This window comes from Cyclospora cayetanensis, unplaced genomic scaffold, assembly GCF_002999335.1.
Source record: "Cyclospora cayetanensis isolate NF1_C8 unplaced genomic scaffold, CcayRef3 CcayRef3_contig_135, whole genome shotgun sequence".
NCBI lineage: Eukaryota > Apicomplexa > Conoidasida > Eucoccidiorida > Eimeriidae > Cyclospora > Cyclospora cayetanensis.
The window spans coordinates 1-111,024 of record NW_020312076.1 but is presented as its reverse complement, the minus strand read 5'-3'; the positions used below and the strand labels follow the sequence as shown (position 1 = coordinate 111,024).

The 111,024-nt window shown below is 50.1% G+C and overlaps 17 protein-coding genes and 1 pseudogene across 17 annotated transcripts; 9 read left to right on the top strand and 9 right to left on the bottom strand.

The window, feature by feature from the left end:
* Positions 1-5,428: 5,428 nt before the first annotated feature.
* LOC113147133 lies at positions 5,429-6,069 on the bottom strand (annotated as a pseudogene).
* Positions 6,070-9,391: 3,322 nt separating this feature from the next.
* LOC34621223 (probable protein phosphatase 2C 34) lies at positions 9,392-14,150 on the bottom strand. Its single transcript, XM_026336579.1, has 9 exons — positions 13,992-14,150; positions 13,735-13,868; positions 12,700-12,823; positions 12,440-12,530; positions 12,035-12,133; positions 11,314-11,594; positions 10,888-10,998; positions 9,824-9,998; positions 9,392-9,498 (listed from the first exon to the last, which is right to left on the bottom strand). Exons 1-9 carry the CDS (start codon positions 14,148-14,150, stop codon positions 9,392-9,394), a joined length of 1,281 nt encoding a protein of 426 aa, XP_026192364.1.
* A 67-nt stretch (positions 14,151-14,217) lies between these two features.
* LOC34621222 (diacylglycerol O-acyltransferase 1C) lies at positions 14,218-18,951 on the top strand. Its single transcript, XM_026336578.1, has 11 exons — positions 14,218-14,556; positions 14,611-14,720; positions 15,090-15,241; positions 15,453-15,526; positions 16,867-16,952; positions 17,322-17,427; positions 17,636-17,755; positions 17,942-18,044; positions 18,206-18,325; positions 18,520-18,557; positions 18,865-18,951. The coding sequence occupies exons 1-11, from the start codon at positions 14,218-14,220 to the stop codon at positions 18,949-18,951; spliced, it is 1,335 nt and encodes a 444-aa protein (XP_026192363.1).
* Positions 18,952-19,179: 228 nt separating this feature from the next.
* Positions 19,180-24,042, bottom strand: LOC34621221. The gene is made up of 17 exons (XM_026336577.1): positions 23,853-24,042; positions 23,559-23,697; positions 23,181-23,227; positions 22,871-22,994; positions 22,780-22,808; positions 22,416-22,512; positions 22,076-22,135; positions 21,966-21,992; positions 21,870-21,904; positions 21,730-21,813; positions 21,622-21,650; positions 21,339-21,395; positions 21,204-21,255; positions 20,897-21,002; positions 20,552-20,664; positions 20,410-20,487; positions 19,180-19,238 (listed from the first exon to the last, which is right to left on the bottom strand). The coding sequence occupies exons 1-17, from the start codon at positions 24,040-24,042 to the stop codon at positions 19,180-19,182; spliced, it is 1,326 nt and encodes a 441-aa protein (XP_026192362.1).
* Positions 24,043-24,750: 708 nt separating this feature from the next.
* LOC113147132 (ribosomal RNA large subunit methyltransferase F-like) lies at positions 24,751-26,538 on the bottom strand. The gene has a single exon (XM_026336576.1). The coding sequence runs from the start codon at positions 26,536-26,538 to the stop codon at positions 24,751-24,753; it is 1,788 nt and encodes a 595-aa protein (XP_026192361.1).
* Positions 26,539-27,402: 864 nt separating this feature from the next.
* On the top strand, positions 27,403-28,172 carry LOC34621220 (protein phosphatase inhibitor 2). The gene is made up of 3 exons (XM_026336575.1): positions 27,403-27,576; positions 27,751-27,774; positions 27,981-28,172. The coding sequence occupies exons 1-3, from the start codon at positions 27,403-27,405 to the stop codon at positions 28,170-28,172; spliced, it is 390 nt and encodes a 129-aa protein (XP_026192360.1).
* Positions 28,173-28,951: 779 nt separating this feature from the next.
* On the bottom strand, positions 28,952-30,168 carry LOC34621219. Its single transcript, XM_026336573.1, has 2 exons — positions 29,474-30,168; positions 28,952-29,354 (listed from the first exon to the last, which is right to left on the bottom strand). Exons 1-2 carry the CDS (start codon positions 30,166-30,168, stop codon positions 28,952-28,954), a joined length of 1,098 nt encoding a protein of 365 aa, XP_026192358.1.
* A 2,850-nt stretch (positions 30,169-33,018) lies between these two features.
* LOC34621218 lies at positions 33,019-37,850 on the top strand. Its single transcript, XM_026336572.1, has 10 exons — positions 33,019-33,110; positions 33,335-33,398; positions 33,572-33,650; positions 33,793-33,885; positions 34,099-34,163; positions 34,324-34,462; positions 34,890-34,924; positions 35,276-35,364; positions 35,471-35,935; positions 37,652-37,850. The coding sequence occupies exons 1-10, from the start codon at positions 33,019-33,021 to the stop codon at positions 37,848-37,850; spliced, it is 1,320 nt and encodes a 439-aa protein (XP_026192357.1).
* Positions 37,851-40,804: 2,954 nt separating this feature from the next.
* LOC34621217 (ATPase family AAA domain-containing protein 3) lies at positions 40,805-46,042 on the bottom strand. The gene is made up of 12 exons (XM_022734441.2): positions 45,940-46,042; positions 45,503-45,639; positions 45,130-45,257; positions 44,691-44,802; positions 44,126-44,259; positions 43,815-43,938; positions 43,559-43,633; positions 43,303-43,359; positions 42,796-43,013; positions 42,173-42,485; positions 41,487-41,714; positions 40,805-40,975 (listed from the first exon to the last, which is right to left on the bottom strand). The coding sequence occupies exons 1-12, from the start codon at positions 46,040-46,042 to the stop codon at positions 40,805-40,807; spliced, it is 1,800 nt and encodes a 599-aa protein (XP_022591349.2).
* Positions 46,043-48,013: 1,971 nt separating this feature from the next.
* On the bottom strand, positions 48,014-52,367 carry LOC34621216. The gene is made up of 8 exons (XM_026336571.1): positions 51,654-52,367; positions 50,798-51,250; positions 50,413-50,613; positions 50,147-50,218; positions 49,868-49,972; positions 49,472-49,581; positions 49,041-49,203; positions 48,014-48,796 (listed from the first exon to the last, which is right to left on the bottom strand). Exons 1-8 carry the CDS (start codon positions 52,365-52,367, stop codon positions 48,014-48,016), a joined length of 2,601 nt encoding a protein of 866 aa, XP_026192356.1.
* A 4,622-nt stretch (positions 52,368-56,989) lies between these two features.
* Positions 56,990-67,015, top strand: LOC34621214 (DNA repair protein RAD50). The gene is made up of 18 exons (XM_026336580.1): positions 56,990-57,112; positions 57,510-57,737; positions 58,033-58,132; positions 58,748-58,901; positions 59,324-59,461; positions 59,629-59,908; positions 60,823-61,035; positions 61,188-61,515; positions 61,751-61,996; positions 62,159-62,796; positions 63,271-63,410; positions 63,588-63,899; positions 64,501-65,045; positions 65,295-65,383; positions 65,596-65,641; positions 65,769-65,924; positions 66,358-66,476; positions 66,824-67,015. The coding sequence occupies exons 1-18, from the start codon at positions 56,990-56,992 to the stop codon at positions 67,013-67,015; spliced, it is 4,047 nt and encodes a 1,348-aa protein (XP_026192365.1).
* A 7,713-nt stretch (positions 67,016-74,728) lies between these two features.
* LOC34621213 lies at positions 74,729-76,400 on the top strand. The gene is made up of 4 exons (XM_026336570.1): positions 74,729-74,882; positions 75,252-75,490; positions 75,637-75,828; positions 76,152-76,400. Exons 1-4 carry the CDS (start codon positions 74,729-74,731, stop codon positions 76,398-76,400), a joined length of 834 nt encoding a protein of 277 aa, XP_026192355.1.
* A 2,017-nt stretch (positions 76,401-78,417) lies between these two features.
* On the top strand, positions 78,418-84,052 carry LOC34621212. Its single transcript, XM_026336569.1, has 12 exons — positions 78,418-78,906; positions 79,229-79,308; positions 79,558-79,645; positions 79,973-80,417; positions 80,998-81,086; positions 81,434-81,475; positions 81,738-81,807; positions 81,977-82,219; positions 82,546-82,607; positions 82,966-83,068; positions 83,579-83,628; positions 84,002-84,052. Exons 1-12 carry the CDS (start codon positions 78,418-78,420, stop codon positions 84,050-84,052), a joined length of 1,812 nt encoding a protein of 603 aa, XP_026192354.1.
* A 2,387-nt stretch (positions 84,053-86,439) lies between these two features.
* On the top strand, positions 86,440-89,024 carry LOC34621211. The gene is made up of 6 exons (XM_026336568.1): positions 86,440-86,704; positions 86,953-87,017; positions 87,549-87,641; positions 87,851-88,019; positions 88,585-88,679; positions 88,848-89,024. Exons 1-6 carry the CDS (start codon positions 86,440-86,442, stop codon positions 89,022-89,024), a joined length of 864 nt encoding a protein of 287 aa, XP_026192353.1.
* A 1,789-nt stretch (positions 89,025-90,813) lies between these two features.
* LOC113147130 lies at positions 90,814-92,014 on the bottom strand. The gene is made up of 2 exons (XM_026336567.1): positions 91,574-92,014; positions 90,814-91,458 (listed from the first exon to the last, which is right to left on the bottom strand). The coding sequence occupies exons 1-2, from the start codon at positions 91,994-91,996 to the stop codon at positions 90,814-90,816; spliced, it is 1,068 nt and encodes a 355-aa protein (XP_026192352.1). The 5' UTR covers positions 91,997-92,014.
* Positions 92,015-94,169: 2,155 nt separating this feature from the next.
* On the top strand, positions 94,170-96,152 carry LOC34621209 (probable FAD synthase). The gene is made up of 5 exons (XM_026336566.1): positions 94,170-94,468; positions 94,605-94,976; positions 95,243-95,322; positions 95,586-95,778; positions 96,005-96,152. Exons 1-5 carry the CDS (start codon positions 94,170-94,172, stop codon positions 96,150-96,152), a joined length of 1,092 nt encoding a protein of 363 aa, XP_026192351.1.
* A 1,272-nt stretch (positions 96,153-97,424) lies between these two features.
* Positions 97,425-98,936, bottom strand: LOC34621208. Its single transcript, XM_026336565.1, has 3 exons — positions 98,279-98,936; positions 98,039-98,146; positions 97,425-97,714 (listed from the first exon to the last, which is right to left on the bottom strand). Exons 1-3 carry the CDS (start codon positions 98,934-98,936, stop codon positions 97,425-97,427), a joined length of 1,056 nt encoding a protein of 351 aa, XP_026192350.1.
* Positions 98,937-102,334: 3,398 nt separating this feature from the next.
* On the top strand, positions 102,335-107,252 carry LOC34621207. The gene is made up of 8 exons (XM_026336563.1): positions 102,335-102,460; positions 102,678-103,301; positions 103,687-103,753; positions 103,907-104,227; positions 104,756-105,136; positions 106,056-106,157; positions 106,229-106,570; positions 106,744-107,252. Exons 1-8 carry the CDS (start codon positions 102,335-102,337, stop codon positions 107,250-107,252), a joined length of 2,472 nt encoding a protein of 823 aa, XP_026192348.1.
* The last annotated feature ends 3,772 nt before the right edge of the window (positions 107,253-111,024 follow it).

Sequence of the window (111,024 nt, the reverse complement as noted above, 5' to 3'; positions counted from 1 at the left end):
AGGAATCCTAGATAGTGAAGCGTAGAGCTCTGGTTGTTGCGTTTGTTTCTTAGTGTTGAATGACGGGAAAGCCGTAAAGGCACAAGAACCTAGGGCGATCGCCGCCAGGTACGACGTGACTTTTCCCATGTCCAGGGCTTTCCAGCTGTGTGTAGTGTACAGATTGTGGTATTGACTTTTTTTTTTGGCTTCATTCACCTTGTGCCCTCTTTTCGTCCTCTAGCGATGTATGTGGAAAAGTAGCTCCACCTAAGTAGTGAAGGCAGGAAACTGCAAAGTTCATACTTTATTTCAAGGAGTAAGACAAAAACCAATCAGCGGATATATACAACTTCCCAACACAAGGGTCCATCAGGCTCTTATTTACATTTCATTAGGCATCCTTGCTTCAAAGGAGTTGGGAGCTTCATTGCTGATAACTTCTCAGTTGAACTCTAAGGCCAGCACGGTCACAAAAGGCCCGAGAGACGCGATTCAGCCTCACCAGTGGCCTGAACACCAAAGGCGAGCTTTGTCTGAACATACTTGTTTGGGCAGGGTTATTCATCGTAGTGCATTCACACTGCAAACGCGCCTCCAGCTGCTTGCTTTGTGGTTGAGTTTGCGCTCCAAGCCCCAACACCTAGTATATATGAGGCTCTGCCCATCCGTAATCTGTCAGAGAACTATCATCGTGAACAAGGTTGGCGCACATGCAGTGCACTCCATAAAATAGGCTGAAACGCTTTTTGTGTGACTCAGATGATTGTACGGGTAAGACGCTGTTCTTTATTTTGTAATAGTGTGCTATTCCCCAATTGTTTAATCTGACAAGTAGGATGAACTTAACTATGGTCAAGGTTTGAGAATGAAAAATTAACACTTGGTTGTCGGCTACCTATTTGCGCTTGCAGCGGCACTACCTCCCATTGAGCCAGGTGTGCAAGCTATTTTCCCAGAAACTTGGGCTGGGTTGCATTCGAATGTGCAACCCGAGGCCGAATTAGACGACCAAACAGTCTCTAAGCGTTGATTTCGAACACATTTGGCTGTAATCTTGACGAATTTGACCATATTTGGCAACAAGACTCTTATAATTGGTGCTGGGATCTGGCCTGCAGGCTACCAGGGCAGATAGAGTGGGCGGGAAAGCCCGAAAATGGTAAATATTTCGGAGTCAGTCTCAGTGGATTATTTGCATTAATTTATCCGAAGAGGTGATCATGATTTTTCTTGCAATAGAGTTTGAATGGGATTTGTGGACGGTTGAACAGGGTGGTCACCGCGGTTGGGATAGCCCGACGTGCACACTCAGCATGCACTAGGTACACTTACTGCCAATCGTCTTTAGGAGGCTGTTACATCACCGGAAGTTACGAGCAAATGCCATGTTGGCAAGGAGCGGTGACTGAGGGCTTGGGTGCTGGAGAATAGCAGTCAGGTGGCAGAGCAGCCGACGGGCGTAGTGCTGCGTCGCCTGTTGAGGGTAGTGTCCAGCCCCCTAGGGCATCTCCAGGATACCAATCGCACTCAAAACTGCCTCATAGTGGGCATTTAGTGGCGCGGGACCTTCGGGATGGGCGGTATGGCTAACTTTCGGGACCTCACAGTGACACTATGCGACGCCGACCATGGGTGTAGCAGGCTGGGCTGCAATCAAACGTTTCTACTGCTCTAGCTCTAGCTGGGTAAAAAAATAGGGAGAAATCAGCTTATTGCTTAGCCTGCTATTACATACTGTTTATTGCAGAGTAGCAGTGGTACGCAAAATAAAGACGCACTATTCTTTGCGTGTGCGCTCGATGCATGTGCAACTAGCTCTGAGTGCTCGAAGTGCGTAGAGGATGCGGCTATACATGAGCACCATGGCTTCCCTTCTTCCCTCACATTGGAACAGTGAGGGGGGCGTGCAGGGAAGGCAGGAGCTATTTTGGAAGGACAATGCGCAGCATTCAATGAAGTTTTGTACTGAGTCAGGAGGGAAGTGGTTTTCTACGAAGACCTGGAATGGAATGCTGCGGTGGATAGTACCGCATGTTTCAGTGCAACATTTCTCTGCTCGTCTCATTGGCTGTGAATCCAGTAAGATGTTGGATTTTTTTCTGAAAGAGTTGTCTGCTTTCGATAAAATTACTTGTCATTTCACTATTCGAATCTTTCTGAAAGTAGTCTGCAAAAAAACTCTTGGTGACGAAAGTTGATGGCGTTCCAATGTCTGTTGAAGCGGTAGAGGCCATCTTGAAAGCTGCCATAAATGCAGTAGCTCCACAGCTGGTAGAAAGAATGGTTTACTAGCCGAAAAAGGTTATATGGTTGCATCGATTAGACTGTGACGGCCAGAAAGCTATGAAGGAGGCAAGGATAGTCATGCACTTCAAGGTTTCATGAGCGGGTTGGAGGTGTACCTCACCGACCACTATCTCACAAGACAAGCAGGAGAGTTATTGAGAAGCTCTTCTGGCTTACTCAGAGATGCTGGTTTCACCTGCCTTTCGCTTTTCGCCTACCCTAGGCTATAGGCTAGGTCCGTATGACAGAGCATTGGCAATCATATGCCTAAAATCCTTAATTGGCTTGTTCCCCAAGCCGAAAAGGCCAGGTTTATCCTCACTCGCTCCTCAAACCTCAAGTACTTCATCGTTTGTTGAAGGTCTACCGGCTGAATATTTAACGACCGTGTCGCTGCCCAGCCTGCGACTACCTGATGTGACACAATGGGTGCAGATGTGATGGATTACTGATAAAGCAACCGTACTTCTACGTCATTTCTTCTGCTAACCAAAGCTTTACAGCTGTCGAAATACAGATCTATTGATGGACGTCTCTGCTGTTCTTTCGATTTGCCCAAGGCTTACTGTAAACCTAAAATCAGCGTAAAACAATGAGTCAGGCCTTGCACAAAGGCTTGAAGTGTAATAATCCCTGCAGGCGCACGACTACCCTCTGCATGAATAGAGCCACCATTCAAGTGCTTCTCCCTGGTAATTAGCATGCAGAAATCAGTCTTGGCTTCCTTTCATCTCATGGATAAAAAGCATGGTGCCTCTCCAAGTGGCTGATAAATTTCTTAGGAATTGATCACGCTTACGGCTCTCATACGTGTCTGATCGCCATAGCCTCACAAGTGTATCTCTGAGCAGAGTATCGATGGACAGAGTAAGCCTTTCTCGCTGTGGAGCTATTGCGTCAGCTTTCAAGTTAGCCTCTGTCGCCACAACAAGCGCTGTGGCACCATCAACTTCTTCAATGGGTTTTCGCAGAAAACTGGAAAAAATATCAGACAGCTGAATGATCTCATAGTCTTAATGAATTCAGAAAACTTTTGTGTGTAGGCCTCCCCACATCGTCCGGAGTCATTTGAGGAAAGGAAAACAGCTGCGTTTAACCGTGAGATGCTACCAACTGTACCGTTATTTTTAATGTCTTTGCTGTACAAAGAGAAACATTTAACCCCTTAGTCAGCCAAAACTTTATATAAAATTTATGGAGTGGCCTTTTCTAAAAAGGATACTCCTGCCAGTCACTCTTAGAGTTTCGGCATGAGAGAAGAGGGCCAACCAGAATGTGGGTAGCTACACCCTAAATGCAGTCCGAGCATACGCAGCTGGTTGGATATAGCATCCAGCACACCTGCACACAGTTTTGCGTTTTGTTGTATCGAGCCCGTGCCACTCTGCATTACGAACAGACGAACGAACTAGTCAACAGTCTGTCAGTTTTCAATCGATATTTGCAGTGCAGTGGAGGGCGCTTAACTGTAGCTCGACCCGCTATAACAGGAAGAGAAAGACATGCTTCAGTGACTTTCAGGGTGGTAGTGCATACTAGCCAGGCCAACCTTCATGTAAAACCCAGAGAACCCCCTGGACACTCACAAATAAACATAGTTAATACCTTCAAGGTAGATAAAATATTATGAGTTCATCAGCAGTTAGGCTGAAAAAAGGTGGACGATGAGCATGAGTACCATAAAGCTATATCCACGTTTCTTGTCCTCGGTTTCCCCATGTGGCTTTATTTCATTTGTTGCCTCTGCACGGGTGCCGTTATGTGCCTCATTTTTTCGCTTTGTGTTGCTGAATACCGGCATATTTGTAGATCTACTAGTTGCAAGTGCGCATTGTATGTTTGGTAGCGAAAGCACTTCGCAGCTCTGCCTGTGCAAAAGAGTTTGTGTAGCAAGCCTAAGATTGTTGGCTGGTTATTTTTTGCTTGCGGCAAGGCGGCATAATGCCCTCTGCATTCGCATCGCGCGTCGTTTTCCTCCCCCGAACGTCCACAGCTGTCGCGCCATGCTGTCTGGCACTTGCAACTTTGGCGGTTATCACACGTTAATTCCCGCGTAGCCCGTTTCCAAGGCAGTGCGCTAAAGATTAGCTCTAGATCCACAAATCGCACTAGACCGAAAGGCAGTAGCTTTCAAATTGTGTGTTGGTTCGTGCCAGCTTATGATGACCAAGCAATGATATGAAGTTTCAGACACCCACTACAATTTGGATCATCGTGTCCCCACATATTAGGAGGCTCGTTGAGGCTCAGCTAATCCGTTGAATGGCCGGGATGCTATTTAGCGGAACCCGCTTACCACTGAATGGAAATGTGCTTCACATGGCCCTATCTGTTACACTACTTACTCTGAAGGACTTTGGATGGTCGAACATGGATATACAAGCCGGTTCACTAGCGGCTGCTGTTGAATAATGCGTCTGCGCCGCCCTGCGCTCCAACGCTACTGCATCTGATGTCTAGAGTCATACTAGCATGTATAACGTTTAACAGCTAGGAAAGAATACTCTTAGAAGGACACTTTAATTGTGGCCAACCATTTGTCCATTCAGTGAGACAGCAATAAGAGCCGAATTTCCCATTGTATGGAAGGCATTTGCTCTATAGCTTTACGCTAGACAGCACGAGTACTGAGAAAGTTTAGCACAACTGTAAATTATGGGGGTTGTTCACAATAAACTTGCTTGCCAGGGCATGAGAAAAATTGAACCACCTTTCGTGCATATCTGTCACCTCCAAACCTGCCAATGCCATTGGCGCTGTTTCTTGAAAACCATTTGAGAACGACGCACTCATTTGCAAGACGCCTGCTAAGTTCGTGCGTGCTTTTGGTGTATATATATTTACATTTGAGGCCTGAACTAATATTACTCACCTAGCTTGAGTGGTTCTCACCAGTATATGCTGACAGAAGCTTCTCGGGTGCATCACAGCATAACCGGGGTTGAACGGCGAGCTCGCAGGCGAAACCAGTGGAGAAGTACATCCTCCATCACGTATGTTCAAACACTCTGATTCAAAAGTGGAGCAACTAGGAAATACAGATAAAAAGCGGGAAGCATTGGCATACGGGATGACCTCAGTAATACAATTGGCGGCTCTTCTGAAAAAAGCTATTCTCGTGCACGTGTACAGGTTCCCTGCTGATGTTTACGCTACATAATTAATCGTTGAAGACGCACTCCTCCCGAATAGGACTAATTCTGCGTGAAGTATAGCCACCAACACACGTGCACACAACTTTGTTCTCCACAAAGCTGCAGAAACCTGGCCTTTAGTCGTCAGCTCGGCATTCAACGCTCTCTGTGGCCTCTTCAAAAAACGTGGTTGTCGTTGTGGTAGTGATGGTAGTTGTGGTAGTTGTAGTAGCTGTGGGGTCACGACAAGCACCCTCAACTTCTTCCTTGCCACCCAAACATTTGCAGTAAGGCCCATAGGATGGATTAACACATGCTGAGTTCGTCGGGCACCTGTTCGCGTAGTTCTGGCATGTGCAAGTACCATAAGAATACCTCGAGGTGTAAGCAAAAAAGTCCAGCAGGAGGCCCAGCTGCTAGAGCACCAGTTGCCAGAAGACTGATTCTGCATCGTCGTTTTACTACAACAAAATCCAGCAGGGCAGTGCAGCCCCCCTGGGTAGTCTGCTTCTGATACTCTTCCGCTGCAGGCTTGTCCGTCCTTTGACTGGAAACATGGCTTCATCCTCCTATCAATCCTCCCAAACTCTTCCTCGTTCATTTGCAGGAAAGCACTGTTATCGTGCTGATCCAGGGTAATGCCATCCACAGCGAGCCCCTCCTGCATGGGGTCTTTAAAAAGGAGTTCGGAGGTGACCGTACTACTGGCGACCAAACAAGTGTTTGTAACATTTTGTAGACTGATAAGAACGGCTTGGTTTACTGTGTGAGTACAGACAATTGCCAGTCCCACGGCGGGGCAGCTTAGAATTCAGAGATGCATTGTGTGGAAGGACAGGAGCCTGGTGTAAGCAACAAAATCTTGGCCGTCTGCTCGACAGATGGCTACTCGGGGACTTTACGGGAGCAAGGAAGTAGCTGGCTCCTTGAAGACAATCAGGGGAGTAAGCTGTTGCGCACCGTACACTGTATAAAATAAATGAAAGGTAAGTGGGTAATGAGGGGGGGGGGCGGGAATTTTCTTCCTGCTTGGATTGCAGCCGCCAAGCAACAGGTTAGTTGCCGTAAACATTCAACGCTTTGAAGGTATTACGTGATAAATGAATGAGGACTTTTAATGACATGTGAGAAGATTGGAACGCCACAAAAAACTCAAAGTTGCGATGAGGGTGTTGAGGGTAAAGGCGCACTGCGCAGCGAGTCACAATCAGATCAAGTGGATCGAGCCCTCACGCCAACTGGTGGCAACCTCTCGCCAATGACTAAGCATGAGCTTAGACATGAAGAAATTATGTCTTAGCGTGCCATAATTTACTACGGACTGCGAAGGTTTTGCCATCCGCAGCATACTATGCAGGGGCCCAGAGACCATTGTACCTCACTACAGAACATTGTTCTCTGACATCGCGAAACTGGTTAGACACCTCCTGCAGCATAAATGCACCAAGATGCAATGAAGTTTCTGCTCAATATTTAGGGTAATTAATGTTGGACGCCCTCGTGCGCATCCTTGCTCATCGATGACGATCGTACCCTGCCGACGACTGCATTTCCGTGCACAACGGTTGACCCTGACCAAATCGAATGCACACCGATGCCGCTCGAAATCATCCTTATTTTAGCACAATAAAAAGAAGATTGTACTCCCTTGAATCTATGTTCGATTAAAGCCAGGTATGGTAAATGCTTTGGCACCCTGAATCGTCCTTGAAACGAAAACAGCTGTGCAGTTTCCGACATTCCTACCCAGTGCGATAAAAAGAGTACATTTTGATGGAGGTATCAGAGTACCTGTGTTGTGCAATTTCAGGGGGAAGTATCCCATGAGAACATTGAATGCTATGGAACGCACAGTTTCGCGCGGCGAAAGAGCCAGTAGATTAGATGATGGAGTGGCCGAGACTGAAAGCCGGTACTCTGAGTTTAAGTCCTACCAGTGTAGCGGACCGTATATTGGAGGAGCGTTTTGCACGCTTGATGCTTGGAAATGAAGTATTGGTCTTGGATCACTTAAGAGTCACGGAGAAGCTGCTAGCTTGCTGTAGTCGTTGCATGCATACATAACTTAGCTTACTTCTAGCTATCCCAGGATTCCCCCTAGCTTCTCTCCATATAATATTTACCGCATTCCCGGACAACATTTCCTCTCCTGATGCTCCCCATCTTTACTTAAATGATCGTACTTATGTTCTTGCCAGTGTGCGGGTGCGCTGCATGCTTTGCGCTCCGTGTGCTGCAAGGATACGGCGACAAGCATCGTCCGTCCTTGTCCGCTCCTTTGGAAACTCTGGGAGGTGCAGGCAGTGGAAAATGCAAGTAGGAAGCAGCGCAAATCAAAAGCTTCAAAATTTTTGCTCTAAAGCATGCCCCCAAGCATTCCCTTAGGGGACGGAAATGCCAGTAAACAACTTCTCACATAATAGATTTTCTTTGCTTTGGAACGCTGGTCATTAGAGATCCAAGCCTCATTTAGGTGTATCCGATTTCCACAGGCTCCAGATTCCAATGGGAACGTGCCAACGCAGCAAACGGTATTAAAAGTGCCCACACTTCCTAGAAGATAGGATAGCTTCCGGAGCAGTACATGCCTTTTGAAAGGGCAATGAAGTAACAACCAGGTTAAAATGTTGTTCAGTCACTAGACTGGTAAGCTTCCTCAGTTAACCGGGGAACCATAGTTAACACGTGAATGCAAAGCTTGTGCATGGAGACTCTTTGTGGGAGCACCTGAGGGGTTATCTAGTCTGCTGGTGCTCTAGCCTAGATAGAAGGCAGAACGACGTACAGCACACCTTCAAACACCTAGATAGCCAAACGCTCAAGCGAATACGCAGTAAAAGCAGTGGCTAGCACGTCGCTGGGGAGAAAACCATTACGAATCCACTGCTGGTCAGGCTCAAACACATTCGACACTAAAATATGCCGTATCACCCATGACCCCTTCAACTATACCTGGCCTTCCCGTGCTTCATTAGTTGCGTTGTCACCACTTTTCACATCCTCGCTGCTATTGGCTTCTTCCCCTAGAGCCACTTGGCTGTACCTACTATGCATAAATATTTAAATGCAATCACAAGCTTTAATTACAGTCGAACGCTTCACGGCTCTGTCTGTTGAAGGCTGAACGCGCACAAACCCAGGGGCCACATAATTTGGATACTTCCGTCTGCCTGCCGACCTCCCTTGCTCAGCATCACAGCTGTTGAATTGCGCAAGATACATCATCCCTTTCTGTATGCAGCGCACGCCCTTTTCCGTCATTCAGCCCGCAAAGTCGGCTGCAACAGTTCGTTTAGAATGGACTTCCACAATGCCTACAACCCGCTGCATCTACCTCGGTTTCAGCTAAATGGCTGCCGTGCCACCTGGCAGTATTCTATACCGTTCAGTGCTCCAATCCCCCGTGCTTCTGTTGCTCTTTCCTTTAGTACCCTTTCTCTGGCTGTGTTCGGGTGCATGTACACTGCAGCAGTCAGCCGGTGGCGACGGTCATTCCCGCCGCGCCAGCGGGAAGCCTAGCGGTGCTAGTGCTGCAGCTACAGCGTGAGAATACAAAAGAACCACCAAAACAGAAAAAGAAACAGTAGGAAATGGCAAAGAAAGACGCATATGGAGCAGCAGCAGCACCAGAGGTAGCAATCGCTGCCAATGCTGCTGTTGCTGCCGCACCACCCCCACCCGCGTGCGAGAGGAAGCTGCTACTTATGCCGCCCGAACACGTGAGGCCGCAGATAGTTGCTGTTACCGGCACCAACAGCGGTAGGAGTATCAGCAGCAGCAACTGCTGCTGCATCTGATGGGAGGGTGGGCGGGTTGTGTGTCTGTCGCGACTCGACCCAGAACGATAGATTTGCCTGTATTCACCCTCTGCGGTTGAAGCGATGCTACACCCCTTGTGGTGCGCCAAGGAGAAACAGCGAGAGGGGTGCGGCAGAGGTGGACGAAAGGGTTAACGGGAGAGGGCAGAGAGATTGATGCGTAAAAGCCTTTCAAGGCGTGAAGAAAACAACCATTGCAGTGATGTTGTCGGCGCAGTGCCCCCTCTCCTGTTGGTCTGCCAGTGCGTGTTGCACCAACGAGTCGGAGGGATTTTCTCCTGCAGAACCAGAAAAAACGACAAGGAAGCGAGCAGCCGTATGTAGCAGGCAGCAGCCAAGGGCAGTCTGTAGGAACCCTGCACGCACGCCATACCCTCTACTGCAGTCTCCGGAACTGTGCCGGCGGCGCGTGCCAAGCGGCACGCGGCGTTTGGCAGGGTGACACAAGCAAAGGAAGAAGAGAGCCGAACTACAGAAGGAGATGCAGCACGCATAAAGTCGGGAAGAAACGTACGAACCGGACACCCACGAGCACAAAGAGGCAACCACGGGCGTGGTAGATTACGTTGAAAAAAGCACAAATCAAACGGCAGCAATAGCAACGTGAGGCAGGCTTTCCTTGCTGATGCGCCGCCCATGCGATCTGGACAGCCTGCGTTGCTGAGAAGACATCCCAGAGGCCGTCAGTTGCGAGAATCATCAACTTGTGTCGGTCAGAAAGGCGCACTACCCGCACGTCTGGCTCACAACTCAGCCCATATCCCTTCAGGTCCTTCCCCTGAACACCGCATTGCATAGGCAGCCCTGACTGCGAGACACGTTTTGTGGGCGTGATGGAAACAGAGGCACCAAGAAGTGCATTCAACAAAGGTCGTTGGCGATCCAGAGAACACGCGATCCGCAACCACCGCTGCTGCAGCCAGCCGGAGATGTGGCTGGCTGCAGCAGCGCCTCGGCGATCCCGTGACAGCAGCAGCAACAACGGGTGGCATGTACTGCGGAGAGACAAGACAGGATTTTGCGCGAACCTATGGATGGACCTGGTATCGATATACGTGCATGCGCGATGCGCCAACACGCCAATGCATCCCTTACCCCGAACGCCCTCGAGTACTGCAGCTGCATCGGCTGTTCCCCTTTGGACTTGCGAAGCCCGAAATCGCCTCCTCTAATGAAAGGCTTGTTGTTGTGATTGTGGAGGTACTCGACGCTGCCACCGCTGCTCTGACGGCAACACAGCTCAACACGTACATACACCTCATCATAAGTCGTCACGCCATGGCCATCCGTTTGCACCCTAATTCGCCTCGCGATGAAGATTTACACATGTAATACACACACGGCTATAAACACAGTTATATATACATATGTATCCATGACCGCCTCTATCGCACGGGCAGTCAGCACTACTACTGGCTGAGCAACGGGGGAGCAAGCGACATCCAGGAAGCAGATGGACCGACAGCGATGCTGGAGAAAGCGAGAGAGAGCCACCCACGGCGATAGAAAGAAGGCGAGAGTTTGCAACAGCGCGTGCAGCAGCGCATGGCCGAAACAGAGACAACTGCAGCAGCGGACGAGTCAAGGCATGTGATGAGAAGGCATCAAAGAGAGCGACGACACTTTTCTCCCCTCCCCCCAAAGAAATGCAGAGCTACGAGGCTCACAATAATGCGCTCTTGCTCGAGGGGCATGTTGGGCTTGTGATCCACAGTGGCGAATTCGCCCTCTACGTTCCCCTCCTCCCGTTCCACGCCGATCGCTATTCTGCTATCACCCTGCGAAAGAAATCCCCCACGCCATACCCGCAGCAGCCGCATACGCACTCCCGAAACTTTTAGGAAAAACAGAGAAATTTTTCATCATCATCACCCCCCGAGATCGCTGCTCCCACAGCACCCCAGCCATTACACCAACGGCCGTCCTTCAAACTGTCTCCTCCGTGTCTCTCTTCTTCCCTCTCCCCTCCTCCGTTTCTCTCTTCTTCCCTCTCCCCTCCTCCGTTTCTCTCTTCTTCCCTCTCCCCTCCTCCGTTTCTCTCTTCTTCCCTCTCCCCCTGCTACCGACGTCCTCCTCATAAAATGCGTCCTCACCAGATGCCCAATGGCGAGGAAGCCACCCGCAAGGATGGCAGTCACAGACGTGCTGGATGCGTAGTCATTCGCTCGCTGACGGCATAATTCGATGAGCTCCGCATCTGCCCCCGTATACATGGAACGCACTGCTGCCGCTAGCGCCTCTGGCAAGCCAGCAGCAGCAGCCGCTGCAGCCTCCCCACAACTCTCTGAGAGAAAGGCTGCCGCTCGCTGCCACCCCCCACTCGACACTAAATGAGGCACTACCAAATCCTTCACAGAGTCCGATGCAAAGTCTCCTGAACAACGCAAGGCACACAAGTCACAGACACGCATGCAAGCGGGCACATGGCGAAAAGCGCCAGCACTCGGCGTTTACAATGCATGCTCTCTGCAGCGAGCCACATGCACATAGAGGAGCTGCAAACGCTGCACACGAGCGGGGAACCTCCGCAACGCCAAGCCACCCAGAGGAAGCAATCCTTGAGAACAGACTGCCCGATTCGCGCAGCACGCCACAGTCCTTTTCAGACAGCTGCATTTGCCTCGACACATACAAGTGGAAGCAAAAAAGAAGCTGCCGACAAGACGCCCCTGTTCGGCGGAAACAGTAGGACGCTTGGCGAGAGTAGCAGCGGAGGCAGCAACTACAAGAGCAACCCGTGCAGGCTGCAGATTTCCGAGTCACACATGCGGAGCAGGGAGGCTTCTTCAGCGCATAGCGGCAGCAGCAGCCTACCAACAGTGCCGTCAAATACTCCAAAGAACGCCACGTCATTCCTGCCGGCAAGGAGTGCAGGGCACACGGTAAAACGATCCTCCTGGTGCTTCCGCCCCCCTAAAGCCGCAGCGGAGAGAGGCACAAGCCCACACATCCAAGACGCGCAGCAGCCAGCAACGCCAGTGTCAGCACAGGAGCTAGCTCGAGAGACTCTCTCGACAGGCTGCAGGAGGAGCACCGATAGCGGCACAAAATGCATGCGAAAGCTGGTAAATATGCCGCTAAAGAAAATTGGGGTCCTGCATGGCACTTCAGAATACACCGCACGGGCTGCACTGGATTACGATAGATCCGCTGCGAATGCTGCAGATGTGTTGCATGGCTGTGCAGAGCTCCGCCTTTTCGCGGCAACAACAGCCATACCAATGTTTGTTTCGACGGAAATCTCAAAGGGGCCGTAGTTCGTAGGGGGCATGGGTTGGTGCAGCGTCCGTGGCAGCTCTGCTGCTGCTGCTGCTGCTTCTGTGTGGAGTGCCATCCTGTCTGCAGACACTGCAGCAGCGGCAGCTGCTGCTGCGGCTTAACAGGATGCTGCCGCTGCCGCTGCTGCACTCTAGCAGCCAGGAAGTTCAAGCAAAGAAGAGCTTATCCTGCAGCAAGCAAGCACACAGTCGCAGCCGAGCTGTCGCCGCTTGTTGTTGTATCAGCACTGCGGCAGCGCTTGCTTCCCTCAAAACGGCAAAGGAGCAGCAAGACCGCACAGAAGCGGCTCCACGATGAACAGCGCAATCTGCAGTCAGAGCGCTGCTGAAGATGTACATGAGGGAGCCAGCATAAAATCGTGTATGCTGCTGGTGGATGATGATTCTGGTACAGAAGCTGCCGGAGGAGCCCCCTTGCAACTCGCTGCCAGTAAGCTGCACGGCTTGTTGCTCCTCTGAAAAGGGGGAGAATGCTCGCGCTGTTTCCCTGGTCCCGGAGGTGCCATAGAAAGAAAGAGCTTTCCTCAGTGGCACCGGAGCATGCAAAGCCCCTCAAGCCAGTCAGTTGCAGCAACGTTCATTCCAGCATCAGCACCAGCCACAGCAACACACCTGAGGTATATCTGCGGTTCCGCCAATGGCCCCTTGTTCGCGTATATCTGACGCGCAGCAAAAATAGTGGTTGCGGCAGCCCCTGCAATGCGGAGCAGCAACTCAGCAGCAGCCGCAGCAAACTGGTGGAGTGACAGCCGCTGTGTCGGCCGTCTCTTATGCGAAGGTAGGAAACTGGATAAACACCTAAGAAATCTGCATCAATTCCTAGCATGTCGCAGGAGGAGGAGGAGGATCAGGAGTAGCCGCCCACGAGGTGCGCAGCAGCAGCAGCAGCAGCAGCAGTTGCTGCTACTACTGCAACTACTGCAACTACTGCTGTGCTGCGCTATGTGCGGCTGACCCGTTGAGGCGTTGCACTGCAATAACGATTCTTCTTCCTACTCCTTTTTTTTCGGCACCCGCAATGCATGATATATGCTGTACAATTCGGGGTGCATGGGCAGCCTTCCAGCAATGGATCCTTAGCTGCACACTGTGCAGCTAAAGATCCCATATGTAGCAGCAGCAGCAGCAGAATGGCTGCTGCTGCTGCCCCTGTCTCTGGGGCTGGAGCTTCACTGCAGCAGCAAAAGCAAAACAGCTGCTGCTGTGCTGCTGCAACTGCCTATTATCCCCTTGAGCTGCTCTTCGTTTCCTGGCTGCTCATAAAACTCCTCAGAACCGGCAGGACCTGTGCTCGTTGAGCGCGATCTGAGCGTCTTCGCTATTTGAATGTGTGTGTGTAGCCTGCAGAGGCAGCATCCTGCGACGGCAGCCTAGCAGGGAAAACACCGCAAGATTCGCTCTCATCACCCCACAGATCAATCCGTTTTTTCATTGGGCTTTACATTTCCGAAGCTTCAGTCTTAGTTCCATCCCTTAGCAGAAGAAGGCCGAACATGTGTTGCAGCTACAGCGGTAACAGCAACAGCGGCGGCGCTAGCAACTGGGGTTTGTGACGCGAGGAAGCGGCATGTATTGACATCGGCAGCAGGATTTTTTCGACGCAAGCACCGTGTTTCCTGAGCCTTCCTTCCCCCCTCCCCGCACACGCTCATAGCGACAACACAGCCGCCTCGCCACCTCTCAGCAGCAGCTTCTTCGGCAGCTGTAACCTCAGTAACGATGACGTGGCCAGCAGCAGAGCCGACGGCTACGGAGGAGTGCCAACTGCGTCAGAGGAAGCGGTGCACGCCAGCAGCAGCAGCAGCTGCTGCTGCAGCCGCGACAGCAAAAGTTGTAGCCGAAATGCAGGCTGAGCCGGTTGAAACGAGAGCGAGAACGGCGGAAATATCATCAACAGCAGCCTCAGCATCATCATCCTCGGCAGCCTCCTATCCAGGGCAGATTCCCCCCTCCGTGCTGTCTCCCTCCTCTTCCAGCGGCCTCTCACGCGCATCTGGTGCTGCCACACCCACTGGCGGCTTAGTTGCACCTGCAACAGCTGCGGTGGCTCGCAAAAGCGTGAGGCTTTCAGCAGCTGCTGCAGCGGAGGAGGAGGCAACGGCAGCTTCGGAGGAAGCAGCTGCAGCCAGGGATGTGTGGTTGCAGCACTGTAGCAGCGAGCTGCGGCTTGAACAGCTGCAAATGCTGAAGGAGGAAACAGCCGTCAACCGCAAGAAGCGGATGCAGCAGAGGGAGGAGAAGCAGTCAAAAGACGCCAAAGCACACAACCATCGGGTGCAGCACAAGCAGCAGCAGCACCAACAACAACAAAACCAGCACCAGCAGCAGCAGCAACAGCACGGACGGCAGCGACGGAACGACGAGCCGCCTGCAAAAGATTCCAAAGCCTCCACAGGAGCCATAGACTATCGGGGACGGTATGCCTTTTACCCCTCTGTTGCTGTGTGGCTAAAAGGAAGGCAGCTCTTCTTGGCGGTCGTGCTGCCGTTTTTTGCTGCTCCGGCATGGCGTGAGGAAGCACATACTGCTGCTTTTCGCATGTATAGCCGCTGCTGGCTGTGTGTGCTCTGGGTTGCTGCCTTTCGTTCTAGGCCGCTGCACGATGTGGAGCATGCCTACTACAAAAGCTCGATGCTCTCCCACCACTCCAAGATGCTCAACCTTCGGGGATTTTTCAACCTTTTTTTCATCGTCCTCGTCGTTGTAAATGCGAGCCTCGTTACGGAGAACATTCTGACTTATGGTTCGGCCGCTGCAGAGCATTTTTGACAGTTCGCTGTTTTCCTCTTAAGATTCGTGTGGGGGAGTGTATGTACATGTAACAGTAGTATATGGAATAAGATGTATACATAATATAAATATGTGCTGTCCGTTGTCCGTGCGTTCATCTGCGATGCTTCAATGGGGTGTCTCGACACAGGGTGCTGGTTCTTTTCTCGCCGCTGCTGCTGCAGGCTGTTTGTTGCAGTTTCCACGGAGTATAGAGGACTTGAGCAAGAATTGGCCAGTGTTATGCTGCTTCATTCTCGTACGTCGGGAAATCTCCCCAGGCTCGGAGTGGGGGGAGGCGTGGAGGTTGGGGTTGGCTGGTGCCTGTTGGCACCTGAACTGACAGCCACACTCGCAAGGGGGAACATTGGCGCTGGCAGCACATGTGTAGCAGTTTCTGCACGTCTGCCGACGTACAAAAAAGGGGGGTTTCAATACAGAACCGTCCTTACTGGCGTCTTCATCTCGAATTCTTGATGTGTGCTGCTTCCTTTCTTCAGATGCATCTTTGCATTGTGGGTGCCTACGTCATCGAACGCTTTGTGGCTGCGGCCTCTCTGCGAGTGTTGGATGGATTCGTTGCACTCCTGATTCTGCTGAACCTCTCGATGTGTTTCTTGATGCCATTCCTCACAGTCGTCAGTTACCAGCCCGAGCCTGGTACGTGCTGCTGCCTCCTACTGTTGTTGCTGCATTGGTGGCGTGTTTACTGCCGGTGGCTTTGATTCTTGTCTCGCCACGCAGCCTATGGAGCAGCGCAAAGAGCAGCAACCAAGACTTTTATGGCGAGTGTGGCGTCTGGTCGGCCCTCCTTGTGCTGCAGTTGCTGCTTCCCTGCTGCTCGCGTTTTCGATCGTTTGGTGCTTCAAGTTTTTCTCCCTCCACCACACGTGCCTGGACACCCGAAGAGCCATCCTGTAAGCGGCAGCTGATCAAGCAACAACCACCAGAGCAGTAGCGCAGTAGCATGGGTGGGAGCTTACTTACTAAGACATACCCGGGATAGCAATACGCAGGGGTCCAAGAGCTGAACGCAGCAACCTGTCCATCCTCCATACAGAAGGCTCTATCTACACACACCCACGTCTTGAGGTCGGGGCTGCTTGGGGTGGTACTGTTGTGTTTGCAACCAGGCGAGGGGAAAACTTGGTGGCTGTCTGCAACGACCGTGAGGAAGTAAGACAGAGGCTGAAGGATAAACGGTTCTCCAATGCCTGTACACTACACTTGAGGGAAGCTTGGAGGGGATGCACGGTTCTCTGTAGGGGCTGGTTTCCCTCTTACGGTGGACATGTGTGTTGGTCGCAGGAGGCGCGGGTTGCAGCGCTCTATCCGTACAGCATAACGCTAAGACACGTTTATAGATTCATCGTTCTCCCAACTATGTGTTTCCAAGTAAGATGCGTGGGGAAAAGTACTTTTCCTTGAAGAAGGAGGACTTTCAGCTGTCTGGGGTGGCTCTTTTTGGCTCTGCGTTGATACATGAAAGTTGGAAAAATTAGCCGCTAGTGTCTTGCATATCCGGTAGAACTGTGTGTACCTCGAAAAAATGTGCAATATGAGCCACTGAATAGACCTGGGTGCCTTTGTTGATCGCAGTTTCAATACCCGTTTACGCCATGCATTCGATGGTTTTCTGTACTGCGTCACGTCGCTGAGTCTGCTGTCTGCCTCGCCATGATGAAGTGAGACATTGGGGAGCGTTGGGTGGACTGGGAATCGCGCTTTCCGTAGAGCTTCACGGGGAGCCAGAGATGCAGTTTCGCGCCTTCTTTTCTGCACTCTTAAGAGCCGCATGAGGGGGAAAAAATATGGCAGTAAGGAAGCCAGTGTCTTGCGATAGTTTCGCCCGAGTGCGTGGAAGCTGCAGGGATTGGGCATGCATGCTTTCTGCCGTGTGCATCTCTCCATCGTCCACACGAGAGTCTCTGGCCTTCTCGGCGAGTTCGCGCGGTGAAAGACGGAATCGCCGGGGAACCTTCCATGCCGTGATGATGATCTTAATGAATGAAGCGAGCCACCATTTTGCGTGCTGTCTCTATGCCTCTCCACAGGATCGTAATTGACCAGTATATCTGGATAGTGGTGCGCGACTCGTTCTCCATAACTCAGCTCCAGACCATTCCGCTTTCCGTTCTCGTTTCCCACTTCTTCAGACAAGTAAGCACAAGCGCCACCGTCGCATGGTGCAGCTGAGCTCGTTATTCATGATGAAACTTCTCCACAGAAGTATGGTGATTAAGCCCGGACGGCTGTGTTCGCTAGTCTACGGGCCTAGCTTGCTGCAGACTATCCAGGGCACTTGAACACGGAGCAACGTGCTTCAGAAACGCCTTACACGCATCCTTGTTCTTGCATTTGAACGCAGATGATTCGCCTCTCGATCCCCAATTTGTATGTTTGGCTCCTTATGTTTATCGGGCTCTTCCACCACTGGTGTAACATCCTAGCAGAAATCACGAGATTTGGCGATCGAGAATTCTATCTTGTGAGTCTTGGGGTCGTGGAGGGATTTTCAGGATTTGGCAGTCTGCGGGGATAAGGCGTATGTTCAAATTCGCGTTTTCGCGTGGAGGGGGCCGGGCAGCACTCACACGTGCTGCAGGGGCAGGGAGCCTCAACTAGACGTGCATGCACATCTAGTTGAGGGTTTAGGTCAAGCATCTGTGTTTAGGACTGGTGGAATGCTTCGTCTTTTGGGGAATACTGGCGCAAGTGGAACCTCCCGATTCACTTCTTTTTGCACCGGCACGTGAACAAGCCGCTCCTGAGAAACGGTAATCCTGTTGGGCGACCTCCCCGAAAAATGTGCCCCTGTGCAAGCATCTTGAATGATGCAGCCTCGCTGTGTCAGCGGCCTCTGCACCGATGCATTTGTGCTTTAGAGTTGACCAATGGTTCAAGGCTGGTGAACAGCGATATCTGCTTTGTGGCTCAGGCGTTCCTAAGTTTTTTGCGGCCTGCGTGGTGTTTTTCATCTCGGCCTTAATGCACGAGTACCTCGTAGTGGTGCCGCTGCAGCTGGGGTGGACGGGATTCATCTTTTTCGCCTTTATTGGTCCGTAAATTTTAGTCCGTGCTGCCTATCTTCTTGCTGCCACTGCTGCTCTCGTGAGCAGACATCATTGGCTCATCTTACGCATCGTACAGGAATTGTTGAACCCGCTGTTTGCATCTTAAGCTCTTGTCTTGGGGTCGGTCTCTCTGGATGTAGTCGGGTATGGAGTTGAGGCTTCTTATGCTGCGCCTCAGGCCAAATTCCCCTTATGTATATAACGAACATCCAATTTGTGAGTAACCCCCTAACCAACAGTCCCTGGTCCCTTGTACAGCAACATCCCCGTGCCTTGGGGAATTGACATTCGTGTTTCGAGCTGTCAATGTTCGTGGCGTCTGTGATTTGTGACTGCAGTTTCAAAACTACCCCACAGTCGGGAATTGCTTCTTTTGGCTCGTCTTCTGTTTCACCGGGCAGCCGGTGAGGATGGGGTTTCGGTTTGGGGTTAATCAGATTGGACGCGAGGCGGCGTCCTTGACGTGTGCGTCTTCTAGCCACACCCGAAGGTATTGTGTACTGTGATTGTGCTTGTTTTGCAGCTTGGCATTTTGTTATATTGGTATTTATGGGGAGTAAAGCAGGGAGCAGTTACAGAGCTGGATCCAAGTCGAATAGCCCTCTCTTAGGCTTTTCCCGGGGACGTCCCTGCCCTACGTCTTGGAGTATACATAAGAACATCAGGGTGTATACAAAATCACATGCCACCAAGGATGTGCATATCTTATGCATACATCTTCGCACATGTGTGCAATCATATGTGTGTTGCGTATTCACCTAATCACATGCAGTTATATTCCTAGATATACGGGAACAAGCAATTATGTACATATGTGTGTATGTGGATATGCTCGCATTTAGGGTACATCTGTAAAGGCTCGAAATACGCTCCCCATGTTTATGTCTGCAGCAATTCCTATCATGCATTCACGGGTTTGTGTGCTGTTGGCACAGCGTGGCTGCATGAGCGCGGCTTGTCTGTGGCCTTTGTTTTGGCCATGCAGAGAGTACTGCAGGGAATGTGCATTTTATGTACACCGTTCAGCATTCTTTCGTGCCAACAGTATGTGGATGCATCGGTAATTATCTTTGGTTCTGGATTATCGCTGTTTCGGTGCTTCTCACACTCAAATCGCCGGTAGGCCCATCTATTCAAGCACCGCATACACGAATGCGAGAAACGTATTGGTGTGTGTGCTTCTTTGCATGTATATCAATTCATGGGTATCCGGCACGCAGTTGCACGTACGCCCTACGAACATACGTTTGCAAAAGGGGAATATATGGAGGCATGTACAAGGTGTATACTGTGCATCTCGTACGACACGCAACCACGCGAACGCTACAAAATAAAGCGGCCAGCGTGAATCAGTTTGACTGACAGCTCTACTCAAGTGCTCCGGCAAGGGGGTCGGAAGGTGGTAGCTGCCTTCGAAACCCTTGCCGGCAAAGCGGGCAACCCTATATAGGGCAATGAAGTCCTATTTGATGACGAAACTAAGTGCATTTGCAATTAATGCATTTTTAACTATCCTTTGAGAGTCCCTGTATTCCCCTTCACGCTTTCTCTACGAGTATCGTACCCGTATGCTGCTGTGGCTATTACTTCAGCGTCGCTATCTTTCCGAACCCCGCTCATTGTGGCCACCTCCGTGGATGCGCTACGCTAGTTGCGAGTTTGTACCGCATCGAAATGCTGGGCGCTAAGGTGATTCGCTACCGAGATATGTTGTAATCTATGCCAATATTCATTTCGATCTTCTGTTCAAGCTGAAACAATCCTTGCGAGGCACACTGATTAGCTGGGAGAATCTCTCCTGTGTACCCGCACGGGCTTGCTGAGAACGTTTTCGTCCGCCGCTGCTCCTCGCGCATGTCCGGCGGAACCATCCGACGCGTTTCTGCTTTAAGGGACCCCATGGTTTAGGGCTTACAGCATAGGGTTTACTTTTTAGCTGCGTTAGAGGAACGCAGCGGGATGCCTGGCATGACTGCCGTAGTGTTCGACAGGTATAACATGCCCTAGCTGGGGTTTGAAGTGTGGGAAACAGTGCTCTCTCATTTTGATTGCCGACCGTTAACTTTACCTTTTGTGGAGTCTGCTCCTTCTGCTGCTGCTCCTGTTCGGCCGGAAGCACCACTCGTAGAGGCGGCTCGACTGGCAGCTGCGGAATGGGGCCTGTGCAAGTGGAAAAGTATAAGCAGGGTTAAGGGATCTTGGTGCAGTACCTGCAGTGTGCCTCACCTGCGGCATAAAACTTGCAGCGTACGCAGCAGTCGTTTGGACCCTTTGTCGAGGGGATCTGGAAGTGCGTTGGCGCGACTGTGCTGTTTCCTGCAACCTGTTTAGGGTTCACGGTCCGGTGTTTCGGAATACGCTTTGAAGAACGGAGAAGATGCTTGGCTGCCTACCACCACAGGGAGAGCCGCGTGGTACAGACACACGTTTCGCAGGTGCTCCCGGTCTTCGCAGTTGCATGGCTCGACGTGTACTGGGGGCTTGTACTCGGGAATTTTCTTCTCTTTTGGTGTGTCTGTAAATACGTGATTAGTAAGGAGTCACAAGCCTTGTACTTTAGAGCACACTTACATGGGATTTGCGGGGGCTCTTCTTCCACAAATGGGGAGGGAAGAGGAGCGCGGGGAACAAACAAATCATCGGGAATGTCGTACAACGGATCTGCAGGAAAGCACCATATTTTACGAGTGTAACTCAAAATTACTACATTTTAAGTGAATGAGTGTACAGTTCACTATTTGTGGATTCACACGCTTTATGCTTTTGTCAGTAGACTAAAGGAATAAGCATGCTGGACGTCTTGAGTGGGAGGCTAAGGGCATGCTGTAGGATCAAGGGGTAGGCTTCGTGGGGCTTGCTTACCGAACTTTGGACATTCCCGGGGGAACGGATGGTCTTGAGCAAGGGTGGTGTACTGCAATAAGGAGCCGCAGCGTTCATTCAAGAGGTAAAGGTCAAAGGCAAGTATATAATTGATGGACTGGCATATGGATTTACCAGGGGAGGCACTCTCTTGTGATTCAGAAATAACGAAAAGGAGCAGAACGGCGGGATCTGCGAAATTGAGCTATGTCGTTCGCAGCTTGTGAAGCCAATTAGGTGAAAACGGCTCATGTATAATTCTATTAATGTAGAGCGACTCTTGATGTGTGTCGTTCGAAGAAATGTGCACGTGCACAAGAGTATGCGCGTCAGGCTAGGCGGAAGTGCATGGAAACCATCGGGCAACAGATCTATCGATTCGGCCGCAGACGGCTTGCACGGCGGGAGCAGAGCTCACCGATATGTCACTACAGGGCCCCATAATATCTGAAAGATGAAAAGGAAGCAGTAGGTATGCAATGAAGAGCTGAAGGTGTACGTAAGCCCTGATCAGATGCATGCTCACCGTCTAACCAAAATCCTGGGCACGCAACAAGCGTGGCGATGCAGTGGGGGAAGCACAGGGGTTGTGCCATTGCCTCTTTCATGCCTAGTTGTGTGTAATAGCTGAGGTCGTTGGGAGGTTTGGTCAAAGAAGAGGCCTACCCTGCGGCATCCAGCAGTGTGGAAAGATACTGGCACTGATGAATTAAGGTTGAGATCTGAGGTATGCCTTGCTTATGATCTCGTGTTACGCCTCACCAGTACATTCCAAGATACGCCGTGGCACTGAAGGAATGACAAGAATAATGCATTGCAGGTGTTATATGCAAGATCGTGAGTCCAGGCTCGGGAAGGAGGGATGGACTCACCAAATACGATATTGCGTTTCGCTTGTTTTTCCAACTTTGTTTTGGTATTTCGAGGGAAAGCTGCGAGGAATGCAAATGAGAATGCGAAGAAGATAACAAGCACTTTGGTGTTGTTTAGTCACAGGGAGAATACAAAGTGGCTGGCCGGAATGTATCCAATCAGTAAACGCACAGTCACATGGTGCGAAAGTAAATGCAGCTATCCCTCATACATTCATGCGTATCTCTCTTCAGGAATTTCAGTGTGCATGCAACACATACAAGCAGGTGCAGCCAATGGCAGGAAGATATTCCAATGCTATGACCTAATGTGCTCATGGATTTGCGGGCTGAGGCTAACCTGCCGATCACACCTTCCATGACAGAGTCCGTGACGTCTGCAGTTATAAAGTCCGGTATCGTTATCGGATAGAGCACCGAACCGAAGCAGTTGCGCCCTGAAGCCATACATATATCTCAATTTGCGTTATTTGGAACTGTTGATGACTACGAGAGAGTCTACTGTGTGCACAATTTTACATTTAGCCTCAAGCCTAGACGTTCTCACATGATCATACACCTGCATAGGATCGCAAAGCGTTTTGGAAGGCCCGCATGCAGATGACTACTTGCGCTGATATACTAAGGCATGTACGTGCATTGAACTTTCGTGTAAGCTACCCCCTCGGTACATGCGACAGCAGGGCACTTTGGCCCCGATGTACCTGTGAGCATGGGGAGACAAGGCAGCGGCCTGATGAACGGTCGCTTAGTGCAATAACCTAGAGCTTACTGGACGTAGAATGCTGCGCTTACTGGTTAATCCACACTGGCGGAGGAATGAGCGGTGGTACAATGTCCATCACGGTGGCTGCGACTGACTGCACGAGGCCCTTGACCATCATGAGGGATATCATGGACACCGTTGCAAGGCCGGGAGCTGAAACCAGAGAAACAATAAAATAAATTGGAAGGCTCGTGGAAAAAGAATGGAATGGAAAGCGATTGAGGCACGCAGCAAAGAAACAAGCAAAGCCTTGAAAGAACGGTAGAGTGACAGGAGAGGAAAGAGAGACGCAGGGGCAACGTAGGCATGCTGCAGTCATACGAGAATGCGTGGTCTTACATTGGCTTCCTGCTTCGGACTGGATCTTCGACACCAATTCGGTTAGCCTGAAGAGGAGGAAGGGTGAAAACGTCAGTAAAGCCAGTCTGAACAACTGATCCCGTATTCCCCAGATACTACAGCATACGTTGCTGCACGACACGAGAGCATTGACATTCGCTGTACTGCAAATCTCAGAAAATGTACTACACGGTTTACAGCCTCGTTTTGCATCTAATCAGCCTGCTTAGGTGCATTCTAGTGAGGTACATTCTTCCATGTTCTATTCTTTGCATGCCTTATATCTTCATGAGTTGAAACGACGAGATGTGCATGTAAGCACCGTCGGCGCTACACCGACCTACATGATATGACTTAGCAATCCTGCATGCACCTTACCATTTTGTCAGATCGAAGCCGAACAAACTGCGGAATGGGCCTCCTGGGAAGGGCGTCTTTGGCTCCTCTGCTGGAGGGCCGCCTGTCTCCCCCGGATTGCACTGAAAAGGGAATCGAAATCTAGCTGTCACACTATGCGCTGGACACTTTTCTCCTTACGTGAGGATTTTCGTTGTCCACTTTCGACAATGTTTGGACGAAACGAGAGGACGTCTTCTGGTCCATAACTACAGACGTGAAACATTGTGGTCTTGGCATTATGTTTTGTATGCAGAACAGCCGGTTGTTTCTAACCTGTGTTCATGAGCCAGTCGTATCCCTTGACATCAAAATCCTTCAATGCCGAGTTATACAACTGGAAAAACACATCTTTCTGCCTCTGAGAGCCGTCCGTCAATCGCTCTGCCATATCCTCTGGACTTGGCATCAACTTGAATTTGTGCCTTTCCTTGTCGTAAATCAAGTCTGCCGGGATTGCCGGCATGGCTGTCGGTAGTGTTTCACCATTAACAAAGCAGCTGAACCGATAGACGACTATGGAGAGGGCCACCTGAACTAAGCAACAGGCTTCCCGCATTGCGTCTTCAGCGCCAAAGGTGAAACACTTTGCAGGAGAAGAGCAGATGGAGTGAGAACGCCCGGATATACTGAAAATATATGCACATTCTATATAGGCTAATGTAAATGCTCGTCTATATGCAGTTCCCATCAAAGAGTGTGCATGACCACTGGTGCAGGTGCACGTACACATGAAGAATGAGGAAGTACAACTTGGTTCTAGGCAATTACCCGCTGGATTTCTGTAATTTCGTCACACTTCTGTGTGACTAGCAAAATATGCACATTATGAAAGCGGTTCGGGAGTTTTTTTTTAAAAAAGCCGTAGTGCCGTCAACTACGCGTGCTATTTTAATTCTTCCCAGATGGGATAATGCGCAGCAGCTCCACCTCAGGTTTGCACCGTAAACGTCTGAGTGGCTATTTTAATTTTTTGATCTTTTAGGTACAAGTAAGTTAGTACTTAAAAACCGGCTGGGACTCCCTCAGTAAAGCAAAACTCTTTAGTGGTGATGCTGAAGAATGCAAGAAGTACATGCCACCAGTGCAGAGCAAAGCAGTTGTACCCGTGCGTGTTGTATAAGCCTCTTATATGCCCTGGAAGCATCCCAGGCAACGCCAACTGGCACTTAGCTTAGGTACTTGGCTTGGGATATAAAATTGGACGCAGCAAAGCTCGTTGTTCCCTGGTCCAATACGTCCAGCAGACCACCCAACGCGTTTGCTTCCCCTGAGACAACTCAAAGATCCTCAGCTCTCGTGGATGCATCTCCACATCCTCCACGTTCTTGTCAGCATTGTTGCTGCTGTTGCTAGGGTTTGCGCTGTAAGAGTCTCCATGCTCGCTGTTGGCTGATAGCCATTCCTCGGCTTGGGCCTGCATAAGCTCCTGTTGCCGCTTGCACGTTTTCCTCATGCCCTCGTGCAACACCCGCTTCATCGAGTCCCTAGTGGATGCCCTGGCAACAAGTGTCGTGAACCAGATGAAATGCGAAGCAAACCGCTTGCTTTCCGTGTACATGGCAGAGAGGAAGGCAGTCTCTCCGCCCTCACAGACCAGCTCGTGAGCATTTCCAGCCTTCTGGCGTTTAGGGTTGATACCAATGGCTTCTTCGCTGATGTAGAATGGCGGGTTACATACAGAGGCAGCAAACAAAGGGTCGCCACCGTTTAACAGCCCCTGAAAAATGCAGTTGCGCTCCTTCTGCAGCTGCAGTTTGATGCGCCCTTCATAGCCATTCGCCACAACGTTCGCTGTCGCAACCGAGAGCGAGGCCTCGGATATATCGGAACCAACGAAGGACCAGCCATAATCTGCAACACCTAGGAGTGGATAGACGCAGTTTGCACCCACGCCTACATCCAATATCCACACCTGGGGCCCTCTCGGAGGGTGCTTAGTTTGTTTTGAGGCACCAGTGAATTCCTCCCCGAGGGTCGCATCCTGAGATGGCTCGTTGGCCGTTGGAGCCTTCAAGGGGCCAGAAGAATCCTCTTCAAGGGCCTCCCGGAGAATGTACGCTTCCCCCCCCGGGATGGGGTGCCCTTGTGGGGTTCCAAGTCCCTCCGTTGCAGAAAGGAGGTCGGCCAAGAAGTGGATATAGTTGCTTCTGTTAGGGAGAGTAGGAATCAAAAAGTTGTCTTCTAGTGGGAGGGAGAAGGTCAGGTTGTAAATGCACTTGAAGAGGGCCACACAGAGCTGTAGTTGCGCCTCCCGGGTCCGAAAATCGAAAGACACGCGGCCTGACGGCGAGATGAGAAAAAAGTTTCTCAGAGCCGGTACTTTCTCTGATAGCGCAACAAAATTCAGGGGGCCCCCAGAAAACCGGGAACGCGGGTGCATCAGGCTGCTGTGTGTCTGACGCGAAGGACCTGCCCTGAACCGCTTTTCCCCTCGAACACCGAACGCTTCCCCTCCTGTCGAGTGCGCTGCGGATGGCGCTGCTGGAAACGGATCTGCGAACTTTTCCCCTAGTACACGTTCTCTTTGTCTCTTCCGGCAGCGGCCTAGGGGGCCGTAGGGGGCCTCCCCAATGCGCCTGCAAGGGTTGTCGGGGTCGCTCGGGGAGATATCGGTGTCTGGAGCCTCCCATGAGAGGGAAGAATCCTGCTGTGCGTGGCAGGAGGAGTCGCCGCTCGCGCTTTGGAGGGCAGGTGTTGAGGAATCCTCTGCAGAGTGTACGAGGGGAGACTCTCCAGGCCCTTGGGCATTGGCGAGGGTGGCGGCAGACCTTTCTGCTGCTGAAGCAGTCATGGGAAGCGGTTGGAGGGCCGTAGGCATGCCCTGTTTGATCTCTTGCGTTGTCTCGCTGTCGCGCTTGCATTCGACGGAGTGGAACCCCTCGGGTAGTTGCATGTCTCGAGAGAGTTGTGGACTCCCTCGATCCATAGAAGAGTCCGCCTGCGCATCCCAGACGGTCATAGAAGCGACGATAAAGGAAGTAGAAGGCAAGGGGTACCGGAATGACACGGGAAAATGTGCAGCAGTTCTGCAACTCGGACGTCGGGAGGATTTGTAGAGCGAGCTGTGGGTTAGAGGGTCTGACTTTAAGCGTATGCTCATTAAGCGCTGAACACAAGAAAAAGTGTTCGTACTACTCTTCTTAACTGGAGAAGCAACGATGGCACCGGGGGCCTAAGGGCCCCCCGTGCCATCCGCACTTGCAGCAACCCGAGTTGCATCCTCCTTCGCGTTGCTTTTGACTGCTAATCTTTCTTGCCTATTTTTTGTCTTTGCTTTCCTCTTTTTCTATTTGATTACTTTTACCTCGGTTACTCGACCTCTCGCAACAAGGGGCCCCCTGGGGCCCGGCTCCTGCGCACCGCACCGACGCACCGCACATTGCGAATCGAGGCACTGCCAAACGTAGAAATTCAATGTACGTTCTGAATCTAAATACTGTAGGCCATTGAGGACACGGTCGCTATTTGAAGCGCATAGCTCGCTGCAGGACGTAGGGATTACCCCCTTGCGCTTTGGGGGCATCTGTCTGTCGCTTCAAGGAAGCTGCCTTCGACCCCGTGCAAAAAGGCACACTTCGCGTAATACATGCCGCGTGTGCGTACACACTAATCAGGGGCGTTTACGACGGCAGCAGCAGCGGAAGGATCGGCAGCATCAATGAGCAGGGAGGCAACGACAAGGAGTTCCTCCTTGTCCCAATCGGGCCCTCCCGGGATCCTCGTGAAAGCACAAACGCCTTCCAAGCAGTAGGGATAGCCGGATGGTGTTGTTACCTCTCTGTGCTAGCTAGTTCACCATAGCTCCTGCCGGTGTGTCTGCTGCATGCACACGTCGGTGTTGCATTTTTGCTGCATCTGGCCTTGCTGTTATCGTCGGCGCTTCTGCTTCAGTCCGCTTGGCATTCGCTGGGATGAGGAGATGATTGCTGAACACGATTTGTTGCGAGGAACTCGGATCCCCATTACGGAGCCCAAGACGCCTTATAACAGGGAAAGGGTATGCCAAGAAATCTGCTGCATCCATTATTATGCCCCTGGTTGATGCACCACTAGCAGATGCTGGAACTGCACCCTTAACGCTGATATTGCGAGTCTTCCTGGGCTAGTTAGTGTGGGCTTGATTCTGCAGTACTGTTGCTGCATCGCGTGTCCTGTGCATCTGCTGCTGCAGGTGGACGATGAAGAGCCTGAAGAGGTAAGTTCAGCCACTGCTGCTGGTATGGTATTTGCTGCCTTTATTGCTGTTGCTGCTACTGATGTACCGTGGAGTCGCTACAGCTTCGCAGCCAAAATCTGCCGCTGTTTAACCTTCGGGAAGTGGTGACGCTGCTCATACCGCAATTTCTACTTCTTGGAATCGTGACAAGCTCACGTAAGCTGCCTGCCTCATGATGCTTGCAGCAGCCGCAGGCTGTGGATCCATCTGAATTGGCTGCCCGACTGGTGCAGCTTGAGGACAGCAACACCGAGCAGCAAAAACAGGTGCACCAGGAAAAGGATTTTAGGGAGAGGAGGAAGCAGCATTATAACGAATTTCATCAGAGCAAGTTGATGCTTCAGTCTCTTAAAGATGAAGACGAGGACGAAGAGTAGGGCTGTTGGTGGCAATGAATTTCATCGGCCTGGCGCCACAGCAGCAGATGCTGGGGTGTCTTTATTGATGTTGCCATTGTGCATTGGTGCGCAGCTGATTACTTGGATACATGTACTGCTGGCTAACGACTGTGGTTCTAGTTACTGCATTGCATAGTTAGCCAGCTGTGCGTCTGCCTGGGCATGACAAGCTGCCCAAGGTGCGCGTAGTGGCGCCCTAACTCTGCAGACGCCCACAGGGAGTCATATACTGTATTTCTTTTCTTCTGCCCATCTAGCCAGCTTAACCATATGATAGATGTGCTCGGCAAAGCCTAAGTAGACAGCCATGTAACTGTACGTACACCCGCACTCGGATCTTCGGAAAAGTGCTAACCAGCTAGCTATCACAAAATAGGCAGCCAACTACCCAGTTCGCCGTGCTTCTGCGGCTGAAGGGCCCAGGAGCACCTCCATGCGGGTTCAGGATTTGAGATGCTGGTATGAGAATGATGTAAATGCAGCTGGTGAAAACTATAGCAGCTTTAAATGCTAAACCCTCGTCAGGTGGCATTGACATTTGCAAATAAGGTCCGCTGCTGCAGCCGCGTCCGCAGCCACAGCCAAGGAAAGCTACTTTAGCAATTACGGGTGCTGCTGTCACTGCTGTGCTTCGGTGCTTTGGTGAAGTGGTAAAACTGCACCTAGAACAGCCAGAATACCTAAAACAAAGCACAAAAAGGCCAAAAAGGTCCATGAATCTAACTTGCTACTCACAAGGACAGCTGCTGGTGTATCTCTCAGGCAGTCAACTGCCTATTGGCGCTTGCATGTGGCACAGGAATGGCGTTGTTCGGTCTCTGAGCGGCGGCTGCTGCTGCAGCCGCAGCGGCTGCAGCAGCCGCTGCCGCTGCAGGAGAGAGGGGCACAGTGGGCGTGTGCGAGTAGAGAGTGCGCCGGGCATCAGCAGAGATAAATCCCGTCTGAATATCTTTCAAACTATTCCTGAGGCTGGTGATGCGACGCTCAATGTCTAGCTCTATTGGCTCGCACGGGCCGTTGCTGTTCTTGGTGCTGCTGCAGTGGCTGCTGCTGGCGCTCTTGCGGACAGACCACACAAAGCCTCCTGGAAGGGAGGCTCGACGCATGGCACCCGGGGTGTTAGTGCTGACGCGAAGAGCCGCAAGTAGACCCTCCGCCTTCCTGCAACACGAGAAACGCACTGTAGTGTGAAACCGTTGCCACAACGTTTGCACAAATCTTTCGAGTAAAAGCCTGCAGCAAGAGTATTGAGGAAACGAGCCACAGTGGCAGCTTCTTACTGCAGTTCAGCTTCGGCCACCTCTGTATCCCTGTTGACGCAAGCGTCGAAGCCGCGGCGAACGCAGGCTAAGGTCTCTATGGAAAGGTCCTTCCGTCCCTCTCGTTGCAGCAGCTGTTTCTGTTTTGGGTTGCTTTGGGAGAGTGGCGAGGCGCGGCTGCTGTGACGGTAGCCATAGTAGTCGTTGCTGCGCATGGGTATGATAACATCCGTTACTTTCGGTCGCTGATGCTGCGTTCGCGTGGTAGGTGCACCTGCGCAGTCTGGTTGCGGCGTGGAGGAAGAGGTTCGCCTTTCTTCGTGCTCCCCTATTCCTTCAGGCCATTTGCACAAGGTAAGACCATCAGTGGGGTCTTCAGTGCACCCACTGCCTTCGGCTCTGTGAATGAAGTCGTCAGTTCGCTGCTCCTGCGGGAAGCACTTCTCTTCCACTTCGTCGCAAGCGGGAGGACTGGCGCTGCCAAATGTAGCCGGAGACTCAATGAGGGACTCCACAGACCCTTCAGCGCCTTGGTGCGTCTCGCTGCCTGTACCGGTGCCGGGGGAGCCTTTTGTTGTGGAAGGGGGGTCTGCCACTGGACCTACACCAGGGTGGACTTTTTGCTGCTGCAAATATTGAAAGGGCAAGGAATGAGAGCTGGGAGTACGAACAGCGGCATTTACGCCCCTCTGCTTCTTACAGTTGATGCATCCCATCTTCGTGGAACGCTTCGCTCTTTTTCGTGTGGCAGCAAGAGAGGTGTCCTTGCACGGTATTGGAAAGGCTCCGTGTTTAGGGGGTCTTTGGCAACTAATGTCTCAATGGATCTGCATGTGTTGCCTTGGTAATGCTTTAAAAACAACGTTTCGAATACGAAATGGAGAAAATAAGGTAGCCAGATCCGCAAAGAGAAGACGAACGTGCACTCCGTCCCACTAAACCAGTAACAGGTGGCAAACGGCACGCAGCGAAAGGGCCGTTAAGAGCAAAAGGAAGTCACTGACAGACCGCCAAAAGAAAATAAAAGCAGAGAACTTAGTGTAAATGAAAATGAAAGAGGCACTAAAAGTGAAAAAAAAATGCTGAGGAGTGGCGACCCAGAAGCACGAGCGCAGGCGGCAGACTGACCGTGCACGCGAGTACACTTGTACACACTGCCTTTTCGGACAAGAACTCCATGCCGGTCGTGTATTCCAAAGCACTCAAAGAGGCAATGTTTTTTCCCAATTGATTTACTAAAGTTTGTTAGGTTAGTGCTCAGACATAACGAGCATGTCCCGGCGCCTCGCCACCGAAAACCAGGAACTGGAGGTGACCAGTCAACTTCGAGGAACAGACCGTAATCAAAAGGGTTTACACCAATATTGCCGTATCCATGTGAGAAAAACATATCGGTCAAAGGCAGATGTGTTCAAGTGTGCGAGCAAAGTACTCGAAACACTGGTGAAAAGTCTATAAATAATACTGAGGGGTCTCAAGAGCTCCTAGTGGAGTGGTTTGATTTAGGGAGCATGCATCAAAGCAAGCACATCGATGCACCATGTTTTTGGATGGATTATCGAGGCGATAAGTATTACAATCGGTATGCGAAGACTGATCCATAGGAGGAAACACCCTTCACGGGAGCCACAGAAGTGTCCCCCACGAGTTTCTGTTAGACTAAGGACCCTCGACAAACGATTTCGGATGCCAGAAACGCTTCATCGTAGTGAGCCACAGCAGGTTCACACGATTAAAGTGCGTGAGGTAGAATCCGTTATGCGAATGAATGTAGGCTGGACTGTCAACGGATTTAACTCGGAAGCTCTCGCTACCACGATTACCTTCCTAAATTGTTACGCCTCACTCAAATTTTTGTTCCTTGGTCACCAGTAGCGCGTTGACCATAGCTTCTCCCCGCCCCTGCTGCCGTTTCTTCCTCTAGCTTCTTCGTATTTGTTTTTCATTATCATGCACAAACTCTAGCTGCCCGCTTTTGAGCTCGCAGCAGCGTTTATCGGATGAAAGAAAAAAACAAGCATATCTGCACCGGGTACTTTCCATATTTCCTATTCGGCAGTTTGTGGTGTGTGTGCTTTCTTCGTTTTTGACCTTAAAGGCGGCAAGCAGGGACAGCCGTTGGTTCTAGGGGCTACAAGAAAGAACTACGGAAATAGAGTATCTCTATTCAGGCAACTGTGTCAGATGATGAAATAAGACGAATATGATGCCTCTGTCCTTTCATTCGCCTCACGTTAGCAATGCCGGATCAAGTGTCAGCTCTGTTTAGATCCTCAAGCTAAGGAGGAGGCCCATACACGGCAATATTGAGAATTTAAGGGGACAGGAGCTCGGGGGAACGCTCCTGGAGAGGCATTTAGCGTGAACCTTCATTTAGGTAATCTACAGGAGGACCTCTATGCATAAGCTTCTCAAAGAGCTTATTCACGATTATAACGCCTTTCAGCGCAATACCGCATCTCCCGGCTCTCATCACTCAGGATTCTGGCACAAGGGGAAAAGATGCTTTTCCTACGCACTGCCCGTACTAAGTAATCAATTTATCGCTGATTCTTAGACAAATATAACTAGGAGTAAGTGCCGAAGTGTAACTAAGCAAAGTAAAAAGTCGAATTTTCATTTTGAACGGCGAGTGACTGCTAAGCCGCAAAATACGATGAACCCTTCATGAGGGCTGCACTAGCAAAGATATCGCTCCGTTTTAGAGGACTTTTGGCAGGTCCAACTAATGCTTCACTCGACTTGACCTTGAGACTGCGCGTTTGGTGACCACAGCACAATGTACTAGTTGGTCAGGAGCAGACAAAACGGCAGAGATGACCCAGAGTTTCAATGGATAAATCATATGACACTACAATTAGTAGGGAAATTAGTGTGAAGGGTCTATGGAGCTGCACATACATCCTCACCACCACCTTTTTCGGCAACAAAGACTTCGCAGCTTTAACGGTGCCATGACTATGCTGTTATATTTTCGATGTACTACACAGAGATTAGCAGTTTTGTCCCTAATCTCTGCCTGTGTTGTTTAGGGCTGCATGCATGTCGCAAACGCAGAAAGCATACAAGAGAAGAGGCAGCGGGCTTTCCGCTAAGTCCCCATTTCCACACTTCCAGTCTCGAATAACTTTATCGTGAAATCCTATACGAGAGCTTAAGTGCTGGGCCTTGATGGGCTAACTGCTAACCTTTATCTCCTAACCATTGCAAGGTCCCGTAGCCACAGTCTGCCGAACCTGTTGCTGCCGAGAAACACCCGGTTGAAAGGCTTCTGAAACTAAAGCTATAAACCTGAAGCCAATGCTCATTTGTTTAGCCGGAGGGTTACCGTGCGCCTTTTTTTAAAACCATCAACGCAGTATCGTCGTTCGTCCCCATTGACTGTCTGATGGTAACTATATTCGAGCAGAGCAGCGCGTGCTACTCGGCGCTTCATCCATGTTATCCGTCGATTTCCTCTACCGAATAACAGAAGCAAAAAGCAGTGTAGGATCAACTATACTCCCTCTGACCCACCGCCTCCCAGCGAAGCTCGAACACTCGCACGCTATTTCTACGGGTGGACAATGACAGATGCCTCAATGAATGATGTTGGCCCTCCCGTGTTCATCCAGATCGAGGGCACTTGCGAACTTTTGGGCGAATTTGGCGCCTTTGGGTAATCTCCGCAGCCCCCTGAACCCCCACGCACGCAGTACTCCCCTTTCTGAGGAGTACTCGCTATGAACCTGAAGCTCTCATGCACCGATTTTTTGTGCAAGCCCTGATCTGCCCGTTCTTCAGCCCCAAGGCGCCGTAACTCTATTCAGTACAGACCCCACTGCTGTATGAGTGCGCTGCGTGAGGAGCCTCCAGGGTATACCGTGTGTGGTTCTGTTTCAGGTGGTGGCTGCAGGGTCTTCTGGGTGTATTGTCCTTCGGTTCGCTCCTAGCTAAGCGCTGGAGAGTGCGTTTCTCCTAAATCCCACGTTCTAAGATCAGACCATCGACTAGTTTCATCGGTCTTCATGTCCGTAGATTTTAGCTCTGTTCATGGGGCTTGATCTCTGCTGATCCATCTGGTTTCTGCTGAGTGAACGCCAATTCTTCGCCTCACCCCTCTTTTTTACGGTCTCTTAGGAGCGGCCCAGAAGGACATGGAAGGTTTTTATTTTCGATTGCGCGAAGCAGGCATCGGGCGGTTTTTTCATCCACTTGCGTGAGTGTTCTTAAAGCCTTTCAGGTTGTTTTAAAGGCTGTACGGGGGTCTTCGTGCCCGCGTTTTTGTACGCTAACGTGTGGGCTGAAGACGTGCACCGCCGCTTGTACGATTTAGGCTCTGGTGCTGTGCGTTTGCACAGTAAACTTGGGTGGCGCGGGGCTGATGGCCGCAATGTTTAAACAGGATGTTTGCGTTTGGTACTGGATTAACATCATAGTGGACACCACCCTAGGTAAATCTGATTTCTCTTAAACTTGTCCCTTACGTACTCCGGTTGCAGCAGATGATTCGCAACGGCCTATCCCCGAGAACCTCAATACACTGCACCCGATGCATAAAACTTGAACAGCATCGGGAACTGCACAAGACGGGTCTGTGGGGAATCATAGATGCACATTCAATTTTTCCATCTAGGGTTCATGGTGTTTGCGCACTTTGATTGCAGGCGTCTACGTTCAATACGTATTCCTTCGGGCTGCCCGCCGCTTCCTGAAGGGCGCCGCCTGCTTGGTAAGCCACCGCGTTCCTTGGGGTATCTCTAGGAGAAACTATGCTTTGAGGAAAATCGCACAGCGCTGGCGTTTTCTACACGTTTTCTATGCATATTCTGAAGTTGATTGCATTCCTGCACTAAATGTCGGCTGTCCTTGGCGGGTCTATGTCGTTTCAGGACTATGGAGAGTACGGGAACCCCCCGCGGTGGTCATCGTGTTTTACGCAAGCGCTTTCATGGCAGGCGTTTTGCTTGCTCATGAAACTCAGTGCCTCCATCTTCATGATAGCATTCCAGGGCCCTCTTGGTGAGCTGGCTACGAGCTAGAGTCCAAGTGCCACACGTGCATGGGGGATGAGGGGGGTGTAGGTGGGTGGCAGGAAAGGACTATAGAAAGGAAAGCGATTTGAAGCAGACATAATCTGAAACAAAAGACTTTGCAAGCTAAGAGGAGATAGTGGTGCAGGGAAGATTGCAACAAATGATTTGATGGCTTGATTGAATTGCAAGAAAGTCCCTCTGTGACAGTCTTGTGGCTGTGCATTGCTGCAGTCTTCATCGGCAACACCCTACTGTAAACTTCGGACTGCAGGCCTTGCAACAGCTCATGCCTTGTCCCTTGCTATCATACTACTGCCATTGACCTAAAACAGGCTGCTGTGCGGTGCTGCCTGCGTACTTGAGGCTGTACAGACATGCAAGCCATGCTTTCTAGAGTGTGCTTCAATGAGTATGCATGTGCAGGGCTTCTTTGGATGCGAATCCAAACGCCAAACTGGTGAGCAATGCAGGGAGGTCATTGCTGTTAAACTTACCTCCCCATGTCTTTCATTGTGGGGTTCACTTTTGGTGGCACTGGTTTAGTACTTTACCGATGGGATTCCGCGGGACACACACTTATGAGGCACGTCAGTCTGTTTTTTCGTAGCCATCAACGCCACTGTAGATTCTTTCTGCAGCCCTCATGCTACGACGCTGAAAGCAGGTCAAGGTATTGAGGCTCGTGCTTTCCTCCATGCATGTGCAGTCACTTCATGTTTGTTAGTCCATGGCATCCGTCTTTATGTGGACAGTCGTGTGCTTATCTTTCTGCATTGTGTGATTTTGGTGGTGACTGTATGTCTTTTAGTTCGTGGTGATGGTCGCGACCCCGCTGCTTATGAACTGCTTGCAATATTGGCTCACCGACAGCTTCATTAAGAAGAGCATACTTCCCAAGTACCTGCAACCCTGAAGGCACTGCTTTAAATCCTGGAGATGCGGCAGAGAGCTGCACGCTGAGCAGTATCCGATGCTTTCATGAGGGGTGTGCGGTCGCAAGTAGCGTGCGGACCATCCTCACAACCCATGGCCTTTTTGAGCATGTCCTGGAACTTCCTGCTGTATCTGCTTGTGCATCGCAGTCGGGACATCCCCATTTACAATGTAGTTCAAACAACAGAAGAAGATGTACCCACGAGTTGCAGCCGCCGCGAGTAGTGCAGCGGATGCGAACTGCAAGGAAAGCCTGGATTGTGAAACAAAATGTCAACTCGATAAACATCAGCCCCATGATGCTTGGGTCAGGAGGAGTGAGCATTTCTGCAAAAGCTAGAGATGTAGACACATATGGGGCATCTTCCAGCACACTTGAAGAATGTGGTCCTGATAATATGACTGCAGCAAGTAGGTTTGTATACGTTGGCTTTGGTGGAGGCACATGTAGAGCTTTATTTCTCATACAGGTCGGACAGGCGGCAAGAAGCAGCAAGAGTATGGCTTTTGTGCACATCTCTACGTGGCCTTCAAAGCCGCTGCTAGAGTCTATCTGTACATACGTACTAAGTCGTTTGCACGGTGTGTAAGACCTAGGCATGCGGGGCCTCTGAGTGAGCTTCTGGGTTCACTGCCTTTGCATCCTGTGCTGGATCACCGTAGGTACTACATGCCTGGGTGCATCTCCATTTGGCTGGGTGTGGATTGTATATACGCGTTTATATGCCCTTGTTCCTAAGGCATATCGATGCGTATGCGTATCAGTGTGTGTACGTCACTCCACCTGTCTCTGCACACGCATGCATAATGTGCATGTACACACAATGGGCAGGGAAATAAGCCTACTCCCTAGTTGTGGGGTAGATGACAGCCGCTGTGGCCTTCTCATAGATCGGCCCAATCCATTTTTTGGTATTTGATTGCGATGGATCCCCGATCTGCTGCTCGGAGCATGTATGCACCCATTAGTAGGATGGCTCTTTAACAGAGGCTCACGTTCAAATAGCGGAGCGTTGGTTTTTCCCCGGTATTCTCTTTGGATATACTCGCGACAGCACTCTGGGAATGATCACTATACGCAAAAAAATGGCCGAATCTCACACGTCTGAAAAAAGCGCAACTACGAGCAGACAACCTAGCAAGGCGAGCATTTCGTGATGCATTTGCAGAGAAGCTGATAAAAAGGAGAGAATCAATTGATATGCGCCTGTTAAGCCCAAAGATGCATGACTTTTGGATGCTGTAGACAAGTAGTGGCTTTGAAGGGGGCTCCTGCAATTTAGTTTCAACACGGGGTCTGATGGAATTGCAAGCTTAGGAGCGGATGGGGCCAATTTGCGTACTAACAGGCCATAAGTGGCGGAGGGTAGGGGTGCAGAAAGAATAATCGGGGGGGAGTCACTTGTGCAATTTGCTCTACCCTTCTATATTTTAAGTAGTGTGTTCGCAGAGGATAATTAAGTCGGCTGTGAACGCAGGATATTCATTTAAGCTTCTGCGTTGAAGGTGCGGCGGCAGAACTGGTTGGATAGCGCTTGCAGCATTAGTATGGAGGTTGTCAAGTCCTGCCTCGTGCAAGTGGGAACACGAGACTCAGGTGTGCGCATGGCTGAGGAAGCGCTAGCTCACTGCACACTGTAGAATTAAGGAGCACAGACGGGGTGATGCAAAAGGGCGGTACGCTCCTGTTTGGCAGCCGATAAAGTATGCAGGCGATCCTGTCCGTCAGATACTGCCCTCTTTCCTCCTTCCGCCTGCATTCGAACGACTCTGGTCGTATTCCTGTGACATAATAATTCCCCGCCAACGTTACTTTCAGTTGCATCTGTGTACTAAGGGGATGCTATAAGGTGATAACCTAAGTTTATTATCCTATGTTGACGGCAGGGTCCGCGTATTTGGACTTTTGCACTAGGAAGCAAAATGATTTACTCGAGAAAAATATCTGCACATCTCAGGACATTGTCACATCCGTGTGTATGAAAAAGGTAGCAATGTATGCAAGTAGGAAGCCCATATTGAAGTAACGCATATCGGCTCTTCGAGTGCGGGGAGGGCCAAATTTCGTTTACCTTCGCCTCCCCTCTAAGCAACCTGAGAGTGAACTATTGACTACTGCCGTTCTTTTGCCGACAAACTCGTGACTGGAATAGGGTCACTAAGAGTGATCACGTAGTTGTCTTGAAAACCTTCACACATCCTCATAGGGATCTACATTAAAGTATACGGAAAAATGTTTCTGCCCCCAGAGATTGCCACATTGCTTGCGTACAGATAGTAGCTATAGAATTCAGTGTGGCTGCAGGCTGGCAGCTCTGATGCGCTGGCAGTTCTCTCTGGATTTTAGGGCAGTCAGCCCGCGAGTATTCGCATCTAGGAAGTCTGGCAGATCACATGTTCATCCTGAACGTGGCAGACAGTTGTTACTCTTAGAGCCGTGGTCTGCCTAAATCAAAAGAGCAATGGGTTTACCCGCTAGCACCTTTTGCTTGTTTGGTGTCACTGCATTCAAAACATACGGCATCTTATTCGCTGTCATGATTCCACCCATGAGGCAACGTAGGTCTGTGTTGGGAGGTCAACTCGTTTTCTTAGTTAAGCTACTAGGAACAGCTAACGTAAGCACTTGTAATAGGAAGGAGGAGGAACATAAGAAAAAAGTAGAAGCGATAGCCGCACAAACCCCGGGGCAAGTACGCTTCCAGTAGGCCATCTTACGGAGGAACCAAATCCACATAAATGGCTTATTAGCGACCGGATGATTTGAACAAAATACACACAGGAACTGAGATAACTTGTGAAAAATAAGAAATAGCCCGATGGAGACCCCAGATGTGCACGATGGCTTGACGAAGAAGCTGCTGATCAATTATGCCCACAAGTTGATGGACGGTTCTGGACGAGTCCTAGGAAATGAACATTGCGGGACTGTATACAGGAAGTTCATGGATGAGGATTTTGGGCTACGCGGGCCGAGAGAATAAACGATTGATGTCCAAGTCTTCGGGGAGGTTTTCGTTATATCATGGGCACAACAGCGATTTAACATACAACATAATACGAATTCAACGGACCAATCATCTAGTTCAAGCGACGAGAAAGGGATTTTGGCTCTTGGGCCTTGGCAAATAATTTGTAGCCACCAGCACGAAAAGTAAAGAAACGACTCGGCATGAAACAGAGTGTAAAGTATAGAATAACAATGGGGCAGCACATTGGATGAAGACTTTAATTTTGCGCCGCGTGACTCTAAATGGACTATTACTAGCAGATTCAGGGGAGTTATACACGTGCAGAGGCGCAGCCAATTCGGAAACTCAGCTGTGGGAGAATGACACAAACGTCCATCCATGACGAACAAGCCATGATGAACCCACCTCTCGCCGATGCACGAGAGAACCTTGATAAATATGAACTAAGCAACCAGCAGGTGCAACTAACAAATGGGATGGTCTGAGGCAGCGGTCCACCAAGAGCTGCGCTTTCTCTCGGTGTCAATCGATGCCTCGCCAGCCCTGGCTCGTTCCGCTGGGATTCTCACCTATACAACACCTCAAGTGAGACGGTAAGCGACACCAGACATCAGAACGCAGCTCTTTATACACGTGGTTAGTGAAGAAAAAGCGTGCGGCAGCGACTCCCCCCGTCGGCTTCTGCCCCGGTCATGCACCACTGAATACTGGGGCGTGGCGGCTGCATCGCCTCTGTGGTTGTTGAGCTTGATGCGGCTGCGACTGCCCCAAGTGAAGCGACTCACTGCGCACAAATCCGCGCTTTTCCCTCAGAGCATTACTTCCTTTCTTCTTATTTCTGCCCTTGTCACTCTTCTTACGATGCAGCCGCAGTTCTCAGGTGAGCTCTGCCGACTGTTGTGTGACTAGCCGTTTTACACCATGATCTTTTCTATTGAATACCCTGTTTCTGCGTCCTTCCTTCGTTTCCGTGTATATAATGAATCATTCCTCATGTTAATGTCCCTCTAACCAGCGTATTCCCGCGTCATCAGTCAACCACACAAGTGATGGCAGGGCGCCAACAACTCCCCCACCGGCAGCCGACGCTGTTGTACGAAGTCTCCTAGCTCATGCTTACACTCCGCAATTTAGATGGTTTTTGATTCAGTTAGTCAAATTGGCGGCCTCTCCCACTGAAGCCAAGCTGCATTCCTTGCTTTGCTCTGCATATTGACAGCCACGAAGTGTCCTTGTGCGGTGCTTTTGATGCTGTTATCTCAGGAGCTGCTAGTTGCAGCAGCACAGGCCCAGTGTTTTGGTCATATTCTTATGACAAGGGCTGCACCCCCTTTGCCACAGAAGGCCATCTTACTTCAGCAAATGGCGCCCCCGCGGTTATCCAGGAGCCCCTTGACACAGAACACATCAACAGACTCGTAGCAGCCTCTATGTACGCTAGCATCAAGGAGTCTTTGCCTTATATTTTTCAGGTAGGAAATCCAACACACGATGCTCTTTCGTACAGGCGTGTTAAGGTAAAAGGTGCGCCTATTTAGATCTAGCAAACAACGCGGATACAAGTGCAAGTTCCTTACACTCGGTGTGGGCGCTACCTCTTATGGTCACATTATTGATTCATATGCTTAGCGAGCCCCGTAATTAATTTGCACCCTATCCGACATATCTGTCAACCCTTGTTCGCAGACTCAGTACAATTGGACGCCTGATTCAGAGTCTCGTTATTCACCTTTCGAGCAGCAGTACTCAGCTGCTCCAACTAAGCAGAGCCCGAGTGCTGTCTCCTTTCAGACGCACTCACATCATCAAATCATTGAGCGTCAGCGCCCTAGGCGTAGCTGCTGCTGAGCCGAAGAGGCAGCAACAGTTTCGCTACGCAAATGCAGTACAGATTTTTATACAGAATAATTTATATGCACACACCCAGAGTGTATGCGTGTACCCAGTTGAAGTCTTCACTTCGGAAAGGAGGACTACGTTAGGGGATCTTTAGCCTTGTAGAGCACCCATCTTCTATACCTGCTACCGGCAGTGAGTAACCCCCTCAGGTCTTACGGTTTTGCGAGTAAGTGGGAAGAAGAGGCTCAGGGCTTTTCATCTCCACACACGTGACTGAGATTGAGAGTCTTTGGACACTAGGCTACACGCACGCAGCTTAGCTAGGCAGCTAGATTATGAGCCAACGAGTCCATATTAAATGCGTCGGGGATTACAACTGCATATTGAATTTCAAGGTCTGAAAAACGGCGGATGCAGAAAGGTGCCTACAAACGGAGGCAATCATCTCTGGGGCATTGACCAACGGAAGCGACTACAGTTGCAGCGGCAGCAAATGCAACAGCTGCTGCCAGTCCGTGTACTCCTGTATGGTGGCTAGGCAGACTGTACGCCGGCGTGTGCTCTAGGGTGAAGAAAGAGGATTTAATTGACAATCACTCCTTTATGTGCATCCGTTTTAGTTCTACTTCTCTCCTCTGTCTATCAAACATCTCTACGTCCTCCGCCAAGTGCTTTACCTTCCAGTCCAACACTGCAGCAGCAACGCCCCGTGTGAGCGTATTTGTCCCGGATCCAAACACGGCAGCCTGCATCGCCAGTACGAGCTGCAACAGCACAACGCCCAAAGAAAAGCATACATGCAGTCACGTGTTAGGATACACCCAGATGCATTTTGCTCCGAGGGAGCACCGAATGGGTGTGCTCGCGCTTTGCGAACAACACCTACCAAACAATAACATGAACCACGCGGCTGCACTTCACTTTCGGAGCACCGTTGCAGCGGAGGCTCAACTCCTTGTGCAAGAACATCTCTCATCTAGCCACCCTCATAGAGACTCAATGAACAATGCAAAATTCAGCGGTTCACAGATCTGTTAAACGCGGCTACAGCTCCCATATAGGCAAATGCAGTAAACCTTAGGGAATTTCAGGATGCAGATACTTCCACTGGCTATGGCGCAGCAGTTGTCATGTGACAGATGAAGCTGCTGGAAGTCCATCCATATGACACCTATACATTTCCATATATGCCAATTTCAGCAGGGCTATAGCCACTCTAATGGTGTACAACAGAGAAAACACTGCGAAAAGCTCGTCAATCCTTTTGTAGTGTACCTTGGCGAGCTGCCTGCCTGAAAATCCCTCGGTTTTTTCCGCAACCATCTGCATAAAAGCTTCATCGATCCGCTCATCAATAACAATTCCCTTTAGCTTTTGTTTGTCCTTCCCCTCTGCCCCAATCCCTCGCAGGTATCGGTCCATAAACTGCTGTAACATCCGCAGTCGCTCGGCGGCCCCAGGAAGGGGGAATTCGAATTGCTCATCAACGCGGTCCAGCACTGCCTGAGTGCAAACGATACATGGCAAGGCGACAGGGGGCACTGCAAATTCTACACAATGTATCATAACACACTTGTGGCTTTCACAAAGCAACAGACAGCCTCGTTGCAAAAACGCAGGAAAAGCGCAAAGACAGGCAAAAGAATAGGAAAAGTGAGCTGAGAGCCAAAGAGGTGATAGTTTGCGGTTTCTACGACTGCCAAGAACAAATACTGCAAGAAAACAAAGGCTTCATCAAAGCTTTACTGGGCACACATGAAGTAACAGGGGGCGGTAACAAGCCACTCGGCTTGAACCGACAGCGAGTTGCTACCCCAAACAGCACTTTCAAAACTGATCTTGCATTATACTACATTATACTCAAAAAAATTCGAAAAGAGCATCGATACACATAGCTGCAACTCCTGCTGCGTATATCAATTCTGTCTACACTTGCGGTAATGTTACTGCAGTTTTCTGACCCGATCTAAGATCTCCCTGCAGTTGGTAGCGAGAACAACACAGAATTTGTCGGTTTCCGTGCCTGTGTGATGCAAGAAGGCGGAAATTGCATTTCTTGAATCTTCACTCATCCCCTCCGAGCCTGCTCCGACCACTGCTGCTCGTCCTTGCCTTAGGAAGGCGTCTGCCTCGTCAATGAAAAGAATCAATCCTTTCCGGCTTTTCTCTGCCCATGCAAACAATTTATTGATCTCAGAAGCGCCGTCCCGACCCAACGGTCCTACATCTCCTCCAGTCATGATCGCGTAGTCCATACCGGAGGACCGAGCCAAACTGAAGCCAGAAAACAAGAACGGCAAGCCAGACACCGAAAACGAGAGGGTCCCCAATAAGAACGCCGCTGCACATGGAGGAACGCAAAAGCCATGAGAGGGGCGTAGCGGCAAGCCATGCACACACGTGCAGAAAGGCACAAGGCAATAATACACTCGGTCCCAATGCCACAAGGATGGACACGCACAGCGGAACGCCCAGCAACAGACACCACGCCGTCTAACCACCACCCGCCGCTCTTGCTTGCATGCTGCCCTCTGCGTTTGAAAAGCAACGCTTGGCCCCGCGTTCCTTTCGAACGGCCTCCTACGTGCGTGCGAAAAGCGTTTTGCCAGTCCCCGGAGGTCCATGCAGCAGGAGGTGCCTGAAGGGCACTTTGTGGGCTTTAGTAGTGAGGAGCGAGTTGGTGGTCCATTGAAGACGCTCCGCAAGTTCTGGCTCCAGCACTAGACGCTCCTCCAATGCCGCGGACGCAGATCCAGGACCGCGAGAGCCTCTCAGGAAGCGTAAAGGGGAAAAGAAGGATCGCTGGAGCATCACACAAACAAACAGTGAGTTAAAGGGAAAGACGCGTGCGCTCAGCAGGACGGTGCTCTCCATGGGGGGATCATCGTTCGAAAATTGGATGCACGCAAGTATTAAGAAGGATGGGTCGTCCCACACGGCGTTGCAGAGACGCCGCGCAAGCCCTCATTAGTAGGGAAAGGCAACAGATGCGCATACGGCGTTTTACAGAGCCAACAAGCTACGTTCTACGGCAGATGCACGATGTACCAATGCACCAAACTTGACCACGCAGCCCTCATCGGAAACTCACAGCAAACGTCCAGCGGGAAGTTTCTCGAACAAGGGGTGGCTTGCCCATACGGGCTTCCTACAAGTCAAACAGCGCGACACGCAGGCGAAGCAAGCAACTAGCTGATGAACAGGTGCATGATGATACGACGAGTGGGTTCATCAAAGCAACGCTGGTTAAGAAGCATGGCGTCAATTACTCTCGCGCCAAACGCTAATGCAACGGTACACTACATTATCAAGACCATCCACCCTAGACCGCAAATCATGTAGCGCACAACGTATCTGCCACCAATGGAGGCTGCGGCGCGTGCTCCGTAAATTCCGGCAGCCAAAGCGGTGACGCTTCCCACCTGCAAGCATTACACAGAGACATGCCAGCGCCATGCCACTAAAAGCCAGCACAACGTCCAGCCACTAAGTTTCCTTCGCTGGTTTGACCCTTATGCCGATGGCTGTTTCGGTGCACATGCACGTAGCGTCCTCCAGATGCGCTACTAGCCATCAAATGTACACTAAGATTGCGCTGCTCACGAGAGTGGTGAGCTGTGCTTTGTCAGTCATTAAATGCGAAAACGCAGCTCCCACAGAGCTGAAAGTTGCCTGCAGACTCTCTAGCTTCGTCTTCCTCTCTTCCGCGGCTTTTGCACGCATCGCCCTGCGGAAAATACGCACATCGGGGCCTCTCACATGCAGAAGCTGTGGCAAATGGCTTTAGTATTACAACGCCCACCGCGCGCACAGCGCTGGTGCCACTTTAAATGAAGGAGAAGGGGCTCCGCCTAGCGAACATAGCGTGAAACACGAGGAGTCAGACGGCTTCTCCTGAGTGCCAGGTGCATTACCTCAGATGGACGTCTATGTTTTCCCGTTCTTGCAAAATGCGGCCCTTTGCCTCCTCTCGGATGCGCTCTGCTTGGAGCTTCTGTTCGAGGGCTTTCTCCTCACGCAGCTGCTGACGGCGCATCTCTAACACTTCCTACCCAAAAAAATACAAGCAACTCTCCCCTAAACCCATGAAAACTAACTCGCACAAGCGACCGTTACAGGAGGAGTCTGTGGGGGCACATGCTATTGAGTACCGTGCGCCTTTCCTGACGACAGCCCATCCCCTCCCCTCCCCGCGTTTCACCGACGTAGAAGCGCCTTCACATTTTCAGCTTGAAAAATGCGCGTCTACCCCCGAATGCCGTCACCTGGCAGCTGCCTCGTTGGCTTCCATCAGAGACCCCTTGTGCATAAGAGACCCTAACTCGCCATCCCTGTCTGAACCACTCAACTAAACAAGCGGGGAGCCTCCACTGTGCGGCTGCAAACCACTCCCACGTGTCTCGCCTCGGCGCTTTTTAAAGCCTAGAGAGGTTTGCCCTTGAGAGTTACACCCAGCTCATGAAGCTTTTGAGAGCCTACAGCTTCGGTCTTTTTCCTCTGTTCCTCTTGTCGCAAAAACTGCTGGTGCTGCTGGCGAAGGAATTCTTCATTCTGCCGCTGCTGATCTTGTAGCTTCTTCTGGTAGGACTCACTGCAGAAAAACCCACCAACAACAGCAAATAGAGGATTGCAGGGGGTGAAGCACCTGCAGTGCATCGCCAGACACGTACTGCTTCGAAAATAAATCCTGGTCCTGGTGCACCTCAAAGCGAAACTAGACGTATTGCCTAGTCTCACGCGGACAAACGCCCACTACAGACTTTCAAAATGCACGTGCCACTAGGCACTTGGCTGGTGCTTCACATGCAAGCCGATTTGCTAACTCCCCCACCCGCGTAAGCGCTCATCACGAATGCGAGGCGCTGAAGCCTGCGTAGTGCAGTGCAGCTTCGCAAAGTGCTAAGAAAAGACGGCTTACGCATCCAGTCTGGTCTTATACTGGGCAGTGCGCCTTTCTTGTTCTTGCTGGTGATCGATTGTCTTGCGCCGCTCCTCACCCTCAGCCTTGGTTCGCTCTGTTTGTGCGTGGGCTCTCGCAGCAGAAATCTGGACGAATGGCACAACAGCAACAAGGCAGATGAACGCAGGAAATTCCCCTACTGGCGCATGCACAGCCTTCCTCGTGTGCAGCATCATGCGCATGCTAAGGCGTGGCAGAATAGCAGCGCAAGCGCACATCAAACGTGACGGGCAGTTATAGTAGTGGAAATGGCAGCCAAAGGGTTGGCAAGTGACCAAGAAACGATGGCATGAGCAGTGACAACAGGTTCCTAATCTATGCAGCCCCTTGCCTGTTCCATTTCTTTCTGAAGCTCCTTCTGCTTCGTCATCTCCTGCAGCTTGATAACCTCGAAGGCCTTTGAGGCATTTGGACTGCTATCCAACTCTTTGAGGGCTTTCGCGCCCCTTTCCAGTGCGGTGGGATCAACTGCATGGCAAGTCAGAAGTACCAAAGAAAAGAAAATCACTCTCGAGTGGAAGGCGGAGGAACTCGACGGAGATACAGATAACGCAAAAGCGGGTTAAAGGATACCGAGTGGGCAACAGTAGGGCATGTGCGCGAGAACGCAGAACAAATAGTGCTTAAAGTTCACAACGCCCTAACAGGCATGCAGGTAAAGTATGCGGGGAAGCTAACAGCAGCAACCGGTGGGCGTCCTGTGACGTCTCATGAAACTGAGCAGGGAGCGAGTCCAGCTGAAGGATTAAGCAATTACGATAAACACACATTTCCCCGTAATATTTTCGCCTTCTTCGCCTTTTTTTGGAATTGCATTTGGCAGAGCTGCCGATGGAACGGCGGATGATCCGCCGAAAGACGGAAAGTACATCTTCGTGGGACGCGGGGAAACGGGGTAAAGGGGAATGGGAGGGTATGATGAATCTGCGACTGTTGAGGCTCCCTAGTTTACAGACAGGCGCGCCGGTTTCCTGGGCCACTGCTGGCGCGATTTAAAATTCATCAATATAAGGTCAATTCGGCGGCACATGCGGAAAACGATTGAGTGTATTGGCAGGTAAGCTGTGTGTTCCCTCTGGTCCTCTCCGTCGGAAACCAGTGAACATGGACAGAATACAATGAAAGCCACTTTCACTGGTTCCCGAGAAATATGATTCAAAGTGGAAGGCTTGCTCATGAACTGCCGCGACTACAAACACAATGCTCTGCCCACCACTGGGTTCTCCCCCAGGAAACCAACGAACACTTTTTGCAGAGTTCATGTAAAAGAAGGGAAGGACAGGGAACCGAGTGCTCAGCAACGTAAAGAAATCGGTTTCTGGCTGGCGGAAGTACAAAAAATGGCGTGGGGCGAAGAAGCCCCATTGAGGGCCTTCGATGGTTCTCCCCCCTTGAGCGTAGAACCCTCAATTAAGGTGGCAGATGTAAGAGAAAGTTGCGTTTTGAACTCTCAGGGAAGCACCCTGGAGGGATCTTTTTCTGTTTGGAGGGGGTCCTTCTAGGGCGAAAGCAATCACCATTTGCCAACAGCCCGACGCGTCTTTTTACTAACGCTTCTCCCCACGGGTATACAAAGAACTTAGTAAAAGGGATGGCTGTACATCTACCGAAATTCAGTCCTCCGTATTTCTTACTAGACGGGCCTCTATAATTTCTTAGAGGGCTTCTGGGTGTAGTGGATACGGAAGGCGGCGAGAGCCGTTAGGCTGCCAAGTACCGCCCGAGCCAGTAGCGAAGAGCGATGACCGAGGCAGGCTTGCAATGTGTGGACCCATTGTAGCGATTATTGTAGCGATTTTTAAAAAATGAAGCTAACGATTCTGGACGGTGCAAACAAGTCCCTATTGGCATGGACGATGGGTGGCCCCCGCTGCCCTGGCAATACACAGACTGGCGAAGCAGCAAAAACGGTACCAAGTTCCTGCGCATGCGCATCAGACCCGGCGCTTCCGCTACCTAAGGGAGGGACGAGTAGGAGACACATGCGGAAGATGCCCGACCGTTGAGCTACCCACGTTTCGCACACAGGCAGTGGGTCGGCCGCACAGGCGAAAAGCCAGCAACACTGGCAACACCAGGAGACACAGCAGCGAGTGCACAAGGGTGCATCTTGCTTTTATTAGTAAGAAAAGTGCTGCTCCCTTGCTCTGCGCGTTTGCAGACGCTAGCAAAGCCCACGATATCGTAAACGAGTGAGGCGCGCCTCTCCAACTGACTACCGACTCAGCAGCAACAAGGAAGACGTGCCCCAGCATGTGCTACAGAATGCAGAACCGAAATCTCCGGAGCCTCGTGATACACTACAAGCAGCCTCCCACTCCTTGTTCAGTGTCTTTCAAATCCTCTCTACAGCCTTTCTGTGTTCTTCACTTTCCGAATCCATCTTCTTACTGCCCCCTCCATCTTCCTCCGTGACCCCAGAACGTTCTAGCGAAATTCGGTGTCAGTCATTCCCCCGCTAAGCGGTCTGTTGTGCACCAGGCAGGCCGCCGTGACGGCCAGTTTAGAGCCTCGCCTTGCCTGTACACTGCAACCAGCATCGTGTCGATGCTAAAACGTCGCCGGGCATGCGCACACTTGACAGCCTCTATTTAGTCAGAAGAGTGTAGGAAATACAGCACGAGCGGTGCCGTGTGTGGCCCTTAGTTTATCTGCCACTCCTGCCCATTATTTTGTGATACGACTAACCAAGAGGACTGGCTACTGCAGGCCTCCACGAGGCAGAGGCAACAGCAGGACCAGCGGAGAAATGGCAACCATGATACTGCAGAAGTCTGCACCGCGGCTCTCGGGGGCAAAACCCCCACTGCAGCTTCCTAAGAACGCCATGACGCCTGGTAGGCTAAAGGCGGTTGCAGATGCTGGCGCTGTACACGAGGGGACAGGCAGTAATGTCCACAACAAAGTGGAAGAGCTTCGGGGCATAGGACTTTACCTTCTCAACATGGTGTACATACACCGCCCATACCTCCCCTGGTTGTTTTATCTTAGTCTTCACGAGTTCTGCCATACTTCTGAGCGCGTGCTGTGCAAACTGCAACGATGCCCCCAATTTGCAGTTACCCCCAACTCCCGTGGGTCGGCTCTTGTCCTGTTGAGGCATCGCTCCATCTATCGATTCTCCTGAGGCTCCGGTTGCTTCTAAAACGCTTGCAGTCACGAGTTGTTCTCCCGTAGCTGCATCGGTGTACGCATATAAAGCTGAGGGTAACGGCTGTCCACTATATCCAGCAGCCTCGAGGGGTGCCACTCCATGGACGTGCAGGGTTCCCCCCCTTTTGCCGTTTAGCAGCGCGACAGCCGTTGGCCACGCTTCTTCACTTGAGGGAATGAGACCCAGACTGATCCTATCTGCGATGCCCATAAGCGCAGCAGGTACTGTGGCTGTTGTTTCCGTAGAATTCTGCGAGTGTCTCGACAGAGCTTTATGTTGCACCGGCGTGTCGGCTACTGCAGTAGCAGTGGCTAAGCGGGCCGCTGCAGCGGCAGGAGAGCACTCAACAGCGACGTCCACGGCGCTGGGAGCCGTTGCAACAGACCCTGACAGCGGGGAGCAACTATCACACAAAAGGAACGTCACGCGGCAAGGGTCTACACGGTTTGGAGCCAACGACATGTGGAAGAACTGAGGCCAACACGCAGACACAGGACAAAGCAATTGGGAAAGAGCCAAATAGAGAGGCGGCATCCATGCGTATAGGACCACGCGCAGGATGCAGACAGTGCATATGAATGATGTCGCAGAGCGCAAAGTGTGCAGACGCAGGCTACCGCCTGTGGTGCTGCTGCTGCCACTGCTGCAGCGCCTGCCCTTATTGTCTACAGCCCCTTCCTGTAGTTCCGGCAGGCGAAGCTCATGAACCGCTTACCTTCAACGCCGTAGGGTTGATGTCGCAGGCGTAGAGTTTCTTCAGCCTCGTAGGGGGAACAGAGGCAAGAGCGAGGAGCGAGAAGTACCCAATGCCACAAAACAAATCCACCACCGTTTCAGGGGGTCCTTTGCTGGCCTGTATGCTCTCTCGAAATCTCAGGCTGCAGCAGCAACACGGAAGCAGCCGCACCGAACGGTGGTGGCAACGGCAGCGGGTTATTACTGCTCGGATGCTCGAGCGGGACTGCCAGGCCAGAGCCTCCGCGTGCTCCCTGAAGCGGCAGCGAGCCATGCTTTGAAGACCATGGAGCGCGCAGCAAAGCACCTTTTTCCTTGAACTCGTGCCAGCCAAAAAAAACCACTACAGAAATTCGTAAGCGGTCATTGCACGTGCTCAGGAAGCAACGCGCGGTTTCAAAAAGAGCTTACCGTTCCGTGCCATTGCCCGAGGCGAACATACACTGCGTTACATCCAGCGTGTACGTTATGCCGTTCTCTTTGACGCCCGTCAGGCCGCTGTCTCCATAGACAAGGCGCGCCTGCGCAGCCGTCCACAGGCACTCCTGTGTACACCCCAAAAGTTAGCCCAGCAGCCAGACAGGGGCGAGAACCTGGCGATTCTAAGCGTGGCGTTGCTGCTGGCGAAGCGGTGCTTCCCCGTGCAGCACTGAACCTGGCGTTTTCGCCAGAACTGCCAGCAGCCGCCCGCCGAGCACAGGACCCTTGCAACACCTGCCGATTGTGCTGTGCGAAAATTCACTCTCTCTGCCCGCACGGCACCAAAACGCCGCTTGGCAGCGCGCCTGTCGTGCCGAAATACCATACTTGGCTCTGCCGCATCCGCCCCTCGACTGGAGCCTGCAACCCCACGGCGGTAACCCTGAGCTCTTTGCAAAAGGCCCGCCACAACGAAGTCTCGAGGAGGCGAGCCTGCGTCGCTCCCACGGTCTCCCACCCGCTGCAGGAAGATCGCGCAAAAGAAATAACGCAGCAGGAACTCCCAGTACACGGGCGAGCAGACGCTTGTACGGCTGCACCTTCCGGCCCCTCTTAACTTGGGGTGCCTCTCGCAAGCATGGAGCAGCCTCCGCCAAATAATGAAACACAACTCGAGCAAAGGGCGAGGCAGGCGCGAGCACAACTGGCAGGACAAGGCGGCCATTCAACCGTGGGCGGCTACACAAAATCGAGAAAATCAAGCCCTGTAAGAGGCAAAACACCATCACTGTTCCCTCCATCTAGATGCACACATCTAGATACACATATATATACGTATATATGTCTGTTTATAGGCCTATGTATCCGTACATCTGAAGAAGCTGATGCAGCTCAATGAGGCTGTCCCTCGGCAGCAGGATTATATTTCCGACCCTCTCAAACTTTTCCGGCCATTTGATTAGGAGGTCGCCGCGTGCAGCGGGGCAGGCAGCCGGAGCAGGCGAGCCGCCTGAAAGCCTCTCTTTACGTAGCTGCTCGGCCCGACGCACCAACGCATCTCCGCCTGGAAGAGCCGTGCATGCCGCTCGAAGCAGCCCATCTAAGCATTCTGCAATGCTCTGCTTGCGGCGCCTCTGCGGGGGCACGCCGGAGCCATAGGAAAACAGGGATACCGACCCGTCAGCTGTAGGAGCCAACACAGCAGCAACCCGGCATTATAGACTTTGAGAAGCCCTCTCTGGCTTCCCTCGAGTTCTTACAAGTGACCCGTGTGCGCGCAAGCATCGCTGAAAGGCAAAGCTGCCCCAGCTCTAGCGCTCCATGAGCGTTGCTCGTTACTACAGGCCATAGCCCACCTGCAGACGTCACCAGTGCTGCGCGCAGTTCCTGCGAAAGAGAACCGTCGCATAGGTCGCTCTTTACGGGCAGCAAGCCCAGCCACGGGCAGTTAGGGGGGGGCGGCGGAGTGAGTTCAATCTGCTCCGTCGAGTCAAACTCTTCGAAGTGCAGCTGCTGAACTTTGCGAGTCTTGTCATAGACACCCAAGTCCTCCAAGGCCGACTTGACGGCTTTTAAGAGCTCGCGCTCGCGCACCCCGACGAATGCATGCGACGCACCACCACTTCTGCTATCTGAAGAAACCGCATGGCCTACATTATGGGGGGAACCAGAAGCTAGCTCGAAGGCCGTTTCGCCTTTCGTGCATTCGGATGCTCTGCGACTGCTGCCACAGGACTCTCCTGACCCTTGAAGGGTCCTCTGGCCGCCTGGCTGTTCAGAAAGCAGGCACCAGGAAACACAGACAAAAGCATACTCATCCTGCCGATACAGGCTACCCCTTAAACCCCCAATTCGATGCACCTAAAGACCTAAGCTGTACCCTCGCAATGTGTGTTGTGGTGTCTGAACAAATGAGCGTGAAAGCCTTGGAGCGCGACACGACGCGACACAGCAAGAGGCCACTCGAAGGCCTCCCGCGCAAAACTAGACACGCGCACCACGCGAAATCCTGCAGCCCCCTCACCTCTTGGAAATCGTGTGCATCCGGTGAAAGAATTTGTTCTGGACTCAAGTTTTTCCTGAGGACCTCGTAGAGTCTGCCGATTTGCCTTTCGTTGCACTTGAGCTTCTCGTTGCACAGCAACAGAAGAGAAGAGAAGTATGCGGAAGTTACCAGGAGCTGTTCGCCTTCCGCGTCTGCAGGATCTGCGCCCTCGTCGCTCCGTGGGAGGCCAGGCAGCTGCAAGGATCCACGAAGCCCAAGAGTTAGAGGCGCCTCCAAACGCTGGCTGCCCCTGATTGCCACAATGTTCCTCTTTCCCAGAGAGAGAATGCCAGATTCCCTAAGGCCTGCAGCTATTGCAGCCCTTAGTAAAGCAAGGGCTGCTGGCGCAGTTGCCGATTCAACGTGCAAGATTACTGGTTCTAGCTTCAGGTCTGTGTGACTCAAGGCCGGAAGTGCTTTCTCGGATCTCTCTGTGTCGGCTTTGCCCGTCCTCTTCTCTGGATAGTGGCGACTGCCCTCCAAAATCTCAGTTAGAAGCCGTTCCGCAGCCGACAAATCCACGGCCTCATGGCTAACAAAGACGAGCCGTCCGCCGCTTTTCACGCGCTTGCCATCCGACGTGTGGGCCTGCTGGTAAGCAGTGATACGGCCGCTACAGCAGCTCGTGGTGACATATTCGGGATGGGCATTCAAATACGCACAAATAGGCACGAGTAACGCATCCACGCTGCCCTTGAGGGATTTGTCTTGCTTCGGGGTATTCCCCTCCAAGTAGCCCATACCCTCATCGCACGCACATGCGAGCTCCTGGGAAGTAGGGGACTCTCCCTCGGGTATCAAGCCTCGAAGGATCCGTTGTTTCCTCTTGGGGAAATCCTCCATTTTATCTACTTGTTACGGCGTTCGCAGGCTGGGTGCATCCTAGTGGCCGGCATGCATCTGCAAAGGCGTCAGATTCAGGAGGTCCTCTTGAAGTATGCACAGCGAGGATCTCTAGACCCCTTACAACTACCTATGCGCATGTCGCGGGGGCACACGGATGCACCGGCAAGGAAGCCTGCGTTATGAAAGGGCGGCTTCCCAGGGGCTTTACCTTGAATAGAATAGGGCGCCGAGCTGGTGTAGTATCGAGAATACTGAAAGTGAAGCAAGCTGATGGATCCCTAATCAGGAAGCACATCGCCATTCATGGCGACCTAGTGCCTCACTACCAGTTTTCAGTAGGACTTTGGTCGTATCGTGAGACAGGAAGGCCACTGACGAATAATAGAGGAAACGCCTCCGACAAAATCCTACCCCAAATGACAATTATGAAGGTGACGAGGCTGAACCTTTCGGATTACTATCTGAACTGGTCCTTGCCCGCTCCCGATTTGAACCAGCCCCACAGGACGGTACAGAAACTCGACTAAGACTAAAATAAAAAATATGGTCAATTTCAATTCAGAAACGGACATTACTGCGGATATGCTTCATATATAATGTAATTGCATATAGTCAGGAAGAGCCCTTGGAGTTTCAGATGTCTGAACAGCCTCGATTCTATTTGTGCAGATCGAGTTACGCCGACACCGCATACTTGGTCGGTTATGTAGCATTTATTCATTGTGTCATCCCTATCATATGGCCTCCTTAGATTTATGCATTGCAAGTCCCAAGGTGCTTAATCAGAATTCTGAATAGCAAGAAAATGTGTAAACCCTCAACAAAGTTCTCTGTAGCTCCACAGAGAAATTTGCACATATTTCCGGATCAGCGTTTAGATCAGCTGGCGCCAGTACTAGCAAAGCTTGCTGTTCTAGAAAAGGTGAGAGTTACCGCATACATGTTTCGGATTGTGTCCTCTCAATACACCCCAGTTCGCCGAAGCACACACAAAACTACTCAAAGAAGTACTCCAAAGACTACCGCCATGCTGCGCCGTATCACCAGGCGAGCCAGAGGAGCGCCCCGCCGGTTTAGTCAAGAATGAGAATGCTCATGTGTCGGCGCTGAAGGCACTGAACAGCAGAGTCGGCTGTTCTAATGGGAAAATTCCACATTCAGCCCCGCAAACCAGAGTGCTACATAACAGAATTACCAATGACACAGCTGCACTTGAGCATGTCCATAGTGGCAGTGCTCAATTAGAAAAGGGATCTTTAGGAGCTCACTTGCGGTCCAAACGAAGTAGAGTGGTTAGGCTGCCAGAAAACACAGCAGTGCATGAATGTATGCCGGAACCCCACGGTAATTCGAGCGTTTTACGCGGTGAAACATTCACACGCTAATCAATAAATCTATTCTACGGCAGGCTGTGTACAGGATCCTGCAAGTAGTTGCAAGCGGGATGTTCAGGAACAGGGAAGCGTTGTCACAGTGCCTTCTTCCGACTTCATTTCTCGAGCACCGCATGAGTCAGTGACCCAAATTTTTATGTCTCTGAACTCTTGAAATATAGTTTCTGAAAAATAGCGCCTTAGGGGGCCGAATGGCGATTTCTCCGCCACCGTGCCGGTGGGTGGCGCCGAAGGAAACACGCCTCATTCGTCGGCGCTCGCTGCGAGAGTTGGAGGCCTCTCCTTGGTCCCCTTGCACTGCTAGCCCGCACAAGCCATTATGCGATGTTTACGGCTCCAACTTCTTGGAAAGCCGCCCTTGCACCAAGGCGAGGGCCGCTGCGCTGCCTGCCAGCCTTAGTGGTTGCGTTGCACGGGCGTCAACAACTCGCAGAAGCGCAGACGTAAACTTTGGGCCGAAAGCTCCGCCAGAAATCGATGACGATTTATGCTCGATCGTACGCAATTACTTGTATACTCAATCATACCACGTCACATTGCAATTGTCTGCACCAATTCTCAGTGCCTGATGCACAAATCCGACTCGATGCATCTCGCCAAGCCGACCTTGTTCCGGCTGGAATGTGGTGGGCCTGCTGCCTCCTGTTGCATACACCTGTGCCGCCACGTTCAGTCTCCTTGTGTCCTATAGGGCACGAATTCCACCTTAATTGGTAAGGATACTGACCGGGCTGGAAAATAGGCAGGCTTCTGAGATGTTGCCTCCCTATCCTGCCTCAGCTTAGCGGAGGTTGTGCAGAGGCGGGAATGCCGCAAGGAGTGTGCAGTCTGCTTGTTCCCCATTCCGCAGGAGCAGAGCGCTGAAATATTGTCGGGCAGTAAAAAGGCGAAGAAAAATCCCGAAGTGAAACTCTACCAGCAGCAGCTCTACGATGCCATCGCTCGAGTTGGCTCAGTGCCCTTCAGCACCTGAAACTCTACTGGAAGTAGTATTCTTAGCCCTCTGAGCTCTAGTAACTCCTTTTGCACAGATGTGAACAAGCAACGATGTAGCCGCTGTGGATGCAGGAGCCTGCAGCACAGCACTGCCGTTTCTCTGTTAACTCCTTATGCTTCAAAGCCTACTACATCCCGCCTTCTGACGAGGATTCTGTCCACCCCTTTTGACATAACGATCAAGGTACACATGCCTGCTGGCTATGTACCCTGCTCTCAGAGTGAGGTGTCCGAAGTAAAGGCCAAAGCGCTGTGCTCCAAATGCTGCCATTTGTGCTGAGCCACTGACAAATGTGCTTTAACGCAGCGCATCGAACGCAATAAGGGTAGATGTCTAAAAAGGCGGGTGGGCGAGAGCACTACAGGATGGAAAAGCAAATTGTGCAGTCCTCATGTAATGCAAAAGGAGCAGGCGTTTGTGGGGGCTGCCAGAGAAAAGCACGCTCCTGTATAGGGGAGCACAGAACAACTGGCGGTGCAGACTAAAATCGCACAAACTTTAATGCAGAAACGCGAACACCACAGGAGTCGGATCCTTCCTGACCGTGCGCTGCGCAGTCCACACACGCGCAAGCTCACGTGCTTTGTCTATAGGTCCCTTTTGGGTGGGCAGTCCACCATGGAAAAATCCGAACTTTGTAACAAGTGATCGGGTTGTCTTCCAAAAGAAATGTTTTCTCTGTCTGACAGTCCCCCTAACGGTCTTCATATGAGAAGAGAAAAACAGCTGGGGTGCGCTTAACTGCGCTCTCTGAGCATTGCGAGCATTCAGAGCTGAGTGCACATGGCTTCTAGCGGAATGGCACTCGGCATTGCGTCTTCTTATACCGACATACCCCTACTGCGCAATAGATTTGAAATTAGAAGAGGCATCCAATAAGTCATCTTATTCTAATTCTTAGCTGTGCTCAACTAATTCAACGGAAAGTGTTCGAATTGTTCTTGGCCCGGTACATTGCGTTCCACATGTGGAGACCCGAGAGAAAAAAACGTTGCACTAGTCCAGAAGGGGCAAGTACGAGCTTATATCCACTGATTAACCTTATGCTAACAACTGGCTCTCTGTACCCGAACACGTCGCCCTGAGCACTAAGAAGCTCGCGCGGGACGGTCTCTATCGTGGCAGCTACGTCGTCCCCGAAAGACGGTCTAGTGGCTGGTTTCACGTCGCTGCAGCTACAGGAGAGCATAGATCACTGGTTAGCAATCGAATAAGGAAGAGATCACTCCCTTTTTGCGATGAATGCATACAAACAACCAGGAAGTCGGGCGTTAACGAGCAAGCAAGCCTGTGCTCTCCGCACATTCGAGAAGTCAGGGGATAACCTGACATGGCAATGCCCTGATAAGGGTCACCTGTGCTGTCGTGCAGATGCTGTATCTCTCCTCCGCAGAGTGGTGGAGTTTTACGCTTCCCATTCATCTCCACTGCCGACTCGTTGAGCATCCCGGGTTGCTTCGTCTTCCCACGAGGTGACGAGATGCCTTCCACGGCTATGTTACGTTTCTGCCTCCAGTAACTTAATTAAATTGCGAAGAAGGCTTGAACAGATTTCTTCCTTTTGCACAAGAATCTCTGTGGGGCTGGCTTCGTGTTTTTGACACCACCGACCACACCAAAGTCTGCCCCTGGGCGACTTCTGCACCCCTGTCTCTGCATTGTCATCGACGCCATTACTAGAAAGTCTTTAGCCGATTAGAGTGAAAAGTCGCTACTTTGTTCATGGGAAAAAGGCGTGGCACATGATTTAGCCTGCTAGCACGAGCAGAGGATGCGCCGCCGATGCCCTCAAGGCCCGTGGCAGCAGAGATTCCGCGAAGAGGAGCCGGAGACTTCCATTGCGCCATAGCTCTTTCTGAGTCTTCTGAAGGCTATTGCATGGACGGGGTGTATCGGAGAAAGGCAGACGGGTAGTGTACGTGCGCTGAAGCAAACACACAAGGGGGGCCGTCTTCATTTCCAGGGAAAGGCCAGTGTGTGTCTTCCTTGGCAGCTGTAGGGCGGCTAAGCCACGACCCCTGGAAGCAGCAGCTGCCGTCGTTGGTCTGCAGAGTCGCTTCTCGCAAAGCCGGAGCGTGGCTTAGGCGGCATGCGCAGCGGCAATCGTAGTGGCAGCAGGCAGACCACGCTTCTGCATGCCCTTCTGCCTTCCACCACAACGGTGACTGCCCTGAATTGGGTCCCGTGGATGCCTCCGCAGCTTTTTTTTGTATCCATGCCTTTTCAGAATGACAACAATTGAGCGCGTTGGTATTCAAGGCGTGCGGAGCTTTGGCCCCGAGTCGCTCGAGACAATTTCCTTCGGGACGCCTCTTACCGTCATAGTTGGTCACAATGGGGCAGGCAAAACGGTACGCGGACTGCAGATCTCGTGACGACACGTCTTTTAGGGTTCCACACTACGGAAGCCGCCTGCAGTGTAGTCTTCAGTTTGCCTCACCGAAAGACACGCATCTACCCATCCCCTGCAAATCGTAGAAAAGGAGGGGCTTAGAGAACGCTTGAGGGCGTGACCACCTTATTCTTACGTTTCACGTCATGTATTATCATCCGACAAAAAACGCTGCAGCACCGCTGCAGCACCAAGTCGCTGTGCGTGTGCTTGAGGCGCTTACCACACGGGAGGACCGCGTTCTCTTATCGTTTTTGTTCCTTGTACGTCTCTGTGTGTTGTATGCGCCATATCTCTCATTCACTCTCTCCCTAATTTCTTCCTTTCCCTTCCTGTGCTGTGTCTGACTGCTCCAGACCTTAGTCGAGTGCTTGAAATACGCATTGACTGGAGAAATGCCACCCTCTGCTGACAGGGGAAAGGGCTGGCTGTTCGATCCTCGACTGACGGACAGCCCAGAGGTTAAGGCGCAAATCCGAGTCTCCTTGAGACAGGAGAGGCAGAAGAAGAGAATTCTGGTCGTCAGGTCCATGCAACTTTCACACACACTCGACAAGCAGAGAAGACTCAAGCCGCAGTTCAAAGTAGGTTGAAGAGAAGGCTCTCCACTTCCTCCCCCTTTCGCGTTTTTGTGCAGCATTCTTCGTTGTACGTGTGTTTGGTATGTAGCTGCAACATGCAGATGATCAGACGGACAGCGGGGGAGGGGAGGGGGGGTGTTGATAGCCGCAGGGGACGTCTTTATGGTGGTGCTTCGGCAGACGACATTTCTTGATTGGCCAGTCGCGCTCATGGTGCCATGATGATCTGCTCTGCTCTCGCCAGAGGCATCGTTGAAGATGTTTTCTTGCAGTCTGCGCTGCTTCCTTCGCGTATAAGGCCTTAGAGGCTGTCCTGCAGGTGAAGGACGAAGACGGCCAGACGGCATCCATTAGCCACAAATGCGTCAACATCGATGAGCAGCTCTCCAGTCTACTGGGTATGCACAAAAGACAGCCGCTCGCAGCTGGTGTGGGGAGGCGCCACGCGCGGCACGTTCCGTCACCCCATTTATCCCCTTGCCTAAACGCCATCGTCTCTCCCCTCCTGCCCTTCTGCTCCCCGCGAAAAACTTCTTTTGGGCATGCACAGGCGATATAAGCACTCTTGAGACACAGTCCTTGTGCTCCCGCCTCGAGGAAATACCCTTCCACACGCAACATGTATTCTTCACACAATCAGCCTCCCGGGAAGCTCTCTCCCTAGCTGCCCGGAGCGCTCATTTTCTTAGCGTACAAAAACCATGCAGGGTCTCTCTGTATGGTTTGTGTCTGTATCTGCATGTGTCTGTGTGTGTTTGGTTGTCTGTGTGTGTCTGTTTCTGTATGTTTGTCCGTGTGTGTCTGTGTATGTCTGTGTGTGTGTCTGTCTGTCTGTGTGTGTCTGTTTGTCTGTGTGTGTCTGTGTATGTTTGTCTGCGTGTGTTTGTTTGTCTGTGTGTGTCTGTTTGTCTGTGTCTGTTTGGTTGTGTGTGTCTGTCTGTCGTTTGGCCCTCTCACTGCTGCAGCTTCCTCACCTCTCAGCTTCACTGCCTCTCGGCTGTTTTTACGCGCAGGCATTTCCAAGCCGGTGCTGGAGCATGTCGTGCTGTGCCACCAAGAGGAAAGCTGCTGGCCAATGGGTGACATGCAATCCCTTAAGAAGCGGTTTGATTCTCTCTTTGACGCAACGCGTTATGTGAAGGCGCTTCAAGCTATTCGAGCCGCGAAGTAAGCGGCTTTCTGCGGTCGGGTGTGTATATATAAATGTATACTTACCTTTCCCCTTTTTTCTAGCGGCTCCAGTGCCAGCCCTCCCTACTTTTGAGGATTTTGAATCTCTTTCTCTCTCTGTTGCACTTCCGCGAACGCGTGTTGTGTTATTGGAGTCTCTCGGCCCCTGCACGTTCCTCTAGACAACGCAACCGGACGAACAGCAGCATGGATTTATGGCTTCTTTTTGCACCCCGGCATGGTTAAAAAAAAGAGTTTACGCAGTGTGTGTAGGAGGAGCAGGGTTGTTCTGTTATATAGAAGGAAGGGTTCTGAGACTCTCCATGCAGAAGTGCAGCAGTGGCGGCTTTCGCTACCCCTCCTTTGGCCTCGCGTCTTCCCGTTGCCGACTCCGTACGAGCGAGCGTTTTTGTGCGCAGAAAAGTGCATGCAACGGAGCTCAAAGATCGCGAAAATGATCTCCGTATCCTGGGAGTGCACCGTGATGCAGCGAAGGCTCTGCAGCTGCAGCTGCAGCAGCAGCAGGAAGCGATAGACGCAGCTGCTGACGATATCGCGTGAGCCGCAGCCATCAGCGAATCCCCAACACTCTTTTCGGCGTAGAGCATACCTCTTTTTTCTTCTTGTCAACGGTTTAAGGCTCCCTTGTGGCGATGCCTTGTACTGACACTGAGAGGCTTCTGCGTGTCTTGTGTGCTTGTGCCTACCCTGGTGCTGACTGCAGGCAGCAGCAGCAGGAGCTGCTTCGACGAGAGGCCGCCACTGCAGCTGGCGACGAAGTGCTGAAACGCGTGCAACAGCTGCAGCAGCAGCTGCTGGTAGCGGAGGAGATGGAGGCACTGCAACAGCAGAAGCTGCAGGAGCTGCAAAAACAGCTAGAGCGGCAGCAGCGACGCCAGCAACAGGAGGAGGGAGAAGAAGAAATCGACGACGCACCAGTTGTCTTCGAAGAGCCTCTAGAGGAACTGGAAGAACTGCTTGGCACCATCTCCCAAGAGTATAAGGTTGGACACCGATATTTTGTGTGTGTTGTGCATGTGAGACTATGTGTGTGTGTCTTTCGTTGTGTGTCTATGAGGGGTGGGTATGAGTGTACATATATATATATATATGTATATGTGTTTAAAGTGTGTATATATGTGTATGTGTGAGTGTGTGTGTGTACATGTGTATGTATGTGTGTGTGTACATATGTTCGAAGTGTACACATATGTATATATATATATATATATATTTGTGTACATGTGTTTCAAGTGTGTATATGTGTGTGTACATGTGTTTCAAGTGTGAATATGTGTGTATGTGTGAGTGTGTGTGTACATATGTATGTATGTGTGCGTATATATGTGTTTGAAGTGTATATATATGTGTATGTATATGTGTGTGTACATGTGTATGTATGTGTGCATGTATGTGTTTGAAGTGTGTATATATGTGTTTGAAGTGTATATATATGCGTATGTACATGTGTGTGTACATGTGTATGTATGTGTGTGTGTACATCTGTTTGAAGTGAATATATGTATATGTGTATGTATATGTGTGTGTACATGTGTTTGAAGTGTGCATATATCTATGTGTATAAGTGTATATATGTGCATGTGCATGTGTTTGAAGTGTATATATATGTGTATGTATATGTGTGTGTACATGTGTTTGAAGTGTATATATATGTGTATGTGTGTGTATGAGGCTGGCCATTGCTGCATCCCGCGGCAGTGGTCGTGTGTGTTTTGATGCTGAGAAAACGCATTTTGGAGGTGCTGCTGCCGCACGTTGTTCGATACGGCTAAAGCTGCTCTGGTGGGAGCCTCATGGAATGGACTTGTACCACCACGAGAGACTAGCTGGCTGCTGTGTATGTGTGTGTGTACATGCATATATAGCCTGCTGCTTCGCAGCGTTATGGTGCATGCAGGCTAAGAGCGAGCGACGGCAAGCCGTGTCCAACAAGGTGAACGCCCTCCAGGAGCAGCAGCTGCAGCTACAGCAGCAGTTGCAGCAAGAGGTTGCGAAGGCGGCAGACGGCTTGAAGGCTGAGGAACGGCGAGACGCAGCCAGGCAGCAGCAGCGCACGCTGCTGGATAAGCTGGCCGCAGTCCTTCCGTACAGTCAGCAGCACTTGCAGCAGGTAGGGAGAGACACATTGGCAACTTGTATGTGGAGCAAGTCAGTGCTCGTGGCGTCATCGCCATCCGATGGCAGCAACGGAGGCTACACACTTACATGTGTAGCCTCCCAGCACTCTAAGGGTGGGAAACAGCTTTGGGGGTTTGTTCTTAGGCTCCTCAGGAGGCCATATCCCTGTGTGCTGCGGAGTCGCAAAAGCTGAGGCGACAGCAAGCAGCAGCTGCCAAGGAGCTGCACGTCCACCTGCAGCAGAGGCAGCACATACTGCAGCAGCTGCAGCAGAAGGAGCAGCAGCAGCAGGCAGCCGTGAGTGCTTCTCTGAGCCTGCGAAGCCATCTGCAGCAGCAACTGCAGCAGCTGCAGCAGAAGCTGCTGCAGCTGCCTTCCACGCAGCAGTGCTCTCAGGCGGTTCGTACCAGCGAAGTGCAGCTGCAGCAGCTTCAGCGGGATGCAGAGGCACACGATGAAGCTCAGATCACGCGTATGTCATTTACCTTCCCCAGAAAGCTGCTACTCCTCCTGCTGCTTCAGATCTGCAGGAGCAGCTTCTTTGCAGCCATATTGACTGCTGCGACCCCTGCTGCTGCTCTTTCTTGCGGTGGCGGCATTCTTAAGTTCTAGCCTCGTTTCTGAGGCAGTCTCTAGAGCTGCCTATGCTGCTGCGAGGGTGTGTTGCGCGCACCGCAATTATCGCTGTTGGTGTTTATTTGGTGTAGGTCTAGAGGCCTTAAGTGCCACTTGCGGAGAGTCGCTGCAGCAGCTGCAGCAAAGACGGCAGGAGTTGCAGGCGTCGCAGCACGCGTTGCGGCAGCATGAAGCCCTCGGAGTGTCTCTCCAGGTTGCTCAGCAGTTGTTGCAGCAGAAGCAAGACTTGCTGCAGCAGAAGCAAGCGCTGCTGCAGCAGAAGCTTGCTGCGCTTCCCGATTGGAAGAGTGAAAGCTCTCAAGATCTCCGCCGAGTCGGTGAGTACGTCACGGCGAAGGAAGGGAAACTTCCAAGAGATGAAAGCCTTCAGAGGCGTTTCTCGTCTGTAGACAGACAGTTTTGTGAAAGAGAGAGAGATACATATATATATATAGAGAGAGAGAGAGAGAACGCTTGTGCGTAAAACTGTCTGTGTTCAGAGCAGCAGCTTGCCGCTGCTGCCGCTGCCGCAGCTAACGAGTGGCAGCAACAACAGAAACAGCAACAAGCGGCAGACGACGCAGCATCCCGCAGCACAGCAAAGACGCAGCTCTTGCACCAGCAACTTGCTGCCGCGGCAGCTTCCTGCATGCGGCTAGCCGAGCAAGCACAAATTGCAAAGTGCCTCCTCCTGCAAAGCAGCAGCAGTAGCAGCAGCAGCAGCATTCCATGCTGGAAGGCTGTGGCGCGCTGGAATGTCGCTCCGGTAACAACCGCCGCAGTCACTCAGCTGCAAAGGTGTCAGCACGAGGAAACACAGTTGAGGGAGCAAGTCTGCGAAGGAGGTCACAAACAGCGATGGTTTAGAGGCTTAGCTGCAGAGGCTGCGGTGCAGGGTTCATGTCCTCTCTGCTGCCAAAGCCTTGGAGGCTCCGCGGGTGTCGAAGTGCTTCACCAAAATGTGGAACGGAGACTGAGCCAGCTGCTTCCAGAGGCGCAACAACAGATTCAGAAGCAGCTCGATGCTGCCCACACACAACTGCAACAGCTGCAGCAAGACGGCCAAACGGTGCAGCAACTAGCAGCTAAACACAAGGAGCTGCTGGCAAGCGCTGAAGCCCTTGATCTGCATCAACAGGTGCACCTTCGTGCTTTATTACCCTATTGGCCTCCCCCCCGGTTGCCTTTGTTGCTGCTGATGCTGATGGTGATACTGCTGCTGATGCTGCTGATAGTGATTCTGCTGCTGATGCTGATACCGATACTCATGCTGATACTGATACTCATGCTGCTGATACTGCTGCTGATACTGATACTGCTAATAGTGATACTGCCGATAGTGATAGTGATACTGCTGATACTGATAGTGATACTGATACTCATGATACTGATACTACTGATACTGATACTACTGATACTGATACTGCTGAGACTGATGCTGCTCATACTGAGACTGATGCTGATACTGAGCCTGATGCTGATACTGATATTGATGCTGCTCATACTGATACTGCTGCTGATACTGATACTGCTGCTGCTGCGTGTAGCCGTACGCTGGTGTTGCCGCGCACTGCGTCGGAGTCAGGTGTCTGGACGGCTTGAATGTGTGCAGGTGGAAGAAGACCTGCATGCAGCTGCAGCGGCTGCTGCTGCATGCGCGGCTGCAGCAGCAGAAAAAGCGCATGATCTGGAAGCCGCCCATGCGGAGGCTCTTGGTGCAGTAGAGGCCTCGTCAGCGGTGGCAGCTTCACGGTATATTTTAAGGGCATGCGATGCATGCAAAATTATTTCAGCAGAGGCTTAGAAGATTCCAGCAGTCGTGTGCTGCTGGATTCTGCTCGTCCTCCTCCTCTTTTTGCCTCCTCCTTTTTCTCCTCCTGCTCCTCCATGTTGCTCCCGCTGGAACTGCTGCCTTTTTGGTGCGCGCAGGCATGAGGTGGACGCCATAGACGCCAAGCTGCGTGCAGCAGCAGGCCTGCATGCGGATGTCAACACTGGCAGCAGCAGCAGCAGCGGCGAGCTGCAGCAGCAGCTGAATCATCTGGAGGCTCAGATCGCGGAAGCCTTCGCGGACAGAGAAGCCGCGCAGCAGCAGCTGCAGCAGCTGCAGCGCCGGCAACTGGAGAGACAGCAGCAGGAGCTTCAGCTGAAAGCACACTTGACTGAACGCCAACGAATGCTGCTCCAAATTACAGAGATGGAGCAGCAGCAGGAGCAGCTGCAGAGGCGACTGGAAGACGCGTATGTCGAGATTTTATTGCGTCTTTCTGTGTGCTGCTCCCGACCAGTGCAACGCATGCCTTCTCATGCAGCTGCAGCAATCGCTGCTGCTGCTGCTACAATCACTGCTGCTACAATCACTGCTGCTGCTGCTGTTGCCGAGAAAGCGACCGGCTCGCTCTTGTTGCTTGCAAACGCTTAGAAAATGAGCACCAGAAGACTGCCTGAGGGATCCTGTGCGTGGCTCGTTTTGCCTGTGGCTTTTGCTTTTGCTCCAGAGAGGCAAGGCTTCCCGAGGAGCAAGAGCTGCTGCATGCTACTAGGCAGCAGCTGCAGCTGCAGCAGCAGGAGCAGCGCGAGTTCGAACACCAGGCCGAAGCTCACCAAAGGCAACTGGAGGCTGCTGCTACAGAGCTTGACGGGTCCGTCTATCGGATAGGCGGAGAAGCCTAAATAGATACAGCGTTTCTAGCGCTATCCGCCTCCCTAGCGCATCTCTTTTGGCAACGAGGTTTGTGCAACGGGGGAAGCGCAGCGAGAGTGCTGCTTGCACGCCGTTCCTGCTTTGTGTAAAGCTTTCTGGTGCGTCTATGGATTGCCCTTCGCGCCCCTGCTGCTTCAGAATCGCTGCTTCCTTACAGCAAGAGCAGCAGAAGATGGAGGAGGCAGAGGCAGCAGTCTCAGCTGCGACGGAGTCGACAACCGGTGTGAGGCTGCAGCAGCTGCGGCAGCGGCAGCAAGAACTCACAGCAGCACTGCAGCAGGAGCAGCAGCACCAAGAGCAGCTAAACGCAGCGTTTGACAAGGGGCAGCAGCTGCTGCAGCACGTCCGCGACAGCATAGACGTCAAACGGCAGCAGCAGCAGCTGCAGCAGGCCGAGGAGGCTGCTGCAAAACTGCGGGTTGAACTTCAAGAGGCCGTTAAACATGGAGTGAACGCGCTCAAGGGGCACCTTGAACCCGCAGCAACGCATGTGCAGCACCAACAAATCACTGCAGAAGCACTGGAGAGCGTGGTCAATCTCTTAAGAAAGCGAACCACAGAAACAGGGCAGGCGCTTGCAGAACTTCGGGGAGCGATTGCAGCTCGAGAAGAGAGGCGGCAGCAGTTGCGGCAAGATCTGAATAGTGCAACTTACAAGCGAATCGATGCGCGGTACCTCGAAGGTCTGAGCGCCACAGACTCGCCATGCCCGGTGTATTACAGACACTCGAACGCTCATAGAGGCTTTTTGTTGAAGGGCTGCTGTTCGCCGTTTGCGCGGGATGCGTAGAAGGCGGAAGCTAGCTGGACGGCGTGCGGCGCCTATAAGTCCTCGTTTCGCGCACGTAGAAGTCTAGCTAGCTGCGGGAAGAGTGGTTTGAGGCTTTGTGTCTCCTCTTGTTTCCGTTGATTTCCCTGCGCAGCCCTTGCAGACTGCGAGGCTGAGCGGCTCGCCGTTCAAGACATCGACAAATACCACAAGGCGCTGGACAGAGCCCTCATGAGTTATCATAGTGCCAAGGTGTGATTTCGAGCAACCGTGTGGTGCGCGTCTGAAGGCGGCGCCAGCCATCGTGGCTAGCTGCGTTTCAGCTAGCCAGGCCACAGCTCGCTGGCGCGCTGCTGCTTGCTCGATAGGCCCCCAGCGCACGTACAAACGACGCATAAGGGGGCAACTTGATAGGCGTGGTATTGTGTTTTTAGATGGAGACGATCAACATGGCGTTGAAGGAGCTCTGGCAAACGGTATACTCCGGGGCTGATATTGACACGATTGCGAGTGCGTCATCCTGCACTGCACCCGTAGGTCTGTTTCCAAAACGCATGCGACTGACTTTCCATGGAGCTGCTGCTGGTGAGGCTTCTCTTCCCGAGTGGCTGCGTTTGTGCACCACGCTGTGTCTCAGTTCGGTCTGCTGTTGCAACTGGCGAAGAGACTACGCAGCAATCAGCGCTGATGAACGTCGGCGGCGTAGCCGCGGGGGAGCGGTCCTACAATTATAGAGTTGTCATGCGCAGCCCTAATGGCAAGGAAATAGACATGCGTGGCAGGTGCTCTGCAGGTGAGTGGCCTTTTATTCGTGATCCCAAGAAGGAAAGCCTACAAGCGAACTGCGCAGAATTGCAGGGCATCGCTGATTCGAAGGGGAAACATTCAGCAGTCCCTCACCGTTGCTCGCAAAAATTCTGTGGATACGCGTCTTTCTCAAGGAGAGCCGATGTTTGTTGACCATGAGCAGTCATTGTATGCATCACGATAAACAGCGCAGTATGTGCGCATGCTGTTGTTGGGGGAATTTAATTTGTATGGCCCAATACGACGTTAGATGCATATTGTGTATATGGCGACCAAGAAGCATTTCAAAGCCCTTCTTTCTAAGCGGATGCGGATTTCCCTTCGAGTTGCACGCATTCCTGTAGCGCAGTGGCGGTTTCCTCGTATGGTGTGCAGCAACATGCGCTCCTGGTGTGTGTCTCTATTCCGATTGCTTCCAGGCCAGAAAGTTTTGGCCTCGTTGGTGATCCGTCTCGCCCTAGCCGAGTGTTTCTGCGCTTCTTGTCAGCTGCTCGCTCTCGACGAGCCGACAACGAACCTTGATATGTACAATTGCGAGGTAGGGGTGACTCATGCTGCATGAATTGCTAGTAAATCACGCAAAGAAACCCGTAAGGGCTTTATTGCGTCGGACTTTGCCAGCAGCAGGCAAAGAAAAATTAGCCGCATGCGAAAGCCTGGACATCTGGTGTCGTCAGTCTCCAACGACGCTAGAAACATGCATGAGGGGATTCGACTTGATCGGCTGTTCTCTCGCCCTGTGTCACTAACTGGCGCGTTCTTCTCTTCATCGCAAAAGAAATTCTACCGGTGTCCCCCCCGCAGCACGCAGCAAAGACAGTCGCACAACTTTGGCTTCAGTTCACGAATTCGGGGTCTCCCGCCTCTGCGTTTGATTTCATTCAGAGCCTGGCGAAGGCGTTGGCGCGGCTGGTTAAGGCGCGGCAAGGTAGCCGTTCGTTTCAGTTGCTGCTCATCACGCATGATGAGTCTTTTGTCTACAAATTGGGTCGCGAAGGCCTTTGCGACACTTACCTCAAGGTTAGAAAGGACAGTAATGGCCGCAGCAAGCTGTCATCTGCAGTTCTACACGTGTAACTGCAGGTCAGGACTCAGTCAACATATTGGCAAAGAGTGGACCTCAAAGCCACTGCAAAGGGCTCCCCATGTATTCATATGGCCGAGGGGTAGACGCTTTTTGCTGGAACTGCAACTGAAACAAATACCCGTTCTATTTGTGGATACCTTGCGGCGTTGTTTTTTCCCGCAATCGGAAGCTACGATTCTCAATTCGCATTTCTGATGCATCTCACACGGAACTTGAGATTAGTTGTTGCAAATGGGAGCAAACGGGCCTCTCTCATTAAAGCTTATTATGATAGTCATCAACTGCTGAGCATTCTGCCTGGACTCGTCCATGAACGTTACCTGAATTCTCCACTCATGGGGCCCCAAGCTGGACTGATTTGCCAGGGGTGAAAGGTGCTCCAGAAGCACTCTATTTAGCGTCACCTGTTGTGCCTTTCCTCTGCACAAAAAATATCCTTGGAAAACATCAGAAGGCATCTAGGGCAATTGTGCTTCCTAATAGAAGCAACCCGCTGCCTTGGAACATTTTCACGGGCGTGACTAGGAAGCGGCTCATATCTTGAAAGCAGAGCTCACTGATATGCTGCTTTGTAAGCGAAAATTCTCCGTTCAGCGGCAGACACCCCCGGTACACACGCGACGCATGTGTGCTACGTGCAGTTCCGTGAATCCTTCAAAGACAACTCGGAACCACATATACCCAGAAACCTTCGTTCTTTGATGAATATCCCTTCACGCAAGCAAATAAAGCAAAAGCGCAATTAAGAAAGTCGGTTGTAGGTACGGCCACGACAGCCCTGGAGAAGGCAATTCACACCAGAATGCAAAGGCATACAGGGTGGTTTCAACGGAGTGATCAGCTTCGTTGTACTGGTGTAAATCCTCTATTTAAACGCGTCAGTACTTCGCAAGCAGAGTTAAACGAATCCGACTGGAGCACACCAGTGAACTGAAGCACAAAACTGTTTGAACGGTAAAGAGAGAGGACATGAGCCAGATTGTACATTGGACATCGTTGTTCATAAAAGCCATTCAAAAGCTCTGATTCTACCTTCACGTGTGTGTGTGAGAAGACAAGACGAATCACGACCCCTTATGAGGGTATACAGCAGGATGAATCAAGAAACGCGCGATAGCGCAGGGCCTTTTCGATTGACTTAATTGTGCATTTTTCAGGAAAACCATCAGTGTAAGATTCGGCTTGCTTTGAGCGTTTTGGGCGTATTTTGTGCTTGATTCGCTCCATGTTCGCATTAGTCACTGGTTGTTGTGAAAGTGCTCCCCAGGAGAGCTCCATGGGCCACCAGTAATTCATGCGTTCACAAGCTCTGTCACCACATAACACAAAACAGAACTCTTTGTTGGATAACACTAGAGTGCTAGGCCATGCCAATTAGATACGTGCTGCTCTCCACTGCCCCGTCGTTTTTCCGAGTGCTGGTTGAGTGCCTCAGGTATTGCGGATGACAGGGTGCATCCAATGCACGTAATCAGATGCGTGTCTGGCTTCACCCGTTCCGAGTTCCCTCGGAGAACTGCAGGAAGAATATATGGGTAGCACAGACGAGAGACGTTGGTGGTGTGAAAGCCATGTCTTGGATGCTGGTCCCACAATCTGCCCTACGTTCCGGGCTTACCGTGCATTACTGCGTGGCTTTTGGTCCGGCTCTAAAACAAAGGGTTATGCTGATAATTATTGATGTAATAATCGGAACTTAACTCTACGGCGGAAGAAGTGGGAGCAGCCAAGTGCCGACTGGACTCTTATTATCGGCAGCTCATGGAAAGTGCGGAGGATTCACAAAATCGCAGCACCACACACTTCTATGCTACTATTCGTGATACGCTCTGCAAGTTTATTGTGGAGATACGCAAGGTGATAAGAATAAAACACATACGACAGGTGTAGAGGCAGGCCTCATAGTCACAACTGCAACGCTTTGTTTTGCAAAGTTCCTTTTTGCCTAAATAAAACCCAGGCTGATATTGCGATAACCACTTTTGCGCGCCTCCCGGAAAGACGACTAAAGCTGTTCGCCCATCTTAGCAAGGAGCAGGATGCCATGGCGTGTGACAGCAGCAGAGCACGCAGCTCACACCACACACTTTGATGTATATGAGGGCTTCCGGGAGGTGAGGAGGCCGGTGAATTGCCGTCTTTTCGTGCTCAAAGTGGCAGAGAAGACCTTTCATAAAAGTTGCAGCAGCTAGGTTCATTGCTGACTCAGCCAACTTCACGGGCACTCCATCTAGTGGCCTGAGCGGCTGCAGGGTTTAGGGGAAAACAAGCCGATTACTAGAAGCGGGTATAACTTAAGCTTATTCAACCTCGATTCCACTGCAGTGGCAATACAGGTCCATGCGCTGTCAAGACACTATATCTAAGCCACGGCGTTGCAAGGCAATAGTCGACTGTAGCCTGCCAACCATATCTTCGAAATTAGGAATCACTTAACACGCGTGTGGCTATTCCCCTGCGCAGTGTGCAGGAAGACAGAAACCGATATTCCAGTTTATTTCCTTAGGGCCGTAATCTAAATCAGACGGTGCAGCTGATGAAACAACTCCACCGTGCTATAGAATAGTACATTGGCTTGCATGGGTGGCCGATGCAAGCAAAGGTGGATATTCCGCTGTAGGGTTTGGCTTAAGCCCTTCATCTGCAAGAAGCAGGCGTCAGCCACAACGAACTCAAATGAGATTAGTACGTTTTTTGACATGCTCTTACTAATTTTATGTGCGTTAATCACACAGTATACAAGTGTTACAGAATACTGATATACTATTGCAATGCTGGCTTATGGAGGCCTTATTCGGGTTTTGGGACTGTATCAATATTTTAGAGAATTAGGATCCAATTTTGAATTCAAGGACAGACAGGTGAAGCCTTAATTTTTTGTATATTAGCTGCATTTAGACTGTCTTCTTCCATGGAATCAGTGACTTGCGCGCTTCTCCAAAAGCTTTACCAGCCACACTAAGAACACTTACGCTCGCCGCATTGGCTGGGAAACACAGTTCACGAAGATGGAGCCAGTGGATGCTCAAACCTGATAGCAACAATTGAGAGGCAGAATGCTGGAGCCTCAGTGGTAAAGCTAATAAGGGCCAGGCCAGAAATCTCATTTGTAGGCTTGAAAGTAAATATGAACCGAGATTCTATTAGTCACTTGCGGCCCAGTTTGTATGTACACTCTACAAAAAAGGCTGGTGAGTGTTCCTTATCGTGCTGGGTAGTGTCCTGGTGTGAATCCTGTAGAGCGCTGCTGGGTCACACCACTAGGGGCAGCGCGTGTTGCATCTGTCTGTTGTGCATCCACTGATTCTGGAAGTCAACAATGAGGTAGGTACCTGTATTCCGTCTTCGCTTTCCCACGATGGGAGGGCAAAAGCGTAATGTGCAAGCGGAGTATACTGTTCCTCCCCTTTCTCCTTTTTGTGAAAGCCCTAATATTTTCTTGCTGGCATTCGCTTTTCCATGTATTTCAGCCGTATCATTTGCCATCCACATGGGCCTTCGGTTGAGTTTGCCTCTCAACTCATTCAATCAATAACAATACTGCTTGCGCTTATCTGATCTGAGCATGTGATAGGCAGCAGTCCATGAGTACATCTGTTTAACGCCATCGCCCTTATGCGCAATCTAGATGTCTTACCCTATCGAGGAGGGAAGCATCTTCATGGTCATTTGGTAAGCCCTACTGCTTTTCAGTGAGCGTCTCCGCAATAGCCAAAGATGAAGGTTTTAAAGGCTTATTCATGTGGTTCGAAGCGAAAGCTCTGAACAAGAACACTATGAAGCAGAATTTCCCGACGCCTCATATGGCGCATCGCTTGATAACCTACAAGGATCTACACTGTACCCGGCACTTAGCTACATATGGCATCACCAGCAAGGACATTGCGAACGTCTATGGGTTAGAGTATACTTGGAACTTTCATTTCTATATTTTCTCATATACCTGCTCGTTTAAGTGAGATACTGTCAAAAATCACAGTGCGTTACCTGCGTATGGGCCGATGCCGCAGCAAAGACGCTTACTGACCACCTTTCAGCCCCTCCAATACTCGCGCAGCCTACTTATCAACGTCAATTTTTCGTAGGAGCTTATAGTAGTGCCAGAGTGATGGGTTTTATTCCTTTTTTAGCTACGGGCTCTCCATCTACCCATGTACTTCTCTTATTTTCATCGCTTCACCCAGACCGAGCAGTGGTATTTAACAAGGGAAGAGGAACACTGTGTGGTGAAGTCGGCGTGGAAAATGTCGAGATTCTTTATGGGGGGTTTACGTTACTGTCCAGACTGGCCACCAGTCTGTATGTATCTTATGACAAGGTGTCGGGCCTTGGGTAATTCAAGCTACTTCCGGTCTTGAGAGTCTCCTGCAATTCGACTTTACAATGAAGCAATTTAAAGCCATGACAAAAGGGTCAGCGGGGCACTCATGCGACAACCCAGTTATTGACTATTGTGCAGCGCAACCGCTATTGCCTGTAACGAGTCACGGTGATGTCGAACTTGCATGAGCCTTACGCTTTTGGCATCCATGCACCCACTAGTATTGCCGAAAGCCAGAGTGGCAAAAGGGTGAATCACTACGACTTAAAAGATAACCCGCTGAGGCTCAACAAAGCGGGGGCTCTGTCGCTTGTGTATACCACCACTCTGTAGTGCTGGTTTGCCCAAAGTACACGTTGGTGCTCTTTCAGGTCATGGATGGATCCACAGGATAGTGTACAAGTTCTCATGGCCAGCGTTTTAATGGCCTGGGTTATGTCTCGTGGCCGAGCAGTATGCACTGTCATGCCCACTTCAGCTGCAAAAGCCAAGAAGCTCTCTTAAGCCCGACCTTTTGCAAAGCTTGCCGGTTCCTGAAAGAATTGTAAGTAGTCTGACAACAGTCTACATTGCGGCATTGCGCGAGGCCAAGGGCCAGAATAGCATCTAAGTCCTGGCCAAAGAAATAAAAATTTCAATTAATCCCTTGCCCCAGCTCTGTCATGGCTCGGAAAGTCACTCACTCCTGAGCTCATGTCTAGACGCTTCAAGAGTTACCAAGAGGAACATCATAGATGGGAATTTTATATTACCTTAGTACGTTCTGGAGCGCCTTTTCGACACATGTATACAGGACCCAGGAACTATCTTAAGGCAGATAGGCAGCCAGAGGGCACCAGCAGCACTTTTCTGTAGTACTTGCAACTCTGCTAAAAAAAACTCAAATCTTTTGTGCTACTTTTTGTGCCGAGTAGACTTGGAATATGGTGGACTCCTCTAACTGTTGAACCCCCGTATCGTTGGTTAATGCCGAAGTTATCATTCCGAATTCGCGCCTGGAACTGGTTCTCCGAGGCCGCTATGTAGCCGACCCTAGTAGAGGCGAGACTCTAGAGAACAGCTGGCGAGTACATCAAAGTATATGCGCCAAGTTCAAAAGGCCAGCAGGCAACCACGATAAGCTGCGTCCGACTGTCTGTTTCAAGCCTGCAGTTATAGCCCTTGTGATTCGACAGGCTTTGTGATGTGCAGTAGGAGGTTACCAGACGGAGTCTGCGGCAAGGTGACTAGGACCCTTTGCATATCAGTAAAACGTCGACGTCCCTTCTTTTTCGATCGAATTACCTAGACTTCGAGGATTCATAGAGCTATCAGTACTGGCTTACCACAGTTGTTTTGTAGATGGACGAGACAAACTCCTTGGATTCCTTGGTATTTTTGTCTCCCCAGCGCATGCTCCACCTGACGTCTACGTTCATGACAAACATTGTTTTGAAAATTTCTCCTTATTTTTGCTGGTGTGTTCTCTTCACTCAGATTCATGCGTAGGCACACACAGTTATGTGCTCCTGTGGGTCGCAAAAATCGATCATCATCCACGCACTGGCCGCTGCGACACTGCTCCATGAATCGCCAAGTCACTGCTGAGCTTGTGTGCTTTTTACGCGCTTCATTTGTTTTGTCGGATCGTATCAGGGGGCTCACATATTTCTGACATCTCGTACAACTTTGAGTAGCCATGTGAAATGATAAGAAGAAGGGGGATGACACGTCACCAAACAGCATTCTTTCAAGTTTTTGTGTGAGTGTAAGCTGATGCATCTCCATGTGGAGGCCATGGGAAGAGCGTTTCAGCCAGATTTTGCCACTGACTGGTAAGGGGCAAGACTTTTAAGAACCACGATCTCCTAGGACTTAGTTTTCATCGGTATGTCCTTCTCACAAGGTTTTTGAAAAAAAGTGAATCAATTAATCATTCAAGACTTAAACTCGGTGTACTGGGGCGACATAAAAGGTACTTAAAAGCCAACACTACTATGCGAAAGACACTACTGCGTAACGGGAAAGTATTTAGGGCGCAATGAGTAGGAAACGGACAGACGATTCTGGTACACGTGCATTCTTGCTCACAGATCTGGCTTGAAGCCAGTAGTGCAATGGTCGTTTGTTGGTGAAGAGCCGCGCGGAATGGCAACAAATGGTGCAGCGTTTCATTGAAGGTTTATCAATCCAACCAAATGGAATTCAATGACTTTTGACATGCTAGTCAGTCTCCGGGGTAACAAGCCGCCTCCGAGCACGCAACATAAGGTCATCTACTAGTACCTGCGGCATGCATTCACCAGGCGAAGTGCTAGCTGTGCTTCAGTGTTTCCAGATGTTCTTTTTCCTTGTACTTAAAATATGTAGTCAAGACGTGAATTGGCCAAGTGGTTTTGGCATTATCACTCTCGGATGCCCGGTGTTGCCCTCATAATCAACTAAGTTTCAAGGCTCTGCTGAAATGCTAGACACTCGTACACAGAAATGGAGGCACACAACGAATTTGCGCTATAGCATGGAAAATATGCACGCATGATTATGAATTCTAGCATAAAACGGTTTCGGGATCTCTTTAAGTAAATGCTGAGGGTGACTCCTTATCTGTCGTTCATTTCTCACGTAGACTACCGCCGTCAAGGGCCCTGGGGTGAACGGACGCTTCTGCATGTTCTTAAATATCTGAGGAAATGACAAAATTTTAGCGAATATTGGCTTTCCTTAGCTGCTTTCTGCCCGTAAAAGGCCTACAAATAAGGCTTTGAGCAACCTTTTCAGGGAGTTAACGTGAATTTGCACCCTAAAGGCCACATTCCGTAACTGAGCTAGCGGTATGACAGCCACTGGTTTCAGGTTGATAAGTGCGCAGCCATTTGCTGGAATACTCAAATACACTTTCCACTCCATTTTGTATGTGTTAGGTTATTGTCCGCACTTTTCGTTTTGTTTTCTGCTTGATTTCCTTCTCCACTAGCCTCTTTATATCGACGGCGGCTCCAACGGAAGACCAGTCGCCCGCAGGTCCTCCCGAGAACTAAAAATATTCAACCTACCTAAGAGTCCCTTCAGGTATGGAATATAGCAACAAAACGCAAAGAAAGAGGCCAGTTGAGAGACAGAGAGCTTCCTAATGTACTTTTCCTTTTCGCAGCTAATACTCGACTTTCGATTTCCGCTGCTGTGCAGATTACGCTTTCCATCATATTGAAATCGCATGTGAATTTTAAGGTAAGCTCTCAGTTTCTGCAAAAAGCTTGAGCATGCCCCCTGATCCTCCACAATTTTCGTGTAACAACTACTCTGTCCGCCCTTTATAATTTCCATTCTTTCTTGCAGCGAACACACCGCACTCGCGATAGGTTCTCCCTACACCGACCCTAATATCTCGTGTACTCAAGGACTGATGGCATCCCTTTTTGAGGTGCTGGCCCTCAAGGCAGCTGAACAGGCAGCTAAGAGATATGGGAACTGCCGCGAGGACACTACGGTCGACGGCGAAGCGCCGTATGTGCATCCTCCTGTACTGCACTTTTCAAGCTCCTTCAGTATCTTGCCGGGTCCGTATATCGTTTTTCTAACAAATCCATTGGCTGGAGATCTGAATTACCTCCAGCACTAGTATTAGTTGTGACTTCGGCCTCTAGCCTCTAGGACTGTATCGGCTGCTTTCTTAGCTTTGCATCGAGGTAAAAGTGGGCGAACTTGAATCCTTGGCTGCGGCTCGTTTATTCGTGCTGCTGTTGATAGCAGGAATCGAATATGCTAAAGGGCGGGACCTAGTCGCGTGCCCTCTGTCATCAGTGAAGCAACAACATGCAGCCCACGTGCACAGTGCTAGCATCTGCCCCATCGTTCATATTGATTTCTTACGGCTTGCTGAATATTTTTGCCTCATTTTTCTTTGTGTGTTGCTTTGGTGCTTGTAGGGGCCATCGAGTCAATGACAGTAGACGGTCTGAAGAACAGAGCACACCGCTTCTCAACAATTGATGCTGCAGCCACAGATCTATTGGAACGATGTACTGGACTCAGGGAGCTCTCTTTGCTGTATGTGCAGCTTGATAGTTTCTCTGGACTTCCCAGACTCCCGCTGCTGCGCTCGCTGCACATGCAGGGCAACCAAATAGACAGCTTCAAAGGCCTACTTCATCAGCCATCGCTTACGGTAATCAACGAGCACTAAGGCGCCTTGCAACTAGCAAGCGAATTTGCACCACATTTCCACTGTTTGGTAGTCCCCGATCTCGGTCCGAGCGTTCTCTAGGACACTATGACTTGATTTGAATGGGCTTTGCCTCTGCTGTGCCCTAGGAACTGAACATGTGGGGCAATGTTCTGAAAGGATTCAAGTATTTCCCTTGCCTTCCTCACCTTCGCGAACTAAACTGCAGCTGCAATCGCATAACTGGGCAGCTAGCTAGGCTTGTCGCAAGAGCTCCCAAGCTACAGGTCGTCAAATTGGCACTGAACCCGATTGCTAGCGAAGCTGAGTTGGCGCCACTGGTAAGGAGGACACATAAAAGAGGGTTCAGCATGCGAATACGCCACTTTTACCAGAGTCTACAGGACACTGACCTGAGCAAATCATCACTCTTCTATCTGGTTTTTTGGAAGGAACCTGTCGGCACTGCCTCCCATTGTTTCTCTTTGCTCGCCTGTTTCGACCCTTGCCTGCCCCCGCTTCTCCTTGCCCATGCCATTGCCTATGTGCTAAGTAAAGTCGGCGGGCTACTGGCGATAGTGCATTCTTGGGCTGCATCTGGCTTTGTCCTGTTTGGCGATGTTCCTATTAAGTTTTTTTTTGTTTCCTACTATTGCCTCAACAGGAACAGCTAGCAGAGTTGAAGCACCTCGAGCTGTACGGCTGCCCAGTAGCTAAGGAACTTGGCGAGGGCTCCCCAATTGTGCATCGCCTTCGATCCCGCGGAGTTCGTGTTCTTCTGCAGCAAAGTGTGATACCAGTTGATATGATGCGGCAACTGGAGCAAATGAAAGAATGTCACATAAAGCAGCAGCAGCAGACTCTCGCAGTCTCTCGTCTGCCCTCCATTACTGTCACCAACTGTAATTCTTGAACGAACCCCCCTTTTCCTTTCCAGGTGATCCCGGCCGCATCCCAGTGGGTAGGATGGTGAGGGAGGTCTCTAGAGGTAGAGGCGGCTTCTCCTTGATTTTTCGTAAGCTGGTAATATGTAGCACAGCGCTTTTGACAGGCTAGTAAGAGTTCTCAGGGCTTCTTGTGTTGCACAAGCAGTGCCCTACATCAATATACAGCAGACCGAACGGACTTAGTACTGCCTTGGGGCAGACTGGAGTACAGTTTTTCCATTTTGTCCCCTTTAAGAGAATGAAGGTGATCGCAAGGGAAAGAACGAGTTAGAGCAAGTGCGTCAGTGGTAAAGCTCGGTGCTAGGCTCATGACTGCCCTTAATGCCATTCCGTGTAATTCGTAACACCATGAAGCAGCACCAGGTTACTTTTAAGGAACAGATAGTGAATGGCTATTAGATTAACATGTTACAATTTAGAAAAAGCGTTTTCTTGATTCCTCTGCTCGATTTTAAGCATGAAGCAGAGTTGAAATAAGGACAACTGCTTTACAACTGTCGTAGTAGGGTAGGGTGTTCCCAGCACCTGTTTTCTACACTAGTTGTTTTATCAAGGCTTGTGAAAAATTAGCCTTTTGGCTTGCTCATATATTTTCAAATTATAGATTACTGTGACTTCGATGCAGCAAGACAGTATATTCTATGCATGTGCTCTGGGTGTTACGTGCAAGTAGTTGTGAATGCTCGGAGGGCTCAGGAGGTGCAACATCTACCCTAGCAGCCAGCCTCCCCCTGTGTATGGAACTTTGAGTGGGGAGGCCAAGGCAAGACCAAGGCTTTGGATAAAACACTTAATGAGGCTCTATTAGGTTCGCATTGAATATGGAACCAAGGATATCCCTATGGAGTCCTTAGATGGACATATCTATGCACCTTTTATTTAAGTGTGGTAAGTATCGAGTTGCTGTAGCTAGGAAAGGCTGATGCCTCCCCTTTGACAAGGACTCCGTATGTTTGTTAGCATCGAATATTTATGGCTTAACGAGCTATGCATGGGGTCCCTTGAAATTACACAGCAAGGGAGGGCATGCAATGTTTTGTGTACATGGATGTGGAGTGGGATATTTCGACTGAAACTCCCAACATTGCAGTAATGTTCGTAGTCGAAGTGCTGCTTATGAGCCGATGCCGTCAAAAAATCGGAGAAAGAATTGCTTGTAATTCACTAGCTACAGACCACATCTAACATCCCTATGTGCTTTAGCCGGGTGCGTAAAGGATGTCCTCTGGAAGGATGCAGTCACACCCTTACACAAACTTCGTCAGGAAGCGTGAAGTTTTAAAACCTTCCACGAAAAGAAGGCTTGATAATGTTTAATACAGCTCTGCAATACGGACTTCTTCACATAAATATGTACTTTTGGATCACTCCATGGGGCTGATGTTGAGCTGGTGTGTGTACAGCCCATCGATTGCCATCATATTTGGCTGCTAGATATTCGTCCTTTCGTTTTTATTTCGTTTTTTAAAGCAGTTTGGCGGATCCACCAGATCTGTCGAGGGGAAACGCCCTTGTGGATACCCGGTTTTCTCAATTCCCCGTACCCCTGAATAGCTTTTGTGTGATGTTCTTTCTTCCTTATTCTTCGTAGCTGCAGCGCCTCAATGCTTCCCAGAGAGGAAGGTACTCCGCTTTTCTAATGCCTTTGTTTTCCAATCTAGAGTTTAATCTCAGCTGTTTCGGCGCCTAGTGGCCACAGCTGGCAAGCAATAGACACGAATTTTAGGGGCTCATTCCGTGTTTCCTCTTCATGTTTGTTTATTACTGAATGTTTAAGAACGTGAGTACAGAGGAGCTCTCTAATCTAGACGAAAGAGGGTCTACAACACGAATGAATGTGTGCATGACTGCTTTAAAGAAGGAGAAAACTGGACGAGACGACATTCCCGGCAACGCAAGAGGAAGGTAGTATCCCAGATATAACAACGCAAATCATTTGCTGCACGAATGTCAGAACGTCGCATCCCCGGCTCAAGCTGCAGCATGGATCTTCCCATTGGCGTCTCTTATGCGGCAGAGCGCGTAGGAAAGAGCGAGGAATCCTTAGCATCCGACTCGGCAAGTAATTCAGGATGTGAAAGCGGCAGCATCGAGGTGCCGCCGCGTTCTGCCCCTCTGGATAAGCGGGTTACTACCCGCGATTCCAAAGTTCCCCTTGGTTCGACCCTTGCAGCAGACGCACACAAGCACGACGGGAAAACTCAAGTAGACACCAAGCGCAATCTTCACGAGATGCATCAGAGCAAGGACGCGCCTGCAGGAAGGAGGCGGCACCAGCAGCGACAGCCAGGAGCTGGCGCATGGCCTTCAGCTGGTGCTGTTCGCGCGTCGTCAGTGTCAAAGGCAACTGGATCGGGTACTGCCTGCCTTGCACCTCGGCGGCTTCGTTCAAAGGCTCCCCCTCGTGTTGCCTGGGTAAACGAGAAATTCATGAGAGAGCTCGCTAGCGACGATCAGAGAGCACCTCAACTTGTAAGCACACTGGTTGAGCGCGTGGATCAGACGCCCTCACAGGACACTACTGTGAACGCGCAGACTGCCACTGTAACTGTAGAGGATAGGGGCAAACAGTTTAACAGCCCATGTAGTAGGCACCAAAGCTTCCTGGAGTTACTCACCAACCCTCGCTTGTCTGAGTAAAGAATGTGGTGAAGCACCGTATTCTGCACTTGAAAGACGCTTGCCTTGTTGGCCAAACGGTTCCGGATTTTGGGTTTCTCGGCATTAGACAAAAGTTCGGAGTGCGCATGTGTAGCTGCTTTTTTGTGGTCTTGGCATCCTGCGGTTCGTTCAGCCAGTTTGTGCGAGTTTCGTCTATTCCTTTTGTCACGTCGAAGGATACAACATCCGTGCAGTCCATCAGGACGCCTTGCAGTGAGTCGAGGGTATAATGGTGTATTGGCGCCTCGATTGCTCCGCTCGCCCTCTCCAAGAGCCATCCATGCTGAAAGAGCCAACTTGTGGCTTGACCTGTTGTGTTTCTATTTGTTTTGAATTTGTTCGAGAGCCTACTGCGGAGGCTCTTGTCGTTTCTCTCAAAGGGCCAGCCGTCAGTGACATCCCTATCACTGCTGTGTTTTGAATTTTGTGCGCCTCTCCCTGCGTTAACTATATTCAACTCAGGAAGCGCGTGCAGTGCCGTTTTCTGGGCGACGCGGACAGTGTTTTGATGCTCGAAGTTGACGACAGCTTGCACCTCGCTGACCCCAAGGTGAAACGAAGGAATCGCTCATTTGCAATACTTTTCCCCCCTACTCCGTTACGCTCATGCTGCTATTCCTCCATGCATTATTGTTGGCTTCTTAACACTCCGCATCTGTCACAACATGCATTTGCGCAATACCCGGCTGTTTCAAAGAGGCAAAAAACAATATGCCAAAATGTGCACTGGATACAGTTTCCCACGTACTCTGCATCAATACAAGAACTTTGATGCGAAGGTTGAGATGCAGGGCATTAGATTCTGTATCTTTCGGTGCTTGCAAGCTTATGCGTGCTCTACTGTGTGTGTGTGTATGTGTGTGTGTTTCGTTTCCAGGCCCGGAGCCAGGAAGCGTTTGAAGCGACCTGTGGCTTTCACGGCCCAATGAGCGGTTTCTCTGATCTGGAGGTTGGTGTTCATTCGTGTACCAGTGCAGTGCTGGCTGTGGGGGATGGTGATGAGTCAAATTGGGGGCCAAATAGTCCGCTTGCTGGTAATCCTTCCCGCGTGTCTGTAGCCTCCAACGGCTGCACTGCCTTTCACTATAGTTCCTCTGAGATTGAAGCCGCAGCAGCTGGAGGTGCTCGCTTGCTGAGAAGAGGAATGCGCTCTCTGTCCATAAATAGGCAACGCTACGATGCGACGAATGTTACGGTTGCCTTTATATTTGAAAAAGGTCCCGTCATCATGTGGGTAGCCGCATCGGACAGACGGGCTCAGGAGTCGAGGGGACGACGAGAATTACTGTCTAGCCTCCTATTCTTCCTCAGCCAGTTTGCAAGTGAGCACTGAATACCCTAGTGAAAAGCTCGAAATTGAAGCTTTTGAGTCCTCGCTTCTCCCAAACAATGACCCTAGCAAAAGCAGTAAACCCCTCTTTGAGGGCTGAATGCTAAATTCGTAGCAGTAAGAATATAGGCTCAAGTGTTAAATAGTCTTAAGCTCCTTTCCGCCAAAATGGCACGCATGACCGAGGATACCATCATCAGTTTCTTCATATATCCGTTGGTTGGAACGGATTCCCAGAAAGGTAGCCTCACGCGCTTTTGCCCAATGGCTTCATTTGCAGTTTATGATCTCAGCATGTGGGGTGCAATGCCGAATTGTACAATTATCATGCTCGAGGTGACCCCTAACAGCCAGATGGAAATTATTAAAGCTTTTCATCTCCCATACTTACTCGCCTTTTGTTTTCTTGCGTTTCCAGAGCGCACTACCTTCGCAATCGTCTATTTCTATTCAACTGTCTATGTTGCTCTGCAAGTGTGGTTCATTTCCTTGGTATCGTCGCCCGAGAAGCATTTGTCATTGGTGAAGGCTAAGCAGTGTGTGCTTCTTCTTATTTCCAATTTTTCTTGCAGCGAGGTTCATTAGAGCAGATATGGTGCAGGAGGACGTGATGCGTTATACATATATCCGTCAAGTCCGAAAGCAATGCCCTGCCTTTGAGGTAATTTGGCTCCTTAGTGCTGGGAACAGAATTAAGCTTTTTCCTCTCCATAATAAAGGGAGTCTGAAGTTTATTGAGCTTCTTGTGTAATGTTCCATTGTATCTGATGGACACGCAAATCACCTGTGCAGGTACACACTATGTCAAGTGCGCTCAACTGGGCCTGACCGCCTTTGCGATCATAGTTGGGATGATTTTAGGGTCTAGGTGAAGAACATCAAGCAAATGAAGTAATATTGGATGCGTTAGCCTCAGTGCAGATATATACTTGTGATTCACGGTGCGACGGCCGAGCCCGTTGCTTTTGGAAATCGCTTTTTTTGTTGTGTCGATCTTTTTCCGTTTAGGTTCCCAAAACGAGAATTCTTCAAGACTGTATTTATCTGAAAGTAATTGGCCTTTCTCCCTACTCTTAGCTATGGATGCTTCGTGTACTTAGTCTGGTACCCCTTGTAAATTCTTGTGATTCAAACGCTATGCTGAATGACGCCCGCAGCTTGGTCCATGCACCAAGCTTCTTAAAACACTTTCTCCTTTTGCATTTTGCTTGTTGTAGTCTGGTCAGCACGAAAACTCTTACGCTGCTTTCTTTCAAAGATGTTGGCTTTAATATCCTCAGTTTCCACAATTGCTGTTCTTGTTTCCTTTCAGACCGAATCTGTGGCCGAGAAGTTGGCGGCGTCTTTCGCGCTTTCGCAGTCCATCCGTCTTAGCGTCTACGGTGCAGCAAACACGGGCAGAACACACTCCTTTTGCACCATTCAACAAATGTGCTTGGCATTTGCTGTTGAAGTATTTTCTCTGAATGTGATATTGACTTTTGTGCCTTTGCCTGTACCCGCTGTTGTACTTTGGCATTTGTTCCCCTCTTTCCCCCTTTGTTTTTTCAGAGTCATTAATAAACTTCACCATTGCTCGAGTCCGTGCCATCCCAGAACGCATGGCTCGCTTCGGGTCTGCAGAAGAGGAAGAACAACCTGCGACAGCCTTAGCGGTGTGGACTCTAGTACGGAGGTGTTTCCGGATGACGTCTTCCAGAACACTTCCTTCTCCTGCACTTATGCAACCCTTGGCTTGGAGCTGTCTCTGCGGGGATCTTCTGGGTAAAGTCGTCGACGTCAATATCGTACAAGGTACATGTTTTCGTGCCTTTGCTTGGCTGGTTTCAATTGTCCTTATGGTTTTGCCTGCTTCCCATATACAATTGAATCATTGGACCGTTGTGCAGCTACCGTCCCTTTCGTGTGTTGATTTTCGCGTTTTCTGGAGTGTACAAAATACGCTAGAGCGCTCGTGTACTGTGTTGGTTGGCTTTCCTAAACGGGCTTGCTTTAGATCAAAAAACTGCGTGAAAGATTTAAGCAATGAATTCGAGATCGTGTCTACCGTCCCCGGTATTCAGCTGTACATGACTCAGCACTGCACTCCCTTCAACGTTTGGTCTGGCTTTTTTTTCAAGACTTCCGAGATGTCCCCGAATACTTCTGGAACGACGACACGTGGCAGCACTTCTGGGCAAGAGTGAGCCTTCTCTCTATGTTAGGGGGCACGTTTCAATATTCCTTAGGCACCTGTTAATGTGTAATGCCCTTAAACATGTAGATGCAGGCGTTTCTGTGCTTGAGGCGTATGTACAGAGTGTTAAGAGCTGATGATGTGCGGTGACTTGCTTCTCACCTGCTGTGTGAAGTTTATCTTGCTAGCAACACGAGTGTGGCACATATGCCATGGCCAATATATAGCGAGACGGAGGCCCCTAAGAAAATTTCTGGTGTGTTTGTTCGACAGCAGTATTAACTGCTAACTGCATTCAAGCGCGATAGCGCTGATTTTCCCTGTATTCTGTGGACGCAGTCTTCTGTGACTTTACGTCCTTCAGTTATACAGTCACCTTGAAATCCAAAAGCGGATAAACCTCCTTAACAATCGCTATTTCTGCATCCACGAACTTCTGAAAGTGGTCAGAGAGGAGCGAAGAACGAGTACGTGCAGATATCTTTGGCTATTCCCCTTTTGATCTACCATACTTTTGTTTGTTCCCTATCAGACAAGCTTTGTTTGCATGATACTTCGAAGCTAGCGTATTTGATTGATTTGAATCTCCGTTCTATTATGCCTTCGTCCTACACCGCATCTGTTTATTTTAGTCTTGCTGCGTAATTATATGGATATTTAGTTTATGAGTTTGTGTTCAGTTGCTGCTCTATGTGATGCTTACTTTGAAAGTCTTCTTTCGAACGTATATTCCATCTTGAGCGGCTATTCACGCATCGCCTTAGCTTAAGACCCTTCTTTTTCTTTACTTTGCACTATCAAAGCTAGATTAAGTTCTTGTTTAATCTCGGCATGCCCTCCGGTGAGCAGTTTACTTCTTCAGTTGCCACTCATTCAATTGCAAAACATTCCAATATCACAGGAGAACGTTACCTATATTTCTAGTTAGCTCTTGAGATAAGATAGACCAGTGTGTGAGCAATGATACTGCGTTTCAGGGCAGGAATTCCGCATGACTTGGATTATTGTGTTCCTCCTTTTCTTCCAGGTAATTCTGGATGTTCTAACTGGGTGTAAACCTAAGTCATAGGCATCTCCTATTTACCAGTTTTGTATTTTCATACTTGCCGTGGATTGCTACTGCACAAAAAAGAGGTCCATATTCTTCATAAAGTCACTGAGTTATTTTGTGTCACCCCGTTACAATAGACGTACAGCATACTACATTGAACGCACAAAACAAGATTATCTCAGGCTGCACGCGTTTGTAGTTGTAGTTATTCCGTTGCCTGTAAAATGAGACGAGAAAAAAACATGATTATACTATGATTTAGATTTATTTTAGAACTATTCTGTTCACTTGCTTCATTTGCACCTCTCACCAGACCTCAAATCCTTGTGCTGCATTACTGTTTGCTCAGGTGATTGCACTGGTGCTCAGGAATTTCGTCATTCATCCATATATGGAATAAGAGAAGCACAAACTGCTCCATAGTTGGTCTGCCCTGGTTACCCAGCGGCATCTAGTACTGTGTGCTTTGTGATCGTCTGACACTCTGCTTTCTCGTCTTTTGTTTCGTATAGTACTTAATTAGGAATGAAGTGCCGTCTATTTGACCCACGGACGCACTCGTGTATTAAAGCTATAAAGCGTGCATCTTTATTCACATATCAGTAGATCAAACCATTGGAGGTTTATTCAGGGGAGCCCGCCAGGGATGTGAGAGAAAAGATTAATATAATTGGCTTGGTATGGGCCTAGCATATGTTTACTTTTAAGAAGGGTTTCCTGCTTTTATGTGGTGCTTTATCATGGATATACCAGTATGTCGTGTGCCAGGGGTTCTGCACAGCCCGACCCCTCTTCTTCATCCTTATGAAAAATGCCCAGATAACGGTATTGGCATAACGACAGAATATATACTGCTGAAACTAGTGTAGTTTGTTGGGATAGATTATGATGCCCTTTGTGGGTGCTCCAAGTAGTAACACACAGCTTGCTCTTCCCTGACTAGGTATTGAAACTATCAGCTGCGGAGAGCTGTGAACCCGAGGGAGGCCTAGAGCAGCTTGGATGTTAGGAATTAATAGATTTGAAGTCGATCGATCGTATTTTCGGAACAGTGTAAAACGAACGAGCGCCCCGCGTTTCAGTTTTGTTTCGCTGCCTTTTAAGTTTCAGACATCAAGAAACATATCGAATATCAGTTAAACATATTTTTAAAAATAGATATTATTTTAGTGAATTTGATGAAGTTGGAAGTGCTTGGGAGCGCTAATCTCTTTTGAGCCTCTGCGGTCACCAGGGCTGTGCTTCAATGCGCGGGCCATTGGGGCTGAGCATTTTCACCTCACTGTGGTGAAAATGCCGTTTTTGATCATTACATTATCAATTTACCGCCTATATATGCCCAGAAATCCACTACTTGATACGGAAATCCACCTAAAATCCGAGGAATGTGCTTGTCCTTACTGCGGTCACTCGCGGTGCTCGGACTATTCTCTCTTAACCAGCTCGGTAATTCCTGGTTAGAACGCTCCTATGATCTTTTGCTGCATCATAGCGCCGAGGAGTGACTCCGGTTGTAATGCCACTTTCCTCTTGCCCAATAAAGAATCCAGGCCCAAGCATCTCTACTGCTCCCAATACCACTTTCAATGAGCTTCCAAAGTAAAAGGCCAGTGTTGAGGTCTCCAACAGATCTCAAGCTCACAAAGTAGCCTGTACTAGCTCAAGACAGTCACAACGACAGCGATTGGGAGAAGGCAAGACAGAAAACCTAGCACTTTCGAGATATTCGAACAGAAGGCATAACAAGTAACGAGAAATGGAAAATACCGAATCCTTTTCGCCGTTGGGATATGCTTTGACTAATCGCCCTACACAATCGACCACAGCAGTTTCCTTGAAAAACAGTAAAGCCGAGACTTGGGAAAACGAGAATCAGCATGATGATGGCAAAAGTCAGCACAGTATACAGATGTGTGTGGAAGCAGCTCTGGCTATAATAATTCAACGAAAGTAAAGAATCCGGAAAAGATGGATAAATTCAAATGTAGAAACAAATGGAGAGACTTTGTGTATTGTAACTTATAGATATACAACAAGCAACTAGCAAATTTTGCCTCTTCCGACCCCACCTCCGGTGCGCTTCAACGAATTTCTCATACTCGTCACCGAAAATTGCCCATTTGTCTTTCGCGATTTTCTCAGCTTTCTTGGGTTCGGATTCGTCTAGCTTTGATTCTCTGCAGAAAAGCATTTGCGTTTCACTGCTGATGAGCGGACGACCTGGAGCTTTCATCGATTTCTTTTCCCTGAACGCAGATGAACTAGACACCCTAGAAGTGGAGGGCGAAGGCAGGCAAACACATCCCATGGTGTCCAATCAGATTGCATCCACAACAATTAAAACAAACAAATAGTATTTAATGCGTGCGAGCCAGCAAATTAATGGGGATACTTGCACATGAATAATTGAGTAACGAGAAGGCACGATGAGAACATTCCGCAATTAGCCATTGAGCAGCGTAGTACGGGAAAAATTCCGAAGCTCAAATACACTGTTAGCTTTCTAAATGCAACTTGGTTGTTCAGAGTTTCAAAACCAGCTCACTTCCTACAGTTTAGTAAAACGATCCGCCCTCATTCTTCTTACGTTCGTCCTATTTTACTCTTTTCGGCATTGTTGCCCTTCTTCTTGCATAGAGCCTTTGCAGCACTCTGTCGCCGTCTGAATAATGTTTTGCCATTTGAAGCACAGATCCTAGGTCATGATATTTCGAAGTGGAAGCTTCAGCCGTCCGCTGTAAACTCTCGAACTCGGGTCTTTGTTTGCCTCCAGCTCAGAGTGCAACAATGCGTCGCGTGGCTGCTGCTTGCGTGAATTCGGAGTCGCTTGTTGCCTGTGGGAAGATAGAGAAAGCATTGGAGATCAGACAGGAACTTGCAAACTTTCTCGCATCCCATAAAGCCCCAACGAGCGCTGCTCTCATACGGCAAACCTCTTTAACGCTAGCCAGGCACACAGCGGCTTCGCCCATTGTTTCTGCGTTACTGAGAGACATTGGTGAGGTGGGAGATCAAAACGGACTTTGGGAAACTCAAAATTGTGACGGCTGTAGTAACTGAAAACAGCTTGAAAAGCTTACAACACAGTAAAAGAGTTTACAAATGTGTACAATATATCTTGAACTGAACAAGGGTTTATTATGCATTCAGTTAGAAACATGGCTTTCCTGTTGCTTGCAGCTCCAGTGAATGCCCTCATATTTGCTAGTTGACAGAAGAGCCGTTATCTGGTGCCCATTAGCACTAAAGTCGGAAAGCATTTGACACATTCGGTCTTGCTCCGTAATCTTATACTCGCAGGAGACAGCGAGAGTGCAGCTGGGCGGTGGGAAGCAGCGGAACTCTTCTTCAGTGAAAGCCTGCAGGCAAGAATACAGTAGCAGGAACGAGACTATCAGAGTCAATCCACGATACACAAGATCAGTGCAATATGAAAGATACACAAACCAGAAAATAGGCGACGGCATCGAAGGAGATAAGCACACACGATGCACAGGGAACAATGAGATAAGCAAACGCCAAGAAAGACAGAGCTATGAATGCAGGCTTGCGCCTAAAAAAAGGAAGCACAAACGCACCTTTATCAAAGCCACCAAAAAGACTTACTATTGCTTTCGAACTACTTTACTGATGCATCCACTGCAATAGATTTCGTGTCGCTTTCTTCCTACTGCCTATCACAAGTGTCGTGTTGCTCTTTCAAGAACACGCTTTTAGCAGTCCAGCTGCTGTCTACTGTTCATCGCATTTGGTGCGCTTATTCACCCAAATGCCACGAGATCTTGTGTGAATAATTGTGCCTCATATGTTTTGTATTCGTTTCTTTTGTTATGCCCTTCGCGAAAAGTGAACTTTCTGCCTCTGTGTCTACCATTCTTGTAACCCAAAACCCGCAGGCTGCCCGTCGTTGCAACGACGAAAACGAATCCAAAGAGTCGGCAAAGCGTCTGGCTGAGATCAAGCACAACCAGGCGAAAACTTTAGCGAAGGTAAAATCGCTCTCTTGCGCATATTTCATACCTTTTCCGCAGCCCTATTTTCGACGTGTCCTGTTTGCTAAAACCGCTCAGACACTAGCTGCTCTGCCCCCTTTCTTAATCTACTTTGGTACAGCCAGCTAGCTTTCTCTCTCCACAAATTTTTTAAAAGTTTCCAAACTTTCCCAACTCTGTTATTTCTCTTTGCCCTTTGTGACGAGTTATCCCAATCGGTTTCTGTATTCTTTTATTCCCGTGAACAACAGGAAGGGCACCTATCTGACGCCTTGGCAAAGCAGAGAGCCTTTCTAGAGTTTGCAATGCTTAGTGGAGATGAATCAATGCAGTGGAAAGCGCGCCACGCACTTGGGCTGACCCTTATGAAACACGGTCAGCTACCCACTTTATTATTTAACCATTCCACCACTCAGGTTCAGCCTCGATCACCCAAGTAACTATTGCCTTCACTATCAAGTCAGCTTTTCTGGCTATATAGTGTTTTCAAGTTGCTGCCTAGCTAGTTGTGCCAATGAATATGGTGCCGAAGTGTAAGTGCCCATCTGCAAGTAACAGCAAGCATGAATTTGAAAGGGGATCCCAGGAGGATTAGGTGTTTTGTTGCGGAGAATGATTTTAAAAGGATCTATCGAATGACCTGGTTTTGATTACTGCTTGCAGGAATGGCATTGGAGGCAGCAGAGCTTCACAACCAGTGTCTCCAAATTGCCAAGTCCGAAGAAGACAACACGGCAATGGCATTATATTCATCTTAGGCTCCTGGCGGGAATACTAAGCCCCGTAGCAGTAGTAGTGCTTACTATATTTTTCCGTTGCATGTATTTCTACCTTTCCTCGTTTTTGCTTGGAATTCGGGAGAACAAATGCTCCATCTGCCAGCACAATAAAACCTTCCGCGTCTACCGAAAATCCTTTTTATTTTGAATTTTCTTTACAGCTTATTGTGTTGGCAGAGAGGCAAATAGTAGGGAGAGAGAATGCATGGCGCGCGCTGCTCTTGCTTCTGCTTATCGTTCCTTAAACCGCAATCAGGTACTGCCATTACACGGAAAAGTGTACATGCATTCGAAATAACATGCTGCCAAGGTTTACGAACATCACTGCAATGATTCGTGTGCTTACCCTAGCGGAAGGAATCTTGCATGAAATCCTTATTCAAACAGAAAATAGTCCTGTGTGTGGGGTCATGCTTATCCATAGGAAGCTGTAAAGGAACTCGAAATTGTACTGGACGTCGCAACACAAGCGGCAAGCACCTCGTTATTGCAGATAGCAAAGATTGCAGCTTGTTTACCGACGTATACGTATACATGGTCTCTACACCGTTACTGCGTGATATTTCCTTTTAAATACCAAAGACTGAGTGCTTCTGCTTGATCTTCAACAGATGAAGTAATTTTAGCTCAGACTGGCATTGTGAGGGTATTCTATGATTCGATGAGTCATGCGAAGAGAAACAGAAGGCATTTTCGATTTACAGAATAGGCATCAGTGCTCTGTAGGCTGGGAAGTTGGTCGGCATAGTGTGCCCCTTCGAGATCGATTGTCGCGTTCGAGCTAAAATGCCTTCTGTTGATTTGCCTCTATTTCTTAACCTGGTCTCCTTGCTACCGTTTTGTTTACCTCCTCAGCATCACCATTGCTTCTTTTCTTGTTACATACATATGCATGGTCGTTAGGTGCCCAAATGCAAAAGTACCAGCAACCCCGCCAAATGTTTAATGCACTGTGGAGTCAATAAAACACCCGCTCCATAATATCACCGCCATGTTGCTTCGGTTCCCTGTTGCATCTGAGGCTACATGATGGACTGCAATGAGCTATCTTCTTCTGTTCTGAGATTCACCTTTCATTTATAGTATTCTCTTTCTGTCCAGCGCAAAAAGCCCCGGCTAAAGTCTTATTAGTGTAAATTCGTTCTCTGCAGGCCGCACTACTTGTTTTCCATTTCCTCAGGGTGATTCCACAGTACAGTCTCAGACTTGTGCTGAGCTTAGTGTTCTGTACCAACAGCAAGGAAGAGCTGAGAAGGCAGTGGAGCTCTGCCAAAAGCACTTCGATTTTGCCAGGAAAGTGTTCAGGCATACGCTTAGGCCAGGCTTCACGCTACCACGAGTGAAAAACGGAAGCGTCCTTCGCTTTCATACGTTTTATGATCACTCACTGACAACTCCCCTGATGCTGATCAATCCTTATTGAGTCTCTTTTCGTCGTTGTGGTTTGCTGGTGGTACAGCAAGAGCGGGGTGCCGGAGACCATAGAAGCAGCGCGTGCCTCTTTAGGCCTTGCCAAGGGTTTAGTGGGTCTTGCGCATCTAAAGGAGTTAATTTGCGGTGACCTGCAGCAACTCGCCGCCTGGAAGTGCGACCCGCTGGGGTACAGCCGAAAATAGGTCGCAAGGGAGAATAGAAACGCTTTGTGCAAGGGCTGAAGTGCAAGTCCCCAACGATATGAATTTCAGAATTCCAACGCATTATATCAATTCAGACACGTGCCCATGTGGAAGCACACGCGTATGTGTGCACGTATACTTATGCATGTAATCGAATGCACTCGTACACATGACCCTCCGCAGTACTCAATACACTATTTCTGCTCCATACTTTAAAATTGATTCAATGGTTTGCGTGTACAAGAATCCATGAATCAGCATACTTCTCTGCGGTGTAGCCAATAATAAATAAAAAGTTGAGGCAAAGGTAGCTATATTTTAGACATGGGTGGCCCTAGGCCCACTACTTCACTGACCAAAGGCAATCACCACGTTTCGGCCATTGACGATCTCTACTCATTGACATTAACAAAACCCCGCACCGGAAAGAGAAGCGCATATCTTCAAGACCACTTCATTCTAGTTTTGTGGGCAGCTTAATGAAGATAACATTAGATTAAGTTGAGAGGCATCATTGTCTATGTGTTCTCTAAAACTTCGCTCTCCTGGTTCATATCGTCTACCTACGCAATCGCACCACCTACAGTATCCTTCCTTCTCCATTGGAAAACGTGGAAGGGAGGAAAACTCAACATCCGCAGCGCCAACAGAGGTACCAACCCCTACAGAAAGGCTTTGCTTGTGTAAAAAGCCACGAAGTTCATCATGGCCCGTTGCTCAAATTGTCACTTAAAAGAAACAGCCGCCATCATGGCTCATTGCCAGCAAGTGGGCTCAATCGGAACATGGCACAAATACGGAGAGCCACATTAAGCAGGAGTGGGCCAGAAAAAGAAACACTGGGATGGAAGAATGACAACCTGGCGAGGCGGCAATTCTTACAGGAGAGGATTCGTAAACTTTATATTGTTTGTCAGTAGGAAAACCTGGCACCCAACCCTTCCAACTTGTGAGCCTTGCCGATATATCCTGTAAAGAGCAACAGCCAAGCACTCCCTTATGCAAAACGCCAGCAGCGGAAGCATGGGCAACAACAACAAAAGCGCCAACGCCACCTAATCCTTCCAAACAGGAATGGTATTCCTCGCGGTTTCGAAGGGCCGCCTGCCCCTTATTACTGCATACGACTTCCTCTTTTTCACAAACAAAGAGTAAGAATTTTAGCTTCGTCCATCGTCTATAAGAAAAGCAACCAGCTGCTCTTGCGCACCCTCCTTCCTGCGCTTGCCCGTTCCGCTCGTCTGAGAAAGAATTCTGAACCGAGCCTTCTGCGTTAGAAATTGCCGCAATTCTGAAACATGTTGCAGCAGCGAGTGTTGTTGAAACGACTGTTGTCGCGGCCAGTTTTCCTAAAGTTGTTGTTGCCCGCAGGTTTAGAGGTCTCTGGGGTTGCGTTTCGAGTTTTCTCCAGTTTTCATACTAGGCAATTGATGTACCTGCAAGATTAAGGATTTTCAGCGCCTTGGGGAATAGTGATACTGGACTTCTGGGATGGTGGCGGTTTTTGAATGAAAGGAAGTTCGGATGCGGGCACTAGCTCCCCGTCAGGCATAAGAATATGCAGTGAATCATCGAATTCCGATGTTTCGAGTTTTCCTTCTTCCGCTGCTAAATGCGCCAGAGGGCCAACTGGGGAAACTGGCCGTGGGAGCAGCTTGAGAGAGTAGATGAGGGAGAAGTCGATGGCGGCACTCACATGGTTCAAGAAGTATTTGAAAAAATTCTTCTTTTGCAGTGGCAGGTACTGTTGCACTATTTCACCCAAGAGGTCTTCAGATGTTTGAATAAGCCTTTTATACGTTCTCGCTTTTTCCTGTAGAGCGAGTCGCTCTGCTTCCCTGATATCAACAATGTGACCCCGCTTTTCTTCAACGGCCTCGAGCGCTTGCCGTGCCTGCGGCAGCCATAAAGTGGCCCAGGCTTTCCTTGTGACAGAAGATATATCATATAAGAACATCGCAAAGATCTGAGCTCGCGATAAAGTAGCTCCTGGACGAATGAAGGTTCCATCAAGACCCCCACTCCCCCTCGTCGGACGAAAGGGTGTTAAAAGCCTGTGAACCGAACAAGCAAGCACCTCAGCATCGGCTCTGAGACATCACAAGCAACAAATGGTAGACTTCGAAAACAGCCCACCCCCTCCCCCTCCCCCCCGGACCAGAGCACCCGTTATAACGGGACCGCCAACCACATAAAGACTAAAGCTGTCTTGAACGTGTCAGCACGCTGGACAGAGAGTTATGCCTTTACGCACACTTGGTGAGAAGGATAGAAGTACCCTGACCAGCAGGATCAACAACGCGGGACTAAAGTTTACGAGTAGATAGCACTATTAATATGCCCTCACTCATCAACTGGTGTGAAGGGTCCTGTAGGTGACGTAGCGGAAGACTCTGCACGAGCTTCAAGAGCTTCTGGGAAGGGTGATTCGGGGGAGACGGTACACGGGTGAAGACACAGAACCATTAGCAAGGCACAGCAAAATGCAAAAAAGAAGGGGGGCCCCTTGAGGCCTCTGCTGATTTCCTGCATTAGGAGGGATGGAAGTGAAAAGGCTGACTTGCAGCTCCTTGCTGTGTATCAAAAAGAATTCTACACCAAGAAGCCAGCAACCGGAGCTGCCGCTCAGGTGTACGTACACCTGAGTGGTTTGCCGCTCTGCGCAGCGTCTCTCGCTGTCTTTCCCTCTCGGGCTCTCAGTTCGTTACCCTAGTGGTGCTGCCACCTCCCCCCCTAGAGGCGCACGAAACTGCCCCTGCTGATGATGCAAGAGCCTTTGGCGGGCTCTACCCAGCTGCTATGATACACGGTTCGTCGGCGCGCAAGTACAAGGAGCCGAGAATGAGTCACTGCATTCTGCGCGGACCAAGGCCAGCAGTACATGCACTGCGGTGGGCCTCCTACAGTGCGGCTACTCCGCTTGCTGTCGATGCTCGGGTGCCTCCGCCTCTCTGCCGAGGGTCCAGGAAGGAAAGCGCGGAATGTACATGCTATTATGACCTCTTAAATAGACCAAGAGAAGCATAACGAGCCGCAGATATGCCAAAAAACCTCGTCAACACTCTTGGGGAGGCCGTCCCGCAGTCTTGCTTGTAAAGCAGCGCGGGGCCCACAAACTGAGAGGAAGTTGCAATTTAATTCGGGACGATGGGGGAGGGAAGCCTAGGAGATGCGAAGCAGAAGATAAGTGCAGATACTAAATAAAAGCATGTACAGGGCTTCGCAGAAGCATAGAAAGGTAATATTCGGCGTGCATACGGCGCCGAAGTGCCATCTCCTGCAAGAGCTCATTGGCTCGGCCGATTGAATGGCAAGCGTGGGAGCGGGCGTATCCTGTGTTTGGAAGGGTTTGTTCACGCCCCTAGCCATTTTTGCTTAATCCTACAGATATTGTTGCTTTTTGTTGCTTCGTGTCTTTGTAGGCATCGGTATGCCTGCTCGCAGTGCGCTCTGTGCTCCAGAACTCGCCCCTCTGTCGTTCGAGTTTTGCCGTTTCTCCAGTACACATTGACCTCTTTTCTGATTTTAGTTCACTGCGCTGAACCTTTGAGGCTTGCAATGCTGCTGTTCAGTAGACCTTGATCGTCGCATCAAAGGATAGACACCCTTGAGCACTACCCCATCATAATGCTACCCAACACACTTTGTCTTGAATCGTACACGTGGCGCGCTCAGCCTCAACTGTAAACGCCACTACTTTGTCCAAATCTACTGCAGCTCCCGCTTTGGAGCATCACGGGGTCCTGCTGTTTCTCTTTCCTAGTCTCTCAGCCCCTCGGCTCCAACATTCATAAAGTGGCAAGGAAAACAGAGGAAGAAGAAAAGGCGTCCATCGCCTCATGTCCGACTTTCTCCATTGCATGTTCTTTTTCTGAACTGTCGCGGCCTGAATGCGCTGTCCGCATCCTTCCGAGGTGTATGGCTGGGTGTATGTATGTGTGCATCCCCCCGTGTGCAGCTCCTGTTTCGGGTAGAAACACTCTGTTCACTTCCTCGTACTCACCCCCTTGCGCGCATGCCACTTTTCCTCATTGCCTTTTTGGTGTAGCGACAGCTCCCTTAGCATGCGGGGTGGCTTCTCCTGAGTCTCGTTTTCCACAATGCAGACTCTCAACCCCCCTCTCGCAGAGATGCGGGGAGAAGCGCAGGCCCCTGCCACACGGCTTCCCCAGAGCGGCCTTGCCGGGTGCTCTGGAGCCTCTCACTGCAGCAATTGCTGGCCACGCGTGGCGTTCGATTCTGCTGCTTCTCTGCTAAGAGGCATAGAAGAACTCAACGGCTCCGACGGGGTGGACGTGTGTAAATCGGCAAGCCAATCAAAAGACTCAAGACAGCAACAGCCGAAGGAGGAGGACAAAGCTTCTGTTTGTCCACGCGCCTGCGCAGGGCTTGCGCTGGAGGCGCTCGAGCTGTTGGTTGATATTCTTCGGTGAGTCTCTCTCTCTCTTTCGTCTCTCTCTGCTACTGCTGCCCCTGCGTTCTTCTTCTTGGGGGGTGCCTGGTGAAGCGCGCACTCCTGCCGACTCGAATCGCCTCGTATTGAACGCTTCCCGCTTCGCATGCAGCATTTTTGGTCCTGAGAGGATTCTCCTGAGCTTTAATGGCGGGAAGGACGCCGTCGCAATCCTCCATCTCTTCAGAGCCGCTCTCGTGAAATACACCCTCCTCCTGCAGCAGGAGCAGCATAAGGAGCAACCGCAACAGCACCAGCAGCAGCAGAAACAGTCCCAGCAGCAGCACAAGGATACTAAGCAGGAGCACCTGCAGCATCAACATCTGTGCAACGGAGGCTTGTCAGAGCACCCAGCCTTAGTGCGAACCTGCGGGTGCTTTCTGCCACGACCCCGAGCAATTTATTTTCATTCTGGACCGCAGGAATTTCCAGAAGTTGCCGCGTTCGTACGCCGAACAGCTGAAGAGTTCTTTGTCAATGTGGAGTATGCAGAAAGGAGACACCCTACGGCCCCTCGTTCCCTTCATCAGCTTTCTTGTTCTAGTTCCTCTCCTTTCATTACCTTCTCTTTCTCTCTCAGCCTGCCCGAGTTTCATGTTTCGCTGCACGTGCATGTAGTATATGCGAGCCTGGGTAAGCGAGGCCTGTGTGTGTGCATTAGTACGGCTGTGCTTGTCTTCTGCTTGCCTTCGCCATGGTCAAACATAGCCTATATACGCAGTTGACGCTCTGCCTGTGAGGCTGTCGCAGAGTCTATTACTCGGACTGGGCAAGCGGACTGAGGAGCTTCCTTTCACAGCGGCCGCACACGCCTTTTGCTTTCGTGCTTGGTAACTCTGCTTCCCGCGCAATCTTCGCTTGTCCCCTCTTGAACAGTGGTACCTTCATGCATTCTTTGCCCGAGTGCAGTCGAATAGTTGGCAGTTCTCCTGCTGTGGTCTCGCCCTTCTGCACGCTTGCGTGCGAGAGAATCGTACGCCAGTATAGGAGGCCGCAGCAGGGGTGTATGCACGGGGGAAACGAGGTTCAATATTCTTGAATCGCGGAGCATGCTTGCGGTTGTCTGGATCTACGCTGTCTCTCGCTCGTGCAGGCACTCGGAATACGGATCCCCAAGGGCTCACAGAATCTCTGCAGTTTCTGCAGCCGTCAAGTCGCTGGCTTCCTCCCTTCTTGCGAGTTCAACCGCTCCTGAAATTTGGATACGGACATGTGTGGGACTTCCTGAGGTACTTTAAACTCCCCTACTGCTGCCTCTACGATCAAGGCTACTCAAGCATTGGAACGTAAGCAACACGCTTTGCACCCACCCGCCAGGCGGCGAAACTTAAGATTTGTGTGTGTTTGAAAAGGAGCTTCTTGTACATTTAAAATGGGTACATGGGCGTGTACACCAGAACTCGGGGTATCGCTCCGTTCTCGAGATGCTCATTTGTGTTGGCGTAAGTACCCATTATCCAGTGAAACTATGGGTGCTTTTCTTGAACATTCTGTTTTTTATTTTATCCGCAGCATGGAAAACACGCGGCCGAACCCTCTGCTTATTCCCTCGGACGGAGGGGCCGCTCTCCCCGCGTATGAGCTTCTTTCGTGGGAAAGGGAGAGAGAGGGGCGCTTCAAAAAGCAAAGAAAGGAGTCGAAAACAGTGGCAGTCTCGTAAAGCACTAGCAGCTGCAGCTGTCGTAACTAAGACTTTCATTTGAAGCGCACTCTCGTGACTCTCCTTTTACCGACGTTCTGGTAAGCCGCGGATTCGCAGCCATGGGAGCAAGACTTTAGATCATGACAAGGGCCCCTACACGCATCGAACAGTCTAATGTTTCATGCCTTGCCTTCCAGAGAAGAAGGAGCAGTTGGCAGCAGCTTTCGCGCCTCCTGTCTAGCACACCCCACGTCCCACCGTGAAGATGTCATTATGTGCCTTGAATGTGAAGCGTTTTGTCTTCTTCTGCAACCCTCCGCCGTTGGCTACGGCGTATCAACAGACTATTTCATCTGCCCCTCGGGCAATGGCGGCTTCATTTGGACCCTTGTATCCGGCATTCTTGGGAACCACCTCAAGGCACCCGCCAGGCGCTGTCACTTGAGTTGGGACTATTAAACTCAGGAGGCCGACCGTTGTATACCTTGAATTGAAGATTATATGAGCCGTGACTCTGCTAATTTTATCTGTATTTACCAACATAATAGAAGAGTTTACGAAGGCACTACTACGAGTTTGCAGAGGAAAAGGGGGTCAAGGTGAAGAAGAGGTCGCCCTCGGAAGAACTGTGGGAAAAAACTGGCAAGGCTCCTAAAAATGCAAAAAGGCCTGTTGGATGGGCAAGCAAACTCGATCCAGCAGAAGCCATACAAGAAACGGACAAGGACATGGTTTGCCTTCATCACATATCTTTGCCATCCGACGACCCTCTCTCTAAAGGGTCGCTGTAGAGCCCCTTCTCTCGCCTCCCCTCCCCCTCTCTCCTGCACTTTGCTTCTTCGTGCTTTAATATGGCTCGCAAATTGGTTTGGACGCGAGCAGCGAGTAGTTCAAAGCGCCTTTATTCCATGAACATTCCCACAACAGCATGCGGAGAGGCCGCTACTAGAAACGACATAACCCCGCCTTCCTTACTGTGATATTTCTGCTACGGCTAGTTGTAATACTGGTACACTGTACACCGTGGCTTTTGTGGTTCTGCTACCCAAGTCACAGCAGAGCTCCCCTATGCGTGTCGAGATGCACGCACGTTGCAAAACATCCATCAAGCCGCGTGGTGTTTACCTTTTCGGGCAAAGCCTATCAGAGAAAGGGGCCTTCCCTGATGATCGAAAACCAACCAGCCACCACGGTCACCAGAGAACAGAGTTGAATGGAGAGGCAGGAACGAACGACGCGTTCTTTTAGGCCACGTACGAAAAAAATGTTGATGTTTTGTACAAAAAAACCCTAGTCAGTTCGACCAGGCCCCTGTTCCCCCGTGCACCTCTGCGTATTTCGGTTGCTGGCCACTATTCGCTCTTCTCTTGATGCCCCGCTTGCACATTTTTCTGCATCCACGCTATCGGGGTGCAGAGCTTCGCTTAAAACATGAACAAAGGCAGCAAATGACGGGTCTTGCAGCAGTTCCTCAAACACAGAAAGTGCAGCGAAAGGCCCCCGAGAAAGAGCAGTGACGACGGATGACACTGCATCCCGCACAGACGCACTTTGAAGCTCAGGGCACGATGACACGGACCCTGCACCCAGCCAGGCACAACGCAGCACATCAATTGAAATGCAAGAAGTTCAAGCTATGAAATACCCCCCTAACCTGAGACGTGGATGACACAATGATGAGCACGGACTGCAAAGTGTTCAGCTACGCCCCAAGAACTCATGAAGCAGTGCTCCTCAGCCAGCTAGAACACAGCCAAGTCAATGCCAGAAGAGAGAGCAGTCGACAAGTTGGGGTCACAAAACGGGAGGGACCTATGAAACGAAGCAAGGTTCAGAAGAGAAGAAGAGGGGGCAAAACCACACAGAAAGGGATTTCCCCTGTGAAAAGGCAGGCCGCAACTCACGAACAGCGGCTTCTTCGGCAGCTGATAGTTCGGGGAAATGGTGCACTGCTCCCCTTGTATGTTGAACTGCCCTCCGCTTTGATGGACTTTTTTCAGCAACAGAAGAATCTGAATCGTCGGAAAATTCACCACAGGAGTCTACGTCTGACTCCCCGGAAAGTTCCTCTGCTGCATTTGCTCGTAACCCTGCTGCGTCTGCTGCGGTTACTGCTGCTGTCACAGCTGGTATTTTATTCTGGCATGGAAAAGGAGGCAAGGGAGCACTATCAGGGGAGGACAGTGAAATCCGTCCATCTCCTGATGGATCTGCTTGGGCTACTGCGGCTTGAGATACTGCACCTGTTGTCGCCGCTGATGCTGGCGACTCGACCTCCACCGTCTGCGGAGCTTCACATGCCCCTTTCTGTTCACTTGCCTCACAATAAGTTGCTGTTTCTACTTTCTGCTGGGGCTGCTGCTCTCCCTTGTACTGACAAGGCCGGCTCGTATGCTCTTTGTAGCATGCACAGCTGCAGAAAGAAACTCGGCAGCACCGAAACCGATACACTCCCTCCCCCTCCCCACATATCCCACAGACAAGTTTCTGACTGGGGCCGCGCCGACTAGGAAAAGCTCCTCGAAACACGGTTCCTACAGGAGCTCCCCTTGGCATCCGCTGAGAACCTCGCTGTACGGAAGCTCCTCTAGGATACTGGGAGGCTCCACAAAGCCTCAGGTAAGGCCCTCCACTGTTAAACCATGCTGTACGGGTGTTATTTCCATTCCCTCTACATCTGTATCCCCGCCCATGGGCCGCCCCTGGCTCGCCGAACGCCTGCCCCCGATGGACCCCTGTGGGGGGCCCCCTACATGGGGAATCGGGGGAGGCCCCCGGCTCTGCGCGGCCTATTATGCTCATCTCACTGTTGACAAAGGCTCACTAAACTGTGGGCGCCTGTACTTCTCTTTGGCGTGCTTCTGCTGCGGAAAAGCAAGAAGTCCACGCGCCGGAGCAGGAAGGGAGAGGCCGATGCACAGAATGAGAGGACCTGAATAGAAGGAATACAATAATCCCGTTGGAGCGTGCAACTTGCCCTGAATAAGATTTTAAAGGCCTTGTTGAAATACAAGGGGCGTCGAGGAATGGGTTGTATGCTACCTAGGCATTAGTGGAGGCTCGGCGGCCTTGCATCTGTCGGCAGGCCAGGCTTTGTGGGGCTGAGGACCACTGCGTTCCTTTGATTGCGCATTAGCTGAAGGGTGTTGAAATAGAGACTAGTTACTTTGTCGTAAATAGTATGGGTACATGAAGATGCCCTCCTGGCGTGCTAATACAGCCATAGTCTCATGTACAATATCTAGGCCCTCTACTCTTTTTTTGTCGATCCGACCGAAGTCCCCCAATGATTTTGGGCACGTGTTACGAATATGGCTGCTTTGTATGGCTCTGGATATTCTCTCGTTTTGCTGGATGCAGGTGCCTGCATTTCGCAAATATGCTGTTGCGCCCTCCTCTGTCCTTGCACTGGTGCACAAAAGTTGGGCCGATGAGTTCAAGGGTATGCTCAATTTTCCCTCCTTTGTTTCCACAAGAATGAAGACTTCAGTGAAAAAAAGAGGCAAAATAACTTGAGCTGTTTTCTTGCAGTCACCGTGTGTGTACTCAAACCTTTTTCGATGTGAATACAAAGAAATGCAGCATTACCAGTGACATCCAATATTCGGTACATATTTCTAGCAGTAAAGAACCTATCGTAGCAGGTCCAGACCTTTTGCGACCCTACACGTGGTGCCTTCTTTTACAGAACAATTGCACCTCAACTTCGCTGCCTTTGTGCATGCGGACCTTAGAGTGCCCTAGTCCCAACAATGACTCACAATCAAAATTGCCGAGTTTCACTATATATTTCGGCTTCAAGTATCCTAATGATGCCATACCGCTTAGACCTGTGTCCTGTGTCCTACTTCAATTTGCGAACACTCCCCTGCACGCATATAGCGCACTCCGTTGGCACTTCTCTTTTCTGCCTCTTAAACGAGCTCTCCTCATGTTTTCCGTGATTAAAATCTACGCTAAAGCATAGTTTCAACAGAATAAATTAACAAGAGAAGCAGAGAAGCTTTTTATTATCTAGAATGTGGGAAGTTACAGGTTTGTTTTTACTTGTACATCTAGGTTGAGCGGGTTGCTACGCTCATCCTTCGAACAGAACCACTCACTTTTCCTAGCAATAAGCAGACGCATGGAGATAAACATGAGGCAGTTCAATTGCATGCTCAGCAAGCATCTGCCTTGCTTCCTGGCCTTTGCATTTCTCTCGGGCATTAGCAGCAACACAATTCTGCGTGCAACAATTAGTTGAATCCCAATCTTTGCATCTGCAGAGCATGAATGCATAAGAAGCTTTGCAGGTTTATTGAGAAAGCCACAATTTAGCCTTAATTCGCCTGATAGGGGCCACAAAATCGATGGATAGGGGAAGAAAACCTACCTCGGAGGCCTGGTTGTTCCCCTCTTCACAGCCACAAAAGGTTGTATTCGAATAGGTCAATATTGCGGGCAGGCGAGATGATCCGTCTTACGTATACACTGATGCCAGTCTCGTTCAAAGAAGAGAAAGAAATCAATTAGGACGGTAGGTGGTATTACGTGGAGCCAACCAGTGGCCATGCATTAGCGATGAACCAAGCTCCAGGACCTCGATGCTATAGATATGGAAGATGAGCACGGATAATAGGAAACCGTACTAGTGCTGTTCCTTTTCTTATACAATGTGCTTTGCCACGTCTTTGTGAGAACGCTAGATCGCCCTGAGATGTAAGACCATATTGGACGCGTGTAAGAGCTAGTTGTGTATGTTAAGTGTGGGGAATAAGCTACTCTATCGAAAGTAAGAGTCTTTTTTTCACCAAGCAAAATGTGAAGTATCCATGAACTACATAAAGGAGGTCAGACTCCGCTTACCGCGCGAAAAGGAAGAGCATACGGCCACCTAATGCTAAACGGCAGCAGCTCTTATACAGCTGCATATATGAGCGGTCTTGCGTAAATCGTCTTTGAGGAGTCACATGATTCTAGACTCAATACAAATTTGCTGGAAAGTTGTGCACCTTTTAACAAGAGTTCCTCCCTCCCCTAACCACGGCCCCCACAATTTTGGGCATGAGCGGAAAGGGGCAGTCAAGATGATCCCTGCTGCACCCTCTTAAAATCCTGAGCATTCACAACTAGTGCATGTGCCATCTACCCCCCACATGCACAAAATTGCATCCTCTTGCATGCAGCAAAGAGTACTGTACTATGAATAAGAAATAAGAACACACAAACCAAGGTCTTAGTTCTTTACTAATTCTCTCGAGTTAAATATAATCAGTTTAGTATAGAGTGTTTGAGTCTAGCTTGGCCCCGCCACACACAGCGCCCTTTGGAGGCAGACTGCTGCTGGAATTTTAGCAGCAGCAACAAGAAAATGCTCGTGCTGAATCCCCTTAGAGGAAGAAAGCTTTGCTTAATTTAATGACAAGGAGATTTCTGTGAGAAGGAAAGAGAGACAGAGAGAGACTCAGTGTTAGAATTGCAGTGTGCTGAGCAGAAGAGAGTAGTCTCTGGCTCTGGAATTTACATATTGAAATGTTGGCCTTTTGCCGTTGCGTATTAGATACACATATCAACTAATGTTCCATAAGGTCGCTATTTTGATATTGAGAGAAACTGGAAGAGTCGAGAATACAAGGAATGGAAGAAAACAATGAGGGACTACTTCTGCACATCTGGAGGCCCTGAAGCCAATCAATCGACTTCGGATTCGGACAGCAACAAAGGGATCACAACCACAGGACTTTTGCGTCACAGAGGAAATAAATAGCTAAACACAATTAGCATTACAGTTGTAAAATCAGCTCAAAGGTTCGAAGCATTTGAAACGTGTAATAGAAAACTTTGTGGCTCGTCACGAGGCTGTAGGGACGGCGACAGTCCATCGGTCTGACCGTAGTGCACCTACTGACTAATGGCCCTGTCGCTCCGCTTTTGCCTTGAAAGTTGGGTATGTTAAGCACTTTTCCACGCTATAAATATTTGGTTTACATTTTATGGGGCATCTAGGATACCATCCCTGTCTCTGTGCTCACGTTTCTCAGTGCTGTCCATGGCCTCCGCAAACGCTGCGGGCTGCCCCGGGTGCTTCAGCATTCGTTTATTGAAATTTTGGTAATTTTAAGGCACAGTGCTTGGCTGAAGTCCTACAACCGGTTTGCCGTCAGTTTAGAGGCGCTAAAGCATTGTTTCAGTGCCATTGTTCACGGCCCCCAGTAAAGATGAGGGTCTTCCTAGGCCTGTTCGTCGCCTCACTTTCCATCTTAAGGACGAATGCGGATATGCGTGAAAACCTTAACACCCAGTACAAGTATGAAGTCTGCAAAGGGAAGTACTTGAATATTGCTGTAAGTGACGTATGCAGCAGTTTCCCTCTAGTTCAGAGAATGCTTGGCGGCCAAAAATGCTGAAGCCAACCCTTTTCGCCAGAAAACGAGCAATCTACATACTCCGCTTTCAACAAGCAATCCTGTCCAATCTTACTTTTAGGATGTGTCTTTTCTTCCCCTTCTCTCCTACGGCCTCATTTGCTGTCCGTGTCGCTCATCTTGGGAACTTTTACAGGCATCCGGCGATAAGAAAAGTCCAGCATGCTGGAGCTTCTCCCGTGATGATGAATCCGTTGATCGGTACCATAAATTTCAAGAAGAAATCGTGTCTCGAGGTTTCCAATTTAGGGGTCGGAGGAAGGAAATACTTGAAATGCTCATGCTCCATGCACCAGAAAGCTTACAGCTGAATCGCTACAAAGCGGCAATAATCGAGAGTGCATTTGAGGACAGCTCGATCCCGAAAGAGTTTATAGAGGGCTTTTCAGATTTGGTTGCCTTCCTATGCTGCGTCACCCGTCAAGTAAACCTTCACTGGTCCGAAAAACAAAAGAAAAAGTGGAACGATATGGGGCTGGACGTGGAGGCGGAGCTCTTGAAAAGTGAGGAACAAATTCTACAAGCATACCTACTCACATACTCAGCTTTGGATATATCTTTCCCCAGTCTCATTCAATCTGACTCCTATCTTGCTGTAATGACCCTAGCCTCCCATTCCCTCCAACCATCGGTATGCCTTGTAGGGGTGCGACAGCAAATGAACTCAAGTGATAAAATAGAAAGAAGCAGCAATAATAGGAAACGCCAACGACAAAACAAAGGAGACGTTGCGCGAGTGGTTTTCTGTCAAAACACTATCGTACGATTGTCCAAAAGGCGAGTATAAGCTCTGTCTGTATCCATGCAGAGGAATTCAAGTCGCCTGAAGCTCTCCCTGCTAGTAAGCTTTCGGTTCCTTCTCCCTTTCGCATGAAATTAATAGTTCAAATCTACGCCAATCAAACTCCTTCATGCACAAGAAACCTTGTTTGTGACGGTCTGCACTTTTTCCCATCTGTTCTCCATATGCTCTTCACCTCGTGCTCTGGGGCCTAAAGGTGGGTGCAACACTGGCCAATCGAAGCCGGCATACACCTGCTTTTCTAGCCTAGACTTACTGATGCAACGGTGGAGGGGTACTGTAGCAATATGGCGTAGTTCTGCTTAATTACTCCTCGTTTTATTGTGGCACAGAAAAAGCGGAGACAAAAACTGTAGCTCCGACTGTACCTGTGGCTGCTCCAGCTCCAGAAAACACCCTACCGTCTGAAGGTAACCATAGCTTTTCGCAAAGTTCTACGCAGCCTTTTACAACAACACAATTTCAAAGGAAAAAAAGTCCCTCCAACATTTGAAGCAAGTTAGTACAATACTAATGTTCTGTATCTTGTCGCTCTTGTTGGCATATGGTGGATGTGCCTGCAGTGCGTTTCGGGATTGCTGATGCGCTTCTTGTTCTTGCTTCTGGTTCAAAGATTCATCTGGCCCTTGATCCGGAAAAGGAGCATCTAGAGGTTGATTTAGGGAAACCAGTGGATCAGTGTACCAGAGTTGAGGTGAGGGAGCGCCTTCTTGAACAGCAAGAGGCCATTGAGAGGGAGATCTTGAAGAACTTACCGAAATCAGAGTCAGAAGAAGCAAAAAGCGTACCACATTGGCACACAAAAGCCGTCAATATTCCTGCAGATATGAAAAATATCATCCACGCGGCAGAAGCAGGCTCTACTATTCCCTTCGGCGTTGAAGGTAAACATTCGAACAAACACGAAGTACGACAGAGAGCACACATGTAACAGTCATTGTGCGTAATGCATAGAAAGGGAGGACATCTGATCGGGGGGCTCTCCAGCTGTCCGTGTCTCTGCATGTCGACGCTCATTCCTCCTATTCGACCTTCAGCTGAGCCTTCACATTCCGAAGGTAAGGGAAAGCCACCAAAAGGAAAGGACAAAAGCATCAAATACTTCCAGTACTCTCCCCAGCATATCGATTTTGCTAAAGTAGCTAATGTTACGCTAAGACAGGTGCGCACAGACTTTAAGCCTGTATATTTGCTTCTACTCGTATTCAGCAAAGGAGCCTACTCCTGCCGCCACAGGTTCGGCAGCGCCACCATCCCGCCCACCAAGAAAACGTCCGTTATCTAGAGCTGCCACATCTCAATCTCTCCAATCATCACAAACAAAGTTGATACTTTAGCCGGAATCAGCTTGAGTTTCTAACAGCTGTGTACTTTTTCGTTACATTGTGCTGTCGTTGATGCCTTCACTGCAGTAAAAGTGGGTTTGACGAAAGCCCATCTCAAACTTCTTTCTGGAAAGATGGTCGAATTGGAGCTCAAGCCCGAGGCGCATTCCTTTACGCTCGAATTGGACACGCCAGTGGAAAAGTGTACGCTAGAAGATATAAGGACACAGCTGGAGAAACAGCGGGGTAACATTCAGTCTCTCCTCATGAAGGCCACAAAAGAATCCACGTCAGAAGAAGCAAGAGCCTCACAGATATGGGAAGTCCCAGAAATCGTTTTGGGTACAAATTTGGACTCTATTATAAACGCAGCAAAGGAAGGCGGCGTTGTTCCCTTTGAAGTGACAGGCAAGCGCAACGCTAATTCACATGCACTCAGCTACATTTCCCTCAGAAATGATCCACAGGGCTCGCGTCGTTTAGTTTTCAGTGGTCTATCCAGCATGTCTGCTTTTGATCTGCATTTTGCGTTCAGCAGTTGCTTCACGCAAAGGTATTTCTTTTTCTAATGCTGATAAAGGGGCCTGTAAGGAGCAAAGGTGCTGCTTCACCTTCGGCCGAGTATAAAAGACCGCATCCCTGTGCAGCAGTACAGCTGCTTTAACGTACGTTGTGTATTTTTTTGTTGCGTGTAGATAAAGCTCCTTTTGTACCAGTGCCTGTTGGACTGCCGGCGAAGGAAGGTAAGTAACAGCCAAGGAAACGCGTATATCTGCTGACCTTTCGCTCGAGCCTGTTGTAGTGCTCAGTAATACAACTTTGCAGCTATGAGGCAAAGTTTTGTGCTAAATCATTGTCTTGGCTATGATTCCGTTCTTGTGTTCAAAAGCTGCCCAGCGAGATGAAACAGAAGCCACATCTGGGAAACAGAATGGAGAGACCCCACAGCCAGAGGTCCAGCCTGAAGGTGAATGAGCACGTTACATGGGAGACACAAATATGTCGATATTCGGGGTGGATCGTAGGAGCAAAAGTGAAGAATCGGGGGGATGGTAATGAACAAGGAAAGGAGCTGCTGCATGACACTATATGCAACCGACACCCCGTGCACATAGCAAAGTGAACCGCAACAGCGGTAGGGTCCTTGATGTTGTTGGCGTTTTTACTCGATGCTGCATGGGAACCAGGGGCCAACTCATGAGCTCAATTCCCTGCTTTCGTGAGTTTTACAGAAAGGCCAACTCCACGGGAGAGGACTCAAAGGAAAGTTCCTGTCGCAGCCCCTCGTCAAAGGCAACAACTCCAGTCTGTGCATGAGAAAGGTGCGCTCTTTGATGCTAAACATTATGTATACATGAAGTTTTTGTGTATTTCAATTAAATGATAGTGCCAAACTGGTGGAGACCCTTAGGAAAAGTGGCAGTCACACTAAAAAACTATCTTAAAGTGACGCGAACTCGTCATGATAAAGCCGAGGCCTCCGTTGTTTGCAACGGGGGGCATGTTTCTGTGTAATTCTACGGGGAATAATCTTGGTGGCTTTCCTTGTGGTTGCCGCAGACTGCGAAAAATACCCCTTAAGTCTGGATCTCTCCCCATCTGAAGTGAGGGAGAAGACGCTGCAACAAATTGTGGTGCTGCTGAATGCGAGTTCCCAGGAGTCGGAGGATGTCCGTATTGGGGCTGCATGTTTGACGTGGGCTGCCAACGTGGATATTTATGAACGGTTGCATATGACCATGAAGCAAGACTGGGGACCTGTGAAAGTGATTGATGGAGCACCAACTGCAGCTGATTGGCTCGGCGTAAAGCTGCAGACTTCCTTGGATACAAACGTTATTCGTGGAGGAGAAGGCGCGCATAAGGCAGTTAAACATAACACGCGCATGTGCATTGATGCAGGTGATCCCCGGCTAAAGTAACGTACTATGCATCTGTAAAACCTCGAATTTCGTAGGGTCTACAGACCTTTAACATCTTGATCTATCTTCAAGCGGTGCGGCCTCAAGACCAAACTGCAGGCTGTAGGCTCGCCATCTCGTTTGTTTTCCCTGACTAGCTCTGTCCATTCGCAGTTCGGATTATCGGGATTATCATGAGTCAGAGGAGGCAAGATAATCCTGATGCGCCCATCGTGGGACCGGGGAGCGTGCTGGCTACAGCATTAAATTTGTCGTTTGACGATGACGATATTTTCGCTGAGCTTACAACGAAGTTTTCCTTGGCTCGCTGCAGCCGCGAGAAATCAGCAAAAAAGGCAAATATGTGGAGCCTGGCGCCGGTTGTACTTCTTGCCCTCATAACCTGGTATTCGGATGCTGTTGAGTGTCTCCTGCAAACCAAGGGAGAGCAACGGTTCATGCTGGCTCTTCTTGCTATTCCGCCAAAGACTCAGTTGAAGGGTGCTCTCTCATTCGTGACCCTATTCAACAAAGCTCTGAGCAGCCTCAAAACAGGATCCTCAAAGCCAAAATCAACACTCGAACAAGCTGCACGCAATTGCGAGCAATTACAACTGGAAACCGGTGTGGAGAGAAAAGCAAATGCCCACGCACAGCTAGGGGAGGGTCCGAATATGTTCTAGATTGTATTCCCTTTAGATGATTGACTCCTGGGGACAGCACACTATATAATCAGCGTGGCAAGCAAGACTGAAAAATATTTGCAACGCTTTCAAACTGCAATATTCTTGCACAGTTCACGTTTCGAATTGCCGGGGTGGCTTTCTGTGTCCTGTGCTGCGTGTTCATGCAGACATAGCACCTCTACCACAAACTCTCGGGGACACCGAACTGCAGCGTGGGGCAACGCATCACCACTTCATTACTAAACTAGAAGGACTTCGGTCTGATAGCTCCATTATGTTGCTCCGCGAACGAGCTTATATTATTCCCAGAGCAGCGGTGCTGCGCTAATCCGTCGTTTTTGCCTTTGCCATGTTGTGCTCAGTGTTAGATGAGCTGCAAAAGATGATACAAATCGTTAAAGGTTGATGGCTATCTTGCCGAAGCAGTGGGGTAGGAGGATGCTTTGTAAGGCCAGGAGTCATGACGCCACCACACGATGCATCATGCCATGATGTTTTTCGTTTCTTGTACACAATGCTTCCTTTTTGGCAACTGTAGGCCTACCAATGAGCCGCTACAGTCGCTAAAGTGATAAAGGCCCAGCTTCCAAGATGTTGCGCCCATGAGCTGACAATAATTTCAACATGTGGCCCCTTTCTATTGGGCGTTGAAACTTGTCCTGCGATGGGTGCATAGCAGTATTGTTGCACAGCAGCAGCAGTCTCCTAATGCTTTACTCGAACAAGTGGCGCGTGAAAAGTTTTTCGGGCCGGTTGGATATGTTAAATCGATTATGACGGGCATTATCGAGTTTGTTGAAACGAATTCTTTTTCATTGTTCCTCATGGGACACAAGGCTTTTGTGCTTTCGTGATCAGGCTCCGACGGCTGCACTACTCTATGCAGCTGTGCTAATTTTGAAAGTGCCCACAGAATGAGAAGTAGCCAAGCGGCTGTTTGAGTGCTTCCATAGAAGTGTAGCTGCTGACATGGAAATCCGGGGACTTTGACTCTGTGGCTTGGGCGCCCACAGGTTTCGTAGCCATTGCGCAGCCTACACATTTCTTTGCTAGGTGCCGTGATGCGCATATTTGTGGCAGACTATCCCAAAAACCAACAAATTCGACTACACCAGTTCTATTTAACCAATGATTAATAGGAAATTGACAAAAATACTGGTCTGCTCGTATATCTTATTTATTGCCAAGTACTATTAGGTCGATACAAGAAGACGCAACGCTGTTTACGCTCCAAAGGTCCAGCAACGCCCATTCTAGCTGGCCCTCCGTGCTCGCGTCGGATATTCTCAGGGTGTCGGACGGGTACAGATCTTCGGGAAAACACTCAACAGCTTTCTAGAAGCCTGTATTAAACCTGGGGTTAAGTGTCCTCCTAGGAAGACCTTAAACGAAACGCGCTTCCTTCTACTGATCTGACGTTACATATTCAACCATCAGCTGTGCGACGCCCTCTTCGTGGCCACAGTGTGTGGTGTCTTTTGGCAGCGAAAGAAATTGCTGATCTTACTCAATTTAGAGACTTGTGAGTACCGCTAAGCTGAACAATTTCCTTTCCCCCGATGCCCTGCATTAAGTGACATGCGTGGAGGCTGGGGAGAGTTTGTTTCTGACAGCATAAAGGGATTCACTTTTGGTCGTTTGAATAGTTGTCTGCATGCCGGCCTCCTCAATAAGCGCCGAAAAGAATAGTAATAGCTAGCATGCAAATCTTTGCATTCTTAAGTCGATGCACTCTCGAATAAGAAGGAGACAGAGCTATAAGCCTGGTGCCCGCACCACCCCCCCGTAGAAGGTGTCCTATGGCTATCCGGAAGGTAGAAAGCAGTTCTCCGAAAGAGAACTCATGACCTCTTCCACTAATTTACGCACCCGTCAGAAAATCGGATCCTAAGGAGAAAGCGGTGGCCAACAGGCCGCCAGATGCTCTAAGTTGGGCGCAGTGGTGCGTAACGTTGGCACTGCGCTGCATACCGACGTATTATTGGGGTGCCGCTTCGATCCCTCCGAGGAAGAGCGGAACAGGAATGCATGTGGGACCTACTACTCGTGCTCCACGGATGTTCGATGCGAAGCACTTGTCGACGAAGCTGCTAATTTTCCTCGACCGGGAAACCCTGGAAAGAATGTACGACTATGCAGTGAGGGAGGATGGGCCTGTGAGCACTGAGACCCCCATGACTTCTACACTCTCCTTACGCCGCTCATGAAAATAAACAGGGAGTTACGCGAAGTGACTTGGAAGGAGTGATTGTTTCCACTGTACAAATCAGTAGCTGCGAAAAAATGCATGCCAGCCACGAGTTTTGTATCCGGGGCTGCGGCGTTAATGCGGCCACATACCAAACCCCTCGCCGCCTTAATTTCAGCGTAATTTCTTCATGGTGAATTTGTTCGGCGGCGCTCTCTGCCTCTCAGAGATCTTTTCCGCGTTGGCATATCGTCAAGCGGTATCTTCTGCCGGCGCGGCTGCCGCTGCAAGAATAGCGATTGCGTTGCGTTTGCCCGGCGAATTCGCTGAACTCTCTGGTTTTAGACCGTGTTTTGCCGGATTTGACTTTCTTACGGCGGTAGGCAAGCCCTCAGCTCGTTGCGTTCCGAGAACATGCCAGAAACCAGAACGACGCCGCATGCATGTTGAAGTGTGTGCTGCTCTCTTTGGGGAACCGTCGTCCTCCTGGATGATGCTTATAGGCCGCGAGAAGAGCACGTTCCCTGGACTATTCATCAGGCAGCTTTCAGCCTACAGAATTAGCAGGAGCTACGAAAACAGCGGCAGCACCGTACAGAGTAGCGGCAGCGTCAGCTGCGGAGCCAAAGATGGCAACAGGCTCCCTGCCTCCTCGTCGCAATGACAGAAGCTCTGGTGTTGCAGCAGCATCCCGAGAATACCGTGCAGATGATCGCAGGAAGGAGGACGAAGGTGGCGTAGGGGGGAAGCGCCAGAGCGGCAGTACGAGCAAGCACAAGAGTGCCCTCGAGGAGGAGCCTCGGAGAAATCGCCAGGCTTCTCAAGACCAAGTCTTGGAAGCCCTTTCCGACGAGAAGGTTTCAAGAGACTCTACCGATGGTGCATCATCACGCAGAGAAAAGGAACTGCCGCCAAAGGACAAGGCGAGAGAGCGGGAGGAGGAGGCATACGTTCAGACTGAAGACGGAGGCTTCAGGAAAGGCCGAGATGCCAGCACGTCTTTCTCCCCCCGCAGAGAGTATGACGAGGAAGCAACGAGAAGGCCAGAAAAAGGCAAACGAGAAGCGCAGAGGGAGCGCGAAGAGGGAAACGACAGGAGACTCAGTGTTAGCAACCACAAGACCACCGAGAGGCACACGGACGGAAGTCAGAGAGACTCACGACACATAGGAGGTGCAGACGTGTCGAATGAGAGGGATGATCGGCAGCGAGATCAGAGAACCAGACGAAGAGACTCAAGGGACGGGCTGTCTGGTTACCGACAGAGAGAGCGAGACAGGAGTGGAGAGAGGGAGAGAAACAGGAGTGCAGAGAGAGAGAGAGACAGAGAGAGAGAGCGAGACAGAGAGAGAGAGCGAGACAGGGAGAGAGAGAGAAACAGGGAGAAAGAGCGAGACAAGGAGAGAGACAGAGACAGAGAGAGAGAGAGAGACAGAGAGAGAGAGAGAAACAGGGAGAGAGAGAGAGACAGGGAGAGAGAGAGAAACAGGGAGAGGGAAGGAGAGAGAGAAAAAAATCGTCACTACGATGGCGGAGAGAGACGCATGGCAGAGTGGCATCGTGGCTCTGGAGCTCTGAGTC

Coding starts and splice junctions, on each gene's coding strand:
- LOC34621223 (XM_026336579.1), bottom strand. CDS start 14,150: ATGAGCGTGTGCGGGGAGGGGGGAAGGAAGGCTCAGGAAACACGGTGC. Junction 12,134..12,439: donor TTCCGTCGAAACAAACATTG/GTATGGCTGTTG, acceptor CTGCGGCTTTAG/GGGGGCGGAAGCACCAGGAG. Junction 11,595..12,034: donor AGTATTTGACGGCACTGTTG/GTAGGCTGCTGC, acceptor TGCGTTGTTCAG/GAGACTTTGCATCGGACTCT.
- LOC34621222 (XM_026336578.1), top strand. CDS start 14,218: ATGACGTGGCCAGCAGCAGAGCCGACGGCTACGGAGGAGTGCCAACTG. Junction 16,953..17,321: donor GTCTGCCTCGCCATGATGAA/GTGAGACATTGG, acceptor GCCTCTCCACAG/GATCGTAATTGACCAGTATA. Junction 17,428..17,635: donor TTTCCCACTTCTTCAGACAA/GTAAGCACAAGC, acceptor ATTTGAACGCAG/ATGATTCGCCTCTCGATCCC.
- LOC34621221 (XM_026336577.1), bottom strand. CDS start 24,042: ATGCCGGCAATCCCGGCAGACTTGATTTACGACAAGGAAAGGCACAAA. Junction 22,809..22,870: donor CCGCCAGTGTGGATTAACCA/GTAAGCGCAGCA, acceptor ACCGTTCATCAG/GCCGCTGCCTTGTCTCCCCA. Junction 21,905..21,965: donor GCGTATCTTGGAATGTACTG/GTGAGGCGTAAC, acceptor TTAATTCATCAG/TGCCAGTATCTTTCCACACT.
- LOC113147132 (XM_026336576.1), bottom strand. CDS start 26,538: ATGACCGTCTGGGATGCGCAGGCGGACTCTTCTATGGATCGAGGGAGT.
- LOC34621220 (XM_026336575.1), top strand. CDS start 27,403: ATGCACACGTCGGTGTTGCATTTTTGCTGCATCTGGCCTTGCTGTTAT. Junction 27,577..27,750: donor CGCCTTATAACAGGGAAAGG/GTATGCCAAGAA, acceptor CTGCTGCTGCAG/GTGGACGATGAAGAGCCTGA. Junction 27,775..27,980: donor ACGATGAAGAGCCTGAAGAG/GTAAGTTCAGCC, acceptor TGATGCTTGCAG/CAGCCGCAGGCTGTGGATCC.
- LOC34621219 (XM_026336573.1), bottom strand. CDS start 30,168: ATGGGATGCATCAACTGTAAGAAGCAGAGGGGCGTAAATGCCGCTGTT. Junction 29,355..29,473: donor GTGGCCGAAGCTGAACTGCA/GTAAGAAGCTGC, acceptor CTCGTGTTGCAG/GAAGGCGGAGGGTCTACTTG.
- LOC34621218 (XM_026336572.1), top strand. CDS start 33,019: ATGACAGATGCCTCAATGAATGATGTTGGCCCTCCCGTGTTCATCCAG. Junction 34,164..34,323: donor TGAAGGGCGCCGCCTGCTTG/GTAAGCCACCGC, acceptor ATGTCGTTTCAG/GACTATGGAGAGTACGGGAA. Junction 35,365..35,470: donor AAGAAGAGCATACTTCCCAA/GTACCTGCAACC, acceptor GGTCGCAAGTAG/CGTGCGGACCATCCTCACAA.
- LOC34621217 (XM_022734441.2), bottom strand. CDS start 46,042: ATGTACTTTCCGTCTTTCGGCGGATCATCCGCCGTTCCATCGGCAGCT. Junction 44,803..45,129: donor TATAAGACCAGACTGGATGC/GTAAGCCGTCTT, acceptor GTTTTTCTGCAG/TGAGTCCTACCAGAAGAAGC. Junction 41,715..42,172: donor GCAGGGAGATCTTAGATCGG/GTCAGAAAACTG, acceptor GTTTGCACTCAG/GCAGTGCTGGACCGCGTTGA.
- LOC34621216 (XM_026336571.1), bottom strand. CDS start 52,367: ATGGAGGATTTCCCCAAGAGGAAACAACGGATCCTTCGAGGCTTGATA. Junction 50,614..50,797: donor TAACGAGCAACGCTCATGGA/GCGCTAGAGCTG, acceptor GTGCCCCCGCAG/AGGCGCCGCAAGCAGAGCAT. Junction 49,582..49,867: donor GGCGGATGCGGCAGAGCCAA/GTATGGTATTTC, acceptor ACGGCTGCGCAG/GCGCGCCTTGTCTATGGAGA.
- LOC34621214 (XM_026336580.1), top strand. CDS start 56,990: ATGACAACAATTGAGCGCGTTGGTATTCAAGGCGTGCGGAGCTTTGGC. Junction 59,462..59,628: donor GCAGCTGCTGACGATATCGC/GTGAGCCGCAGC, acceptor TGCTGACTGCAG/GCAGCAGCAGCAGGAGCTGC. Junction 65,642..65,768: donor TGATATTGACACGATTGCGA/GTGCGTCATCCT, acceptor GCTGTGTCTCAG/TTCGGTCTGCTGTTGCAACT.
- LOC34621213 (XM_026336570.1), top strand. CDS start 74,729: ATGGCATCCCTTTTTGAGGTGCTGGCCCTCAAGGCAGCTGAACAGGCA. Junction 74,883..75,251: donor CTCCTTCAGTATCTTGCCGG/GTCCGTATATCG, acceptor TGGTGCTTGTAG/GGGCCATCGAGTCAATGACA. Junction 75,491..75,636: donor TTCATCAGCCATCGCTTACG/GTAATCAACGAG, acceptor GCTGTGCCCTAG/GAACTGAACATGTGGGGCAA.
- LOC34621212 (XM_026336569.1), top strand. CDS start 78,418: ATGGATCTTCCCATTGGCGTCTCTTATGCGGCAGAGCGCGTAGGAAAG. Junction 79,309..79,557: donor GTCCATCAGGACGCCTTGCA/GTGAGTCGAGGG, acceptor TATTCAACTCAG/GAAGCGCGTGCAGTGCCGTT. Junction 83,069..83,578: donor CAGAGAGGAGCGAAGAACGA/GTACGTGCAGAT, acceptor ACTGCGTTTCAG/GGCAGGAATTCCGCATGACT.
- LOC34621211 (XM_026336568.1), top strand. CDS start 86,440: ATGCGTCGCGTGGCTGCTGCTTGCGTGAATTCGGAGTCGCTTGTTGCC. Junction 86,705..86,952: donor TCAAAATTGTGACGGCTGTA/GTAACTGAAAAC, acceptor TTATACTCGCAG/GAGACAGCGAGAGTGCAGCT. Junction 87,018..87,548: donor TCTTCAGTGAAAGCCTGCAG/GCAAGAATACAG, acceptor CAAAACCCGCAG/GCTGCCCGTCGTTGCAACGA.
- LOC113147130 (XM_026336567.1), bottom strand. CDS start 91,996: ATGTTCTTATATGATATATCTTCTGTCACAAGGAAAGCCTGGGCCACT. Junction 91,459..91,573: donor TTATGCCTGACGGGGAGCTA/GTGCCCGCATCC, acceptor TCAATTGCCTAG/TATGAAAACTGGAGAAAACT.
- LOC34621209 (XM_026336566.1), top strand. CDS start 94,170: ATGCGGGGAGAAGCGCAGGCCCCTGCCACACGGCTTCCCCAGAGCGGC. Junction 94,469..94,604: donor CTGTTGGTTGATATTCTTCG/GTGAGTCTCTCT, acceptor CTTCGCATGCAG/CATTTTTGGTCCTGAGAGGA. Junction 94,977..95,242: donor GAGTTCTTTGTCAATGTGGA/GTATGCAGAAAG, acceptor AGGCTGTCGCAG/AGTCTATTACTCGGACTGGG.
- LOC34621208 (XM_026336565.1), bottom strand. CDS start 98,936: ATGAGCATAATAGGCCGCGCAGAGCCGGGGGCCTCCCCCGATTCCCCA. Junction 98,147..98,278: donor TCCCTTGCCTCCTTTTCCAT/GCCAGAATAAAA, acceptor CCGACGATTCAG/ATTCTTCTGTTGCTGAAAAA. Junction 97,715..98,038: donor TGCCGAAGAAGCCGCTGTTC/GTGAGTTGCGGC, acceptor GGCTGGGTGCAG/GGTCCGTGTCATCGTGCCCT.
- LOC34621207 (XM_026336563.1), top strand. CDS start 102,335: ATGAGGGTCTTCCTAGGCCTGTTCGTCGCCTCACTTTCCATCTTAAGG. Junction 102,461..102,677: donor GGAAGTACTTGAATATTGCT/GTAAGTGACGTA, acceptor GAACTTTTACAG/GCATCCGGCGATAAGAAAAG. Junction 106,158..106,228: donor AGCCGAGGCCTCCGTTGTTT/GCAACGGGGGGC, acceptor TGGTTGCCGCAG/ACTGCGAAAAATACCCCTTA.